Source organism: Leptodactylus fuscus, chromosome 2 (assembly GCF_031893055.1).
Source record: "Leptodactylus fuscus isolate aLepFus1 chromosome 2, aLepFus1.hap2, whole genome shotgun sequence".
NCBI lineage: Eukaryota > Metazoa > Chordata > Amphibia > Anura > Leptodactylidae > Leptodactylus > Leptodactylus fuscus.
Window position 1 is genome coordinate 24,306,918 of NC_134266.1, and position 110,628 is coordinate 24,417,545.

General features: G+C 46.2%; 3 protein-coding genes across 3 annotated transcripts; all 3 read left to right on the forward strand.

The window, feature by feature from the left end:
* Window positions 1-938: 938 nt before the first annotated feature.
* LOC142194343 (carbonyl reductase [NADPH] 1-like) lies at window positions 939-5,094 on the forward strand. The gene is made up of 3 exons (XM_075263415.1): window positions 939-1,254; window positions 4,233-4,340; window positions 4,658-5,094. Exons 1-3 carry the CDS (start codon window positions 969-971, stop codon window positions 5,092-5,094), a joined length of 831 nt encoding a protein of 276 aa, XP_075119516.1. The 5' UTR covers window positions 939-968.
* Window positions 5,095-8,927: 3,833 nt separating this feature from the next.
* Window positions 8,928-17,641, forward strand: LOC142193596 (carbonyl reductase [NADPH] 1-like). The gene is made up of 3 exons (XM_075262580.1): window positions 8,928-9,235; window positions 13,010-13,117; window positions 17,040-17,641. Exons 1-3 carry the CDS (start codon window positions 8,950-8,952, stop codon window positions 17,474-17,476), a joined length of 831 nt encoding a protein of 276 aa, XP_075118681.1. The 5' UTR covers window positions 8,928-8,949; the 3' UTR covers window positions 17,477-17,641.
* A 13,439-nt stretch (window positions 17,642-31,080) lies between these two features.
* DOP1B (DOP1 leucine zipper like protein B) lies at window positions 31,081-102,669 on the forward strand. The gene is made up of 37 exons (XM_075263427.1): window positions 31,081-31,189; window positions 44,528-44,689; window positions 56,523-56,704; window positions 57,914-58,084; window positions 59,037-59,226; window positions 60,117-60,215; window positions 60,898-61,021; window positions 62,020-62,129; window positions 66,363-66,477; window positions 67,971-68,091; window positions 68,625-68,744; window positions 68,849-68,948; window positions 69,381-69,572; window positions 69,863-70,505; window positions 71,940-72,211; window positions 72,358-72,510; window positions 74,036-74,136; window positions 74,214-74,404; window positions 75,744-77,346; window positions 78,661-78,772; window positions 79,044-79,229; window positions 80,654-80,779; window positions 81,688-81,822; window positions 81,911-81,966; window positions 83,434-83,538; window positions 84,721-84,787; window positions 86,791-86,935; window positions 87,599-87,684; window positions 87,836-87,945; window positions 89,048-89,194; window positions 90,826-90,887; window positions 93,756-93,884; window positions 95,623-95,759; window positions 96,518-96,573; window positions 96,674-96,832; window positions 97,651-97,783; window positions 101,462-102,669. Exons 2-37 carry the CDS (start codon window positions 44,552-44,554, stop codon window positions 101,714-101,716), a joined length of 6,831 nt encoding a protein of 2,276 aa, XP_075119528.1. The 5' UTR covers window positions 31,081-31,189; window positions 44,528-44,551; the 3' UTR covers window positions 101,717-102,669.
* The last annotated feature ends 7,959 nt before the right edge of the window (window positions 102,670-110,628 follow it).

Consider the following 110,628-nt stretch of genomic DNA (forward strand, 5'->3'; position numbering starts at 1 on the left):
GGGTAGATGAAGGGGAGGGGGAGAACGGCATGAAATTGAGGGAAGAGATGGGCGACATGAAACTGTGGGCAGAGATGGAGAGGACATGAATCTGGGGGCAGAGATGTGGGGGACATATAATTTACGGGTGACTAGGAGGATTATACTGTGTGCGGGCACATGAAAAATGAATGAGAATGGGCGGGGTCAACAAAAGTGGGCGGAGCTAAATTGCCACAGCGCGTCGCACATTTTGGCCCTCTTTCTGCTCTTCAAAAGTTGGGAGGTATGCCAAAGTGACGTCACCTGTATTCTGTGGGTCGGTACAATGACATCAAGATCAATTTTATGTAGTTTTTATTATGTTTTAACACCTTAAACAAAATCCAAAACTTTGAAAAAAAATGTCACTTCATGGATTTATTATATTCTGGTTATCAATCCGTTTTCACTGACCCCCAGACTGCACACAATCTTCTGAGGACTAGTCATGTAAACTGAACCCCCACTCCCTCCAATACGCTCTATTATAGTAACCTTTCTCCTAACATACTACATTTAACCATTTCTTGCCTGTAACTCACCAACAAGCTTTTGCAGAGCTCTGCAGACAGAAGGAAGGCCCTAAGGGCATCTCAGGAGGATTTCAATCCCCTGACGTTCCCAGCACCAAGTGCTAACATGACAACACAACAAGGAATTGTGCACGCTGAGATGTAGCAGAGCTGACTTTGTTATGCAATGTATATCTTCGGTCGCAGTGGTCTGCAGTCCTATGTAAACCGCAGACAAGCTAACTCTGTTTCCCTCCCTCGCCCCTAGATGTCAATAGATTTTCAGGGTTGTAGCATTCATTGTCAAGTCCTGCCTATACCTTACTCTGCTACAAGACTTGGCATTCTCTTGTCTGGGTGGAGCTCTTCTAATAAATACCAGGAGGCAAATGCGAACAAAACATCCAAGCCTTGCACAAACCAAGTGCTGTCAGCATGGCCGGAGTTCGGGTTGCAGTAGTCACAGGGGGTAATAAGGGCATTGGGCTGGCCGTGGTCAGGGCTCTGTGCAAGCAATTCCAGGGAGACGTGTATCTGACAGCCAGGAACCCCAAACTAGGAGAAGAAGCTGTGCAGGCCCTGAATAAGGAGGGGTTGTGCCCGCTATTCCATCAGCTGGACATTAATGACCCGAACAGTATCCGGACACTGCGAGATTTCTTAAAGGAAAAGTATTGCGGTCTGGATGTGCTCATCAATAATGCAGGAATGGCATTTCCAGGTATGTCCTATTGAGGCTGAAAATTCTACCCTGGGAATCTCCCAAAAACTTATTTGGGAAGGAATTTTTTAAGACTGATGCTTCTTAGGCTTCTCTGCTGGTATCAGTTGTGTTTGGGGTATCTTTGCATGACCTTGGGCAAATTCTTAGAGACGGAATGATTGCATAGAAAATGTGGGAGTGCATAAAGGGGTTGTCTAGTTTAAAAATTTGAGAATTTTGGTGGGGGGAGGTCCTGCATTTAGGACCCTCATCTATTCATTAGAAAGGATGCAATAAATATTTGCATTACATGGACAGGTCATTGGTTTTAAATAGAACAGTGTAATGCTTCATGTGACCTGTGGAGGCACTTCAGGGATTTACCATGGTAGACAACCCCTTTAACACTGCCCCAGAAATCCCCTTTAAAATATGTTATGATGATCACAAGAACGCCTTGTAAAATGGATTGTTGTACTGTGACTATTATAAGGCCGTTCCGGGTAAACTTGGCCATGTACAATAGATTTCAGATGGCCGACGTGACCGCACGGTCAATGAATGGTGGGATTGTTCAGTTTAGGATCCTGCATGCCAAACATTGATATTTATGGCCGATCTTCTTTTGGCAGACTAAGTTTTGTCATTCATTTGCAGTATTTACATATCTGATCATTATCCAAAGTCAACCAATATGGCCGACAAAATTCTAATGCGTATGGCCAGCTTAAGACAGGGCCACACCGGCAATAACAGAAGTGGGTTAGGCATCTTGAACAGGCCCTACTTTAATGGGGTTGTCCAAGATAGAGTTTTTTTGCTAAGAAGGTGAAAGAAAAACAATAAAACCCAGACTCACCTGTCCCTGGTGTTCCAGGGTCTCCCACCGCAGTCGGGTCCTGCTGCTTCGGGGGTCTTGTTCTGGTAGAAGTCCTCGCCACATGTGACCGCTGGAGCCAAGGAAAGGATATGGGGAATCACAGGTGACGTGTGTGAGTGACGTCCTGGGTTCCTTTCCTTAGGCCATCCCGGTGTAACCGCTGTTTTAGTGGTCCATATCTCCATTGTCCCGGACAGCGCCGCACCGCCCATGAGGCAACCTGAAGCGACTATGCCAGGGCCCCGGGGGAGGGCGGCATTTTTGCTGACCTAAGCCAGTCCAGGACAAGTTGTCCTGGACTGGCTTAGCGTCACCGTCTCGGCAGCCCGGCACGGGAAGCGACCGGTGAATTGGGGTGGCCCTGTGGACGCAGCACTGCTCCAGCGGCCGCCGCTCACGCTTAGCAGAGAGCAGATCCTTTCTCTGCCTGCTAATGATGCTCGCTCCATCCCGCCCCCTCTGCTCCGCCCTGCCCACTCCTCCGGGGTGGGGGTGGGGCGCTTTCTGATGTCCGCCTCAGGCGGCACAAACCCTAGGTTCACCCCTGGTCCCGGACCCCTGACAAACCCGAACAAGTTGACACCAATGTGAACCTAATGTCACTATTCCTGGAAATAGCAGCAGGTTATTACCTTGTAAATGGGACATGTCTCTACACGGTCCAGCCTGTGCTGACTGCGTAAGACAAGTGGTATAGTTCATCAATGTATTCATAGATTTCCAGGAGGAATAACAGAGGAAAAGACACAATACATAATTTTTTGGAATCGATGCTTTAGCATTTTGACTTCATGGGGATTACCAGTATATACAATATATATTATTTTATCTTTGTACTAGATGAAGGGGTCAAGGACCAGATTATTTTGTACTATGTTCAGTTCTCTGCATTGTCCGGATGATTTATTGTTCTCATATTTTCATTTTTGGAACTGGCCCAATAAAAACGTTCTTTGACCTTTGTGAATAACAATCTGCAAGGTTACAAGTACAAAGGAATATCAAAATTCACATGTAATTGGCAATCTCTCTATACCACGCAGTGGGCCACATGTAGAAATAGCCTTCTTAAAGGGATTCTACCATTAAAACTGAATTTTTTTTCTCGCTAACACATAGGAATTGCCTTAAAAAGGCTATTCGTCTCCTACCTTTAGATGTCTTCTCCACGCAGCCGTCCCGTAGAAATCTTGGTTTTCGCCGGAATGCAAATGAGTTCTCTCGCAGCACTGAGGGCGGGCCCCAGAGCTCAAACAGTATTGTAAGCGGCCATTTTCCAGTCGACTTTGCCCTAGGCCTAGAAGTTTGAAGCCAACCCCCGGAAGAAGACGCGGTGAAGAGCCTGTTCCTGACGAAGATGGAGGCGGCGCTGGAGAGTTCTCTCGCAGCATTGGGGACACCCCCTGTGCTGTTTCAGTGCTGAGGACCGCCCCCAGTGCTGTGAAAGAACTCATTTGCATACCAGCGAAAACCAGGATTTCTACGGAACGGCGGTGTGGAGAAAACATCTAAAGGTAGGAGAAGAATAGCCTTTCTTAAGGCTACTCCTACGTGTTAGCGAGAAAATATTCGATTTTAATGGTAGAATCCCTTTAAGCTAGGTTCATATCTGCGTAAGAGACTTTGCAGCATAATCTACCAAACTTATAAAAACAGTGGAAACCCGGCGGACCCCATTATAGTTTATAGAGTCCGCAGATTTTAGTGGATGGGCTCTGTGATTTTCTGGTTCCCCAATGGACCCAAACAATGGAAAGCCCAACTCAAGTATGAACCTAACCTTAGGCCATGTGTGTTCAGTTTTGTGCTGCCCAAGTAAACCAGTCCTTTAACAGGTGTGTGTGTCCCAGAGCGGCCCACCGTATAGCACATTTTATGGACGCTTCTATACATGTAGTGAATTGGTAGTCACCCACCAGGTCGTCACATGGTTGTTAAATAAGCAGAAGTGCGAAACCTGCTTATTATGCTAAGGTTACATTCACAGGTTCCTTTTATGATGTATTTTAGACACTAGAGTATTTCACTATAGTGATGTATATTAAATTTTACTGTCAATCTGTTGCTATTATGGCGTAAAAAGGGTGTAAATCTCATGTCACTTCCATTCTATCAGTTGCTGACAAAACCCCATTTGGTACCCAAGCTGAAGTTACTCTGAAGACCAACTTCTTTGGCACACTGTATGTGTCCAATGAGCTGCTGCCGATTATCAAACCAAATGGTAAGTACATGGTGATGAATAAGGACCATAAAACTGCCCCCAACACCAGGGACTAAAATTTCAAGAGAAATCTCCCCAATTTTACCAGGTAACCTTGGTCAGATATTAGTCCAGATAAGAGATTAGGGCAGCAGTAGCCACCATATACATCTAGTACAGAGAGAATCAATAGCATCAAGCAAGAGGAACCATCCAATCCAATAGGCCATGAGTAAGAGTTTGGTAGACCTCATGGACATCTTATTATCAGCCTAGCAATAGGTCCCATTCGCTTTGGCGCTGCCTATCACCTATCACCATGTATTTTGCTCTTACAGGAAGAGTTGTCAATGTGTCCAGCATGGCCAGTCCCTCCGCTCTCGCCAAGTGCAGCCCTGAACTTCAGGAAAAATTCCGCAGTGACACGATCACCGAGGACGAGCTGGCAAAGCTGATGGAGAAGTTTGTAGAAGATGCCAAGAAGGGAGTCCATCAAGGAAAGGGCTGGCCAGACACTGCCTATGGGGTCTCCAAAATCGGGGTAACAGTGTTGTCCAGAATCCAAGCACGTCAACTAAAGAAGACCAGGAAAGGAGAGGGCATTATACTCAATGCCTGCTGCCCAGGGTGGGTGAGGACTGATCTGGCAGGCCCAAATGCCACCAAGTCCCCAGATGAAGGTGCCGTGACCCCTGTATATCTGGCTCTTCTCCCAATTGGAGTGGATGCACCCTATGGGGAGTTGGTCAGTGATAAGGAAGTTGTCCCCTGGTAGATGGATACAAATGAGCTTTATTAGCATTACCAAAGAATAAAACATTTGGTGTTGCCAAAGCAGAAAAGAGGATTGGAGGTTGGGGTTACGGGGTCTGTGGGTTGGGGTTTGAGTGTCCTTAGGGTCTCGTCGTTCTTGTTTGGGGCGTGTGGGTATGGGGTAAACAGGTGATGAGGGGGGCACTTAGTGGTGTTCGGGTGGTGGGTTTAATAGTCTCTGGGGAGTGGGGAGTTTGATAGTCCGTGTGTCTCATCTTCCTCTTGTTTGGTGACAGCTGGACACGTATTGGGCAGCGATCTCCACAGTGGCCTCTTCTTCTCCCAGTAGGATGTAGAGTTTCCTCTTCTCGTCTGCAGATATGAAGTCTGGGATGTGGGCAGAGAGTCTTTGGTAGTAGACGGCCCTCACAGCTGAGTATTTGGTGCAGTGTAGCAGGAAGTGGGTCTCGTCTTCTAGGGCCCCCTGGGTCACAGTGCTGGCACAGTCTGTTCTCCCGTGGCTTGTACGTTTGCCTGTGCCGCCCCGTTTCAATCTCTGGGTTGTGGGCGCTCAGTCTGTACCGGCTCAGGGTCTGTCTGTGCTTGGGGTGGCGTATTCTCTCCAGGTAGGTGGCCATCTCTATGGATCTATGTCCATGCATTTACAATATTGGTTGTATGATGTTTTTTTTCTTTAAGGTATACATTTTTTCTGTAAAAATAAACCAAGTTTACCTAAAATGTGTGATGTGCTTTCCTGATCTTGTATGGTCATGTAGAGTTGTGATGCCGAGAAGACTGTGAGACCCCTCAGTGCAATAATACCCTAAAGAAACCAAAAAGTCCACATGGCACTGTTGTCACAATGGGCAGTACCACTTCTCTATTTCTTTTAGTCTTGTTCACTCTCTGGCTAAGGGTGATAGTGGACCAAACCACTGTCATAGCGAAAACCCTCAAGAATAACCACATGTTGATGTTTATATAAAATTTTGCATCACTATAGTCATGGCCACCAATTTTTTGGGTAGCCAGTTGGTAGCTGTTTGGAGTTGTTTGTTAAGAGACTGCCTACAAGTATAGAGACTGTGTCAAGAAGTGTAACTGCCAAGCATAGAAACTCTGCAAAGAAGAGTAACCATCAGGTTGAGTGTCTTTGCCAATACGTGTTGTACTGTAACCATCATGCCTGTTGCCTCTCTGTTGGATTGTATGTAACCATCAATCTTGTTGCATTAATACTGAGTAAAGATGAGAATTCAAACCCGAGAACTCACCATTAAAGGGTCACTAAACCAAGTAAGTTCTGAACCCACTGCGTTGTATTTGGTTCTCTGTCATGCCATTTTGACCACTTCTCCATTCAGAACAGGGGACTAGACTCCCCCATTCTCCTTATCAGTGGAGGCCTGAGCAATCTGAGCCCCACTGAGTTCCAAGTTATCCACTATTCTATGGGAGCCCCCCTAAGAAGCCCAAACTTCAAGTAAGATTCATCTCTCTAGTCATCTCTCCAATCTTTGGGACCCCCACCATTCTGAGAGTCATTGCACTGCATCCCCTTTTAGGCTTTCCATACACAGCAGCTCCTCGGTTTAAGAAACTGCCGTATGGTACCTACTAGAGATGAGCAAGTACTGTTCGGATCAGCCGATCCGAACAGCACGCTCCATAGAAATGAATGGATGCACCTGGCACTTCCGCTTTGACGCCGGCCGGCCGCTTAATCCCCCGCATGCCGGCTATGTCCATTCATTTCAATGCGTGCGTGCTGTTTGGATCAGCTGATCCGAACAGTACTCGCTCATCTCTAGTACCTACCCTAAAGATAGGTCATCAATATCAGATAAGTGAGGTCTCACATCCGGCACTCCCACCAATCACTTGTTCTCAGCAACGTATATAATGGAATGGAATGAGAATCAATCAGGCATCAGAGGATGGAACAGGAAGCAGACAGCGCAGTTCTCTGGCCACACTAGGGTATTGCAGATCAGCTTCCATTCATGTGAATGAGTTCTAAGCTACAATGACCAAGTTCAGCAACAACACAGAGATCAGAGCTGTCTGCTTCCTGCTCCCTTCTCTGTGTATATGCTGATGAGAACAGGTGATTGGTGGGGGTGCCAGGTGTCAGACCTCACTGACCTGATATTGATAACGTATCCTTTGGATAGGTCATCAATAATTTTAGACCTCAAGGATTCTCCAGGTTGCTACTCCTGGGGATAGAAGGCACCATGTTGCAGTGCCAAAACAGCAAACAGTAGTCGTAGTCAGATAGTACATGGGCCAAGGCAGGCAGAGTTTGGTTGTGAGCGGAAGACAGGCAGCAGTCAGGACTATAACCATAGTAAAGGGCACAATGGAAAAGGAACAAAGATCCCTGTACAGATACAGCGACTAAATAGTCCTTATTGCTAAGGGAGAGGGATATGAGGGAATGGTCCTTAAGAGGTCTGCGGCATCAGCTGGAGTCGGAGTGATTCGAGCAGTCCTATGTAAACCACAGAGACCTCATTATATGGATGGGGTGTGCAGGTTTGTTATTAAAGCCGCAAGCATGGACTTGAATGGCATTCACTGACTCTCTAGGCTAGTGTATGTCTTGGCTTTAATGCACGTTACTTGGCTTTATCTTATATGGGTGGAGCTCATGTAATACATGACGGGAGCTTTGCCAAGTTCTAACATAATAGCCAGGTCTTGTATATACTGCACATAGTAAGTGTCGTCAGCATGACTAGAGTGTTGGTTTCAGTAGTCACAGGGGCAATAAAGGCCTCAGGCTGACTGTGGTCAGGGCCCTGTGCAACCTACAGGGAGACATGTATCTGAGAAGAAGTTGGAGAAGACGCCGTTTGCCCTTAGGGCGGGCAGGCAGTTACTTCCTCTGCATGTGCACATAATCCTTCTCCAGCCTACTTCTGTCAGTCTGTAGGTATAAAAGTCTGCTTCCCTGGACACACCCTGCCTGAACAATTAGGTTCATAGCTTGCTAGAATCCAGCTAAAATGTTTCTGACCTTACCTTGTTCCTTGATTCTTTGCCTACCTGCTGCTACTATCTTCTGACTACATGCTTCTGACTCTGGCCTGTTCCTGACCACTGAACCTGTGCCACCAACCCTGACCTCTAGCCTGTTTGCTCTCACATACGGACTCTGACAGCTCTGAATTCAGATATTTTAGTAAAACTAGTGATAAATATTTAAAGAGGACCTTTCATCACCTCCACCAATTCTAGTTCTTAGCATTTGTAAATAAACTCTGCTCCACGGATTCCAGCACAGTTGGAATTTTCTCTCCAACCCCCACAGTTCCTGAGCAATAAGCGCGGGTAGTTTTGATGCCTGATGTGCCATTTAAGCTCTGTAACGCCAGAAGGGCGGTGTCAGACAGGGGAAGTGGCTCAGAGCTCCAATCAGAGGCAGCCAGTGTCAGAGCTCAGAGTCACACCCCTTGTCGGCTCCTACCTGACACCGCCCTTCTGGCAGTACAGAGCATCAAGAACCAAAACTAACAGCATCGATTGCTCGGGAATGGTGGGGGCTAGAGAAATAATTCCAATTGTTCCAGAAACAGTGGAGCAGGAGCTATTAAAAGATGCAAGGGCTGTAGGTGGTGAAAGGTCCTCTTTAATAAGCTTCACAGTGGCATTTATATGAAGTAGAAGCTTGATGCATTTCCACCTCTCACCACCAGATGTCAATACATTCTAAGGGTCATAACATGGAGTAAATCATGAGTCCAGTTTGATTCCCAGCTGTCTGTAACTTTATCTTGTACAGGTGGAGCTTGCGTAATAAATATAAGAGCTGCCAAACAAATTAGAACCAATAGCCGGGTCTTGCACGGACGTGGCAACTGCTGTCAGCATGGCCGGCGTGCGGGTTGCAGTAGTCACAGGGGGTAATAAGGGTGTTGGGCTGGCCGTGGTCAGGGCTCTGTGTAAGCAATTCCAGGGTAACGTGTATCTTACAGCCAGGAACCCCAAACTTGGAGAAGACGCTGTGAAGTCCCTGAACAAGGAGGGGTTGTCCCCGCTATTCCATCAGCTAGATGTTACGGATTTGACCAGTATTCAGACTCTGCGGAATTTCTTGAAGGAAGAGTATGGTGGACTGGATGTTTTTGTTAATAACGCTGGAGTTTGCTTTAAAGGTAAGTCCAATTTTGTGTCAGAAATGAAGTTTATTGCTCTTCTACAGGTAGAAATCCTTTTGTCACCCCATACCCGACCTATCATCAGTGAGGACCAAGCGGATATTTGGGAATCAACCCAAAATACAAGAGACAAAACCCTAAAGGAAAGTGATCGGCTCCACACTGCATTTTGGCCTCTGTTGTTTAATAAGGGGTCTATTATATTTTGGTTTTGTCACCTTTTCATGGCTGCGGATTGCGTTGTGAGTGGATTTCCATGAACATAACCATATGCAATCCGTAGACAATTAAAAGTTAAACATTTTTGCAATGCAAATATAAATAATTAAAACTTTTGTGCAGTTTTCAAGATTTTATTCTAACCATCTTAATGGTGACATCTGTTGTCTTAATCAGTTGCGAATGAGTACGACCATGAATACAGGAACTTTCTATGGTCTGAACCCAGCCATGATGTCCTTATTGTGGTCAGGTTATCTTCTCATACATGTAGTGTCCTCCTGATAGCCAGCCATGATGTCCTTATTGTGGTTGGGTTATCTTCTCAAACATGTAGGGTCCTCCTGATAACCAGCCATGATGTTCTTATTGTGGTTGGGTTATCTTCTCAAACATGTAGGGTCCTCCTGATAACCAGCCATGATGTTCTTATTGTGGTCAGATCATCTTCTCATACATGTAGGGTCCTCCTGATAACCAGCCATGATGTTCTTATTGTGGTCGGATTATCTTCTCATACATGTCGGGTCCTCCTGATAACCAGCCATGATGTCCTTATTGTGGTCGGGTTATCTTCTCATACATGTTGTTTCCCCCTGATAACCAGCCATGATGTCCTTATTGTGGTCAAGTTATCTTCTCATACATGTTGTTTCCCCCTGATAACCTGACCACAATAAGGACATCATGGCTGGTTATCAGGAGGACACTACATGTATGAGAAGATAACCCGACCACAATAAGGACATCATGACTGGTTATCAAGAGGACACTACATGTATGAGAAGATAACCCGACCACGATAAGGCCATCATGGCTGGTTATCAGGAGGACGCTACATGTATGAGAAGATAACCCGACCACGATAAGGCCATCATGGCTGGTTATCAGGAGGACGCTACATGTATGAGAAGATAACCCGACCACGATAAGGCCATCATGGCTGGTTATCAGGAGGACGCTACATGTATGAGAAGATAACCCGACCACGATAAGGCCATCATGGCTGGTTATCAGGAGGACGCTACATGTATGAGAAGATAACCCGACCACGATAAGGCCATCATGGCTGGTTATCAGGAGGACGCTACATGTATGAGAAGATAACCCGACCACGATAAGGCCATCATGGCTGGTTATCAGGAGGACGCTACATGTATGAGAAGATAACCCGACCACGATAAGGCCATCATGGCTGGTTATCAGGAGGACGCTACATGTATGAGAAGATAACCCGACCACGATAAGGCCATCATGGCTGGTTATCAGGAGGACGCTACATGTATGAGAAGATAACCCGACCACGATAAGGCCATCATGGCTGGTTATCAGGAGGACGCTACATGTATGAGAAGATAACCCGACCACGATAAGGCCATCATGGCTGGTTATCAGGAGGACGCTACATGTATGAGAAGATAACCCGACCACGATAAGGACATCATGGCTGGTTATCAGGAGGACGCTACATGTATGAGAAGATAACCCGACCACGATAAGGACATCATGGCTGGTTATCAGGAGGACGCTACATGTATGAGAAGATAACCCGACCACGATAAGGACATCATGGCTGGTTATCAGGAGGACGCTACATGTATGAGAAGATAACCCGACCACGATAAGGACATCATGGCTGGTTATCAGGAGGACGCTACATGTATGAGAAGATAACCCGACCACGATAAGGACATCATGGCTGGTTATCAGGAGGACGCTACATGTATGAGAAGATAACCCGACCACGATAAGGACATCATGGCTGGTTATCAGGAGGACGCTACATGTATGAGAAGATAACCCGACCACGATAAGGACATCATGGCTGGTTATCAGGAGGACGCTACATGTATGAGAAGATAACCCGACCACGATAAGGACATCATGGCTGGTTATCAGGAGGACGCTACATGTATGAGAAGATAACCCGACCACGATAAGGACATCATGGCTGGTTATCAGGAGGACGCTACATGTATGAGAAGATAACCCGACCACGATAAGGACATCATGGCTGGTTATCAGGAGGACGCTACATGTATGAGAAGATAACCCGACCACGATAAGGACATCATGGCTGGTTATCAGGAGGACGCTACATGTATGAGAAGATAACCCGACCACGATAAGGACATCATGGCTGGTTATCAGGAGGACGCTACATGTATGAGAAGATAACCCGACCACGATAAGGACATCATGGCTGGTTATCAGGAGGACGCTACATGTATGAGAAGATAACCCGACCACGATAAGGACATCATGGCTGGTTATCAGGAGGACACTACATGTATGAGAAGATAACCCGACCACAATAAGGACATCATGGCTGGGTTTCTGACAAGTCCCAGACCATAGAAAGTTCCGGCATTCATGGTCATATCCATTGGTAACTAAGAAAGACAACAGATGTCACCATTAAGATGGTTTACGGCAAATCTATAAAACTCTATAAAATGTTTAATTATTAGTATTTTCAAAAATCTTTACTTTTCATCGTCTACAGTTTTATAAATTGTGATGTTCTTGGTAAAACCATTTCACTTGCTGAATGCTATACGAGTTTCTTCCTGACACAGTCAATGGGGTAATAGTTGTAAGCTTGGCAGAATCCTGTGTTTACTGCTGTCACTAATACTTAGGGCAAACTCTCTCAAACTACGTTACCAGGTTTGCGTAAACAAATATAAAGTGAAGATGTCGCACCCACACGCAGTAATGTAGTGTGTAGTTGTGTAAGGCCGTCTTTATGCAACGCAGCTTTGCTCATGTCACACTTAGTCGAGGGTCGTAACTCCAAGAACTCCTTCCATGGCACAATTCCTAGGCACAACCACACACATTGTACCTGCATAGGAAACACAACACACATCACTTTACAATACAAACAGTTGCACAACATGCCAAGGAAGCGGTCACAAACCAACATTGACATGGAATAAGCCCACTTGCTTAAGGGACTACAACCTAATTTGGGCTTGGACGCTAAATATGGCCATTTATAGATCCTCCATCCCATTGATGTCAAAACTCCCCATGCGCCGCCACTACATCTGATGTCAGTCCCTCCAGCCATACCATTGCCACCATTAAAGGCAAGCCTGGATTGGCGCTGTGGATGTCTTACCCTACTGTCTCCCGGATCTTAAGGTCTTCCCCTACAGCTCCCGGGATAGAAAACACAGAGCGCAGCCTAATGCAATGAAATAAAAGAGTTCACCCTATAAATAACATTACCAATACATCATGTTCTTGTGACGCCCTACATCTAGTGGCCCCATGTAGTAAATGACCGGTAGGCAATGTCGGACTGGCCCACCAGAGTACCAGAGGATCCTCCAATGCGCCAAGGTCTAACACAACAGTCCAGTTGGAAGAGCCCAAATGATACTATAGTCTATTGTCTATTACTTAGTGGTTGCGGAGGTGGGTCCCTAGATTAATTTTACCTGGTTGGCCCAAGAACCCCAGTCTGACACTGTTTATAGCCTTCTGCATGCATTTATATAAGACCAGTGATATTCCTAAACTTTTTTTCTTTATCATCATCAGCCGCGGACACAACCCCATTTGGAACCCAAGCTGAAATAACTCTGAAAACAAACTTTTTTGCTGCAAGGGATGTTTGCAATGGCCTATTACCACTTATTAAGCCAAATGGTAAGTTCAGTGTGGTTACATCTTACATTTAGTGATTATTGTAGGGTTTCTGGAAGACACCAGAGTGGCAGAGCAGGACGTAGCAGAGCGGGACGTGGCAGAACAAGATGTGACAGAGCAGGACATGGCAGAGCAGGACATGGGAGAGCAGGACATGGCAGAGCAGGACATGGTAGAGCAGGACATGGTAGAGCAGGACATGGTAGAGCAGGATGTGATAGAGTAGGACATGGGAGAGCAGAACGTAGTAAAGCAGAACATGGCAGAGCAGGACATTGGAAAGCAAGACATGGCAGAGTAGGGCATGGGAAAGCAGGACGTAGCAGAGCGGGACGTGGCAGAACAGGATGTGGCAGAGCAGGACATGGCAGAGCGGGACATTGCAGAGCAGGACGTAGAAGAGCGGGACGTGGCAGAACAAGACGTGGCAGAGCCGGATGTGAGAGAGCAGGACATGGTAGAACAGGATGTAGCAGAGCAGGACATGGGAGAGCAGGACATGGCACAGCAGAACGTGGGAGAGCAGAACATGACATAACAGGACATAGAAAAGCAGGACGTGGTAGAGCAGGAAATGGGAAAGTAGGACATAGCAGAGCAGGACGTGGCAGAAAAGGATGTGGCAGAGCAGGACGTGGGAGAGTGGGACATGGCAGAGCAGGATGTAGCAGATACCAAAGTGGCAGAGCTGAATGTGGCAGATACGAGAGTGGCAGAGCAGGATGTGGCAATTACCAGAGTGACAAAGCAGGACATAGCAGAGCAGGACGTGAGAAAGCAGGATGTGGCAGAACAGGACATGGCAGAGCAGGACGTGGCAATGACCTATTACCACGTATTAAGCCAAATGGTAAGTTCAGGGTGGTCATGGGTTACATCTTCCATTTAGTGATTATTGTAGGGTTTCTGGCAGACAGCAGAGTGGCAGAGAAGGACGTGGGAAAGCAGGATGTAGCAGAGCGGGACATGGGAAAGGAAGACATGGCAGAGCAGGACATAGAAGAGCAGGATGTGGTAGAGCTGGACATGGCAGAACAGGATGTAGCAGAGCGGGTCGTGGCAGTACAGGATGTGGCAGAGCAGGACATGGTAGAGCAGGCGTGGGAGAGCAGGACATGACAGAGCAGGATGTGGCAGATACCAAAGTAGCAGAGTTGAATGTGGCAGCAGGGGCGGATCCAGGGCCGGGCGAGCCGGGCAACAGCCCGGACCTAACAAAATGGTCCCGGTCGGCATGTTCCGATTTCAACTCTGAGCTCCGGCATTTGTAGCCGCGATGTGATGACATCACATCGCGCCTACAATATGTGTATGAGGGAGAGAGCTGCGGGGGAGCGAGGGAAGGTGAGTGTGTTTTTTTTGTGTGTGTTAAACATTTAGGTGGAAAATAATGTAGGGGGGCCCATGAAACTGGGGGCAGATGAGGGAGGGGGGGAGAACGGCATGACACTAGAGCAGATGAAGGGGGAGAGAACAGTATGACGCTGGGGCAGATGAACAGAGGGAGAACAGCATGACACTGGGGCAGATGGAGGGGGGTAGAACAGCATGACACTGGGGCAGATGGAGGGAGAGAGAACGGCATGACACTGGGGCAGATGAAGAGGAGAACAGCATGACACTGGGGCAGATGGAGGGGGGGAGAACAGCATGACACTGGGGCAGATGAAGGGGGAGAGAACAGCATGACACTGGGGCAAATGAAGGGGGGGAGAACGGCATGACACTGGGGCAAATGAAGGGAGAGAGAACGGCATGACACTGGGGCAGATGAAGGGGAGAACGGCATGACACTGGGGCAGATGGAGGGGGGAGAATAGCATGACATTGGGGCAGATGAAGGGGGGGAGAACGGCATGACATTGGGGCAGATGGAGGGGGGAGAATAGCATGACATTGGGGCAGATGAAAGGGGGGAGAACGGCATGACACTGGGGCAAATGAAGGGGAGAGAATGGCATGACACTGGGGCAAATGAAGGGGGGAGAATGGCATGACACTGAGGCAGATGAAGGGGGGGAGAATGGCATGACATTGGGGCAGATGAAGGGGGGGAGAACGGCATGACACTGGGGCAGATGAAGGGGGGAGAACGGCATGACACTGGGGCAGAGACGGGGGGGACATAAAACTGTGGGCAGATAAAGGGGGAGAATGGCATGAAACTGGGGACAGAGATAGAGGGGGGACATGAAACTAAGGGTAGATGAAGGGTGTATATGAAAATGGGGGAGAGATGGAGGGGGGACATATAATTTACGGGTGACTGTAGGAGGATTATACTGTGTGGAATCACATGAAAAATGAATGAGAATGGGCGGGGTCAACATAAAAGTGGGTGGGGCTTAATTTGCCACGGCGCACACGTTTTATTCCCTCTTTCTAGTCTTCAACAGTTGGGAAGTACAGGTTAGAAGTGTGAGACCCCCTAGTAAGTAGGGCCCCGCCAAAGTCAATTGCCCAGGGCCCCGCAAACCCTGGATCCGCCACTGCAGATCCAGAGACAATACATAATCCTCAGGCAAAGGTTGCTGAGCAGGCACGGTTTAAGTAGCTGAGCGTAATAGCAGGCAAAGTTGAGAACACGAGGAGTTAATGGTTGTTACCAGATGTGGTTGTGTAATGTACCTGAATATAGCTGAGACACAGAGCAGGTGATGTAGCAGAGCTGACTTTGTAATGAAGACTTAAACCACCAGAGTTTCTGCCATCAAGGAGGAGTTGGGCAAGATCACAGTTCAGGACATTTATTCAAACTCTCCGGTCCGTACTGTGTATTTGGTGAGTTTGTGGGGGAGGGGGACCAGAATAATAACTGGGGCACCTGCATTTACACTTATGTGAAATTAAAGACAACATCTTAAGAACCAGAGAATTTGTTATACCGAAGACCGGTTTACATGATAGAGAATCCGTATTTGGACATTCAGGTGTCAGATGATCAGTGCGGGGTCCGGTTGTTGGGACAGCACCAGTCAATTATATCGTGCGTTAGGGTTTATAGGGGACCTGTCACTGCTTCCACCAACACCAACTCTTTGTATATTTCAATAGTTGCTGCTTCGCTGGTTCTGGCACAGTTGGAATTTTTTCTCTAGCTCCCACCATTCCATAACAATCATTGCTGTAAGTTTCAGCACTAGATATACCTATAAGGCTCTCTACTGTCAGATGGGTGGTCCCAGACTATCTATTCCAGCCCAGGACCGCCCACCTGACCATAGAGAGCCTAACAAGATGGTGCTGAAAATAACAGCATTAATTTCTTTAGAATGGTGGGGGCTAGAGAAAAAATTCCAACTGCGCTGGAATCAGTGGAACGGTGCCTATTAAAGGAGGCAAAGAGATGGAATTTGTGGAGGTAGCAAAATTTCACCTTTAAGATGTGGGCAGATAGTGTTGAATGAAAGGATCAGGTTGTCAGGAATAACATAGAAGAGTATTAAACTAAAGGGATCAGATTAGCGAAAGTGATAGCCATATCTAAATAGTGGGATTTAAGGTTGGATAACAGGGTAGTGCATTCCAGAGAACTGGTGCAGCTCAAGAAAAGTCTTTGAGATGGGAAAGAGAGGTTTAGCTCGTTTCTGGGCATCTTTTGGCCTCCTGGGTTAGCATTGGAGTCCTGTGGTTGAGCCTCAGCAATGACATGGGGAATGTCAACGTTATGACAATGACATCATGACTACTGAGGCCCAATCACGGGCAGTATATGTCACCCAGGAGACTGGACGGTACCCAGGAAGATGTCTGAAGATACCAGGGAACTATCACTGGACCCTGCGAGGAGTCCTGGAGATGTGAGGAAAGGTGACTATGGCTGTTTATTTGCCATAGTCATTATAGTCATTCATTTATAGTCATTATATATGGTCAGGGATGGTGGGAACATATTATTATATCTCTATTTCTTTCCCCTTAGGAAGAGTTGTTAACATGTCCAGTATTTTCAGCCACACGACCCTTCCAAAATGCAGCCCTGAGCTTCAGGAGAGATTCCGCAGCGACACGATCACCGAAGATGAGCTGGTAAAGCTGATGAAGACATTTGTCCAAGATGCCAAGAAGGGAGTCCACCAAGAAAATGGATGGCCTAACTTTGCTTACGGCGTTTCCAAAATCGGGCTAACGGTGTTGTCCAGAATTCAAGCGCGTCAACTAAAGGAGACCAGGAAAGGAGAAGGCATTATACTGAATGCCTGCTGCCCAGGGTGGGTGAGGACTGACATGGGAGGTCCTAATGCCACCAAGACTCCAGATGAAGGTGCCGTGACCCCGGTATATTTGGCTCTTCTCCCACCTGGAGTGGATTCACCCTATGGGGAGTTGGTCAGTGATAAGGAAGTTCTGACTTGGTAATGGCAGAAAAAAATTATTGGCATTAAAATCTGTCACTTTGTGACCAATAAAAATTGGAGCTTTTAGAAAAATAATCGGTTTGGCCTCCCAGACAGCGGAAATATTTTCTATTGTAGTTACAGAATGTCTCTGATAAATATTAGGTGTTTTCTTTTTTTCTTTTTGCAAAAGAATAAAAATTGTTTTCCAGTAAACTGCAAACTTTGCATTATATATGGAGTGTGAGAACAGGACCTGCGCAAGCAAAGGGGGCCAGAGGGCAAAAAGTATTATAAAGGGTCCATTATAGAAGGGGACCAGGTTACAGATTGGGAATCTGAAGCACTGGCCATAGTGGAATGGGACTAATTTTCATGCTGTGTTACAAGCCCCCATAGCTATGCCACTACCCAGAATCTTCAGGTTACACCTCTATGTACACAAAATACGCCATCTTCTGGATTCTTCCACCTGCATGTTATAATTCAGCAGTGGTGAAGTTGACCCTAACATGAAAACCCCTATGACATCCATCATCTGATCGGCGCGTCACCCTGAGTATTTTGGTGTTTTGTTTATCCAAATACGTTCAGCCATTCCAAAGATATAAGCCCTTTTAGTGTTGATGTAGATTAGGGTCTACTAAGTGGGCGGTAACATTGTCTGACATGTAGACTCCGCCCCAGAGAAACCACAGAGTTACCTCCTACTTGGCTAATAGACCATAATTTGCTGTAACACTAACAGGGCTTATATCTTTGGAACGGCTGAACGGATTTGGATAAACAAAACACCAAAATGCTCAGGGTGACAGCGCCGATCAGATGATGGTTGTCAGATCTGGTGACAGGTCCTCTTTAAGGAGCCATTAGATGCTAGTCTTACCGATAATGCAAGGAATATTCCTTAGAGGGATATTGGAGATTCCTTACAAAACTGAATTCTCATAGGATCTGTATTAGGATAGTCTGTGTTGCACATTGCACTCAGAATTCAGATGGTGTCGAAACTCTGACATTTTCATTGTCCTTGATGGTAAATATGGACGCCTTGTTTTCAAGGAGCAATATAGTGGGGGGGGGGGAAAGCTTAGTCATGCTGACAGATTGTGCCGCCACAATGAATCCGACTCGGCCAAGTAACAGAATACAGCTATAATAGTAGAACATAAGAGAAAGCTGCTGGGAAAACAAACAGTATTATCACCTCTCTATTACTAAGAATGTTCTTGTATGGAGCGATTACACGGATGCCATTTCCAAAGCTCAGCCTGTTCACCACCATGAGGTTTAACCTCCTCTATTAGTTATAATAAGTCCACAATAACTTGCCTGCAACTTCCACCTGACTCCTCAACCGCCACAGAAGAGGCCATGTGACACCTTAAATGGACTCAACCGCCACCAAACTGAGTAGGAATGTACTAGCCTCTAGAAACCTTACATACTACAAGTCCCCATAATACCTGCCCGACAATACCAAGCTATGAATGTGGCTGAAAATGCAACAAAAGTGATCTGGCTGTAGTCAGAAACTAGTAAGGAGAACTATAATTGCCATAAATCAGTATACATGGGGAATACCGCCATACCACACACATGTAATTGCCAACCATATATGCACAGAAGTACCTACTGCCCACTTATGAGGTGCGAGGTCCCACTTATGGTAGTAACTGTATACACATGATACAGATGTATATACCATGTACAAGATAACACCTCTTCAAGGAATACCTCTCCCACTAAAAACTAGAACTGTCGATTTACATCCATTGGCGACCCTATACCCACTGATACTGCAAGGAAAGACATAGAGAGTATAAAGAAGGGAAGAGAGAAGTACTTGTGGTGCTGCGGCTTCTCCAGATACTACAGCAACCCCAGGGCACTTACTGGAGTGAAATAACCCTCCATTATTGTTTGATGGGTCACAACCACATCTACAGCAAAACAAGCCATTGACTGATGCTTAGCATGATGAGAAGAAGCCCATGATCCGCTGGAGATACCGTAGTCTCTGAAGGCAGTGAGAAGGCTGTAATGTCATCTCTCAATCATTTCCAGAGCACTTGATGACCTTTACCCTTAGCCGCATGCACCGACCCAAGGGCACCAAGACTGAAAGTAGAAGCTGAAATTCTCGCCTTTGCTGGACATGGACCAGCACCATGCTGATGCTGCCCGTTCCGCAAGGAAGGGGGGGGGGCATAGGCCTATATAACTCCTGCACACAGAGCATGGGGTCATCATGGTAAGCAGTGCTGGACTCCATTCACTAGCTGTATGCGATAGACACTGTACGGCACTGGCCGTATCACACTGTCAGCAACATGAAGAGAAACATGAGTTGGTCAATATAAGCGGTCATTTATCTTCACTAAGAAAAGTACAAATCAACAGAAAAGGTCCTTGAAGCTATAGATCTGTATCAAAACATGCCCTTTCTTTTAAAATAAAATATTTTTCTCTCCCTCCAGCCCCAAACAGCCCCAGCTCGGAGGGCTCAATGTAGTGCAGAGGCATGTGAAAACTGATAGCCATGACCCTAGGGACTAACCCTAACAGGGTCTTCTTAAATTTAATTAGTTTGCCGTAACCAGGGGGTCCGTAACTCTGATGGCTACCCCTCCACACCAGGGGGCCATACCTCTGATGTTACCCCTCCACACCAGGGGGCCATACCTCTGATAGCTACCCCTCCACACCAGGGGGCCATACCTCTGATGGCTACCCCTCCACACCAGGGGGCCATACCTATGATGATTACCCCTCCACACCAGGGGGCCATACCTCTGATGTTACCCCTCCACACCAGGGGGCCATACCTCTGATGGCTACCCCTCCACACCAGGGGGCCATACCTCTGATGGCTACCCCTCCACACCAGGGGGCCATACCTCTGATAGCTACCCCTCCACACCAGGGGGCCATACCTCCGATGATTACCCCTCCACACCAGGGGGCCATACCTCTGATGTTACCCCTCCACACCAGGGGGCCATACCTCTGATGGCTACCCCTCCACACCAGGGGGCCATACCTCTGATAGCTACCCCTCCACACCAGGGGGCCATACCTCCGATGATTACCCCTCCACACCAGGGGGCCATACCTCTGATGTTACCCCTCCACACCAGGGGGCCATACCTCTGATAGCTACCCCTCCACACCAGGGGGCCATACCTCTGATGGCTACCCCTCCACACCAGGGGGCCATACCTCTGATGTTACCCCTCCACACCAGGGGGCCATACCTCTGATGTTACCCCTCCACACCAGGGGGCCATACCTCTGATAGCTACCCCTCCACACCAGGGGGCCATACCTCTGATGGCTACCCCTCCACACCAGGGGGCCATACCTCTGATGTTATCCCTCCACACCAGGGGGCCATACCTCTGATGTTACCCCTCCACACCAGGGGGCCATACCTCTGATGTTACCCCTCCACACCAGGGGGCCATACCTATGATGGCTACCCCTCCACACCAGGGGGCCATACCTCTGATGGCTACCCCTCCACACCAGGGGGCCATACCTCTGATGGCTACCCCTCCACACCAGGGGGCCATACCTCTGATGGTCACCCCTCCACACCAGCAGGCCATACCTCCGATGCATGAAAATCCATATATATATATATATATATATATATATATATATATAGCAACATGAAATTAAAGGTGCTCTAAAAGAAACAATAACTTACACGGCTCACCCTAAATACTGTACAAGCAATAATATTAAGTCATACCAGCTCCAGAATAATCCAGAGTCATATAGGTAATAAGGAAAGACTCAGTGGGCACAACATTATACTGTTATAGGACCCCACTGAGAAATATCCCATCATATAGTATGCCATAGTAATGGGACCAGCTGCATTATATGATGTAACATATAATAATGGTGATCCATATACTTATCTGGATACAGACTGTAAATGCTCCTCAGTCACCGACTACATGCAGACTAAGAAATACAATAATCGGTGCAGTATTTGTCTGATAACCATTGTCTAAATGTGTTAGGCCCTAATACAGAGGTCATAAATAGATCATTAGACGCTACATAAAGGAATAATAACACAAGCTCTTAAAGAGGACCTTTCACCATTTTGCCCACAGGCAGTTCTATATACTGCCGGAAAGCTGACAGTGCGCTGAGTTCAGCACACTGTCGGCTTTCCCGATGTGGGCCCGGTGTGAAGAGCTTACGGTCCGGTACCGTAGCTCTTCTATGGTCAGAAGGGCGTTTCTGACAGTTAGCCAGAGACGTCCTTCTTCACAGCACAGCCAATCGCGCTGTAGAGTGTGACAGCCGGGAGGAACGCCCCCCTCCCTCTGCTCGCAGTACTCGTCCATAGACGAGCATTATCAGGGACGGAGGGGGCGTTCCTCCCGGCTCTCCCAGCACAGCGATTGGCTGTGCTGTGAAGAAGGACATCTCTGGCTAACTGTCAGAGACGCTCTTCTGACCATAGAAGAGCTACGGTACCGGACCGTAAGCTCTTCACACCGGGCCCACATCGGGAAAGCCGACAGTGCGCTGAACTCAGCGCACTGTCAGCTTTCTGGCAGTATATAGAACTGCCTGTGTGCAAAATGGTGAAAGGTCCTCTTTAACTTCTCTGGATACAAACCCCTTCTTCCAGGGGGGGTCCTTGGAGCTACAAAAATCTGGCCACCAATCTGGTCCACCACACCAAATTACCCCCAGCCGCAAGCACTGGCTCAGGGGTCCCATTACACCCAGAATGGCAGTTTTCCATATATAATAACCCCTCCCCGGGACACCCCCAGCAGGAGCCCAAAGACCAGCCAGACCAAGATAAATAATCAAAGGGGAAACTAACCACCATGTTCCCCACCATTTACAATTTCAACCAACTCCAAGAACCCCCCACCAATTAAAAATAACCTATATACAGTATAGCCAGTATATACAGTATGACCAGTATACAGCCCTGAGAAATTACAGAGAAATGATTAACTTTAACTTATGCCCAGCATGATCAGTATTATGCTGGGTTCACACTAGCGCCCGGAGTCCGTTCTGAGCTTTCCGTCTTCTGCATGCATTACCTCCTGTAAAAGGTTGGTAGTGGGACCTGTCATTCCACCCCCCTCCAGTCCACTTTGGGGATGTTTCGGCAGCGATTCAGCTGCAGAGAGTCTGCTCATCAAGGAGGCTTAAGAAGCCAGCTCCAGCAGCAACACTGGGGCAGAGTTTGGCTGGAGAGCTGACAGAGAGGTCATATTTTTGGAGCTGTGTCCTGAATGATTCTACTGGCTTTTGGATTTCTGTTATTCTAGGTGAGGTAACCTATTCCATGTTTAGTTAGAGTCTAGCCGGGCAGGGATTTATTTTTGTATTGTTTCCTTTTGTTGCTGCACTACCTTTTTGAGTGAAAATAAACTCTACCTTTGTTTTGGACTAAAGAAACTGGAATTTTGTGTCTATGCCACCCCACCGAGCAACCCCAGACCCTGACAGTATATTATAATATATAGATATATGGAGGGAGCTCAGTATCATATGTTTGACATGTACTATATAGTACCAGTGGTGTAACTAGGAATGGCAGGGCCCTGTGGCGAACTTTTGACATAGGGCCCCCCTTCCTGACTGACACTAAAGACCTCGACCTCCCGACCTCCGCCGCATTCCTGCGCACTCTATTATGCCCCATAGTGGCCCCTGCATACACCATTATGTCCCATAATGAACACCCATGAACAATTATTATACTCTGGGGTCTTTTCAGACCCCAGAGTATAATAATTGGAGACCCTGAAAGTAACTGCTTTTTAATGCGTACAGGTTTTTGTTTGGGGGTCCCAAACAGACTCCACGAACGGAAAACTGAACACAGATGTGAACCGAGCCTAAACATCACATTATAAAATACAATTCTAGTATGTATAATGGTAGACATGTATAGAAGCAAAGATAGATAGATAGGAGATAGATAGATAGATAGGAGATAGATAGATAGATAGATAGATAGATAGATAGGAGATAGATAGATAGATAGATAGATAGATAGATAGATAGATAGATAGATAGGAGATAGATAGATAGATAGGAGATAGATAGATAGATAGATAGATAGATAGATAGATAGCTAGGAGAGAGATAGATAGATAGGAGATAGATAGATAGATAGATAGATAGGAGATAGATAGATAGATAGATAGATAGATAGGAGATAGATAGATAGATAGATAGATAGATAGATAGATAGATAGATAGATAGATAGGAGATAGATAGATAGATAGATAGATAGACATTGATATCCTGTATATACTTACACATATACACATCTACTCACACACATACATTCATATACAACATATACACACACCTATCTACACACATACAGCACTCACACAGTATATAAGACACATAATGTAAACACATCTATACATATTTTATCCAGCTCTGTCTAGCAGTGAAGAGAGCAGATACATTGCACAGGATGTCTCCCCTCACACTCCGATACTGAGGAGGGGGAGGGGCGGCACAGGTAGCTGCTGTGTGTGGAAGCTTTTAGAAGAAGTATCTGCGAGCCCTGCATCTACTGCCGATCTTCTCCTTGTGGTAGGGAAGGTATGGGGCCCTTGAGGGTGTGGGGATATTAAGGAGCCTATTAAGGAAAAAAAAACCTGCAGGGGTAGTGACTGTCGCCGGGCCCCTAATGTCCCAGGCTCTGTGGCAGCTGCTACCACGGTACTTACATGACTGAATAGTACCAATAACACCAGTATAAGGTAATACTGCCCTCTACTGGGCCTGGTGTCACTACTGTTTGTATGTTGTATAATAGGGCCATGGTCCAGGATGTGCACAGAAATCTCAGGACACCCTAAAATAATTGTCAATGACAATTCACCTCTGACAGCTGCAGACATTGTATTATTAATCACTTATGTAGCGGTGACTGCAGGATAAATGCCGGGACCCAAGTCAGGAACAGGAGAAGCAGATCAGCGGTGACCCCCTTATCATGGCTGCTTTACCAAGAGGGCAAACCGTGCACTTGCATTGGCCCCTAGGGTAGCGGGGCCCCCTCTCAGTGGGACAGTACCGGTGGGTCCCAATTTCACCTCTCCTTCACTCCATGCTCCATTATTCAGGACTCTCCTAATGTTGTCTGAGCCAGGGCGGTGCAATGAGCACAGAGCCATAGGGAGCACTACAGACGGAGGAAGTATGTGTTTAATATATGACTTTGTGGGGGGACATCATGAAGTCTTGAAGTCTGGGCCACTGAGAGGTCATCTTCAAGTGAGATGGGCAAATAGGGGGACATTAATATAAGGTATGTGATGGTGGTGATGGGGGAGGCCCACTCATGAAACCTGGGCACTGTACCCAGACTGCCAAATAATACCGCCATATAGTGCAAGAGTAATACTACCATACAGTGACTGATTCATACTACCATACTGTGGCTGAATAATACTACCATACTGTGGCTGAGTGACCAGATAACACCACCATACAGTCAGGGGCATAACTTTAGTGAAGGAGTCACAGCACGATCCAGCAATTTGTGGTTGTTCTGTCTTGCAATTCCTACTGTTGACCTACAGGTGGCAGCATTGTATTAAGCATTGTAGGTAGTCTTCATGTGCCGCATGTCTTCATGTTTTTTGGATATCATCATGTATGCCCCCATATGTGATGGGAAATGTTTGTTTTTGTACCGTGTTAGCCATTAAAAAAAGTATCAACTACTAAAGACTCTCAAGTTTTTTATATTCCCATATGTGATGGTCATAATGGACTCATAATGTAGCTGTCACCATAGTGAGCTAGCTCTGTAGACAGATGGGGCCCATATAACTACCCCATACCGTGACAAAATACTCTACCCTGCCTGGCGAACACCACTGTACAGTGATTAGATTATACCACCATCATGTGACTAGATATTATAACAATACAGTATACCGCCATACCATGACAAGATATCGCCACCACTGACTCGATTCAACCCAACTATCACAAATTGTTTGGTTTTTTACAATTGGGAGTTTTTGTCTTGAACAAACTAAAATGGCCGCCGTGACATGCATACCTCCCAACTTTTGAAGACCTGAAAGAAGGACAAAATGTGCGGCGCGTGCAGCTTGCCACTGCATAATTTAGCTCCACCCACTTTTATGTTGACTCCGCCCATTCTCATTCATTTTTCATGTGCCCCCACACAGTATAATCCTCCTACAGTCACCCGTAAATTATATGTCCCCACTCCATCTCTCCCCTACTTACATATACCCCCTTCATCTTCCTCCAGTTTCATGTCCCCTCCATCTCTGTCTCCAGTTTCATATCCCCCCTCCATCTCTGTCCCCAGTTTCATATCCCCCCTCCATCTCTGCCCCCAGTTTCATGTCCCCTCCATCTCTGCCCCCAGATTCATGTCCCCCATCTCTGCCCCCAGATTCATGTCCCTCATCTCTGCCCCCAGATTCATGTCCCTCCATCTCTGCCCCCAGATTCATGTCCCTCCATCTCTGCCCCCAGATTCATGTCCCTCCATCTCTGCCCCCAAATTCATGTCCCCACATCTCTGCCCACAGTTTCATGTCCCCCCATTCTCTGCCCACAGTTTCATGTCCTCATCTTTGCCCCAGATTCACGTCCCCCATCTCTGCCCCCAGATTCATGTCCCTCCATCTCTGCCCCCAGATTCATGTCCCCACATCTCTGCCCACAGTTTCATGTCCCCCCATTCTCTGCCCACAGTTTCATGTCCTCATCTTTGCCCCAGATTCACGTCCCCTTTCTCTGCCCCCAGATTCATGTCCCCCATCTCTGCCCCCAGATTCATGTCCCTCATCTCTGCCCCCAGATTCATGTCCCCACATCTCTGCCCACAGTTTCATGTCCCCCCATTCTCTGCTCACAGTTTCATGTCCCCATCTTTGCCCCAGATTCACGTCCTCCATCTCTGCCCACAGATTCATGTCCCCCCATCTCTGCTCCCAGTTTCATGTCCCTCCGTCTCTGCCCCCAGATTCATGTCCCCACATCTCTGCCCACAGTTTCATGTCCCCCCCATCTCTGCCCACAATTTCATGTCCTCCATCTCTGCCCTCAGTTTCATGTCCCCCCATCTCTTCCCCCAGATCCATGTCCCCCATCTCTTCTCCCAGATTCATGTCCCCCCATCTCTGCCCCCAGTTTCATGTCCCCCCATCTCTTCCCTCAGATTCATGTCCCCCATCTCTTCCCCCAGATTCATGTCCCCCCATCTCTGCCCCCAGATTCATGTCCCCCATCTCTTCCCCCAGATTCATGTCCCCCCCCATCTCTGCCCACAATTTCATGTCCTCCATCTCTGCCCTCAGTTTCATGTCCCCCCATCTCTTCCCCCAGATCCATGTCCCCCATCTCTTCTCCCATATTCATGTCCCCCCATCTCTGCCCCCAGTTTCATGTCCCCCATCTCTTCCCTCAGATTCATGTCCCCCATCTCTTCCCCCAGATTCATGTCCCCCCATCTCTGCCCCCAGATTCATGTCCCCACATCTCTGCCCCCAGATTCATGTTCCCCCATCTCTGCCCCCAGATTCATGTCCCCACATCTCTGCCCCCAGATTCATGTTCCCCCATCTCTGCCCCCAGATTCATGTCCCCACATCTATGCCCTCAGATTCATGTCCCCCCCATCTCTGCCTCTCTGCCCCCGGTTTCATGCCGTTCTCCCCCCCCCCCCCCTTCATTATGTTCCACCTGAATGTTTAACACAAAAAAACACTTATACTCACCTTCCCTCGCTCCCCCGCAGCTCTCTCTCTTCAGTAACAGAGTTGTAGGCGCAATGTGACATCATCACATTGCGCCTACACATCCACTAGCCGGAGCGCAGTGGCTAGTGGATGTATTCAACTCTCGGATGTATTCAACTCAGATCTGTGTCCGGAGGAGGACGCAGATCTGAGTTAAAACCGGGACATACCTCCCGCCAACCGGGACCACGGGACAGGACACTGAATCTGTGAATGTTCCGTGGAATCCGGGCTGGTTGGGAGGTATGGACATGCATTGTAGTAAATTATTACACTATAGGGTATGAAGAGTATGATAATTGGAGACACGGCTAGGCCAAGTGTCATGATATCACCGAGAAGACCGAAAGAGAGCGCCGGACTCCATAAGGAGACCCAGAAGAGGTGAGGGAAGGTAAATATAGATGTTCTTATATTTTTTTTACACCTTCCCCTAAAATACTTTTTTAGCTGAAAGCGATGAAAAAGTCCGAAAAGTTAGGCGAAGACTCCAACAGAAATATGAACGCAGCCTAACGGAGGGACATTAGTGGTAGTGCACATATAAACCTGTACTTCTCACTTATGAACTGCAGGTGGCAGCATTGTATTACGCATTGCAGGTAACGGTCACATGACATACAGTATATACTCAGCTGCCTGTATGTGTCCCCATATACAATGATAGGAATACATTGATAGTAATGTATCATCATAGTGAGATAGCTCTGTAGAGCATGATGACATCACTGTACAACTATGATGATGTCATCACCAGATATCACACTTGTCCACCAGATCTCATAGACAGTCACCAACGAGAGCTTGTCTGGTTTTATACTTTACGGGAAATAATATTAAGGACTACGTGTCAATTTGCTGGCACAAATAAGTAACCAATTTGAAACTTGAGGATGGAAGTGGGCGGGGTTTGACAGGGGGTCTCCCAAAGTCCTACAGATTTGCTATAATTGACACCAATCTATAAACTGACCTAGGTTTCCATGAGCACAAACTGCTTAATAAATCTGACGTGTCTTACTCCAGTACATCTCAGATTAGGAGCTCTGCAAACTGTTGCTCTCTGCAAAGGACTGAACATTCTGCAAATGTCACAGCTTACAATCAGTGGCGTAACTAGGAATGGCAGGGCCCCGTGGCGAACGTTTGACATGCCCCCCCCGACACCGAAGACCTCGACCGACCCCCTCCTACGCATTCCTGCGTGCTCTATTATGCCCCATAGTGGCCCCTGCACACAGTATTATGTCCCTTAGTGGCCCCTGCACACAGTATTATCCCCCATAGTGGCCCCTCCACACAGTATTATGTCCCTTAGTGGCCCCTGCACACAGTATTATCTCCTATAGTGGCCCCTGCACACAGTATTATGCCCCATAGTGGCCCCTGCACACAGTATTATCCCCCATAGTGGCCCCTCCACACAGTAATATGCCCCATAGTGGCCCCTGCACACAGTATTATGTCCCATAGTGGCCCCTCCACACAGTATTATGTCCCTTAGTGGCCCCTCCACACAGTATTATCCCCCATAGTGGCCCCTCCACACAGTATTATGCCCCATAGTGGCCCCTGCACACAGTATTATCCCCCATAGTGGCCCCTGCACACAGTATTATCCCCCATAGTGGCCCCTCCACACAGTATTATGTCCCTTAGTGGCCCCTGCACACAGTATTATCTCCTATAGTGGCCCCTGCACACAGTATTATCCCCCATAGTGGTCCCTGCACACAGTATTATCCCCCATAGTGGCCCCTGAACACAGTATTATGCCCCATAGTGGCCCCTGCACACAGTATTATCCCCCATATTGGCCCCTGCACACAGTATTATGCCCCATAGTGGCCCCTGCACACATAGTATTATGCCCCATAGTGGCCCCTGCACACAGTATTATGTCCCACCGTGGACATCCATAAACAATTATTATACTCTGGGGTCTTTTCAGACCCCAGAGTATAATAATCGGAGACCCAGGGGGAGAAAAACATAAAAAAAAACTCTGTTGCTCACCTAAGTCCCATCTCCTTCGCTGTCGGCCTCCGCTGTAAGTCCATCTTCAATGACGTCAGACGTCACATGACCCGGGACGCAGGCCGGAGTTATGAGACGTCAGACGACTAGGCCTGAAGCCTGCCCGGATTGTGGACAGGTAAGTAACAGTGTTTTTTATGTTTCTTACCTCTCCCGGGCCTCCGATTATTATACTCCGGGGGTCTGAAAAGACCCCCCTAGTATAATGATAGTGTTTGTGGGGCCCGTGATGTCACTTACCGATCCCGGCCCCTGTAACTCCAGCCGGTAATGGCCTATTAAAAAAAAAAAAAAAAAAATGGCAATAGTAGCGGCTGTCACCGGGCCCCTAATGTCCCGGGTCCTGTGGCAGCTGCCTCTGCTGCTATGGCGGTAGTTATGCCACTGTTTACAATGACCCTAAGAATAGTCTTCTCTGTACTTGTATCTACTTCTGGCCTCAAGTGTGGTTACAGATGGGGTATTATTCACAGCTCTGCTTGTAGATTGCTCTTTTCCTGTGTAGAGATCTCTGTAGCTGCCTCATGCCTACTTGTATTTGCCCAATATTTGCAGTTCATTGTCTGTAGATTTCCTATATTATAGTCCTTTGGGCTTTCCTCATTTGTTTGCTCTTAAACAGTTACTCCTGGCAGAATTACATGTAACAGAAAACAGAACAGTACTAACAGTAACGGAGGGGGGGTAGACAGAGACAAATATGAAATGTGCTGCAGCCATAATGTGATTATTAGAAAAGCTGATAGGACGCCGTGTATGAAGACTTACACAGTCTTAGAACAGACGGCCCAGCAAGACAATGCACATAGTTCAACTTTTCACAAAAACTCATGTGTTTGTTCTTTTGTGGCCAAAAACAGACACAGTCGTGTGAATATGGGCTAAGATGAATAAAGCCCCCTATGTCTAGCAGTAGTATTCTGTCCATAGAGACAGGACATTTGACTAGTTTAGTACCCATGGAGGTAGGTGGCGCACTACTGACCTGTCTCCCTTATACTAAAGTCACCACTTGCAGCCACCACCAGAGGGAGCTCTCTGCAGACAGATGAGTACGAATCCCATTGACTTTATTACTAGCTGTATAAACACTTATGCTGTTAGTGCCACCTAGTGGTGGTTGCAAATCATATAAAAAAACTGCACCCACTCCTAGATACACAGGTTTTATGGATCTAATTAATCTAATTAATTAATTACTTAATTTTAATGTGAATTACAATAGACAGATCCCTCAGTGTAAGGTAGGCCCTCTGGGGCCCCTGGCTTATAATCCATTGTAATTGTGATAAATTGTATGAATGAATTGTACTATAATACACTTTTATGGTGACTCAAGTAAAATTCTGTCTCCACACTGGGACTTGTAGTGCCACAGATGGGAGCCTACATGTAATCTATAGAGTAATATGTGGCAGGCTCCTCCAATTATATATAGGACTGAGCTGAAGGGAAACACAGAAGCAATTTACTGCACAGCGGCCACGAAGAGGTTAATCCAACCCGTGTGACGTCACCGCAGCCTCAGACTCCAAACAACTAGACAGGCTGAGGGACGGAACCATGTTCTGAACGGGGGGGCACAGAGGACCGGCCTATATTCACCACAATAATTCATTTGTTCAGGATTGTAGAAGAGTATTCACTGCTGTGTTATAATGGTGAATTCTATACATGAATGTAATAATCCTATAGTGAAGTGGAGGGGGCTAGAGAGAAATAGAGCAGGGTTTGTACGACACGGCGCCCCTATTCCAGGCAGTGGTCGCTCCCGCTGGCTGGCAGTGCTGGACGGTCTGTCAGATCTGTGGTGTCCACATCCCCAGCAGCTCACACCGGGGCAGGAGGCGGATGCCGGGAAGGGAGGAGCGGCAGGACACGGCGGAGCCAGGTGGGTGTAGTCCTGGGGGAAGAGAATATTAGGGGGGAACTGAGGGCGCCCCCATATGTTATACTACAATCACTGCAAGGACCCACCTGCGCTGGCACCATGGTACATCCCAGTGTGGTACACAACTCACCAGTGACCAACCCATATACTGATCCCTACAACTGAGGGACTGTCACCCCCCATATACTGATCCCTGTACCTGGAGGACTGTCACCCCCATATACTGATCCCTGTACCTGGAGGACTGTCACCCCCATATACTGATCACTACAACTGAGGGACTGTCACCCCCATATACTGATCCCTGTACCTGGAGGACTGTCACCCCCATATACTGATCCCTGTACCTGGAGGACTGTCACCCCCATATACTGATCACTACAACTGAGGGACTGTCACCCCCATATACTGATCCCTGTACCTGGAGGACTGTCACCCCCATATACTGATCCCTGTACCTGGAGGACTGTCACCCCCATATACTGATCCCTGTACCTGGAGGACTGTCACCCCCATATACTGATCCCTGTACCTGGAGGACTGTCACCCCCATATACTGATCCCTGTACCTGGAGGACTGTCACCCCCAAATACTGATCACTACAACTGGGGGACTATCACCCCCATATACTGATCACTATACCTGGAGACTGTCACCCCCATATACTGATCCCTACAACTGGGGGACTGTCACCCCCATATACTGATCCCTACAACTGGGGGACTGTCACTCCCATATACTGATCCCTACAACTGGGGGACTGTCACCCCCATATACTGATCCCTACAACTGGGGGACTGTCACCCCCATATACTGATCCCTACAACTGGAGGATTGTCACCCCCATATACTGATCCCTATACCTGGAGGACTGTCACCCCCATATACTGATCCCTACAACTGGAGGACTCACCCCCATATACTGATCCCTATACCTGGAGGACTGTCACCCCCATATACTGATCACTAAACCTGGAGGACTGTCACCCCCATATACTGATCCCTACAACTGAGGGACTGTCACCCCCCATATACTGATCCCTGTACCTGGAGGACTGTCACCCCCATATACTGATCCCTGTACCTGGAGGACTGTCACCCCCATATACTGATCACTACAACTGAGGGACTGTCACCCCCATATACTGATCCCTGTACCTGGAGGACTGTCACCCCCATATACTGATCCCTGTACCTGGAGGACTGTCACCCCCATATACTGATCCCTGTACCTGGAGGACTGTCACCCCCATATACTGATCCCTGTACCTGGAGGACTGTCACCCCCATATACTGATCCCTACAACTGGGGACTGTCACCCCCATATACTGATCCCTGTACCTGGAGGACTGTCACCCCCAAATACTGATCACTACAACTGGGGGACTGTCACCCCCATATACTGATCACTATACCTGGAGACTGTCACCCCCATATACTGATCCCTACAACTGGGGGACTGTCACCCCCATATACTGATCCCTACAACTGGGGGACTGTCACTCCCATATACTGATCCCTACAACTGGAGGACTGTCACCCCCATATACTGATCCCTACAACTGGAGGACTGTCACCCCCATATACTGATCCCTACAACTGGAGGACTGTCACCCCCATATACTGATCCCTACAACTGGAGGACTGTCACCCCCATATACTGATCCCTATACCTGGAGGACTGTCACCCCCATATACTGATCCCTACAACTGGAGGACTCACCCCCATATACTGATCCCTATACCTGGAGGACTGTCACCCCCATATACTGATCACTAAACCTGGAGGACTGTCACCCCCATATACTGATCCCTACAACTGGGGGACTGTCACCCCATATACTGATCCCTACAACTGGAGGACTGTCACCCCCATATACTGATCCCTACAACTGGGGACTGTCACCCCCATATACTGATCACTAAACCTGGAGGACTGTCACCCCCATATACTGATCCCTACAACTGGGGGACTGTCACCCCATATACTGATCCCTACAACTGGGGACTGTCACCCCCATATACTGATCCCTACAACTGGAGGACTGTCACCCCCATATACTGATCCCTACAACTGGAGGACTGTCACCCCCATATACTAATCCCTGTACCTGGAGGACTGTCACCCCCAAATACTGATCACTAAACCTGGAGGACTGTCACCCCCATATACTGATCCCTACAACTGGGGGACTGTCACCTCCATATACTGATCCCTACAACTGGGGACTGTCACCCCCATATACTGATCCCTACACCTGGAGGACTGTCACCCCCATATACTGATCACTATACCTGAGGTACTGTCATCCCTAATAGTGATCACCCCCCATATACTGATCCCTATACCTGGAGGACTGTCACCCCCAAATACTGATCACTACAACTGGGGGACTGTCACCCCCATATACTGATCACTATACCTGGAGACTGTCACCCCCATATACTGATCCCTACAACTGGGGGACTGTCACCCCCATATACTGATCCATACAACTGGGGGACTGTCACTCCCATATACTGATCCCTACAACTGGAGGACTGTCACCCCCATATACTGATCCCTACAACTGGGGGACTGTCACCCCCATATACTGATCCCTACAACTGGGGGACTGTCACTCCCATATACTGATCCCTACAACTGGAGGACTGTCACCCCCATATACTGATCCCTACAACTGGGGGACTGTCACCCCCATATACTGATCCCTACAACTGGGGGACTGTCACCCCCATATACTGATCCCTACAACTGGAGGACTGTCACCCCCATATACTGATCCCTATACCTGGAGGACTGTCACCCTCATATACTGATCCCTACAACTGGAGGACTCACCCCCATATACTGATCCCTATACCTGGAGGACTGTCACCCCCATATACTGATCACTAAACCTGGAGGACTGTCACCCCCATATACTGATCCCTACAACTGAGGGACTGTCACCCCCCATATACTGATCCCTGTACCTGGAGGACTGTCACCCCCATATACTGATCCCTGTACCTGGAGGACTGTCACCCCCATATACTGATCACTACAACTGAGGGACTGTCACCCCCATATACTGATCCCTGTACCTGGAGGACTGTCACCCCCATATACTGATCCCTGTACCTGGAGGACTGTCACCCCCATATACTGATTCCTGTACCTGGAGGACTGTCACCCCCATATACTGATCCCTGTACCTGGAGGACTGTCACCCCCATATACTGATCCCTACAACTGGGGACTGTCACCCCCATATACTGATCCCTGTACCTGGAGGACTGTCACCCCCAAATACTGATCACTACAACTGGGGGACTGTCACCCCCATATACTGATCACTATACCTGGAGACTGTCACCCCCATATACTGATCCCTACAACTGGGGGACTGTCACCCCCATATACTGATCCCTACAACTGGGGGACTGTCACTCCCATATACTGATCCCTACAACTGGAGGACTGTCACCCCCATATACTGATCCGTACAACTGGGGGACTGTCACCCCCATATACTGATCCCTACAACTGGAGGACTGTCACCCCCATATACTGATCCCTATACCTGGAGGACTGTCACCCCCATATACTGATCCCTACAACTGGAGGACTCACCCCCATATACTGATCCCTATACCTGGAGGACTGTCACCCCCATATACTGATCCCTATACCTGGAGGACTGTCACCCCCATATACTGATCACTAAACCTGGAGGACTGTCACCCCCATATACTGATCCCTACAACTGGGGGACTGTCACCCCATATACTGATCCCTACAACTGGAGGACTGTCACCCCCATATACTGATCCCTACAACTGGGGACTGTCACCCCCATATACTGATCACTAAACCTGGAGGACTGTCACCCCCATATACTGATCCCTACAACTGGGGGACTGTCACCCCATATACTGATCCCTACAACTGGGGACTGTCACCCCCATATACTGATCCCTACAACTGGAGGACTGTCACCCCCATATACTGATCCCTACAACTGGAGGACTGTCACCCCCATATACTAATCCCTGTACCTGGAGGACTGTCACCCCCAAATACTGATCACTAAACCTGGAGGACTGTCACCCCCATATACTGATCCCTACAACTGGGGGACTGTCACCTCCATATACTGATCCCTACAACTGGGGACTGTCACCCCCATATACTGATCCCTACACCTGGAGGACTGTCACCCCCATATACTGATCACTATACCTGGAGGACTGTCATCCCCATATACTGATCACTATACCTGAGGTACTGTCATCCCTAATAGTGATCACCCCCCATATACTGATCCCTATACCTGGAGGACTGTCACCCCCATATACTGATCACTAAACCTGGAGGACTGTCACCCCCATATACTGATCCCTATACCTGGAGGACTGTCACCCCCATATACTGATCCCTACAACTGGAGGACTCACCCCCATATACTGATCCCTATACCTGGAGGACTGTCACCCCCATATACTGATCCCTACAACTGGAGGACTGTCACCCCCATATACTAATCCCTGTACCTGGAGGACTGTCACCCCCAAATACTGATCACTAAACCTGGAGGACTGTCACCCCCATATACTGATCCCTACAACTGGGGGACTGTCACCTCCATATACTGATCCCTACAACTGGGGACTGTCACCCCCATATACTGATCCCTACACCTGGAGGACTGTCACCCCCATATACTGATCACTATACCTGGAGGACTGTCATCCCCATATACTGATCACTATACCTGAGGTACTGTCATCCCTAATAGTGATCACCCCCCATATACTGATCCCTATACCTGGAGGACTGTCACCCCCAAATACTGATCACTACAACTGGGGGACTGTCACCCCCATATACTGATCACTATACCTGGAGACTGTCACCCCCATATACTGATCCCTACAACTGGGGGACTGTCACCCCCATATACTGATCCATACAACTGGGGGACTGTCACTCCCATATACTGATCCCTACAACTGGAGGACTGTCACCCCCATATACTGATCCCTACAACTGGGGGACTGTCACCCCCATATACTGATCCCTACAACTGGGGGACTGTCACTCCCATATACTGATCCCTACAACTGGAGGACTGTCACCCCCATATACTGATCCCTACAACTGGGGGACTGTCACCCCCATATACTGATCCATACAACTGGGGGACTGTCACTCCCATATACTGATCCGTACAACTGGAGGACTGTCACCCCCATATACTGATCCCTATACCTGGAGGACTGTCACCCCATATACTGATCCCTACACCTGGAGGACTGTCATCCCCATATACTGATCACTATACCTGAGGTACTGTCACCCCTAATAGTGATCACCCCCCATATACTGATCCCTATACCTGGAGGACTGTCACCCCCATATACTGATCCCTATACCTGGAGGACTGTCACCCCCATATACTGATCCCTACAACTGGGGGACTGTCACCCCCATATACTGATCACTACAACTGGAGGACTGTCACCCCCATATACTGATCCCTACAACTGGGGACTGTCACCCCCATATACTGATCCCTACACCTGGAGGACTGTCATCCCCATATACTGATCACTATACCTGAGGTACTGTCACCCCTAATAGTGATCACCCCCCATATACTGATCCCTATACCTGGAGGACTGTCACCCCCATATACTGATCCCTATACCTGGAGGACTGTCACCCCCATATACTGATCCCTACAACTGGAGGACTCACCCCCATATACTGATCCCTATACCTGGAGGACTGTCACCCCCATATACTGATCACTAAACCTGGAGGACTGTCACCCCCATATACTGATCCCTACAACTGGGGGACTGTCACCCCATATACTGATCCCTACAACTGGAGGACTGTCACCCCCATATACTGATCCCTACAACTGGGGACTGTCACCCCCATATACTGATCACTAAACCTGGAGGACTGTCACCCCCATATACTGATCCCTACAACTGGGGGACTGTCACCCCATATACTGATCCCTACAACTGGGGACTGTCACCCCCATATACTGATCCCTACAACTGGAGGACTGTCACCCCCATATACTGATCCCTACAACTGGAGGACTGTCACCCCCATATACTAATCCCTGTACCTGGAGGACTGTCACCCCCAAATACTGATCACTAAACCTGGAGGACTGTCACCCCCATATACTGATCCCTACAACTGGGGGACTGTCACCTCCATATACTGATCCCTACAACTGGGGACTGTCACCCCCATATACTGATCCCTACACCTGGAGGACTGTCACCCCCATATACTGATCACTATACCTGGAGGACTGTCATCCCCATATACTGATCACTATACCTGAGGTACTGTCATCCCTAATAGTGATCACCCCCCATATACTGATCCCTATACCTGGAGGACTGTCACCCCCAAATACTGATCACTACAACTGGGGGACTGTCACCCCCATATACTGATCACTATACCTGGAGACTGTCACCCCCATATACTGATCCCTACAACTGGGGGACTGTCACCCCCATATACTGATCCATACAACTGGGGGACTGTCACTCCCATATACTGATCCCTACAACTGGAGGACTGTCACCCCCATATACTGATCCCTACAACTGGGGGACTGTCACCCCCATATACTGATCCCTACAACTGGGGGACTGTCACTCCCATATACTGATCCCTACAACTGGAGGACTGTCACCCCCATATACTGATCCCTACAACTGGGGGACTGTCACCCCCATATACTGATCCATACAACTGGGGGACTGTCACTCCCATATACTGATCCCTACAACTGGAGGACTGTCACCCCCATATACTGATCCCTATACCTGGAGGACTGTCACCCTCATATACTGATCCCTACAACTGGAGGACTCACCCCCATATACTGATCCCTATACCTGGAGGACTGTCACCCCCATATACTGATCACTAAACCTGGAGGACTGTCACCCCCATATACTGATCCCTACAACTGGGGGACTGTCACCCCATATACTGATCCCTACAACTGGAGGACTGTCACCCCCATATACTGATCCCTACAACTGGGGACTGTCACCCCCATATACTGATCACTAAACCTGGAGGACTGTCACCTCCATATACTGATCCCTACAACTGGGGGACTGTCACCCCATATACTGATCCCTACAACTGGAGGACTGTCACCCCCATATACTGATCCCTACAACTGGAGGACTGTCACCCCCATATACTGATCCCTGTACCTGGAGGACTGTCACCCCCAAATACTGATCACTAAACCTGGAGGACTGTCACCCCCATATACTGATCCCTACAACTGGGGGACTGTCACCTCCATATACTGATCCCTACAACTGGGGACTGTCACCCCCATATACTGATCCCTACACCTGGAGGACTGTCATCCCCATATACTGATCACTATACCTGAGGTACTGTCACCCCTAATAGTGATCACCCCCCATATACTGATCCCTATACCTGGAGGACTGTCACCCCCATATACTGATCCCTATACCTGGAGGACTGTCACCCCCATATACTGATCCCTACAACTGGGGGACTGTCACCCCCATATACTGATCACTACAACTGGAGGACTGTCACCCCCATATACTGATCCCTACAACTGGGGACTGTCACCCCCATATACTGATCCCTACACCTGGAGGACTGTCATCCCCATATACTGATCACTATACCTGAGGTACTGTCACCCCTAATAGTGATCACCCCCCATATACTGATCCCTATACCTGGAGGACTGTCACCCCCATATACTGATCCCTATACCTGGAGGACTGTCACCCCCATATACTGATCCCTATACCTGGAGGACTGTCACCCCCATATACTGATCCCTACAACTGGGGACTGTCACCCCCATATACTGATCCCTATACCTGGAGGACTGTCACCCCCATATACTGATCACTAAACCTGGAGGACTGTCACCCCCATATACTGATCCCTACAACTGGGGGACTGTCACCCCCATATACTGATCCCTACAACTGGGGACTGTCACCCCCATATACTGATCACTAAACCTGGAGGACTGTCACCCCCATATACTGATCCCTACAACTGGGGGACTGTCACCCCATATACTGATCCCTACAACTGGAGGACTGTCACCCCCATATACTGATCCCTACAACTGGAGGACTGTCACCCCCATATACTGATCCCTGTACCTGGAGGACTGTCACCCTGAAATACTGATCACTAAACCTGGAGGACTGTCACCCCCATATACTGATCCCTACAACTGGGGGACTGTCACCCCCATATACTGATCCCTACAACTGGGGGACTGTCACCTCCATATACTGATCCCTACAACTGGGGACTGTCACCCCCATATACTGATCCCTACACCTGGAGGACTGTCACCCCCATATACTGATCACTATACCTGGAGGACTGTCATCCCCATATACTGATCACTATACCTGAGGTACTGTCACCCCTAATAGTGATCACCCCCCATATACTGATCCCTATACCTGGAGGACTGTCACCCCCATATACTGATCCCTACACCTGGAGGACTGTCACCCCCATATACTGATCCCTACACCTGGAGGACTGTCACCCCCATATACTGATCACTACAACTGGAGGACTGTCACCCCCATATACTGATCCCTACAACTGGGGACTGTCACCCCCATATACTGATCCCTACAACTGGGGGACTGTCATCCCCATATACTGATCACTATACCTGAGGTACTGTCACCCCTAATAGTGATCACCCCCCATATACTGATCCCTATACCTGGAGGACTGTCACCCCCATATACTGATCCCTACACCTGGAGGACTGTCACCCCCATATACTGATCCCTATACCTGGAGGACTGTCACCCCCATATACTGATCACTACAACTGGAGGACTGTCACCCCCATATACTGATCCCTACAACTGGGGACTGTCACCCCCATATACTGATCCCTACACCTGGAGGACTGTCATCCCCATATACTGATCACTATACCTGAGGTACTGTCACCCCTAATAGTGATCACCCCCCATATACTGATCCCTATACCTGGAGGACTGTCACCCCCATATACTGATCCCTACACCTGGAGGACTGTCACCCCCATATACTGATCCCTACAACTGGAGGACTGTCACCCCCATATACTGATCCCTGTACCTGGGGGACTGTCACCCCCATATACTGATCACTACACCTGGAGGACTGTCACCCCCATATACTGATCACTATACCTGGAGGACTGTCACCCCCATATACTGATCACTATACCTGGAGGACTATCCCCTCTATAGTGATCACTAAACCTGGAGGACTACCCCCCTCTAGTGATCACTACAACTGGTGATCTATCACCTACAGCTCCCCAGTCCTTCTTGTAGTGTGATTTTCGTATATATTTGCTGCCACTAGGTGGCCATGTTTTATTTTCATTTCTCCTGTTTACTTCTTTTTTCTGTGCGGTTTTGGTTTTTGGCCGAGGTTTCGGTTACTTTAAGCTTATCTGGTGTTCTCTTCAGGATATGGTGACACTTTGCACATTACTTACTTCTTGCTGACTTTTCGTCGCAGTGTAACATGATGCCATTGGGATGTTGTGACATGACGTGACTCATCCGTTTGTTTTAGGGTGACGTTACGCTGTGACCCTTGGTACTGTAGCTCACATGATGTGATGCACTTACTCAGTACTTGTTACAGCTGATGCTTTGCTACAATTGTATCCAGTTCAAAAACTCGGCAACACAAATCTATCCCCATCCTTAGAGCTTGTTACAATGTTTCGGTCCAGATTCTGATGGGGTCCGTGCACTGCACTTATGGTGTCTTTGGGCTCCATGTGGCGGTTTTCTATTATATGAACCTATAATATGTTCATCAAGGCTTTCCTATCTGGATACAACTTTACCAAACCCTCAGCTGTGAGAAGTGAAACCTCTGTGCAGGTGTAATCATGTGAATGGCAATGCTCGCAGTCCGGAAGTGGATGCCAATAGCTTGTTACAGGAGGGGCACAGCTAATATTTACCCGGGTGTGCCCAGTGCCCCTTAGATAAATACTGCCCATAGCTCTTACATTGATATCTATAAGTTCCCAAGTTCTGGGAAAGCTGAGTAACACCCCCTACATGGACCACGGCTCACCCTTCTCTGGTTGTCACCCAGCTTTTCTAGCCAGTCCCCCTCATTGTGTGACTATTGAGGGAGTATAGCATTAGACAGATCACAATCAGGATTCTGGGAAAGTTGGGTATGAAGACTAACGGCAGTCATCACCCAACTTTCCCACGACTAGAACTAATAATCATTGGAGGATAATATTAACAGATGAGGTATTGCCAGTACTTTGGACACTGCGCCATTGTATATGTTGGAATTCCATGCCTATAATCGATCTGTAGCGCCTCCCGCTGAAGAACAGTCTGCATTGTCCTCATACATATCTGCAGTAGAGCTGCGGTTCTGCTGCCGTGTCTCTTTCGGATCTGGGGATGGCCACCATCGGGTAGGAAGTCTCCATATCTGTAAATATTTGCATCCTGTCCCTCCTCTGTTTGAGCTTCCATATTGTGTCACCTGGACAATGTCAATAATCCTGGACAAGATCCCTGTCACTAGCGAGGGCAGGTCAATGGCACTGGAACGATTTTGGTATAAATTCACACTATGTATGGTAGCAATGCTGCTGCGTCCCTATGACAACTCTTCTGGCAGTTCAGTGTTGTCATACATACAGTAAGACGGATTTACTAATGTATTTCTATCAGTTCTGTGATGTAAATATAGTACAATTAGGGTGTTTTATGCTGATTCTCCATGTCAGTAAGAGTAGGCGGGGCTTGTAACGGCGTCTCGGGAATTACAGATACTATGAAAGTCCCTTGTACAAGTAATAGTCTATCTATCTATCTATCTATCTATCTATCTATCTATCTATCTATCTATCTATCTATCTAGCTAGCTATCTATCTAGCTATCTCTGTCTATCTATCTCATATCTATCTATCTATCTATCTATCTATCTATCTATCCATCTCCTATCTATCTATCTATCTATCTATCTATCTATCTATCTCTCTCCTATCTATCTATCTGTTATCTATCTATCTCTCCATCTATCTCATATCTATCTATCTATCTATCTATCTATCTATCTATCTATCCATCTCCTATCTATCTATCTATCTATCTATCTATCTATCTGTTATCTATCTATCTATCTATCTATCTATCTATCTATCTATCTATCTATCTCTCTCTCCTATCTATCTATCTGTTATCTATCTATCTATCCATCTATCTCATATCTATCTATCTATCTATCTATCTATCTATCTATCCATCTCCTATCTATCTATCTATCTGTTATCTATCTATCTATCTATCTATCTATCTATCTCTCTCTCTCCTATCTATCTATCTATCTATCTATCTATCTATCTATCTCTCTCTCTCCTATCTATCTATCTATCTATCTATCTATCTATCTATCTATCTATCTATCTATCTATCTCTCTCCTATCCATCTATCTCTAATCTATCTATCTATCTATCTATCTATCTATCTCCTATCTATCTATCTATCTATCTATCTATCTATCTATCTGTTATCTATCTATCTATCTATCTATCTATCTATCTATCTATAACAGCTGTGTCCTATGGGGCAGTGTCTCAGACATCCTGGGACTTGTAGTGTGTGGAATCTTCCATCATATATTTAAAGGGGTTTTCTTAGATTTTTCTAAATGACTAAAACACCAAGTATTACTTTGGTCACCGATGTGTGACATGATGTGTCGTATCATGTGACTATAGCGGCCGTCCTTGTTATCCGTGGAGACTGTCAATGGCCTTACTTATCCAATTATTCCCTGTGCTAAATCCACAATTATGGTAGATTCCAGTGAGCAGTGCATTGTGGGAGATTAGATGACAGATCACATGTCTGACAACATGGTGGAACTCAACTGTTGTCTGTTTCCAAGGAAACCAATGGAGTTTTGAATTTGAACAGATTGTCAGTTATTTCAGGTTCTTTTCTTTACTCGCCTACAAAGGTTTCAAACGTCAATTGGTTTCCTTGGAAACAGACAACAGTTGAGTTCCACCATGTTGTCAGACATGTGATCTGTCATCTAAATTCCCACATGAATAGGAGTCTAGCTGCAGTAACCCGGCAGTGGATGGAGGCTCCGTTCCTGGTATAGAGCCCCACTGAACAGCTCATCGGTGTGGGAGCCAGGCGTAAGACCCCCAACAATGTGATGAATATGACCAATCCTGGGGATAGGTCATCAGTACCAAAAACGGGAAGCAGCCAAGAAAAACCCTTTTAAATGTTTTTTTTTTTTTCTTTAGGATTATGATATTGATGACTGGTATGACTGCAGGATCAGACTACACTGGGTTTGTTTGTAGTCTGTTACAATGGAGACACATTACTCTATATAGAAAATAAGACCTGCTTTGATATTGAGATGTTTTCTTAAAAATATTAAAGGGATTCTACCATTAAACTACCTTTTTTTCTAATGAACACGTCGGAATAGCTTTAAGAAAGGCTATTCGTCTCCTACCTTTAGACGTGGTCTCCGCCGCGCCGTTCCGTAGAGATACCGGTTTTAACCGGTATGCAAATGAGCTTTCCGCAGCAATGAGGGCGGGCCCCAGCGCTGAAAGGCCGATGAGCGCGTCCCCATTGCTGCCCAGAGCTCTTTCCTGCGCCGCCTCCTTCTTCTGCAGCAACTCCGCCTCTTCTGGCTTCTCTTGCTCTTGTAGTTCTATACAAGAACATAGAGCGGCCACCCCAAAATGGCCGCCGGCCGACTCTTGTATTGAACTGCAAGAGCGGCTACCCAAAAATGGCCGCCAGCCATTCAATACAGTTCAATACAGGAGCCGGCCGGCGGCCATTTTGGGGTGGCCCCTCTATGTCTTGTATAGAACTACAAGAGCAAGAGAAGCCAGAAGAGGCGGAGTTGCTGCAGAAGAAGGAGGCGGCGCAGGAAAGAGCTCTGGGCAGCAATGGGGACGCGCTCATCGGCCTTTCAGCACTGGGGCCCGCCCTCATTGCTGCGGAAAGCTCATTTGCATACTGGTTAAAACCGGTATCTCTACGGAACGGCGCGGCGGAGACCACGTCTAAAGGTAGGAGACGAATAGCCTTTCTTAAGGCTATTCTGACGTGTTCATTAGAAAAAAAGGTAGTTTAATGGTAGAATCCCTTTAATGATAAAGCTGAGTTGACATTGGAATGGTCGCAGTTCTTGCCGCCATTTTCCTATAGACCTGCCTCACCTTGTCTCTGTCTTGTAGGACATCCACTGGAAACGATGAAACATGGACCCTGAAGAGCAGGAGCTGCTGGGGGACTACAGATACCGCAATTATTCCTCCATCATTGAGAAGGCGCTGAGAAACTTTGAGTCGTCGACCGAATGGGCAGATCTTATCTCCTCGCTTGGGAAGCTCAATAAGGTAAGAAATGGTGTTGTATACTGTCTGTATATAGGACATCCTATATGTATACCTGGCCTATGGACTGGGTGTCCATAGTCCCACTGAGCTGAGGACCGTAGAAGATCGGCCATGGTGGGTTATTAAAACCCCACTACATATAGTCATGTGACCTCATCGTCCACTTCTGTTTACCTGGCAGAAGACCCAATAGACAGTCCGGCCTGTGTATAAGGCATCATCATGATAATAGGGGTCCTACCTAAGGTACATTTTGCAGGACCACCAACGACTTGCTGATGTTTCCATCCAAAGAGGGGTTTGCAGGATAGTATATAAGAGTTAGGATATATTCACATGTGACAGATTTGCTGCAGATTATGTCCCCCGCTGCTGTAATCCAACCTAGATCTTACCTGTGCTGATCTGAAGGTCAGGTATACAGCATTGTCCTCTTGTGTGGAGTCTTGGGCTTTCAGGGGGGTTGTTGTGTAAAAAGTTTAACAATGTTGGAGCAGATTCACTAATCCTCTTAAAGGGGCTTTCCATCAATTGATGATCAGCGTAGTCTGACGCCCGGGGCCCCAATGGATCAGCTGAAGCAGTAGTGAGGATCCCTGAGTGTTGCTTCTGAGCCCATGCGATGTTAGGTTTATTGGGCACATGGTCTGTTCACATCACAGTCCCATAGCTGCGATACCAAACATAGCCACTATACAGTGTGTGGCGTTGTGCTCGCCCGAACGCTCAAGCCTCTTCAAACAGCTGATCAGCCTGGGAACCCGGATGTCAGACCCTCGCCGATATCTGTGCATGTAAATTGTATCTGTCTGGAGTATCAACGACTGTAGAGACCAGATACAATTGTAGCAATCCACTGACAGCAAGCAGAGATCTCGGGATGGAATTGGATCACAAGGACACGAGTGTTACAGACTTGCTCATTGTACACATTAAACTTTGTTCACATAAAACCACTTCCTGCCCCCAGGACACACTTTTGGCGCGGCGCCTCCTGCAGTTGTCTACAGACTGTATAGTAAGACGTCTTGGTGGTTGTAGTGCCCCTGAAGACGTCTTACAATAAAAATGGATGGAGACGTCACTGCCTCAGGATCCTGTTAGAGCGCCGTCACTTCCTGGTTCACGCTATTTGTGTTTCCAGTCTCCGGTCCTGGATATCTTTATGTGGTGTCAGAGAAGCCGCCGACCCCCTCCGACAGGCCGGCATATCTGGACAGACTGGTTTAGGGGACTGTAGAGGATTAATGTAGCAGTGCCTTGTGTGAACACAGAGGTGGAAGAGGTGCATGTAGCAGAGATGAGTGTGTCCTCTAACAACTATTACCATAATAAAAGAAAGTCATTGGCTACTGCACCGACTAAATGTCCCCCGATACCCTACATACAATACTGGGGGCAATAATAGTACAGGATGTACTGTAATATGGTGAGCGCAGCTCTGGAGTATAATACAGGATATACCTCAGGATAAGTAATGTAATGTATGTACACAGTGACTGTACCAGCAGAATAGTGAGTGCAGCTCTGGAGTATAATACAGGATAAGTAATGTAATGTATGCACACAGTGACTGTACCAGCAGAATAGTGAGCTCAGCTCTGGAGTATAATACAGGATCAGTACAGGATAAGTAATGTAATGTATGTACACAGTGACTGTACCAGCAGAATAGTGAGCGCAGCTCTGGAGTATAATACAGGATGTAACTCAGGATCAGTACAGGATAAGTAATGTAATGTATGTACACAGTGACTGTACCAGCAGAATAGTGAGTGCAGCTCTGGAGTATAATACAGGATAAGTAATGTAATGTATGTACACAGTGACTGCACCAGCAGAATAGTGAGCGCAGCTCTGGAGTATAATACAGGATGTAACTCAGGATCAGTACAGGATAAGTAATGTAATGTATGTACACAGTGACTGCACCAGCAGAATAGTGAGCGCAGCTCTGGAGTGTAGTACAGGATGTAACTCGGGATCAGTACAGGATAAGTAATGTAATATATGTACACAGTGACTGTACCAGCAGAATAGTGAGCGCAGCTCTGGAGTATAATACAGGATATAACTCAGGATCAGTACAGGATAAGTAATGTATGTACACAGTGACTGCACCAGCATAATAGTGAGCGCAGCTCTGGAGTATAATACAAGATGTAACTCAGGAACAGTACAGGTAATGCTGAGATTGATATTTTACACTTAGAGGCGTCACTTTCAGGCCACATCCCATAATTACAGTCCATTATATTGCAGTTATCAGGCAGTACATTCCTAGCAACCAGTTTCTCACATTACTCAGGTGTTCGCTCAGGGAAGAACTAGCAAGACTTCACAGGTCTAAGGTTCTGTTCACACTGTTGTTGCATAACTCATTGACTCATTCAGTTCAGTGTTATTGAGTGTATTCAGAACATTAGAGATATTCTGATCCTCAACAAGCAACAGAAACTTGACAAAAAAAGAATATTTGCATGTGAACAGAGGCTTAAAGGGATTGCACAGGATTAGAAAAATATTGCAGCTTTCTAGGAAGAACAGCACCACATCTGTCCACAGGTTGAGTCTGGTATTGCAGCTCAGTAATCACATACTATCCCTCTAAACTAGGCCTCCCAGTTGATGGGTCCTTTTGCTTTCTATTCAAACCAATGGAAATTTTATTACAACCTCCATCAGGGTCTGTCCGTGTTGCAGCCACTTTGATAACATTTTTGTGGCTATAAATTTACAATATTCATGATACTCTGTAATATATTTGTGCCCTGTTGTTCCAGGACTTTGCCTACTCTGTGTAGTTTAGATAAGATCTCTTTGGTGTAAGTGGGCCACACGTGACGCCAGGAAGCACCATCCGAGATGCCAGCCCCGTCTGCCCAGATCCAGTGACAGGAATAACTAGACATGGCCTCAAGGACTATTTCACACGCTCATTCAATGCACATTTGTTCTCGGTTCTAGAAAGAGATTGATGCTGCCGGTTCTGCGTGAATGCACCAGTGACGGGGCAGGGAGAGGCTCGGGCTATGGCTATCACACTACACGGCTGATGGATGCCATGTACATCCAGGTCACCCCGGTGTATGAACTGGTACATCATATTTCTGACAGTGATTTAACTAGTGATATCTAAGATTCTGTTAGAACTAGTTATTAATCTTATCATAGGATAGCTGAGAATCTCATCTTTCTTATGATATCAGAAGGATTTTTCTAGGTGGTATAAAACCAGAGATAGAGCCATGTGAAGTGACCAGCCTTCCCTTGATAAATTGTTCAGCTCTGCAGATTTACAATGTAACTATGTACGGACTTTCCTTAGTAACAGATCAGTTATTTTAGTGCTAAGGAGAATGTTACAGCCTGTTTTATAATAAAAAGGAATTTAGATAGGTTAATAAAGTATATTGCTAAAATGGTTACCAGACACCCCAATACATTCAGAGCGCTGGGGCGCACATGACTCCGTGCATGAACATAAAATTGCCCAGAGAGCCATTGGAGACAGAAGATCAGTATACAATGAGGATGTGGGGCTTGAAGGCGGAACGGGCTGAGCGGTTTTGATGGCCACTGCTGTGAGGAAGGGGTGGGGGCTATATGGGAGATACTATACAGTCTTCTAACCAACAAGATGTGAACATAGTGTTACAGACCATACTAAGCTTAGAAGAAAAGTAAACACGGATTATGGAAAAGTTATGTAATAAGAACCATCTGCCCAAGCAATGACTTCAGTGGCGCAGTTACATGTTATTCAGAGAAGAAGCAAAGTGACTGTACCAGCAGACTAGTGAGCGCAGCTCTGGAGTATAATACAGGGTGTAACTCAGGATAAGTAATGTAATGTATGTACACAGTGACTGTACCAGCAGAATAGCGAGCACAGCTCTGGAGTATAATACAGGGTGTAACTCAGGATAAGTAATGTAATGTATGTACACAGTGACTGTACCAGCAGAATAGTGAGCACAGCTCTGGAGTATAATACAGGGTGTAACTCAGGATAAGTAATGTAATGTATGTACACAGTGACTGTACCAGCAGAATAGTGAGCGCAGCTCTGGAGTATAATACAGGATAAGTAATGTAATGTATGTACACAGTGACTGTACCAGCAGAATAGTGAGCACAGCTCTGGAGTATAATACAGGGTGTAACTCAGGATCAGTAATGTAATGTATGTACACAGTGACTGCACCAGCAGAATAGCGAGCGCAGCTCTGGAGTATAATACAGGATAAGTAATGTAATGTATGTACACAGTGACTGTACCAGCAGAATAGTGAGCGCAGCTCTGGAGTATAATACAGGATAAGTAATGTAATGTATGTACACAGTGACTGTCCCAGCAGAATAGTGAGCACAGCTCTGGAGTATAATACAGGATGTAACTCAGGATCAGTACAGGATAAGTAATGTAATGTATGTACACAGTGACTGTAGCAGCAGAATAGTGAGCACAGCTCTGGAGTATAATACAGAATGTAACTCAGGATCAGTACAGGATAAGTAATGTAATGTATGTACACAGTGACTGTACCAGCAGAATAGTGAGCGCAGCTCTGAAGTATAATACAGGATGTAACTCATTAATTGGTGCATAAATTAAAGGCAGATGTGCCCCTTTAAGATCTGTTCAGGGCAGATAACTTTGTGCCACGAGCACTTTGGATCGATCACTCCTCTAAATATAAAATCATGAATACTTCCTTCTAGTTCAGCAGTGATACAATGTGAAGTATTTGCAGCAGATATTTGCACGTGTTCACACCAGAAGGCTATTTAGTCATCGATATTGAGTAATATGTTTTTTAGGTCTGACGCACATAAGCATTTTTCTAAATGCTTAACCTTTATAAAGGGGTGAATTATTTTATTTTTATGACCCTGCTACATTATTGTGAGATAGTTCCTGTTCACCTGCGGAGGCGTCAGAGTTATTAAAGAGGTTTTGTGTTAGAACCTTCATTTTCAGGTACTGTATTAGTGACTTCTGAGATGGTGGAGAGGTCAGGATCCAGTGGAGAACGTTTACCCGAACAATGTGGACCACAACCAATCTGATCTGACAAACAGTGCCACAATTGTCTACAGGTTGTGTATGGTACTGCAGCTACGCTCCATTGAAATAACTGGGACTGCGCTGCAATACCACACATCACCAGTGGACGGCTGTGGTGTTGTTTTAGGAAGAAATTATTGTCTTTGGGAGGAAAAAAATTACCTTTTTTTTTACTGGACAATCCTTGTAAGAGACAATTTCCAAACTGTAGCAAGACGCGTTTCTCCCTTCCATGGCGCATAAGTAACCTTAACCCTATTGTACCATTAACCCAAAGTGTGCCAGCTTTCGGTGCTAGATGTAGACCTTGTGCCTATAGTTCTCTGTAGTGCTGTAGGTAGGGCACAGACTCAGGATTGTTTGGATTTTGGCTGCGGCATTTCATGTGCACAATAACGGGGTGTGTCAGCGAGAGTAAACACTGCTCACCAGGATGTGCGGGGACGGTGGAAGAACTAATGGAGCAGCTGTCACCGGGGGTGTGATCAACCTGCACAGTCCATGCAAAGTGGCGCCCTCTAGATGTCAGTGACCATCTTTCCATACTACAGTCAGTCATTCCTAGTAAGGGGGTATTCAGGTGGTGGCAGATGAATGTTAGTCTTTGCACAATAAAATGAATCACTGTTTATAAGATCTGTGATTGTTGTCATGTAAAACGAATCTTCGTAGGTGACTTTTAGAGGATACAAATCTGTCCTGGTCATGTGATGGTCACACAAGTGCACGGCCGTCTGTCCTGGTCATGTGATGGTCACACAAGTGCACGGCCGTCTGTCCTGGTCATGTGATGGTCACACGAGTGCACGGTGATCTGTCCTGGTCATGTGATGAACACACAAGTGCATGGCAATCTGTCCTGGTCATGTGATGGACACACAAGTGCACGGTGATCTGTCCCGGTCATGTGATGGACTCACAATTGCACGGTGATCTGTCCTCGTCATGTGTTGGACACACAATTGCACGGTGATCTGTCCCGGTCATGTGATGGACTCACAGTTGCACGGTGATCTGTCCCGGTCATGTGATGGACTCACAATTGCACGGTGATCTGTCCTGGTCATGTGATGGACTCACAGTTGCACGGTGATCTGTCCTGGTCATGTGATGGAACCACAAGTGCACAGCAATCATGTGATTACACACAGGTGCAGGACAGATCACTGTGCACCCGCATGTCTATGCCCATTTTCAGTCACCACAGGTTGTACCCCTACAGCGCCCCTGATTTTTGTTGCTGGCTGATCCCCTGCATCTACCCTACATCCATCTCTAACTTTAAAGCGGATATCCAGCTTCCAAAATTGATCTGCATTTACATCCGCAACAGTGCCAAATCCTCACTGTTCCCTTGTGCAGCCTTTGCTTGACTTTATTTTACTTGCTTCTCCTGGTATCACTGTTATTTACCTGCAGTGAATTTGTGGCCAAACAACATTTCCCATGATTCACCTGCCTGCACTCACTCTTTGTGTTTGCTGCTCATTGGGGGAGTGAGCTTGCAATCGAAACCTCACAGTGTCATGTGACCTTGGATGTGGGAATGATTTATTACCTGTGATTTCATTGCTTTGAGAAGGGAGGGGAACACAGAGAGTGAGAACAGGCAGATGAATCATGGGAAATGTAGTTTGTCCATAGATTCACTGCTCGTAAATAACAGCAAGACAAGGTTCAGCAGGTAAAGGCTGCACAAGGGAACGGTGAGGGTTCAGCACTGTTTGCAGATAATATTTGGAAGTTGTATATCCCCTTCACTTATACATATATGGACGTCATCATCAAACAAGTTTTCCATTCACTGACAGCAACAAGGGATCTTGAAAGTGTTCAGGGATTGAAGCACAAAGTGTATCAGAAAGTTGCTGACAATAGACTTTGTGTGTAGCCTTCAGGACATGTTCTCTCCCCCAGTGTAAATCGTGTTCCTAGAAAATGGATGAAATGCAAATTCTAAGAATTATTTATTTTTTTTGCAAAGAAAATCTGAAGACTTTGGCACTGGGTGTGAAAAAAATCTAAGTCTGACAACATATTGAAACTAGAATACACGTATACAGGTGCATGCGGCCGTGCAATGCAAAAGGAAACAATCACCAAGGATGCGCCAGCATTGCAGGGCCTTGTGCACACAAGTGACAAAAAATCCAGTCCATGCATCGGCCAGATTTTGCAGTTCGAACCCAGTTAGAAGACTCTGACTCCTTGGATCCTATGATAGTAGGTGTCCCTGCCTGTCCCTACTCCATATACAGTACAGGGGAGTGAAGCTGCCAGGGACTCTTAGTACCACAGGTCACTAGGATTCAGGGCGTCCGGGTCACCAAACCACATTCAGTCCGGGAAATAAGGGCAATATACGGACCATATTTTCCAGTGTTCCCATGTTGCATTGACAAGTCTTGGAGCTGCAGCAGAGACTGGCGTCCACCCGTATACCATGTATATGGCGACCAAAACACCTGATTGGGATCAGATTCAGGTGTCCGCCCCCGACCGATCTGATACTGATGATGTATCCCATAGATAAGTATCAATTGCCTTCAGGTCCTGGACAACCCCTTTAATATCTTAGTTTTGGAAACCCCCTTTAAGCTGGCCACGAGCAGCCAGATGTTCCCTACTTTATCTCTGTATCCTCATCCATTATAATTCTTTCCTTTCGTGTTTGCGGAAGTTGTAGACACGAGATTCTCCTGATCAATTGCTGTTTGTACAGGAAATATTGAGATGAAGACTCATGTAAAGCGGCTCTTAAGGAGATCCCAACCCTCCAGGGAATGTCGTGCAATGTACTTGGCGCTGCATTTTCCGTCCTCTTATCTCTGCAGTATCTCGCCTTGGCACCTGCACGTTCTGGCTCTATCTTACATCTGTGTCCTTTTATCTGTAGGAATGACCTTGTTGAGGTTCTCAGTCCTGATCTGAAGGAGGTCTGAAGATATAGATTTAGCGGTCGCAGCTCTTTTGGGATGGAGGGAGTCTGTCAGCAGTTTTGACTCTGCTGGTATGGCACCGATGGATGGATAAGCGTCGGCTGGTATTCTCAACACTGAGGACACCATTAAAGAGAACCTGATTTGGGATACTAAATCACCCACAGGTCCTTATAGATGGGGCGTTTAGTGTCCCAAATCTCCCTGTCTGGGCCTAGTAGAAGATGCCTCCAGTCCGTCTCCTGGATGTGACGTGTTATTTATTTATTTTTTTTAAATGTAGATTGTGAGCCCCACATAGAGCTCACAATGTACATTTTTCCCTATCAGTATGTCTTTTTTGGAATATGGGATGGAAATCCATGCAAATACGGGGAGAACATACAAACTCCTTGCAGATGGTTTTTTGCCCTTGGTGGGATTTGAACACCAGGACCAAGCGCTGCAAGGCTGCAGTACTAACCACTGAGCCACCGTGTGGCCCCGATGTGACGTGTTATTGTAGCAGGTTCTTGCTGTAGCCGCTTCGCACCTTTGTGTTATTTGAGGCTCCATGAGGAATTTCTATTGAATTTTTGTGTTAGTTTAACCCCCTCTCTGCTGTGATCTGTGTGTTTAGATGGTGCCTTAGATAGGGGGTTGTTTGGACTGCTGTACTATCCTGTCCTCATATAGGTGCGTGCAGTGGCGTAACTAGGAATAGTGGGGCCCCCCCGACCGACACCAAAGACCCCGACCAAGCCCCCCCTCCCGCATTCCTGCGCGCACTATTATCCCCCATAGTGGCCCCTGCACACAGTATTATGCCCCATTTTGGCCGCATCACCCAATATTATGCTCCATTGTGGACACCCATTAACAATTATTATACTCTGGGGTCTTTTCAGACCCCAGAGTATAATAATCGGAGACCAGGAGGGGGATACAAACATAAACACTGTTACTTACCTATCCCTGCGCTCCCCGGCTATCTTCAGGGACGTCATGTGACCAGGGGCCTGCGTCGTGACGCATAAGGACGCAAGCCCTGGTCATGTGGCGTCTGAGACGTCACACAACTAGGCCCCGAAGCCTTCGCGGAGCGAGGAGAGGTAAGTAACACTGTTTGTTATGTTCTTCTACCTCTCCCGGGCCTCCAATCATTATACTCTGGGGTCTGAAAAGACCCCCGAGTATAATAATGATGTTTGTGGGGCCCGCGGTGTCACTTACAGGGCCCGTTATGGGCTGGAGTAACTCCAGCCAGTAATGGCCTATTTAAAAAAAAAAAAAAACGCAGTTGTAGCGGCTGTCGCCGGCCCCCTAATGTCCCGGGCCCTGTGTTAGCTGCTACCCCGGTAGTTACGCCACTGGGTGCATGTATGACCCGGCTAATTCCTAGAAGACCTACCACGTGCTCTGTGTGCATGGTAAACCCAGTGAGACATTCCTCTGTGTGTTGTAGGCAGAAAGGTAAATCCCCATTATAGTAATGCACAAGTCCTGGGGACACGTCATGAACACGCATGTGGCCTGTTCAACAGGAAAAGCTTGAAAGACTTTTGTAACACGTTACTGACATTTGTACCATGCTTGGCAACCAGGTGGATTCCGCAAGTCTCATAGAAATTAATGGGAAGGGGTAAAAAAAAAAAAAAACACTACCCATCCCAAAACAGTGTGCGGGACAAAAAAACTCAACAGAAATGTCATCGAAAATTGCAAAAAATAGTGTTGGAAAAACCACACAAAAAAATGAGTTGCATAAAAAAAACGACATCCCAATTCCTGAGGCATATTTTTTCAGCATCCAAAAAACTGTGTGAACTCACCCAAAGGGTATGTGCATACAGAATTTTTTGAATTGTACTTCAGGTATTAGGAAATGTTTTTTGATGCATTTTTTTTTTTAATATGATCTGTCTTTTGATAGTATTTTTGGCAGTTTTTTTTTTTTTTTTTTTTTTCTTTTTTTTACACCAGCACACTATCGGCCTGGAGACTTGAGTTTAAAAAAAAATACTAGCGGCTTTGATGCATTTTTTTTTTTTTTTTTTGCAAAAACTCCATCCAAAAACCAAGTTAATTTTTTTTCCGCTTCCCATTGATTTCAATGGATTTTTCAAGATAGAACCGCCTGAAGATAGGGCATGTCACTTTTGCAAAAAATGTTAGTATATACAACAAAATGAGCGTTGGAAAAAAAAAATAAAAAATAAAAAAATTACTGGGTCCCTCTGTACACAGCAGATTGCACTTTCCTTTATGGTAAAAAAAATAAAAAAAATTCAATTGGGTTCTAGGACCTTGGCTATGGCCAGATGTGCACCCAGTCCTGGGGGAGGATAATATGACAAATACTGCAGAAGCTTGTTGTATTTGCTTTGTATATAAAACTGGTATACAGATAGCGGTGACGGGGTGCCCACTGATAACATATATCAGTATAGTGTATATATCTGCTTGTTTACCCCACAGAATGATTGCCAGGGGGCAATAAAACAATGGAGCCAAGAGATAGTGGAGAGGCCACAGATGTTTGGGGGAGTTGTGCAAGGTCTACATTCTTATCTATCAGCAATTACACAACACAAGCAGAAAGAAAATATATTTGTCTGGATTTAAAGGTTATGTCCCTTTTAGAGGCGGGGTATACTGAGGGCGGGGCTTAATCTGACCGGCTAGTTTCTGATTTAAATGGAGGTAAGTATGACTTTGTGTAAGTAGAAAATGTGACAGACCTCTACTGAATTTTTTAATGTTGTTCAATTTTATAAGAAAATAATTTCCCCTTTAAAAAAAATTCTGTAAATTGACCCCTTTAAAATAATCCGGTTCTATTGTTTAAGTCGTTGTCTAGGAGTAAATATTGTGGCTGCTTTCCTTCAGAAACGCTGCCTCACATGGGATGTGTCAGTTCATTGAAGAGCTGCAATACCGTACATAACCTGTGGACAGGGGTGGAGCTGTTTTTGGAAAAAGTAGCCATGTTTTTTTCTAAGGCTACATGCACATGAACCGAGTGTGCACACGGAGGAGGGACTAATTTCTTTAGATGACATCCAAGTGGCTTCCATACTTTAATGGTATACTATAGAAAATTAAGATTTTTCCAAGAAAATTATTACAATTACATGTTTTGTCATGCAAATGATTATTCACTTTTTGTATATTGGAAAAACACAAAAAAAAACCTGAGAAAAAAGGCAAAAACTTCAAAATTGTTGGCACCTTTTCAGAATTATGATTAAATAACTTTGTTCCCAGCATGCGATCTTCATTCAGACTCACATGTGGCAAGTAACAAGTGTGGGCAAGTAAAAACACAAAAAAAACTGAGAAAAAAGGCAAATTGGACATAATTTCACACAAAACTCCAAAATTGTTGGCACCTTTTCAAAATAATGTTTAAATAACTTTGTTCCCAGCATGCGATCTTCATTCAGACTCACATGTGGCAAGTAACAAGTGTGGCCAAGTAACAGGTGTGGGCATATAAAAATCACACCTGAAACCAGATAAAAAGGAGAGAAGTTGACTTTGTCTATCCATTGTGTGTCTGTGTGCCACACTACACATGGAGAACAAAAAGAGGAGAAGATTTTTGGAGTTTTGTGTGAAATTATATAATTTTGGGGTTTTTTTTGTGCTGTTATACTGTAGTATACACAAAGGAAATAAATGTGTATAACGCAACATGTGTAAATGCAATAACCAGAGAACAGAGTACATGTCCCTGTATAAACGTTTGTCCTTCTCTGTATATCACAGCGGTTCCTTCTCGTCATCGCCAGGATATATGGTTCATTCTGAGTCAGTGTCGTATCACTATTCTGTATTTCAGGCTCTGCAAAGTAATCTCAAGTACTGTCTATTACCAAGGAGATTGATCATTAGCAAGAGGCTAGCACAATGCCTACACCCGGCCCTGCCAAGTGGGGTGCACTTAAAAGCTCTCGAGACCTATGAAATCATATTTAAGATCATTGGAACGAAATGGCTGTCCAGGGACCTTTTCTTATACAGGTAAACTTTTTTTTTTTTTTTTTTTTTGTGTACAGATCAACCTGTTTTATTAAAGGGTTTTTCCAAAATTGTAAATATACAGAAAATACTTGAATTTTTGTTCACCATGCAGTGCCTCAAAAACTAGTCATTTTACTCTCTTACTCAGCTCTGTGCAGCACAGTTGTTTTAATGCTGTCAGGCCTTGTAATTTGTGGAATTACCAATGTAAAGGGCTTCACTTTCCATTATTCTTGCTCCTGCATTGTTTCTGTGTACAACTGCCTGTCTTCACAAACAACACAGATCTGTTATTGTTCATTGCTCCTGTTCGCTAGACACTGTACTGCTGCCCAGTATGTGAAACACAATCCATCCAGAGGCATAAAGGGAGGGAAAAAGCCAGGGAGCACTGGAGGACACATTGTCATATAAGCAGGGAATAAACACCCGGACCATTGTCTTCTGACTGTTTTGAACCAGTTTTCTAAACATCTTCATATAGAGTTATATCATAAAATTCTGGCTTCCTGTAGTTGCCACTAGGGGGAGCTTACGGCATATAAATTCAATGGATGCTTTTACAATCTGTCTTTAATCCTTTGTCATGTCCATCCCAAGCTACTATCTCTAGACATACATCACTGGTCATAATTTTTCCTGGTTTTTTTTTTCTTTTCACTTTTCCCCCTTGTTTTGATGGTTTCTTTAATCCAAAATGGAGTAATTCCCTGCGCTATAGCATGGCATCATTTACATAAGTCATCTCATCAAATCTTAGGCCTGACAGCCTGAAAACAACTGTGCTGCACAGAACTGAGCATGAAATTTAGCCTGGGTAAGAAAGATCTAAAACAAATGTGTGTAGCATGGAGAAAACCAGTCTGTTTTTGCAAATATAAATACCAGGGACTACTTCAGACCATGTAGCTTTATGTACTCCAATGGTGGTCACCCAGACAGCAAGAAAGCAACTGTGCTGCACAGAACTGAGCAGGAAAGGAAGCCTAACTAAGTAAGAGAGATATAAAGCACATGTGTATAGCATGGAGATGCACTCGGCTTTTGTGGCACAACTACAGACCAGGTAGCTACATGTACTCAAATAGTGGCAGTAAAGCAAGTAGTTGCTAGACTAGACTCTATACATGATGTTGTGACTGATATGGCGGTGTAATCGCTGTACATTGTCCCACTTCTGCCCACTCATGTATACTTTTGTGGATACAGTTCAGGTCTGTTTCCGCTGTTGTCACACGCAGCCATGTCTGTGAAGCCGCTGCTCCTGGGCCTATATGAAACCTACTTCCTACCTCTACAGAGGTCGCTGCTGCCCAGTCTCCAGGCCTTCATCACTGGATTACTGCCCGGCCTTGAAGAAGGATCTGAGATTTATGACAGGTAAGAATATAAACACTTCAAGGACTGTTTTGTTACATTCCTGTTGTCTCATGTGGTGCTATAATAAAAAAAAAAAAATTCAGGGGATCTCCAAATTTACTTAAAGGAAATGTGTCTCCTAAAATGATCTACGGAGTTGTCAAGTTAAACATAATTATTACAAATTTTTAAAAACTTTTCCATGCCACTGTTTATATTTTTTTTTTTAAAAAAAAATAAGTAATCCTGCAATTATTAGGGCTAGTTCACACGTGAACTGCCCGCGCGGGTTTTGACACCAAGAGAAACGTGGCGAGCCGCGTCTCTCTCTGGTCAAAACCCACCTGCCGTGACCATCGCGGTCACGGCTTTCCCCTCCACTGTTGGCTCAAATGAATGAGCTGACATAGGAGGGTGCTGCCGGGGGCGGAAGCCACCTGAAGATAGGGCAGGTCGCTTCTTTTCTCCGCTAGCAGCAGCCCGCCGCTAGCGGAAAAAAGAAGCCTGGCGGTCTGCATAGACCACCATTGTAAAGGGGCGGATTTTGAAGCGAAATCCGCTGTCAAAATCCGCCCCTTTGCCCCCGTGTGAACGAGCCCTTACTCTAGCCACTAAGCCTAATAATAGACTGACAGTTGACAATTCTGTAGGCGTTTTCTTTACAGCAGTCACCCCATTTACATCACAGACAGGATTACATTAGAAGATAACACCTCTATAGATAACACCACTGAGCCATCATTACATCACTACTGACAATAGATGATGTCACAGTTTATCTCCTCCCCTTCCCTGCACTGAGCATGTCTAGAAAACCTTCCCATAGACCTCAATGAGTCGACTCCATACAATGGCAGCCAATGGCTGTGACTATGCTGTAAAGCAGATCACTAAATGCTGTTAACAGACCAAAGGAGAAGCTCGGGCAAGATGTCTGACATTTGCAAGCTCCTGTTTTTTGCTTTTTCCTCAGGACGGACGTTTTACTTCAGAAGTTGTCCATGGTCATTGGTCCAGAAGTCTTCTACAGCTCACTATGGGGCAGTGTCCTGGTCAGCAGCTCCATTCGACTACCCGCCTCCCTGTTTGTAGTCAGTCACATCAACCGAGACGTGTCTGCCAACGCTCAGAGCTACATGCTGGGGAATGACAAGCAGTTGGCCGTGAGTATGGACAGTCTCCAACGTGTGGCGTTTTGAACGTGGGCATGCTGGAAGTTGTAGTTCCCCAAAAGCTGGACAGTGATGTTACTGCTTTACATAGGACTGCAAGCAAACTTGTTACAGAGTATTATAGGACACTCTGGATTAGATAGAACTTTTTTTTTTTTTTTTTTTTTTTTTTTTTTTTTATTATGAAACAGCGCCACTCCTGCCTGTAGGCTGTGTCTGGTATTGCAGCATTCAAAGAAATAAATTTGAGCTACAATATGTTCCTGTAAATCACAGGAACAAGAGTGGCGCTAGGATAGGTCATCAGTATCAGATCAGGAGCGATCTGACCCCTCCACACCCCAATGAACAGGTGTTGGAAGAGGCCACTGCCTCACACTGTATTGTGGTTGTGTTTGGTATTGCGACTCAGCCATATAGATAGGTGAGCTCTAGATATAGCCACTGTATTTATGTGCAGGGAATGTATCTGAACCACAAACTACCTGCAAACTCGGCCTAACGCCTACAAGAATAGGAAACCAAGACCAAAGTAATAGTCATATCACCTATGGTCTAAAATCATGGACATAATGTAGAGATTATCCAGGATTAGATAAATGTGGCTGCTCTATTTGAGAAATACTGCCACACCTGTCCTGTGGTTGTATCAGGTATTGCAGCTCAGCTCTGTTGAAGTGAATGGGACTGAGCTGTCATATCACCTATAACCCGTGGACCGGCGCTGTTCTGGGAAGAAGGCAGCCATGTTTGTAAAATCCGGAACAACCCCTTTAAATGTCCTTATCCACCTGACATGAGATAAGTTACTGGCCATTAGTGATCTCGCTGGCACCAGTATACACCGACTGGTTTATGTGAATTTTCTTTGTTCCCTACAGATAAAATCTCTCTGTGTCTCGGTGATGGATTCAAATGTTCTCGTTCAGAGGAACACGCTGGAAATTCTGCTCTTCTTCTTCCCCTTCCACACTTGTCTGGTAAGAAGAGAGATAAATATTATAGACATAGACGTGACCAGTGTAGCTATAGCAGAGAGAAGGGTAATAATGTTATAAAGCTAGATATATAATATACGGCAGAATAGTCAGTGCAGCTCTGGAGTATAATACAGGATAAGTAATGTCATGTATGTACACAGTGACTGTACCAGCAGAATAGTGAGCGCAGCTCTGGAGTATAATACAGGATATAACTCAGGATCAGTACAGGATAAGTAATGTAATGTATGTACACAGTGACTGCACCAGCAGAATAGTGAGCGCAGCTCTGGAGTATAATACAGGATAAGTAATGTAATGTATGTACACAGTGACTGCACCAGCAGAACAGTGAGCGCAGCTCTGGAGTATAATACAGGATAAGTAATGTAATGTATGTACACAGTGACTGCACCAGGAGAATAGTGAGTGCAGCTCTGGAGTATAATACAGGATAAGTAATGTAATGTATGTACATAGTGACTGTACCAGCAGAATAGTGAGCGCAGCTCTGGAGTATAATACAGGATATAACTCAGGATCAGTACAGGATAAGTAATGTAATGTATGTACACAGTGGCTGCACCAGCAGAATAGTGAGTGCAGCTCTGGAGTATAATGCAGGATAAGTAAGTATTGGTTATGTTGTGACTACAATGAGTTTTGTTCTATTTCTGCACAGGATTCTGGGGATTGCCTTGTGTCACTAAGTCGGAGAGATCTCATTCACGTCCTCTCTTGCGCCATCCAGACTGTGCTGAGACGGGACATGTCACTGAATAGAAGGTTATTTGCCTGGCTATTAGGTAGGCCTGTCTAGGATCCCATAAAGCACAGTAACAATGTATCAGCGCTGAGTCTGACATTTTATGTTACCACATTGTGGGTTTTGTGGATCCTTCTGGATTACGGTATACTGTGGGGTTTATGGAAATTAATGGGATTTTCAAGAATTAGAAAAACCATAAATGAGGCCACATCTGTCCGTGGTTTATGTCTGATATTGCAGGTCAGCTGGACTGAAGTGAATGTGACTGAGCTGTAATACCACAAACATCCTGTGATTTGGAGTGGCGCTGTTTCTGACAGAGAGCAGCAACACTCTTCTAGTCCTGGCCAACCCCTTTAATATTAGGGTATCCTACAGAAGTACAATGTTGTCTCTGTACAGGGTTCACGTTGCTGCTGGGTGCGGTATAAGGCTGCACTCAGATGACCAACGCAGTTTCATTTCCTCTCTTTCTTACAAAGCTTCTCTTTAACTGTTTATAACGAAATTAGAAATTTTGCTGCCTCCTCCCCAAATATAAACATTCCAAACTGCCCCACCCCTCTGCAAGGGATTATATATACCGTATCAAGCTTGTGTGTATATATAGGCTGGGAGCCATACTGATAAGACTGGCCGCCAGAGAATCGCTTTCTCTAAAGGTTTTCATTATTCCAGAAACAGCGCCACCTTTGGTCATGGACTGTGTCTGGTATTGCAGCTCAGTGCTGTGCACTTAAATGGGGTGAGCTGCAATAACAGGCACAACCTCTGGAAAAGAGTGGCGCTCTTTCTTAGAAGAAAACAGAGCATGTTTTAAAATCACAATCGGGGCTGAGGAGGGGAAAGTCTGATATATTGTAAATTTCTGTCTGCCAACAGCCACCACAAGGGGGAGCTCATTTCCCATAAATAGATAACTATATCATATTGTATAGGAGTTTGCCTCTAATATTTAGGACTGATGGGGAAGGGTGGACTACCTTACGCTTCTGTTATGGACCAAGTCTTACATTTTTATTTTTGTCTCTGCAGGTTCTGATATAAAGGGCAGCTTTGTTGCTCCAGAGCTGAAAGCTGCCTCAGGCGAAGAAGAATATGGCTCCTGCTTTTTTGCAAAATACTCCAAAGATTTGTTAGTCCAGGTAAGTGGAACATACCACATCCTTCATCTACAGAAAGGCAGCGTTCATCACTTACTAATTCTACCGTGTCGTGGTATGAGCCTTTAAGTTAAAGGGGTTTTCCAGGACTTGATAGTTGATGACTTATCCAGGACCTCTGCGGAAGGCTGTTTTAAGCGGCATCTACACTTGCTTGAGCACCGTTTCTGCTTAACAGGCCATGGGAAGTCACTTTTATCGGTTACATGGCCTGTTTGTAGCTCAGTCCCATTCAAGTGAATTGGGCTGAGCTGCAATACCAAGCACAGCCACTATACAATGTACGGTGCTGTGATTGATGGGTAGTGAAGAGGATGTAGTGCCCACCTAAATGCTGCAGACTCTGAAAACTGGTGATGGGTGGGGTCCTGGGTATAGATGTTCTATAACCCTGTAAAACCCCTTTACTAGGTTGGGGACCCTTGTTTAGGACCTTCTTAGCTGTATCAAGATATTGCAAACTGTCTCACTCGAAGATACCCAGGACATATATTCTTTACATGAACAGCCCATTGATTTAAAGGGGTTGTCTGGGGAGTTAAGATTCATTTACTTGATCCGATGGACTCTTATTGATGGACCCGAGGTTCCAGCCCGTTTCTGACCTCAAGGTCATGTGATCAGACCTGCGCTCTGACCCCCCGGGACACTTTGCCCCCTCCCTCCTTCCCTGTTCTCACGTGGCCCCGTGGTCAGAATCAGCCTGGATCCCCCGGGTCTATAATCAAGAGTCAGCTGGATCAAGTAAACTAATCCCTGGACAACCCCTTTAGCTGACATTGCTGTAATGCTTCATGTCTCCTGAGGTGGCGCTGCAGGGAACGCTTTCTGCCACATTCCCCTAAAAATCATAGCAGATCTCAGTGTGACATGTGTGATCAGTTCATCGTAAGGAAATCCTTATAGCAGAAATGGAGAACTTTTATTTATGAAATGGCAATTAAAAATGTAAATTTTGGGCTTTATGAGAATCCAGTAATCTGCCAAACGAGTTCTAGATTATTAGAGTTTTCCAGTATTTTTATGTAATTTTATTAGGTGCCCTTATACTGGGGCAGATATGGAGGTGGAATGTTATACCGGGGGCAGATATGGAGGGGGAATGTTATACCAGGGGCAGATATGGAGGGGGAATGTTATACCGGGGCAGAGATGGAGGGAGAATCTTATACTGGGGGCAGAGATGGAGGGGGAATGTTATACTGGGTGCAGAGATGGAGGGGGAATCTTATACCGGGGGCAGAGATGGAGGGGGAATGTTATACCGGGGGCAGAGATGGAGGGGGAATCTTATACCGGGGGCAGAGATGGAGGGGGAATCTTATACCGGGGGCAGAGATGGAGGGGGAATGTTATACCGGGGCAGAGATGGAGGGGGAATCTTATACCGGGGCAGAGATGGAGGGGGAATGTTATACTGGGGCAGATATGGAGGGGGAATGTTATACCGGGGCAGAGATGGAGGGGGAATGTTATACCGGGGGCAGAGATGGAGGGGGAATGTTATACCGGGGGCAGATATGGAGGGGGAATGTTATACCGGGGCAGATATGGAGGGGGAATGTTATACCGGGGGCAGAGATGGAGGGGGAATGTTATACCGGGGGCAGAGATGGAGGGGGAATCTTATATTGGGGGCAGAGATGGAGGGGGAATGTTATACCAGGGGCAGATATGGAGGGGGAATGTTATACCGGGGCAGAGATGGAGGGGGAATCTTATACTGGGGGCAGAGATGGAGGGGGAATCTTATACCGGGGGCAGAGATGGAGGGGGAATGTTATACTGGGGGCAGAGATTATTATTATTTATTTATATAGCACAATTGATTCCATGGTGCTTTACATTTGGGGGTTACATACAATACACAGAATATACAGGTAGATATAATACTAACAATGACCAACTGGCACAGTGGGGTAGAGGGCCCTGCCCGCGAGGGCTTACAATCTATGAGGGAAGGGGGTAGAGACAGAAGGAGAGGGGGAGACTGTACAGATGGCGGTGCGGTGATAGTGTTATTGGAGGTTGGAGGCCTTCCTGAATAGGGGAGTCTTCAGGGCCTTCTTGAATCCTGTGATTGTGGGGGTCAGTCTTATGTGTCTTGGTAAGGAGTTCCAGAGTATGGGGGATGCACGGGAGAAGTCTTGGAGACGGTTGTGTGAGGAGCGGATGAGAGCAGAGCGGAGTAGGAGGTCGTTGGAGGATCTGAGGTTACGTGTGGGCAGGTAGCGGGAGATTAGGTCAGAGATATATGGAGGGGACAGGTTGTGGATGGCTTTGTATGTTAGCGTTAGTAGCTTGAACTCAATTCGCTGGGCTATGGGTAACCAGTGGAGGGACTGGCAGAGGGGAGCAGCCGATGAAGATCGGGGGGTGAGGTGGATTAAGCGAGCAGCACAGTTTAAGGTGGACTGGAGGGGGGCGAGGGTGTTTGCTGGGAGTCCATGCAGAAGGGTGTTGCAGTAATCTAAGCAGGAGATTATGAGGGCCTGGACGAGCATCTTGGTAGTTTCCGGGGTGAGGAAGGGGCGAATTCGGTGGATGTTCTTGAGCTAGAGGCGGCAGGAGGTTTTGAGGGCTTGAATATGTGGCTTGAAGGATAGGTCAGAGTCCAGGGTTACCCCGTGGCATCGGGCCTGTGGGACAGGGGTAAGTGGGGTTCCATTAACTTTGATAGATTGGTCAGGTGGAGGGGCCATACGGGGTGGGGTGAAGATGATGAACTCTGTTTTCTCCATATTGAGTTTTAGAAAGCGGGAGGAGAGGAAGGAGGCTACGGCCGCTAAACAATCTGGAACTCTGGCCAGCAGGGAGGTCATGTCTGGTCCAGAGATGTATATTTGGGTGTCATCGGCATAGCAATGGTACTGGAAACCATGAGTTTCTATGAGTTGGCCCAGGCCAAGGGTGTAGATGGAGAACAGGAGGGGTCCTAGGACGGAGCCTTGGGGGACACCTACAGAGAGAAGGCGAGGTGAGGAGGTGGTGTGCGAGTGGGAGACGCTGAATGTGCGGTCGGTGAGGTATGAGGAGATCCAGGAATGGGCCAGGTCTGAGATACCAAGGGATGAGAGAATTTCTAACAGCAGGGAGTGGTCAACTGTGTCAAAGGCAGAGGAGAGGTCGAGGAGGAGGAGGACAGAGTAATGGCGCTCGGCTTTGGCGGTTAGCAGGTCGTTAGTGACTTTTGTTAGGGCAGTTTCAGTGGAGTGCCGGGGTCTGAAGCCTGACTGAAGTCTGTCAAAGAGCAGGTTGGACGAGAGATAGGAGGAGAGTTCGGAGTGGACGTGTTGCTCAAGAAGTTTTGAGGCGTACGGGAGCAGTGAGATGGGACGATAGTTGGCAGGAGAGGACGGGTCAAGGGACGGTTTCTTAAGTATAGGAGTGACAGTGGCGTGTGTGAAGGCAGAGGGGAAGGATCCATTGGTTAGGCATAGATTGAAGAGATGGGTTAGGGCTGGAGTAATGACTTCAGCGAGTTTGGGGATGAGATGTGACTGGATCGGGTCGAGCACGCAGGAGGTGAGGTGGGATTTGGAGATTAGGGAGGAGAGATGGAGGGGGAATGTTATACTGGGGGCAGATATGGAAGGGGAATGTTATATTGGGGGCAGAGATGGAGGGGGGACATGAAACTGGTAAAGAAATGGAGGGGGGGGACATGAAACTGGGGGTAAATGAAGGGTGCGCTTAAACTGGGGACAACTGGAGGAGGCATTAAACCGTGCAGGTAGCTGGAGGGGGACCTGTCTGCCTCTAGTTGCCCCCAGTTTAATGTCACCCACCAGCTACCCCTACGGTTTAATTATTGCTCCCAGCTGCCCGAGTTTAATGTTCCCCTCTAGTTTCCACAAGTTTATACTGGGGCACCAGGAGAGGGACCTAATACTGTGGGGCAGTTGTAAGGGAACATTATCATGTGGGGGGCATATAATGTACGGGTGACTGTAGGAGGATTATACTGTGTGGGGGCACATGGAAAGATGATTGGGAATGGGCAGAGTCAACATAGAAGTGGGTGGAGCTATATTTGCTGCAGCACGCATAGCTCTCTAGAATAGTTTCAATTTCTTATGCGGCCCCATGGGAAAATGAATTGCCCACCTCTGCTATAAAGAATAATATGGGTGATATATAGAAGAAATAAGCAGGTTGGATGTAATAGATACAGGAGGGGCGACATGACACTATATATGCTTATTTTTCCTACAGGCCCTCATGCAGATTTTGCACCAGAACATCCTGTATTCAGATACAGAACAAGGTCTCCAGGTCTATCTGAAGCCTTTCCGGATCCTGGTCAGTCTTCTGGACAAGCCAGAGATAGGTAATGTGAGTGGCCATGTAATAATAACTGTCCGAGGGGAACACACAGGCTGAAGGCACATGGCCGCGTCCGTGAAAAAACAAAACGGATCTCACATGGATAATATCCTTACACTACAATGAATGAGACTGGCCTGAGTTGTTGCGGCCACATGGATCCAATAACATCACAGTTATGAGTAGGGGGCCATAGAAATTAATGGGTTAAAACAATGGCTAGCACAGGTAACAAAATCTCCAGCCATGTGCATTGGGCCTTATTTTTAGGGCCAAGCCTGTCCTCTTCTACCTCTACCCCCTGCTATGGATAGAGGATAACTGATCTGACCCTTATCAATCCCATAAACGGGGAAGGTGGGGTATTTAAAGGGATTCTACCATTAGAACACCTTTTTTTTCTGGTTGACACGTAGGAATAGCCTTAAGAAAAGCTATTCGTCTCCTACCTTTAGATGTCTTCTCCACGCCGCCGTTCGCTTGAAATCCCGCTTTTCGCCGGTATGCAAATGAGTTCTCTTGCAGCACTGGGGGCGTCCCCAATGCTTCGAGAGAACTCTCCAGCGCCGTCTCCATCTTCTTCAGGAACGTCCTCTTCCTGTGTCTTCTTCCGGCACTGGGTTCAAACTAGGCCTCAGGCAGAGATGACTGCACATGCCCACAGGCCACAAGAACATGGTCGCTTACTTACTGTGTAAGCGGCCATTTTCCCTGTTGGCCGCGGGCTCTGCCGGAGGCCTACAAGTTTCACCAGCTGCGCCGGAAGAAGACGTGTGAAGAACCCGTTCCTGAAGAAGATGGAGGTGGCGCTGGAGAGTTCTCTCGCAGCATTGTGGACGCCCCCAGTGCTGTTTGAGCGCTGTGGACCGCCCCCAGTGCTGTGAGAGAACTCATTGGTATACCGAAGAAAACCCGGATTTCAAGCGAACGGCGGCACGGAGAAGACATCTAAAGGTAGGAGAAGCATAGTCTTTCTTAAGGCTATTCCTACGTGTCAACCATAAAAAAAAATGTTTTAATGGTAGTATCCCTTTAACTCCTCATTCCCCATTCTGTTGCAAATTCAGCCTGACCACATGGGGGCGCCATCCACCAAGTGACATTTATTCTGGCTGCGGTCAAGCTGAATACGTAAGGGGGGAGGGCAGTGTCCTCCGTTCTTGAGAACAGTGGGGGTGTCAGAGCATAAATAGTGATGATGACATAACGTACTGATACATTGTAGCAAACTACCACGACACGAGCGAGCTGATATGTTCTAGTTGTCAGTAGATTTCAGCCTCTAGATACAAGCTATAAATGGTCGTATTCACTGACAGCAAGCGGAGAGGATGAATTAAATAGAAAGTATATTAGAAGTGGCAGAACTTCTCTTTATTCACATAAGACTGCAAAATGGAGGAATCGTCTCGGCCCCCGCCCGCCTCCTGCCCTGTGCTCTGCGGAGTCATTGCCAGCGCATTATGTCTGATGAGTCAATCTGTTGTATCCCCGCAGGTCCGCCGGTGGTGGGAGATTTGTTCCTGGAAGTGATCCGAGCTTTTTATGCGTACTGCAGAGACGCCCTGGGGACAGATATAAGGCTGAGCTATGGCCAGACCGGCAGCCATCTTGTAAGGTATTCTTAGTAATGCAGAGGATCGCCAAATGTCTCTTGTATGACCTCGGCACAAGCAGGGTGCAAAATCGGTACCAGACACCCCCAAATAATGTATGTTTGTAGTACTGGTCTCCTCCTAATGGGAGAAAACCCTTAGGGGCCCCCAAGGCTCCTGGATCGGAGAGTGACCGCATCCTGTGCACCCCTCATGTATCCACATCTACTATCACTGACTAATATGGTGTAGGATATATCCAGGGTCTGTTCACACACAGGACTTTGCCGCGGTTTTCGGCCCAGTATGTCTTGGCACATTTCAGATCAGCTCTGCCACTGACTAATGTCGCCATAGGGGGCAGCGTTCCCATAGGCTGTTATGGAAGTCCCAGTCAGAGGGTGAAATTCCAAAAAAATACAAAGTATCTCCAGTCCATGGATTAGTATAACTTACCTTTATAGTAAACCCCTTTAAAGCCCTGACCTGATTGGTTGTCGTGGCCATCTGCTCTGTTTTTTTTTGGCGCCGTTTTTGATTTGTCCCTGTTTTCCAGCGCGATTAAAGAGAATAAGAACGCCTCTGAAATCGTGAAGACGGTGAATCTCCTTATCACCTCGCTCAGCTCCGACTTCCTGTGGGATTACATGACATTGTGCTTCGAGCACAGCTTCAGGTATGGCTGCCACGTCAGAGCCAAGCATACATGCTGGGACTTGTAGTCCCCCAATACAAATGTGTCATCCACTGGAAATGAACCAGACATTACTCTCTTTACAGACAAAAAGGAGACCCCGGTGACCCCAAGTATGTAGGACGATCCCCTTGTGTGTCTGAGGTCTGCACTCTCTTGGTCTTCCTTCTGGACGTCATTCCTCTGGTAAGGGCAAACACAAACCTTAAAGGGGTTTCCACTATTATGGGTAATATTGACTGCCGGTGGTCATTAAAGGGGTTGTCCTGTTATGGACACTTAAGGACAGGGTATAAGTGTCTGATCACTGGGGTGAGCACAATGGCCTCTTCACTGTACTGTATACCAATCACAGTGCCATAAACTATATAGTGGCTGTTCTTGGTATTGCAGCTCAGTCCCATCTAATGGACTTGGTTGGTGGGATTTGACCGTTTTTTTTTATTTTTCCCGTTTCCTTTCTGTATGAACAATATTTTATATATTTGTATTGAGTATTATTTTTGAAAACTAAAAAAAAAAACACCCAAAAGGCCGATTTCTTGTGTTTTTCTTTTATACACTTCTTCCTTGTATTTGTCAATGAGTTATTATCTGTAATTTTTTTTCCCTTGTTAGGAGCTTTACTCTGAAGTCCAGACGCAGTACTTACCACAGATGCTCAGCTACATGGCGCAGTCTCTGTCTGAGAACATGGACACCCTCAGCCTCCCGGAACTGACCCAGGCCCTGAAAACTTGCTTCAAAGTCCTGAGTAAAGTACAGATGCCTCCGGCTTACCTGGATATGGAATCCGTGAGCGCAGACAGTGTAAGCCTCTAGTATAATGAGATGGATATTACTGCTTATCATGGGGCCCTTAAAGGGGTTGTCTAGGCCATAATGTTATCGTTTAGTAAGGCTGCTACGTAAAAAACAAGTAGTCAGCTGAAAATTACAACTCAGCCCACAAAAAACAAGCCCTCATACAAGATATTCCGATTTTCTTTCCCCCTACCAACCAATATATCCATCTGCTCGGCTTCTACTGCTCTAGATTGTGACAGGTTCCTTTTAACCTCTTATTCTTAGCACATTAACCAATCGCCCTCTTATTGTAGAGCCCATCCAAGGAGTCATTAAAACTAAAAACCAACAGTGAAAGCGAGGTGGAGATGGGAGAAGAGCCGATATTTCCTCCATTAAAGTCAGAAGACAGCGGGATTGGCTTGAGCGCTTCATCCCCGGAGTTGGCTGGATACTTGCGAATGCCCAAAGTGTCCCCAGAAAAGGGTGACGTGTGGAAGAAGGGGGGCAGCGTACAGAAGACCCTGCAATGTATACAGGACCTAGTGGCCAATTTCGCCAGCAAGCATCTGTTTGGCTTACAGTTGCAACCACAGGGCGATGGAGCCGGCGATAGGCTTGTAAAGAGGAAGGGTCACTGGGAGCCCAAAACGATCACCGTGCCGCAGTTCAAGCAGATGCTGACAGATTTCTTTACTCCGCGCCCTCCGGTATTGAAACAGAAAAATGATAAGGTTGAATATTCCCCGTCTCGCAGCCCAAGTAAGAGAGTTAATAAGGGGTCGGATGAGGAGTGGGACATTGACCACTACATCCAGAACATGGGGCAGATGTCCGAAGACTGCAGGGAGGCCTTTGCCGCGGCCTGCCACTTCCTGCTGGATTGTGCCACCTTCCCTGTCTATCTGTCAGAAGAAGAGATGGAGCAGCTATACTCCTCTCTGTTCCAAGTACCCGGTAAGGGGGGGTTACATCCTATGTCCTTTGCATTGATTTTGTACCTTTGCAAAAATGACCATGAATATAAAAAAAAAAAAAAAAAAAAACTATACTTGCCTCTCCCTGGGCCTCTGTTTGTAGTAGTGGCAGGTCCAGACTTCAGTTTACAGGTCCCCAGGCTGTATACGGGATACACTTCTGTCATTAGCTGGGGGGCCTGTATGCAGAAGGCTGCAGTTGCCATTAATGGTAATGGATTCCTGTGAAGAGGCAAGTAAGTTGATATGTTCATAGCCCCTTCAGCAGGTCTTCTGTTGTGGAGTGTGTACAACTCCTGCACATAGCTGGCTTTCCTGTTGCATCTAGCATATACCTAACAGCTCGATTCTTCTGGCTATGTGAGCAGTAAACATTAGCAGCAGAGAGAGTGACAAGGTTGTATACAACAGATCAGATTGTAGGGAGCTGGGAAGCATCCAAGTTTGCAGGGAGGGCAGATCACACAGGGTGTAGAGAGGGAGGAAAGCAGGCACAAGGCAGGTCTGCAAGAGGAGCAGTTAAAGGGATTCTACCATTAAAATCACATTTTTTGTCGATCACACGTAGGAATAGCCTTAAGAAAGGCTATTCTTGTCCTCCCTTTAGATGTCTTCTCTGCGACACTGTTCGGTAGAAATCCCGGTTTTCATCTGTATGCAAATGAGTTCTCTCGCAGCACTGGGGGCAGGCCCAGTCAGCTCTGCCCGAGGCCTAGAAGTTTGAACCCAGCTCTGGAAGAAGATGCGTGAAGAGGCCATTCCTGGAGAAGATGGAGGCGGCGCTGGAGTGTTCTCTTGCAGCATTGGGGATGCCCCCAGTGCTGTTTGAGTGCTGAGGCCCGCCCCCAGTGCTGCGAGAGAACTCCTTTGCATACCGAGAAAAAACGGGATTTATTTCTGAACAGTGGCGCGGAGAAGATATCTAAAGGTAGGAGAAGAATAGCCTTTCTTAAGGCTATTCCTACGTGTGAAATTTGTTTTTAATGGTAGAAATCCTTTAAATAATAAAGTCTGTGTACTGATGCAGAGAAAACCACACCCATGACTCTGAAGGGGGGGAGGGGGAATTACACTCTCCTCAGCCTCAGTGTCAGTCAGCACAGTAGAGAGAAAATTCCTCGAGGTCTGAAGAAGGTAAAGCAGCCCTGCTGACACATGACAGCTAGTGACGGCAGCATCCCGGACACACAAATCTGACATCCAGGATGTATTACTGGGAGACATACAACCGCACGAGAAAAATCTGATACTAGAAACAAGTTGCAAGCACCATATCAAGGAGTCTGACAATGAAGTTTGCATTTGGAAACGTGGTGCGACTTATTTTTAATTTGACGTAACCACTTTGTAAAAAATCATTATCATGTCAAAACCTATAACTCTGTATACTCTGTATCCCTGCCATGTGTACCAGGATCCAGCGATGCCGGCTTCCCCTTGTGGTTCAAGTCCCTGATGACGGTGTGCTGTTGTGTGAAGGATTGTTACACTCAGAACGTGGCCATTTCCACTCTTTTGGAAGTTGTTAATCATTCCCAGTCCCTTTCGCTGGTCATGGAAGACAGAATGAAGCGCTCGAAAGTGGCCGGCTACAGCGCCATCTTTGGCAAACTGCAGATGGTCACAGTCCCTCCTGTCTCTCCGGGGGTACTAAAACTTATTGCAGAAAAGACGGACTTCTACCCCGTAAGTGTGCTTAGGAAAACTAATCTATACTACTCCATCATGAATGTCTGTACACATTTTAGTAGCCAATTTTATTGGGTAAGCCAAAAAAAAGCAACTTTGCAAATAATTTTAAGACTTTTTTTGTGCTTCTACTTCTTCACCAGAGAGTGGCGCACGTGCTGTGGAACCAGCTGAACATGGAGACCCGAGAACATCACATCACCTGCGTGGAGCTCTTCTACAGACTGCACTGCCTGGCACCGTCTGCTAATATCTGCGAAGAGATCATCTGCCAGACTTTGCTGGACAATGATAAGGTAGGCAGGCCTGTGCGCCGGAGCGGTTGTAGCCGAGCCCTGTTTGCCATTTGGCACAACTCCATAGGATACCACAATGTGCTTTTGTGGTTTGCACAGACCTGCAGGTAAATTTACTCTTCTGTTTTAACATGAATGCAAGTGCCAGCTAAAGATTGGGACCGATTTTTGCACGGATTAATTTTTTTTAAATCAGATCGTTTTTATTACAAATTCCGTAACCGTACAATTTCCACTTTTTATACTCAAAACTCGTATGCATAAGAAAAAAGCAACCATGAGCGTAACAATGCAAGCTCTACTTATCATAGACATAGAAATACATCAGCAGCAGGCCTTGGTCTAATACAGACAGTAATGTACCATATACAGGAGTATTGCAGTATATGGTAGAGGATCAAGTGATCCAAGGTTCAATCCCTTTGTGGCACTGTTCAACAAAATTATAATTACCGTATATACTCAAATCTAAGCCGAGGCCCCTAATTTTACAAAAAAAAACTAGGAAAACTTATTGACTCGAGTATAAGCCGAGGGGGGAAATGCAGCAGCTACTGGAAAATATCAAAAATTAAAATGGTCGGAGTTTTTGGGTGCAGTAGATGCTGGGGAAGGGGAGGGGGTGTTTTGGTTGTCTGTCTGACCCTTCCCTGAGCTTGAGGACTGAGTTTTTTTTCCCCCACGTGGAATTCAGCCTGGCTGACTATAAGGTATCTGCAGTGCTCCTATTAACCCCTTCCCGATGGAACAGGAGCACTGCAGATCCCTTATATTAAATAGACCGGGCGCTGTCAGACACAGGGATACCTAATGTGTATGTGTGTCACAGTAATTCTCTACTTTTATATGTATTCTAGGGAAAGAAGGGATTTACAACTTTTGTTTTATTTTTTATTATTTTTTTATTTTTATTTTTTTTTCCACTATATGGGAGATTCTATACATTTATACATTACTATTGCGGCTGGTCGTAGACCCCCCCCGAAAAAAAAAATATATATTTTTTTTTTTTTTTGCTTGACTAGTATAAGCTGAGCGGGGCTTTTCCAGCACAAAAACTGTGCTGAAAAACAAAGTTAATTAAAGTTCACATTTCAAAAATAAATAAAAAATAAACTGGTCTGCTCGAGTCCAAACTAACCAAAAAGTAATGTTATATGTCCCATACGATGGTGAACGCTGTAAAAAATAACAACAAAACACAAATTGTGGTGTTTTGACTCTTTCCCCCCACCCCCACCCCCCCAAAAAAAAAGTTGTTTGTAGTAGAACATGGTACCAATAAAAACTACAACTTGCCCCGCCAAAAAAGGGCCCTCACATAGCTCTGTCAACTGCTGCTTCTGGCCGTAGATCTAGTATATGGCTTCCAGCAGCTGAAAGAGCTGATCAGCATGGGGCCCGGGTGTTAGACGCGATCAGTGTGATACTGATGACCTACCTTCAGGTCCTTGACAACCCTTGGTCCTGAGTCCTTAAAGGGTTAATGATCTGCTGATCTCAGAGCCTGTTTTTCCCATTGCAGGTGATCAGACTGGAGGCGCTGTTCCGGTTCTCAGTGATTTGGCACCTGACGAGGGAGATACAGGGCAGCCGTGTGACATCCCATAACAGATCCTTCGATAGGTAATATCACCTTATGGAAGGTATTACTTTTGTGTTCTGCTCTGACCTCTGCTTTACTTGGCTCTTGCTCGTTGCAGGTCTCTCTTTGTGGTCCTGGACAGTCTGAATTGCACAGACGGTGCCATCGGTGCAGCCGCTCAGGGCTGGTTGGTACGGGCGCTGTCGTTAAATGATGTCGCCCGGATCCTAGAACCCGTCCTGTTACTTCTGCTCCATCCCAAGACCCAGAGAACTTCTATCCAGTGTATTAAACAGAAAAACTCCTCAGGTACAGCACACTTATCACTATGTGCCCTCTTAAAGGGGTATTCTCATCTAGTCATGGCAGTATCGCTAGGATAAGTCATCGTGTTACCCAAATTAAAGGGGTTATCCAGCTTAAAAAAAGAATGTGATGAGTCTGTGGATAAACTACATTTCCCATGATTCATCTGCCTACCCTCTCTGTACCTCTCCCTTCTCCAATAACAGGTAATAAATCACTCCCACATCTCAGGTTACATGCTGTTGTGATGTTTCATTTGCTGGCTGCACTGCTCACAGGGAAGAGTAGTGAGCTTGTAAATGAAACACCACAGATGAGGTCAATGACCTGAAAATATATCAGATAAATAGTGCTTAATTTGAATAGGATATATATTAGGAAGTGTTATGTATTGATGCTTCCTGTTATTTGGCCAATTTTTTTTTTTTTTTTTTTTTTTTTTAAACTGGATAACCCCTCTAAAGAGTTTTTTCAGGACTGATATATTGATGATTAGTTCTTATTATCAGTAGGGGTCCAACACCCAGGACCCCAAACAGTCATCTGGTTGAAGAGGCCACAGTGTTTGGGTGTGTGCTGCTGCTTCTTAATACTAGGCACAGCGCTGTACATAGCCTAGGGGCCATGCTTGGTATTGCAGATCAGCGCCTTTCACTTGAATTCTATGTAAGGGGGATAAAACAGTGCAAATGTTCTCCCTTAGAGTGGTACGAAACAATAAAGAATACAGGTGGACCCCCACCCTACTTCTTCTTTTGAGGTTGTACTATCAAGAAGGCAACGCTATAGCACATTTTTCAGTATCTGACTAGTCCAGTGTCCTGGAATGGTTCTACCAACCAGTCGTGTAGAACTGGCTGCACCCTTGACTTACCAATCCATGCTCCGGCCAGTGGACCATTCAGCCTTCATTGGGCCCCATGTGAGACGCGATGACATAATGTGTGGCACTGGGATCCCCTAGAGGCTGAAGAGGAAGTGAAAAACTGCTGTGGGCAGGAGTGGGGTCTGGTAAGTTAAAGGTTGCCCAGGATAAACGTCTTGTGGTAAGAAGACTGGGAAAGGTATCTCCCATGTTGTATGGTCCTTCTGCTCCTCTGGTTTTGTTCCAGCAGAAGTCCTCACCGCACATGACCACTTAGGCCACTCAGCATCCTAAGGACATCACTGGTCATGGATGAGAATGACTTCTCGGTTCCTTTCCTTAGGCTGCTGAGTGACCTCAGCGGTCACATGCGTGGAATAAGAAATTCTGGGAGACAGGTGGGGTTGGGACCTCCAGTAATTTATTGCATTGTGCAAACCTCCTTAAGTGTAATATTTATCCTTGTCTTCTATACAGAAGAGATCAGCTATTGGTGCAGACGGAAAAGATCTTCCTTAAAGGACAATGGGGGTGGTCTTGAATATCATGAGAGCAATTCAGATGAGATTCTCCCTCAGTTTAACACGGTTGACCGAGAGGCCATCTGGGCAGAGGTGGAAAAGGATCCCGAAAAGATGAAAAACGAGCTGACCGATCACCATTTTTCTGAGACTGCTGAACCTCCATTTGGCGAGAACGATGACCAGGAGGAGGACAGCGAGCACACAGAATCTGCTGACACCAGCGTCGGGCAAAGCGCCAGTGAAAACACTTCTTCTTTTAACCCAAGCTCTGTAGACTCCAGTATGGACCATCGTTGGAGTAACAGCGACAACATTGATGGCCAAGGGTCATCTAGGCCTTTTTGCCAGCCCAATATATCCTGCATGGACGCTCCCAGACCTAGTGCACTGCTAAATTTGGTACGTACAGAGTCTGATGTCACGCAGACCTCAGAGTCACTTTCTAGTGATGATGAAGCAGATCTGGAGCTTCAGGCCATTCGGACCACCAAACTTCTCAAGCAACAAAAGGAGAAGGAGGAATTGATCGAAGCTCTCTTCAAGCACATCCTCCTATACCTGCAGCCTTACGACTCCAAAAGGGTATTATATGCTTTTTCAGTGTTGGAGGCTGTCCTAAAAACCAACCCTAAAGAGTTTATCGAAGCTGTAGCCAGCACCAGTATGGACACCAGCTCCACCGCGCACCTCAACTTAATATACAACCTTCTTGCCCGCCACCAAGAAGCCCTGGTTGGACAAAGTTTCTATGGAAAGCTCCAGACTCAGTCTCCATCCATGTGTCCTCATTCCCTTCTGATTGAACTTCTGACCTACCTATGCCTTAGTTTTTTGCGTTCTTATTACCCGTGCTACCTGAAAGTGAGTCACAGGGATGTCCTTGGCAATCGGGACGTCCAAGTGAAGAGCGTAGAAGTTCTCATCAGAGTCATGTCGCAACTGGCCGCTATAGCCAAAAATTCGGAAGGGAAGAACGCCGACTTCATACACCACTTACTAGACAGGTGTAAAGTTCAAGAGTTTGTTCTTTTGTCCTTGTCAGCTTCCATGTATACCAGTCAGAAGAAGTATGAACTGGTGTCTCATGGCGGCAACAAAGACATGGCCGACGAAGGCTTGTTTGAGGAAAGCGTCATTAATTTTGGTCAAGACCAGATTTGGAGTGAGCATCCTCTGCAGATCGAGCTTTTGAAGCTTCTTCAGGTTTTGATTGTTCTGGAGCATCACTTGCGGCAACTACAAGAAGATCAGGATTCTCCAGTAGACCTCTCTAAGGAATGGCATCGGGGACTGAACTTCCAGCAGTCTATTAACGCCATGCAGTATGTGCAATCACACGCAATAACTTCACAAGGATTGTTCGTGTCTGCCGTTGTGAGGGCGTTACGCCCGGAGTACGGCTATGGGATGCACCCTCCGTGGGTGGCTCTGGTCACATCATCTCTGCCTTATTTTGGTAAATCTTTAGGACTGACTGTCGCACCTTTCATTGCCCAAATATGTAAAAATTTAGATGAACTTGTGAAGCAATACGAGAATGAATCCGTTAAAATAAGGTAAGGTAAAAAAAAATATGATGGGTTATAATAAACTATATCTTAATTGTATTCAGTCCCTTTGAAGATCAAAGGGATTTAGATAGATGGAAAGATGCGAGGTTGGTTGGTCAGATGGATGTATAGTTGGGTGGAGGAATCCTGTATAGATGGGAGGTTGGTTGGATGGATGGGTGTATAGTTGGGTGGAGGAATCCTGTATAGATGGGAGGTTGGTTGGATAGATGGGTGTATAGTTGGGTGGAGGAATCCTGTATAGATGGGAGGTTGGTCGGATGGATGGGTGTATAGTTGGGTGGAGGAATCCTGTATAGATGGGAGGTTGGTTGGATGGATGGGTGTATAGTTGGGTGCAGGAATCCTGTATAGATTGGAGGTTGGTTGGATGGATGGGTGTATAGTTGGGTACAGGAATCCTGTATAGATGGGAGGTTGGTTGGATGGATGGGTGTATAGTTGGGTGGAGGAATCCTGTATAGATGGGAGGTTGGTTATTGGATGGGTGTATAGTTGAGTCGGAGAATCCTTTATAGATTGGTGGATGTGATGTATAGTTGGGTGAGAGAATTATGTATAGTTGGTTGAATGTATAGGTGCTTGGAAGAATCATGTATAGATGGGTGGTTTGTCGGATGGATGTATAGTTGGGTGAAAGAATTGTGTATAGATGAGTGGTTGGTCAAATTGATGTATAATTGGGTGGGAGAATCATGTATAGATGGGTTGTTGGATAGATGTATAGTTGGAGTTGGATGGGAGAATCATATATAAATGGGTGATTGGTCAGATGGTGTTGTGTCTATATGATGCCACTCTTGTTGTCTGGAGCGAGGTGGGTGTATTCCTCCTTCTCTCCATCTCCCCTGATGAAGGTGTTCGCCTTGGGCACATGAAAGTCATACTGTTTCTTCATGAACTGCCTGATCTGCAGCTTGATGTTTTTGATATCAACAATAAAAAACAGAGTGTTATTGTCTTCAGCCTTCTTAATGGTCGACTCAGTGGTCCGAGGGAACTTAATGATGGCATTATAATGGTCAGGCTTGCTTCCTTCTTTGCTTTCGGAGCCATCTTGGGGAGGGGAAAGCATGAATGATATATTGGTAAGGGGTAAGTGGGTGGATATACTGATGAATGCCAAGATGTGAGTAGTTAGGTAGATGCGAGAAGAGGTATGTGGAGGTATATATGGATTAATGGATGGATATATAGGTGGGTGGAAGGATTGAGGGTAAGTGAATATTTGGATGGATATGTACAAGACATGTAGAAAGCATTGACAATGAAAATCTCATAGTAGATTTTTACCGACAGTACGGCTTGCAAAAGAGAGAACGTTTCCCCAGATTACCCCCTCACCCTTTTGGAGGGACTCACCACTATTGGCCATTTTTGCCTCCTGGATCATCCTGCTCTGACCAAGAAGGTATGGGATTTTTTTGGTGGTGTTCCTATTGCTGTTCTTCCCACTATTGGTCTGTGATCTTCTAATTATATCTGTCCTAATATTCTCGCTGTCCTCACTGGTGTCATGCCTTGTGTACAGGTCACTGTCCCCCACAAGAGCAGCACACTCTTCTCCTGCTGCTGTCCTCATTCGTATGTTGGCTGTAGGGTATTCTATCTCCACGAAAGTCACCAGAGAAATAACGTACCCACCATATGATAAGATTCCCGTTTTATTTTTCTTGCCTCAGTTATCTTCTTCGGATCCGGCTAATCTTAAGAACGCTCGCCTTGCTCTACTGGAAGAACTGCCGCGTATTGTAAACAGCTTATCTCTACTGTGGAGCGTCATTACCAGGCAAGAGCGGGAGAGAAGACCCTCCGATCTACTGGGGACAATAAAAGGATCGTCCTCTGTCTATTTCAAAACCACAAAAGTAAGAAATAAGATCTACCCTACTTAATATTGCCATCATCCTGCCTTGTTAGGGGATCGCCTCATATGAAAAAGCACAATGTCAGTCAGCTGCTTCTAAGGCCAGCAGGATATTCTCATGTATTAGGAGGGTAGAGACTCCTATAGACATATATATATATATATATATATATATATATATATATATATATATATATATATATATATATATATATATATATATATAATATATATATATATGGTCCATACAAGAAATTTGGGGAAAATCCCCTCAAAATACAAGGGGGGGCACCCCCTCTGGTAGGAGAAAAAAAGGTTTAATCTTAAGAGCTGACAAGGCTTCTTTACTGCAAGGACTATGAATCTGTGGTATAGCCTACCCAGGATCTGGTTATATACTGTAAAGACTGTAAATATGTGGAATAGCCTACCAAGGAGCTGGCTCTATACTGTAAGGACTGTCAGTCTGTGGAATAGTCTAACCTAGGAAATGGTTCTTTACCGTAAGGACTGTGAATCTGTGGAATCGCCTACAGTATAGAACCAGCTCCTGGATAAGCTATTCCACAGCTTCACCACCCTTATTTTATAGAACCAGCTCCTGGGTAGGTTATTCCTCAGATGTACAGTCCTTGCAGTATAGGACCAGCTCCTGGGGTAGACTATTCCACAAATCCACAATATTTTGAGAATAAAACTAGCTCCTGGGTAAAGACTGTAAATTTGTAGAATAGCCTACCTCAAGAGCTGGTTCTATACTAGAAGGACTGTAGATCTGTGGAATAGCCTACCGCAGGAGCTGGTTCTATACTAGAAGGACTGTAGATCTGTGGAATAGCCTACCGCAGGAGCTGGTTCTATACTAGAAGGACTGTAAATCTGTGGAATAGCCTACCACAGGAGCTGGTCACAGCTGCCAGCTTCAAAAAAGGATCAGATGCCTTAGGAGAGCAAAATAGCATTAATGTTCATGGTGATTTATAAAATGTTCTGCTCATTCCCATACCCTGGTTGAATTCGATGGACATTTGTCTTTTTTTCAACCGTACTATGTAACTATCCCTGTCTTCTAAAGTGATGACATATCGCTAGGATATGCCATCACTTTATGACTGGTGGGGTCTAAACTCTGGAACCCCCTCAAACTTAAGAATGCGTGGACTACAGATATTTTGGTCATGTATCCCCTTCACTTTTTTTCTCTGCTGGCGCCCTGGCGCTTGTTCAGTGCACAGAAATACAGTATAAGAGAAGCCACATGGTTGACAGCACCGCTGTGCAAGGTAAAGCCATCAGGCTCTGTCCTGTACCGGAAGGTTTTCTGGTTCCTTCTGAGGGCTATCTGCCAATAAAAATCTAAAACCTATGGCTGCAAAAAATTAACTGAGCAGCTGTATCTTAATAGAATTATTTCTTGCCTTGCAGACGCTGAAGCAGAAGATCTTAGAATTCCTCAACCCACTGACGGCACATCTTGGGGTGCAGCTCATTGCGGCGGTCGCTGCTGTATGGAGAAGAAAGAGGTTCAACAAGGCCCAGAGCAAAGCCAAAGTAAGAGCCTGCATTATGTGGCACCCTGGAGTAAGGATTTCTTTATTAATGAGAATAATATGAATACGAATAAAAATAATACTTGTACATTCCCTGCACTAGTCAAGCTTTATTAACAATGTTCACCCCGATCCTCCGGAGCCCTGTTTATTACCTGTGTGGAGGGCTGCTGGGGAGGCCTGAACTCTCGTTCTTCTGTCTTCCCTGCTGACATTGCAACTTCAGTCACACGACCGACTTAACTTTACTTAATAGGCCTGTAGCCCTAGTAGAGGAGAAGATCACAAAACACTAGAAAGCTGACAATGCACTGAATCACAAGTGTTATTACTCCCCAGATGCGGTTGTCAGAAGGACCTGGTTCTGCCAATCTCCTTGACCCTTGTCTGCTCTCAGTTCTCTAACAATTCTGCCTTGACCTGAAGACATAATTGACCTGAGACAGACTGGTTATGTTTCTTGAGTCTTTGGAGATCCAAGTGCTTTTACAGCCACCAGAACTTTCTGTATGGTGGACTATTCCGCACAGGCTCCCCCCCCCCAGGATGGACGAGGGTCACATAAACTCCTATTACAGTCAACGCTGATGATCAGACAACTCCTGTCCCACAGTTATAATGTAGGAGATGACCACGTCTCCTTGAGCTAAATATAGAGGAGACGATAGTGATAGTGTAACTCCAGCAGGAAAAGATGGTACTGCCTTTGTAAAAATCATGGAATCGAGGCATAGGGAAATAAGGAGGTGGAAAACTAAAAACCAAAAGTCAAGTTGATGTCTTTTTGGAAGCAAATAGGAGGGTGCAGTGCAAGAAATAAGATCAGTATACATAAAAGAAGGGCAGAGTAGGATATACCCCAAAACACCAGCCAGAAACATTGAAATTGTCATCCTCTTGTCCTTGTAGATTATACCGGTGCCCAGCGAGGCTCAGCTGACCCTAGTAGACCTGGTGTGCGCTCTCAAGACACTGAAGACCGACACTATTTTGCAGCTTGTGAAGGAGGTGGTGAAGAAGCCTCCTCAGATAAAAGGAGATGAGGTATTGGTTGGACACGCTGTAGCGTCTTCACATTTGCATGACAACTCCCACCATCTTTATTAATTGTGTTTTTCCCTGCTTTCTTTAGAAGGCATCACTAGTTGATATCCCGATGCTTCAGTTCAGCTTTGCGTTTATACAAAGGTAAGCATCATAGGAAACCATCAACATGCCCAGGTCCAAATCCTATCAACAGGAGGCCAGACCAGGCCACACATCATGGCAGAGGTCACTTCGTGGTCTTGTCCAATCCAAGTGTGTATAGCCAACAGGAAACTTAGTTGGTGTCTCCTGGGTGAATGGATCCCTATATACACTCACCGGCCACTTTATTAGGTACACCATGCTAGTAACGGGTTGGACCCCCTTTTGCCTTCAGAACTGCCTCAATTCTTCGTGGCATAGATTCAACAAGGTGCTGGAAGCATTCCTCAGAGATTTTGGTCCATATTGACATGATGGCATCACACAGTTGCCGCAGATTTGTCGGCTGCACATCCATGATGCGAATCTCCCGTTCCACCACATCCCAAAGATGCTCTATTGGATTGAGATCTGGTGACTGTGGAGGCCATTGGAGTACAGTGAACTCATTGTCATGTTCAAGAAACCAGTCTGAGATGATTCCAGCTTTATGACATGGCATTGCATTATCCTGCTGAAAGTAGCCATCAGATGTTGGGTACATTGTGGTCATAAAGGGATGGACATGGTCAGCAACAATACTCAGGTAGGCTTTGGCGTTGCAACGATGCTCAATTGGTACCAAGGGGCCCAAAGAGTGCCAAGAAAATATTCCCCACACCATGACACCACCACCACCAGCCTGAACCGTTGATACAAGGCAGGATGGATCCATGCTTTCATGTTGTTGACGCCAAATTCTGACCCTACCATCCGAATGTCGCAGCAGAAATCGAGACTCATCAGACCAGGCAACGTTTTTCCAATCTTCAATTGTCCAATTTCGATGAGCTTGTGCAAATTGTAGCCTCAGTTTCCTGTTCTTAGCTGAAAGGAGTGGCACCCGGTGTGGTCTTCTGCTGCTGTAGCCCATCTGCCTCAAAGTTCGACGTACTGTGCGTTCAGAGATGCTCTTCTGGCTACCTTGGTTGTAACGGGTGGCTATTTGAGTCACTGTTGCCTTTCTATCAGCTCGAACCAGTCTGGCCATTCTCCTCTTACCTCTGGCATCAACAACGCATTTCCGCGCACAGAACTGACGCTCACTGGATGTTTTTTCTTTTTCGGACCATTCTCTGTAAACCCTAGAGATGGTTGTGCGTGAAAATCCCAGTAGATCAGCAGTTTCTGAAATACTCAGACCAGCCCTTCTGGCACCAACAACCATGCCACGTTCAAAGGGACTCAAATCACCTTTCTTCCCCATACTGATGCTCGGTTTGAACTGCAGGAGATTGTCTTGACCATGTCTACATGCCTAAATGCACTGAGTTGCCGCCATGTGATTGGCTGATTAGAAATTAAGTGTTAACGAGCAGTTGGACAGGTGTACCTAATAAAGTGGCAGGTGAGTGTATATGTCACCTATGCATAAGGCTCAAATGTGATGTGAACAGAGCCTTACAGTGTCTTTTCTTATATTTCCAGGCTTTCACCATCTGAAATGCAGGAAAACTTCCAGTCCTTGCTGATCCTGTTGAAAGAATGTGTCCCATTAAATCTGGCTCCTCCGGGATTCTTCCTGCTCTTGAGGTAACATTGTCACTCTAAATTAAAGTATCACTTTGTGATCATTACTAGTTTACACAAAGACCAGACATGTTAGCCGAGATTATTCTATCTGTCTACAGGTCACCCACATCCCACACTCCTTAGACCCCATGCATTCGAGTTGGGGGTCTGAGTTTATCTCGGAATGCAGTTGAATGTCATCCGAGTGCAATCCATGATGGATTCATGTCTGGGGGGCTTCTGTGATAAACTCAGCCCCCTTTGTCTTGTGCATGGGGCATTATCCTTAGAATAGGCCATAAATATCTGATGTTTGGATGGCCATTAAGGGAGAGGAGGAGGCCGAGAGATTTGTGGGCCAGGTGCTGGTTTCGAGCACATGACATATGGTTGGAATAAGCCTAGAACCCCTGGGTTTGTTGCCTAAAAACACCGGAGGAAGTAAATACTCACCGACTCCTTGGAGAACTCCTTTAAGTCCTGCCCCTACTCACCTGGCAATGCCCACCATTCCCACCTCTTGCCTGGCCGGGACAGTGCATGTGTATAGACAAGTCAGGTGAGATAGCCATACAGTGTACGGCCAGCTTTCCAGTGTGGTGATAGTTTATGGGCGCTGCCTCTTAGCTGTGTAATAAAACACACATATTGTGTGCGAGTCTGTTGTGTCCAATTCTATCAGCGTCTTATCATGTAGGATAAGAATTCACCTTGAAGGAATACCTGTATTTACTATGTGTTCTGTATGACTAAGCTACACGTGAATATATGTGCATGTATATTATATGTGTGGGAGTAAAAACCATGTGGACAGATCAGATGTCCTGTATGTCCTAAGCCGGCAGCTGAACTCCTCAAAAAGTTTCAGAGCCTATAGGTGGGGGTCTCATCAGAAGGGCAGGGGTCCAGGAATACTGAAGCAAAACCAGATTAAGTGGATATTGTCACTCCTTAAGGAGAGGCCACCATATAGGTGTGTGGAGTCTTATAAAGCCATTTTCACTTAATTCTATGGAAGGAATAGGAACTAAGGCTAGGTTGACATCTGCGTTGGAGACTCTGTCTTAGTTTAAAGACTGTAGGGAGCGCACATGAGTATGTCCCACCTATAGCAGTCCTCAGTGTCAGTGGGTGGTGTATATTTGGTATAGCATTACATATAAGCTTGTTATAATGCCTTATGTTGTCCTTGTTTCCGAACAGTATACTGAATGACTTTGTGACCAGAACCCCAAACTTGGACAATAAAAAGGACCAAAAAGATCTGCAGGTAAGAGCGCCATCTGTCTGTCATGTCTCTTGTTTATGAGGGTACTAGCTTTTACCCGCGACTTCGTCTGCGGTGATTTCAGAATTGGGCGGACACAGACGTGTGAAACTGTAAAAGTGTATATGTAGTAATACAGACATTTGTAGTTATTTTTGGAGGCTTTTTATTTTTGTTACTTTCAGCTGGTATATGGTAAAGTAGACATGTACATACTGGATCTTTTTTATGCTCTCCGCTGCAAAACCTTTTTTTTTTTTCTTTTTTTTTTTGTAAACCAGACAGAGTCGGACATGCAGTATTCTGTGTCTAATTTAAAAAAAAAACAACTGTTTTGCGACGGAGAGCATAAAACGCTCACCGCCGTTCATGGCCGGACCCGGTGTGACAGGTTTCCGGCTTCTGCATGCAGAAAATGGAAACCTAATACGGAGTGCTGAACAGTAGTGTGAACCCAGCGTCAGCCGCGCTTAGGGGCGAACTGTATGACAACAGAAGATGGAACCGCAAGAACGGAGAGCAGACGGTGGTGTGAACTGAGTATACGGGAGCCTTGACACAGAGCAAATGCGTGTATTTGTGCAAAATACACGTGTAAAAATAAGACTCCTATTGACTTCAATGACATTTTACAGGCGTGTAAAAAATATCATTGAAGTGAATGGGAGTCTTATTTTGACACGTGTATTTTTACATGTGTATTTTGGCAAAATACACGCGCGTTTACGCCGTGTGAAGGCTCCCTAAGGGGTTTTTTTGCAACCACAATATGGCGGAGCCAGATTAACGGTAGATATAGCATTCTGGGCAATGTGTATTGGTTAGATGAGCTTTTATTGAAATGATAGTCCAAAGTGTGAACCAAAATGGTGGTTTGTTACGTGTGAGTTTGACGTTGAGGGAGTAGGGCAAATAGTTTATTAGTAGACGGGGCATTTTTGGGCGGAATGGTAACTAATATGTATATGCATCACAGTAGTTTGGAGTTTTATATGTGTTGTTGGATTATTTTTTGATTGTTTTCTTTTTTTTTACTTTTTTCTTCGTTCCACTGAGGGGTGTGAACCTGCAATCATTTGATTGCAAGGCTCCATAGACGGCAATCCAAGTGTATTGCCGTCTATGAGAGATTGTGTGCCTTACTATCTGCGCTGTCCATAGCCCAGCCATGATAGTAGTATTGTAAACACAGGCGTGGGAGCATTCAGTATGGAACAGGTCGGCTCATGTGAGGTCAGCAGGCAGGAGCCGGTCTGCAACATTGAAGGTAAGGGGAAGGGGTGTTTGAGGGGGAGGGGGCTCAAGTGTTAATGCCTGCAATCCCAGTCCATTTTAATTGCAGGCAGGAGCAACGGGCCTCCATGTGTAGTGGAAATCTATATGTAAATGTGAGTGAGTGGAGTGAGGGCTACTCCTGAGGTGACATTAAGGAGTGTGCAGGCAGGTTGTGACAGGAAATGCCAGGCAGTGTGTGTGAGTCTATAGCTGGGGCTAGGAGTCCTGCTGTTGTTTAGTGGCACTAAAAGTAGCCTATGTTTCAATCCCAAGCGAAAACTATGTTTGTGGAAAATTTCACACAAATCCGTCAAGGCGTTTTAGCGTGATTGAGGAACAAACATCCAAACTCACAAACATCCAAACACACAAACTTTCACATTTAGGATTACAATCAGTTCTGCATTGGCCACTAGCTCCGGGGCCTGCACTGGGGGGAAGAATAAGGTTAAGCCACTAGAGACCATATAAGACAAGTGGTGCAGGATCTGGAGAAGGCGCCATTGCAGCAGTACTGTAGTGGCTCGGTCGCACAGTCCCTGCTGACCAACCTGTGAGCGTTTGTCATAGCAGATCCCATCCCTATAGCTGCATTCGTATCCAGTGTCAGTCCAGGGGTCGGCCACTCCTCTGGTGTGCTTTGGGTTAATAGGGCCACATGCCAAACATAAAGGAGATAGCACAATGTTACATGGAGCCGACCTAGTAAACCTTCTCTCCTTTCATTACAGGAGGTGACGCAGAAAATCCTGGAGGCGGTGGGGAATGTGGCTGGGTCATCCTTGGAACAGACCAGCTGGCTGAGCAGGAATTTGGAGGTGAAGGCTCAGCCCCAGGTGTCTCTGGATGAAGCAGATGCTGATGGGGAACTGTATGGTAAGACATGGGTTATAGTGTAACATGCAGATGCAACATCAAAAGTAAAAAAAATAGTCAATATAGTTAAAGGTCTGTCCAGCCTTTAGATATTGATCCTTAGGATAGGTCATCAATATGTGATTGGCGGGGTCCAACATCCTGCACCCCCACAATCGGGTTATTGTTGCAGCCGCCAGTGACAAAACTGCACCGCGTCCCAGACTGATAATCAGGACAATAGCTGGGACTGATACTGACAAATCTGGCACCCTTAAACACCAGGACATACTGGCGGGCCCTTTCAAAGTTGCTTTTCAGGCTTTTTTTGTTGGACTCTCCTCCCTTTCAATTGAATGGGAACTGAGCTGCAGTAACACCATATGGCCACTATGCAGTGTACAGAGCCATCAGATTCTGGCTCTGTATATTGTACAGCTGATCAGTTCAGGAGACAGGTGTCAGCCCCCTCACCAAATAATCCATCATAAAAAGAAAATCCCTTTAAATGATAAAGCCTCATGCACACGACCGAGTCTGCAGGCCGAGTCTCTCCCGATGAGGGGTGTCCGATGCTGTAGGTGTCTGTACATTATAGCACAGGGCAGCAGGAAGAAGATACCAGTGCCAAGCCTATAGGGGATATGTCCTGTGATTTATGACTTGTGTATGTTCTCTTCATAGACGATAACGCTACAGCTCAGTCCTCCATGGTCTCTGCATCCGCCCCCTCCGTCTATAGTGTCCATGCGCTGTCACTGCTTGCAGAGGTGAGTCCTGCTGGAGAAGGGATTACAGAGGACAACATGGCCGTCAAGGGTTATCGGACCTGGCGCTTGTCACGATGCAGCCCCAATATACTTTATTCAGTGTCTTGTGGTATACAGTGTATAATATGGTAACTCCTCTTTTTTGCTTTAGGTCTTGGCCACCCTCTTGGACATGGTCTACAGAAGCGATGAGAAGGAGAAGGCCGTCCCTTTAATATCCAGGCTCCTCTACTTTGTCTTTCCCTATCTGCGTAACCACAAGTATGTCTATCTGGAGTAGTCAGATATAGGACTGCAATCATCAGCACAATGTCATAGGGATTTTGCAGAATAATTTCTCCATCCAGCGGCAGGCGGGTATTTATCGTGCCTTATTTCTGGGATCCTAAGACATTGTAACGTGGTAGGATTCAGAAATGGGTCATGTGACGGGGAGAAATTGTTATTTTTGTCAAACTGTGACCTACTTCTGGGCCGTGTGCCATCGAAGAACTAGTTTGTCTCAAATAGCTCAACTGATAAGATCATGTTCACATTGCGCACAGCGGAGCTGGTAGTGGTAGTCACACCATGCCGGCCCTTGTGTCTCCATTTGACTGTCCTGCTGAGAAGGTGAAGGGGTCAGCATGCTGAGACACCTCCAGGTAGTAAAGAATATTTCATGTGTACAATTAACAGGAAGGTATCAGCAGACAATGACCCATTCTTAAAGAGGTTGCACCAAAAACGACACTTCTATCCTATCCATAGCACCCGCAACATTCGGGCCCCCTACAGTCAGGAGAACGGGGTACTGAAAGCCCCCCTAAAGCCTTTGTGAATGGCTTTTTTTGACCAGTGCTCCATTCACTTCTATGGGTGGTGCCAGAGATTACATTCCCCGCAGTCCTATAGAAATGAATGGAGCGCTGGTCAAAAAGGCCATTCACAAAGAGGCTTTAGGGGGCTTTCAGCACCCCATTCTCCTGACTGCGGGGGGCCTGGCCACTGGTGATAGGACCCTTATTCACTGTCCCGTGGATACCACAGAGCCAGATAATAGGCCCTTCCTGTTCTGTAGAGATCACTTCTCAGCAGTCATCTCATTATCAGCACAGGCAGGATTACACTAACAGGAATCATCTATATATAGAGAGAACACAAAATCCAATAGGAAATGCTTACAGCTCATCTCCTCCTCCCCCCTGCACAGTGACCTCTGTACAGGCCACACAGCATGCCCACAACACTCTTACCATAGCTATCAATGGGGCAGATTTATTATTCTTTGTATGCCAGATTAGTAATGGGGCAGTATGGAGAGGTGCTCGTACAGTCCTAGATATTACACTATTTACCTGTCCCATGTTACCTCCATTTCCAGTACATACAATGCCCCCAGTTTCCGTGCTGGTGCCCAGCTCCTCAGCAGCCTCAGCGGGTACGCCTACACCAAACGGGCTTGGAAGAAGGAGGTTTTGGACTTGTACATGGATCCCGGGTTTTTCCAGATGGATACATCTTGCATTCAGTAAGAATTGTCTTTGTCATGTTCTTGAGTTATTTCTTGCTGTATGTCAGTGAATGGAGGATGGGGTCTGTAGGATCAGCCCGCCCATGAAGAACAGCCCGCCCATGAGGATCAGCTGTTCGAAGGGGTGTCCGGTCCTTGTACTATACAGTGTATGGTCATCCTGTTTATACCGGAGCGTTGCGACCTGTTGGTGCACTATTGTTTATATGGATGGCTTCCTCTATTGTATTTGACTGGTCACCCCAAAAGACTCCTGTCCTCCGACAATTAACCATGGGGCCCCCGATTATAGGGTTTTTGTGGTACAGTGTGTATGTATTACATCTATATGTAGTATACATATATACACTCACCGGCCACTTTATTAGGTACACCTGTCCAACTGCTCGTTAACACTTAATTTCTAATCAGCCAATCACATGGCGGCAACTCAGTGCATTTAGGCATGTAGACATGGTCAAGACAATCTCCTGCAGTTCAAACCGAGCATCAGTATGGGGAAGAAAGGTGATTTGAGTGCCTTTGAACGTGGCATGGTTGTTGGTGCCAGAAGGGCTGGTCTGAGTATTTCAGAAACTGCTGATCTACTGGGATTTTCACGCACAACCATCTCTAGGGTTTACAGAGAATGGTCCGAAAAAGAAAAAACATCCAGTGAGCGGCAGTTCTGTGGGCGGAAATGCGTTGTTGATGCCAGAGGTCAGAGGAGAATGGCCAGACTGGTTCGAGCTGATAGAAAGGCAACAGTGACTCAAATAGCCACCCGTTACAACCAAGGTAGCCAGAAGAGCATCTCTGAACGCCGCACAGTACGTCCAACTTTGAGGCAGATGGGCTACAGCAGCAGAAGACCACACCGGGTGCCACTCCTTTCAGCTAAGAACAGGAAACTGAGGCTACAATTTGCACAAGCTCATCGAAATTGGACAATTGAAGATTGGAAAAACGTTGCCTGGTCTGATGAGTCTCGATTTCTGCTGCGACATTCGGATGGTAGGTTCAGAATTTGGCGTCAACAACATGAAAGCATGGATCCATCCTGCCTTGTATCAACGGTTCAGGCTGGTGGTGGTGGTGTCATGGTGTGGGGAATATTTTCTTGGCACTCTTTGGGCCCCTTGGTACCAATTGAGCATCGTTGCAACGCCAAAGCCTACCTGAGTATTGTTGCTGACCATGTCCATCCCTTTATGACCACAATGTACCCAACATCTGATGGCTACTTTCAGCAGGATAATGCAATGCCATGTCATAAAGCTGGAATCATCTCAGACTGGTTTCTTGAACATGACAATGAGTTCACTGTACTCCAATGGCCTTCACAGTCACCAGATCTCAATCCAATAGAGGAGCATCTTTGGGATGTGGTGGAACGGGAGATTCGCATCATGGATGTGCAGCCGACAAATCTGCGGCAACTGTGTGATGCCATCATGTCAATATGGACCAAAATCTCTGAGGAATGCTTCCAGCACCTTGTTGTATCTATGCCACGAAGAATTGAGGCAGTTCTGAAGGCAAAAGGGGGTCCAACCCGTTACTAGCATGGTGTACCTAATAAAGTGGCCGGTGAGTGTATGTGCTTTACATAGAAATCTGTATTCACTGTCCTTGCTCTTGTTACACAGCTGGAAATCTATCATCGACCACCTTTTAACCCATGAGAAGACCATGTTTAAAGATCTAATGAGTAAGTCCTTATCATTTTATACTATAACCTGGAAATTTTATGGTATTTTTCATACTACTCCCCTCCCCATTGTAGAAACTAGGAATCTATAGATTATTGGTGACCCTGGGTGACCTCTACTTTACCTGGTAGATTGGGATAGTGCAAGAGTTAATGGACGTGGGAAGTGAACACGATTGTAAAACACTATATTGTGAGCGCCCCCTGATGGTGGTGAAAAACAAGCAAAATATTATTTAAAGGGGTTGTCTAGGATTTTAGATTATATTATGATGATGATATATATACTAGCAGGAGGACCTGGCTTCGCACGGGTATATTTAATTTTTTGTTTGTGTAGTGGCCCCATAAGAATTGTCCAGTTTTGCACTGGTGTATTTTGTATATAGTTTGTGTGTGTGTGTGTGTCTATAAGCATCATATGATCATGTGTATCTCATTTTGGGTATATCAGTGAAAAATCTGAGATCGGTTGTTATGGAGACCTGGAGTAAAGCTGTGTGTATGAGACCTTGTGTAATAGTGTCATCCACAGCACCTTGCCCATTTAAAGCTGACATAAAGTAGTGAAGAAAAATGGCTGGGTTGGTATGGAGACCTGGAGTAAAACTCTAATATGTGGTACTCTGTGCAGAGCTGTGTATCTAATCCTCCGGCATGTGGTGCTGTGTGCTGAGGCACATATCTATTCCACTGGCATGTGGTACTGTGTGGAGTGGTGCGTATCTAATCCTCTAGCGTGTGGTACTGTGTGCAGTGGCATGTATCTAATCCTCCAGCGTGTGGTATTGTGTGTATTGGCGCATATCTAATCTTCTGGCGTGTGGAATTGTGTGAAGACACGTGTATCTAATTCTACGGCGTGTGGAACTTTGTGAAGACACGTGTATCTAATCCTCTGGCGCTTGGTACTATGTGCAGACGTGCGTATTTAATCTCCCGGCGTGTGGTACTGTGTGCTGACTAGTGTATCTAATCCTCCAGCGTGTGATACTGTGTGAAGATGCGTATATCTAATCCTCCGATATTGTGTAGAGACGTGCGTATCTAATCCTCCAGCAAGTGGAGCTATGCTCAGATGTGCGTATCTAATCCTGAGGCATGTGGAACTGTGTATAGACGCACGTATCTAATCCTCCGGCGTGTGGTACTGTGTGCCTACTTGTGTATCTAATCCTCCAGCGTTTGGTACTGTGTGCAGACGCGCGTATATAGTCCTCCGGCGTGTGGAACTGTGCGCAAACGTGCATATCTAATCCTCTAGCGTGTGGAATTGTGTACAGATGCGCGTATCTAATCCTCCGGCGTGTGGTACTGTGTGCTGACTTGTGTATCTAATCCTCCAGCGTGTGGTACTATGTGCAGACGTGTGTATCTAACCCTCCCCGTGTGGTATTATGTGCAGTAGTGTGTATGTAATCCTCCGTTGTGTGGTATTGTGTTTTTTTTTTTTTTTGTTTTTTTTTTTAATGTAGATTATGTTAGGAAATCCATGCAAACACAGGGAGAACATACAAAATCCTTACAGATGTTGTTCCTGGCAGGATTTGAACCCAGGACTACAGCGCTGCAGTGTATCTGCAGTGCTAACCACTGAGCCACCGTGTGGTATTGTGTGCAGTGGCGCGTATCTAATCCTCCATTGTGTGGTATTGTGTAAAGACGCGCATATCTAATCCTCTGGCATGTTGAACTTTGTGCAGATGCACGTATCTAATTCTCCAGCTAGTGGAACTGTGTGAAGATGCGTGTATCTAATCCTATGGTGCTTGGTACTGTGTGCAGACGTGCGTATCTAATCCTCTGGCGTGTGATACTGTGTTCTGACCTGTGTATCTAATCCTCTGGCGTGTGGTACTGTGTGCGTATCTAATCCTTTGGGCTGTGGAACGGTGTGCAGACATGCATATTTATCCTCTGGCGTGTAGAACTGTGTGCAGACGCGTATCTAATCTTTCGGCATGTGGTACTTTGTGCAGATGCGCGTATCTAATCCTCTGGTATGTTGAACTGTGTGCAGACGTGCATATCTAATCCTCTGGCGTGTGATACTGTGTGCTGATCTGTATATGTAATCCTCCAGTGTGTGGTACTGTGTGCAGACGCGTGTATCTAATCCCCTGGCGATTGGAACTGTGTGCAGACGTGCGTATCTAATCCTCTTTCATGTGGAACTGTGTGCAGATGCGCGTATCTAATCCTCCGGTGTGTGATACTGTGTGCTGACCTGTGCATCTAATCCTCTGATGCGTGTATCTCAGTTTGGATATCAGTATTGGATTGTACATGTGGAGTGACCCTGTTTAAGGCAGTTGGAATATGAGTGAAAGACTTGCAGGTTTTTAATGGCTAATGGGAGGTCAGGGTTTTGGGAAAGCTGTATCTCCGCAACGGTACGTCCGAGTGAGTTGGCGCTTCGTCTTAAACCTTCACGGACACCTGAAGTATCTCTGTGCCAAATTTGGTGACGATCTGTCCAGTCATTTGGTCGTGCATAGAGAACAGATAGACAGAAATTCATTTTTATAATATAGAGAGATATTAGATTATATATTATATTTTATATCATAATAAATGCAGACTGCAGGGGACGGTTATTACATCTACCCCCATCCTCCCCTCTGTTCCCATGATGCACCCCAGCCCATAGTAGTAATACATTGAGAAGAAAATTTAAGGAGCCGGATGTGAAGGCTACAACTATTGGTTTAACCCAGGACTGCAATTTATCCAGTACTTGAATTTAACTGAGCCTGTAATACCAGACACGACCTATATACAAGAGTGGCGCTATTTGTGCAAAAAGAAACTTGACCTGATCTGTCGGCTGCTCATATAGTCTTTATATTCTCCTTCTTATTTTTACAGACATGCCAAGCAGTTCTCTGAAGCTTTACCCCAGCAGCGAGCAGAAGGCAATGTTACTAAAGCGCCAGGGCTTTGCCGTATTCAGCGGAGAACTGGATCAGTATCATCTGTACCTGCCCCTGATACAAGGTCACTAGAGAAGAACTCTCATGTACAAAACCAGAAAAAAAAAAACTTCATCTATCCTGATATTTTGAGTTCAAGGGGTTGTCTAGGATTTGGAGCAAGAGGGAGGGGGTGTAAGAGAAAAAAAATAGCATACTCGCTTGTCCATGGCATACGATTTAAAGGATTAAAGGGTTTGTCCACCTTTTGGGTATTGATGACCTATCTTTAGACTAGAAACAACAACGTTTCCTCATAAGTAGATATACACAAGCCACAAAAGTAGCACACAAACACCACAACAGCCAAAGAAAAGCGGCCGTAAGGAAATAATAAGCAATTAAAAGTAAAATTCCAAATATTTATTATAGGAAATATACCATAAAAATACAGCAGACAAGCAGGGACATGAAACAACAATACAACAACAGGGAACCGCACAAGGCAGAATAAATAATCAATATATTATATTAATCAATGCAAGAATTTTTATCAGTGTGATACAAAAGACAAGAGCTACAGATATGAGGAATGAGGATAACAAAATACACAACTGCATACAGTCTCAAACGGCAGAATCAGAAGAAGAGGAATGAAGAGAAGACAAGCTCATCAGAATATAATAAAGTCACTACACTACCCCTAGCTAATACATATGCAAGAAGTATATAGCCAATAGTCCCTACAGTAAGAACACAATAAATGAGGGGAAGGACGGACAATAAACCGGCCAGCGAGGGGTAAATGTGTGCCAAAGGTCTGTGCTCCAAATGCTCACTCAGATAGAAAGAGGCGGCCGCATAGAATCAGTAATCAGTGGGAATAAATAGATAACCTAAATACCTGTAGCCATGTCTATGATGACCACCTTGAACAAGGTGTAACACAAATGCGGGTACCCGGAAGGTCGCCCCAACGCGTTTCGCCAAAGGCTTCCTCAGGTATATAGGTTATCTATTTATTCCCACTGATTATTGATTCTATGCGGCCGCCTCTTTCTATCTGAGTGAGCATTTGGAGCACAGACCTTTGGCACACATTTACCCCTCGCTGGCCGGTTTATTGTCCGTCCTTCCCCTCATTTATTGTGTTCTTACTGTAGGGACTATTGGCTATATACTTCTTGCATATGTATTAGCTAGGGGTAGTGTAGTGACGTTATTATATTCTGATGAGCTTGTCTTCTCTTCATTCCTCTTCTTCTGATTCTGCCGTCTGAGACTGTATGCAGTTGTGTATTTTGTTATCCTCATTCCTCATATCTGTAGCTCTTGTCTTTTGTATCACACTGATATAAGTTCTTGCATTGATTAATATATATGATATATATTGATTATTTATTCTGCCTTGTGCGGTTCCCTGTTGTTGTACTGTTGTTTCATGTCCCTGCTTGTCTGCTGTATTTTATGGTATATTTCCTATAATAAATATTTGGTATTTTACTTTTAATTGCTTATTATTTCCTTACGGCCACTTTTCTTTGGCTGTTGTGCTATCTTTAGACTAGGACATTATTATCAGGACTGTGGGGTCCGACATTCGGCAGGGTGGTCTAGTGGCCCTACTGTGTCACTTCCCATTCACCTGGAGCACCCGGCCCACTAGTTGTGCTTCCAAATCTGCGTCCTTTAATCCGTTTTCAAGACTTCAACTTGAGAGGGGCCCCTTCCCTCCGTGGGCCCTCCAGGGGATATTACCACGGTCTATAAAGACTTCAATGTTGCAGATTTTGGAAGTTCCATTTTCCTGCTTTATTTTTCAGAGCGTCTGACAGAAAACATCCGTTTAGGGCAGACGCCCATTATGGCGGCACAGATGTTCCTGTTTTTCCGCGTCTTGTTATTGAGAATTTCTCCGCAGCATCTGACCTCATTGTGGCCGATTATGGTGACCGAGCTGGTGAGTATCAGACAATGTGCTGGCGTACCTAAAACCAGAAACCAGTAACCCCCCCCTGTCTTACTGGAATGAGATTGTGGCAGTTTTTTGCAACTTTTTTTTTAAAAAATATGCATTTGAGAAAATAGAATGAGCAGAACTTTTGGAAGGTAATTCCCCATAGATCAATACCTGCTTTTCCAAAAGGAATAGACAGTCAGCCCCAACACAGATCAGCTGTTCAGGGTGGAATAGACAGCCCCCACACAGATCAGCTGTTCAGGGTGGAATAGACAGTCAGCCCCCTCACAGATCAGCTGCTCAGGGTGGAATAGACAGTTAGCTCCCACACAGATCAGGTTTTTGGGTTGGAATAGACAGTCAGCCCCCACACAGATCAGCTGTTCGGGGTGGAATAGACAGTCAGCCCCCTCACAGATCAGCTGCTCAGGGTGGAATAGACAGCTCCCACACAGATCAGGTTTTTGGGTTGGAATAGACAGTCAGCCCCCACACAGATCAGCTGTTCGGGGTGGAATAGACAGTCAGCCACCACACATATCAGCTGTTCAGTGTATGTCTGATCTGTGCATTATACAGTGCAGTTGGTTCCATCCTCTGTATAGTGTGGCTAGTCACTGGTACTGCAGTTAGGTTACCATTGACTTCAGCTGAGCTGCAGTGGCAGTGACCGGCCACTATACAGGGACCGGAGCTCTTTGTACATGGGAACCTATTTTGGGTGCCAGTCTGTCTTGATAACCTCTCTTTGTCTTTAGATACACACATTTGTCCAACTTCAGGATGATCTGATGGAAGAAGAGACCACGGCAAAGTAAGATCTGATGCTGTCATGGGCTAGTAGTGTGACTAGTGCTCACATGCCATTCACAGCCTTTGGTCAGTATTCATTGACATCCCATTACATTGTGCAGGAACAGCAAAGCAAATAAACAGAAAGCAGCAGCGAGCGAGAGCAACGGCCCGGTGTACGTGGAAATCCAGCAGAATGGCCTCGACCTGTATCTATCCGCATGCAAGTTCCTAGACACGGCGCTCTCCTTCCCTCCGGACAAGATGCCCCTGTTTCAGATGTAGGTCCCCAAATATTTTATATAATTTTAAGGAACTTTTTTAGACGGGTATTAAAAAGTACTGGATTGTTATATATTCAGATAGGTCAGATTTCACATGGATTTTGGCTTAAATTCTACACCGAAATCTACGGAGAAGCTGATGACAAGCTGTATGCAGTGTATGTAAATGAGATGATAACAGAAAATAAAAGAATGGCAGGGCTGTAGTATAGTGACATAGCTATCATGACAAATCTTTGTCCATACAATATGAATCTGAAACATCCTTAGGCATAGCTAAGCAGCGGTACATGAATATTACATAAGATCTTAGTTATGTTACAAAGCCTGACAAATCTGTACAATAGAAGTCTATGGAGAAGGGAGAAAGAAGATTAGAGTTACCCAAAGCAGAGACATCTTCACTATAGAGAGACAGTTTACTTATACAACACAACTGGATTATCAAGGATTACTAACCAAGTTTTGACAGTCTCTTAACTCTGTGTCTCCACCTTTCCATAGACTTCTTTGTAAATTGACACTGCTTGTGTATGGAGTACAGGAAAGGATCTGTCATATAGAAATAAAATGTTACTTCAGTAGCAGCAGAGCTATATACCTGGCTGTATACAAGTGGATCGGTGTGGGGTCCGGGAGTCAGACCCCCACCAGTTTAATACCCTAGTGGATAAGTCATCGGTATCCATTACCCATGAGTTACTGACACCCCCAGCATATCGTATTCAGTATTCTAGTGGAACATCCAATAACATGTAGAATCCTAGATTCTAGATCATTCCGTCTTCTTCACCCCGCTTTCTGCCATGTTTCAGGTACAGATGGGCTTTTGTTCCTGAAGTGGACACAGAGTCGTGTGTGGCCCCGGCGGCGGACGTGGTAGAAAGTCACCAGGAATGTAAACCTCATGTGGTTCGCATCCTGGAGCTCATGAGGTTGAGGTTTGGGGTACGTATCTGTGTATCTAATCTGTTCTCTCTTGTTTTGTCCCTGTACACACAGTGCAAGGAATAAAGGGGGATTGCTGTAGATCTGTGTTTTGCTTTACAAAAGAGAGAGAGATAGGAGAGGAGGCGGCCTAGTATCACACACGCTGACCTCACACCAGATCTCGTGTCCTGACCACATACATGACCTCACCATTCTGATTCCTCTTTTTATAGACTTAAAGGATTTTTCAGCCTCTTGAAAGTGTTTTTATAAACCACCGTGATCAAATAACACAAGGCGGGCTAGTCACCCCCATTACCCCCTGCCCATCTTGTGCTGACACTTTCCTGCTGGTCACTGTTCTCCCGGCTCCAGAGTTGTTGTATGAGCGATGACCTCCATTGTCACCATGTCATTGCTGGAGCCTACAAAACAAAGACTGGCCGGGGATGGGGGAAGTATTGGTGGGGGGATGGTAGGGGGTTTGTCACATTTGTCATTTCTCACCATTTCCAGCTGCTGGGGATGGAAAACGCAATAAAAAACCTAAAGCAAACCTTAAAGGGGTTGTGCCAATACTTACAATTATTCCATACTATCACTACCGGCGACCTCATCCGCGGCCCCCTCACCCCCTGCGCGACACACCTGCAGCACTGCCCCGGTTCCCCCATCTTTGCCTTGTGGCCGCAGAGGGCCCGTCAAACACCAGTGCGCCCATGGACACCCAGGCCCTCACCTTGCGCCCCGCTGGCCCCCTTCCCCTCCTCTCCCCCTGGCCCCCCCACCTTTTTCCGTACCTGGTCCCCCCACCTTTTTCCGTACCTGGTCCCCTATTCCCTCGCTCCTTCCCCCACCTCCCTACCCACCCACCTACCCGAACCTGCCACCCCGGCCTCACTCCACCCCACTTTGGGCTCCCTGTGCGCCGAGGTTACGGGGGTGCATAGGGTTGGCAGACCGTGCAGCGCAGCTGCTGCAGCCATGCACGGCGCGCGGCACAGGTACACGGCGGTTTGCGGGACTTCAGCACAGTTCCCTCTACCCCTTCCGACCCCCGGCGGACTCACCGCTCCACGCCGCGCTCCAGCGATGCCGGCATATGCGGCTTTCGGCTGCCGGCATGCCCTCTACCATTTTCTTCATGTCAGTGTTCAGCCGGCTTCTGGCACTATAGCGCCGCCCCCGCAGTCCCCTGGTCCAATCAGAGCCCCGCGCCTGACGTCGTGACGTCATTTCAGGTCCTGCAGCCTACACCGACTGTGAATCCGGTGCCCGTTCGGTAGAAATCCCGGTTTTCTTTGGTATGCAAATGAGTTGGGGGCATCCCCAATGCTGCCAGAGAAATTTCCAGCGCTGCCTCTATCTTCGCTTGGAACGGCCTCTCCCTGCGTCTTCTTCTGTCCTGGGTTTCAATCTTCTAGGCCTCAAGCAGAGCCAACTGTGCATGCCTGCGGCCACAAGAAAATGGCCGCTTACTCAGTAAACAGTGTAAGCTGTCACAAGAAAATGGCCGCTTACACAGCCTACTGTGCAAGCAGCCATGTTCTTGTGGCCCAGGCATGCGCTGATAGCTCTGCCCGAGGCTTAGAAGATTGAAACCCAGGACAGAAGAAGATGCAAAAAAAGGCGTTCCAGGCGAAGATAGAGGTGGCGCTGGAGAGTTCTCTCGCAGCATTGGGAACGCCGCCAGTGCTGTGAGAGAACTCATTCGCATACCAAAGAAAACCTGGATTTCTACTGAACGCTGCACGGAGAAGACATCTAAAGGTAGGAGAAGAGTGGCCTTTCTTAAGGCTATTCCTACGCGTTAGTCAGATAAAGGGTATCCAATGATAGGATCCCTTTACCGTATTTTACGGACTATAAGGCGCACTGGACTATAAGGCGCATTGCCCATGAGCGCCTTATAGTCCGTCTCGGTTCATATATAAGGCGCACCGGACTATAAGCCGCAGTCCGGTGCGCATTATATGTTATTGAAAGCGGCGGCAGGCAGACTTTGCCAGCGGCCGCTTAACCCCCCGCATGCCAGCCGCTTCTATTGGAAGCGCTCGGCAGGCGAGGAGGGGCTCTATCAGCAAAATCATGCTGATAGAGCCCAACCGTAAAAGTTAGATTAAACTACCCCCCCCCCCCCGTTTTAAAATAAAAGCCTGAAACAGAATGTGAAGCTTACCGAGCGGTGCAGGGCGGGCATTCAGGCCTCCTCTTCCTCCGATGTTCCGTCCTCCTCCTCCGGCGCTCGCTAACTGATAATGGCCTGGGCGCATGCGCAGTAGCCGTAGTAGAAGCATTATGATATTGCGCATGCGCCCAGGCCATTATCAGCGAGCGCCGGAGGGGAAGGACGGAACATCGGAGGAAGAGGAGGCCTGAATGCCCGCCCACCCTGCACCGCTCGGTAAGTTTCACGTTCTGTTTCAGGCCGGCGTGACAGCAGGGCTGCCGGACACTTCCTATTCATTTCTATGGGAGCCGACATGCGAGCGCTCCCCATAGAAATGAATGGACTGCTTTTTTCCATTCATTTCTATAGGGAGCGCTCGCATGCCGGCTCCCATAGAAATGAATAGGAAGTGTCCGGCAGCCCTGCTGTAACGCCGGCGTGTATGGCTGTGATACACGCCGGCGTTCCATAGTGTGAATGCACCCTTACGGTGCCTTTTATGTATGTATGGAAGCGGCACGCAGACTTTGCCGCCGCTTCCATCCATATATAAGGCGCACCGGACTATAAGCCGCACTTACGATTTCTGAGGAAATCGTAGGTTTTTATGTGCGCCTTATAGTCCGGAAAATACGGTAAGCCATATTCTGTGGATAGGGGGATGAGTTGACTTGGTTGGACAAAGTATGTCTAAGGGTGCATTCACACTGAGTAAACGCTAGCTTATTCTGAACGTAAAACACGTTCAGAATAAGCGGCGTCTAAAGCAGCTCCATTCATTTCTATGGGAGCGGGGATACGAGCGCTCCCCATAGAAATGAATGGGCTGCTTCTTTCACTCCGTGCAGTCCCATTGAAGTGAATGGGGAGTGCCGGCGTATACGGCAAGCTCTGCTCATGCCGGAGCGTACACGCCGGCACTCCCCATTCACTTCAATGGGACTGCACGGAGTGAAAGAAGCAGCCCATTCATTTCTATGGGGAGCGCTCGTATCCCCGCTCCCATAGAAATGAATGGAGCTGCTTTAGACGCCGCTTATTCTGAACGTGTTTTACGTTCAGAATAAGCTAGCGTTTACTCAGTGTGAATTCACCCTAATACTGATCTACTTCAGAGCTGCATTCAGGAATCTGCTGGCTGTTTTTTGGAAAAGCTGTCAACAGGGCCATAAAGTCGGAGTCAGGCTGCTATAAAATAGAGGAGTTGGAGTCAGAGATTTGGCCTACCGACTCTACAGCCCTGGCTCTACGTCTTACGCCTTACACCTTAGCTGAGCTCCTCTTATGTAAGTGGCAGATCGGAGATGTTCCCACCACCAGATTATTGTATAGTCCTTGGTGTAAACACATTTCCCTACAGATCCTCAGAGCACATAACAAGCTCTAAACAGTGAGATTACAGCTCTGTAGGCTGCAGAATTGTGGACGCAGCTGTGGAACTTGATACAGACTGTCATTCTGGTTTAATGGTGGTCGTTCACTTGGGTACATTTCTCGGCTCTACTTAATACCTGGTTATCTTTCAGGAAATCATGTGGGAAAGCTCAGGTCTGAAGAGGACGGAGTTCCCACTCCTCAGCCTCCGGTCTATATCTAAGATCACACAGCTCATGCCGTTTTTCAGGACTCTCAGCGTAGTATTCAAAGCGAAGGGAAGAGGATCAGCCCCTGGTCCTGACCTGGACATCTCAGTGGAATACCCAGTAGAAGACACCACGAGGGTCCTCCGAGATCTCGAAGAATACGTGGAATCTGACTTCCTGGAGAGCATGTCCAGTTAATGTACAGATCATGTGACACGTGAAGGAACTCCGCCACCGTCTATACTGCCGCTCTACACAAAAGGAATGTGAATACAACATACAGCTAAATCCAGTATAAATATAACTATTTGTAGGATAGAAAACCTTCCATAGGAGATGACAGTGAGCTTGTGACTATATTTTATGTCAAATATTCCAAAATAAGCGCTTCTAAAATATGGAAAAATCTAGTAGGATGGGGCAGCGCGAAATAACTGGGAGAGATTACTATAGACTAGGGCAGGCGAGGCGGCCAATCACGTCATTGCTCATATCTTCTGATTGGCTGTTAGGAAAGATCTGTTGTTTGATTGGTTGAGAGACTAGGGAGGGTTGCCTGTAACAACCAATCAGATTACAGGCGGGGTTTTTCCTGGGTCAGGCTATAAATGAAAGCTACAGGGGGCGTGGTCTGTAGGAGTCAGGGGAGCGGCAGTTTCAGTGACTTCCATAATGGGCAGATCCTCAATATGTGATGGGTGGGGCTCCACCACCCTGGACGTGGCGCTCACAGGCACTGCAGCCTTGTCCCTGTGCCAATAGCGTCATGTTCATTAGTTACATGATACAACAGCAGTACTTGAATGGGACAGAGCAGCAGTACTAAGTCACTGAATACCAAGCACAGCGACGTACATGTCATAGGGGCTGTGCTTGGTATTGCAACTCAGTCTCATTCACTTGAGTGGGACTGAGCTGCTACCGTACCACGTGATTGATACTGTATAATGCAGTGTGACTGCGCCCTAAGATCGCACTATAATTGGCATGATTAAAGTCAGCCGCATCTTGTTGATATTATTCTCCAGGAAAGAGGAAGCGAGTCAAGGTCGGAGTGACCGCTGAAATGTCCTTTCAACAAATTTCCAAAATATCAACTTTTCATTTTGCACAGTCATTTCGCTTTTTTTTTTTTTTTTTTTTTTTTTTTTTTTAAACTTCAAGATAAAAAAAAATGTGACCTGACGGTTTCCATATGCCAGGTTGTATAGCAGTAATGTGAAGTAACATGATTCCTTTAAAGGGGGTGTCCCACTATAGACACCGATCCCCTATTCTTAGCATTGGGGATCAGCGTCTCATTTGCACCACTGACTCTATGAAGGATTTGCAGTAAGAACATTCCTTGTTTACAAGATGTAAAGAAAAAAAAACTCGTGAAAAAATTCCAAAGAGATTCTGTAGAGCTTTACCAATGTACAATGTACCGAATATTTATTCTACACGATATAGGAGATCAGGGGTGATGCTCTGAAAATGGAGCCGCTCGGAAAATCTCGCACTATAATATTACGTAGGTTTAAAGCCTAACTAAACTAATTCTTCACTATAAATCCATAGTGCAGGTGAAGGGATCAAACTTTGTAATATACATTATTAAAGAAGTCTACTTGATTCTTCATTTATTTTCCTCTTTTTGCCACTGATCAAATCGGTACAATAGAAGTCTATGGAGAGGGGAGGAGCTCAAAGCAGAGAGACAGTTCTTTTTCATAACACAGGGATTACTATTTGGCCTTCTCCTGACAGAAATGACCCATGTAAAGCTGTAGATGGCCTCCTATCTCTGTTTCCTCTCCCTCCATAGACTTCTTTGTAAACTGACACTGATTGTGTATATGAGAGAGTTAAGGTCCGCAGCTCTTGCTCGTAATAAAAAGTATATTTTATTCCATTATTTTAAAATTTGGCAAAGAACACCATGACAAAAAAGTGAAAAAGAAAGAAAATACAAAAAGTGAAAAATAAAAACGTAAATATCACATCTCTGGCTTGGCTGACGCGTTTCAAAACCGCAAGGGTTTCTTAATCATAGCCTGATGGTTACCATAGGGATATGGTAACCATCAGGCTATGATTAAGAAACCCTTGCGGTTTCGAAACGCGTCAGCCAAGCCAGAGATGTGATATTTACGTTTTTATTTTTCACTTTTTGTATTTTCTTTCTTTTTCACTTTTTTGTCATGGTGTTCTTTGCCAAATTTTAAAATAATGGAATAAAATATACTTTTTATTACGAGCAAGAGCTGCGGACCTTAACTCTCTCATACACATTTGGATCTTTCTTCTTCTCCGAGTCCAGAAGAAATAGGTCGTGCACCTTGCATCGGTTGGTGAGTTCCTATATTGGTTTCTTCTGTTTTTTTGATACTGATTGTGTATGGTATACAGACTAAAATCACTCAGATAACAAGTAAAAACACAAGACACAGATACTTAAAGGTAATTACTATTCAGTGTTTTCCTGACGGATGTGACCCATGTAATGCAGTAGATGTCTCTCTCCTCCCCTCTCCATGGACTTCTTTGTAAACGGACACTGCTTGTGTATGGAGCAATGACCAGAATCACTCAGATAACAAGTAAACACAGGGACTTTTCTTTAGCGAAGTATAGGACAAAATTTGTTCTCTTCACCAGCACTATAGATTTATTAAAAACAAAAAAAAAACGATGCTTTACATTTTTTACGCTTTAATAATTAATACCACTAAAACACTGACAACGGAGCCAAATTTTTCAAGACTCGGGAACCATTGGAACACATGTCAGCACGTGATAAAAGCTAGGATTGTTGTATGTAGCCTATAACTCTGCAGTTGTGGTGAGACTACAACTCCCAGCATGCACAGTTTCCAGTACACGCTCCGTACATATCTCTGCTTGCTGCCACTGTGTACCTGCCCTGGTCATGTGATGGTCACATGGGTCCATGGCTTGTTGCAGGAAGTTACCAGGGTAAGAAAATTGGGTCCGGCTGCTGCACCTAGTTGAAACCCATCCAATGTCCGCAAGGTTTTGTGACATAGAAGGTATTGCTTCCAAAATTGTCGGGCCACTGCGCCTGGGCGGAGCAGTAAGCCGACTGTGAGTGCGGACCATGTATGTCCGTCACATGACCAGGGAGTAAAATGGTCAGGGTTTTGACGCTTGCAGCTGATTCAGATGCGGACGCCCCCCTCCCGACTAGGCCCATTCATTTGGGCCTAATCCGGAGCGGAAAGTTGCGACAGTGGCGACTAGCCGAGGCAGGCGCATTTTGGTCCAGATTCTAATGCAAAGAATATTCTGGAAAGTTGTTTAGTGTTTCGTTATACAAAGAATAAGCTTTATTTTGGGAACTGGAACATTCCTTTATTTGTGGCTGTCATTAATTCTCTGCTAATTTACCCAATAATGTTTTCCTTGTACAATGCGGATACTTGGACACTGTGTTCCGGCCACATCCATCATGCAGTAGTGGATGGAACACATCATCTGTATCTTGGACACCCCAAGACAGATACGGAATATGAGGTTAGGTTAGATTTTATTGCAGTTTTGTGGAAAAAAACAAAACAATTGCCCCTCAAAAAGAAAACTAGCCTTCATGCTCGTAGCAACCAATCAGATGTTTACCTTTCATTTTGTGGCCTAGCCATTATGGCCAGTGTTTGGACGCTATGGCTACAAGGCCACGTCTTCTCCGAGGCAGGCCCTGAAAATTTGACTCTCTATCCTTGAAATGAGGTTTTATTTCTCCGCTGGAATGTGAACTGTGTTTTATCCTGAATGTAATCTGAATTTTTTTTTTCTTTTAATTTTGCTGGTTGTGGAGACGAAATCCGCACAACCGAGAATTGTGTAAAGAGTTTAAATAAAAGTTGAAATTTTTTTCCGAATATTTCTGTGTAGCGGTTAAAGGTGGGCATGGGAAATAAAAACACCCTCATTCTATGTTTTATGTATTAGGAGGCGAAGTGCTTAGAAGGTCCTAACATTCGGTAAATCCAACTTCAACAACAAACATTGTTATGTGGGTAACAAAAATGGTGCCAAAATGTTGAATCGTCGGGTGAAAAATTAAAAGGATTCTACCATTAAAACCTTTTTTTGTGGATAAGACGTTGGAATGTCCTTTAGAAAGGCTATTCGTCTCTTACCTTTAGACGTGGTCTCCGCCGCGCCGTTCCTCATAAATACCGATTTTTACCGGTATGCAAATGAGTTCTCTTGCAGCGATGAGGGCGTCCCCACCGCTGCCAGACAACTGTCTCCAGCACCGCCTCCTTCTTCAATGTCTTCTTCCGGCGCAGGCTTGTAACTTGTAGGCGTCGGGCCTTGAGCAGAGCAGACTGCGCAGGCGTACAGGCCACGAGAAAATGGCTGCTTGCACGGTATTGTTAGCGGCCATTTTCCCATGGCCTGTGCGCCTGCCCAGTCTGCTCTGCTCAAGGCTTGACGCCTAGAAGTTACGAGCCTGCGCCGGAAGAAGACATTGAAGATGACGCTGCGGACTAAGAAGGAGGCGGTGCTGGAGACAATTCTCTGGCAGCGGTGGGGACGCCCTTAACGTTGTTTGAGCGCTGGGGCTTGCATACCAGTAAAAAACGGTATTTCTAAGAAACGGCACAGTAAGACCACGTCTAAAGGTAAGAAACGAATAGCCTTTCTGAAGGCTATTCCAACGTCTTATCCACAGAAAAAAAAAAAAAAAAGGTTTTAATGGTAGAATCCCTTTAAGTACACCCTGACTGCTTCCATAGAATTTAAGAAGGTAAGTCATATCCAGAAGCTACTAATCAAATGCTGTTGATTAATTGACTGCCTCTATAAAAGGAGAAGTTTTGGCAGTTTGCTGGTCTGGAGTTTTCAATTTGAAGTCCATTGTTGTACATTGAGAAAGATTATTGGCAAGTGGAAAACATTCAAGACCGCTGACAATCTTCTCTGGAGTGGATGTCCCAATATGGAACATGGAGAACATTGATGGAGAAGAAAAGAGGTTCTCACCCAAGTGGATGTGACCAATGAAACCCCAATAGATCAGGGTTGGATGGGCAGCACTCCATTCCTTTGATGTGGACATGCCTTTAAGAGGTATCTTTTGTTACATCATTTGTTACATTTAGGAGGGATCTGTGAAAATGGTTTAACCTCGAGCGTATACACCTGTCATGTGAACGTAGCCTCAAGCAGCTTTGACTTAGAAAGGGGTAAATGTTTGTATTGAAACTAGTGCAAAGTGGAGACGTTGCTCACACACATATAGAATTCTCACCACGTCATGTGGATGTGAAGGGTTAATGTATTTCCATTCATTCAGTCTTGGGGTCACCTTTAACTCAGATTGCACAGAAATCCTCACACCTAAATAAACACTCTACCCAGGTCAGAGCCGATAACCCGACACTTATACAGTACTAGAGGGAGGACCCGGCTTCGCACGGGTATATTACATTTTATGTTTGTGTAGTGACCCCATAAGAATTGTCCAATTTTGCACTGGTGTATTTTGTATGTTGTTTGTGTGTATGTCCATAAGCGTCATGTGATTATGTGTATCTCATTTTGGATATCAGTGAAAAACCTGTGATCAGTTGTTATGGATACCTGGAGTAAAGCTGTATCTAATCCTTCCCCGTGTAGTACTGTGTTTAGATGCAAGTATCTAATCCTTGTTGGTGTGGTACTTTGTGCAGATGCACATATCTAATCCTCCCTGTGTGGTATTGTGTGAAGAGGCACGTATCTAATCCTCCTCCGTGTGATACTGTGTGCTGAGACACGTATCTAATTCTCTGGCTTGTAGTACTGTGTGCAGAGGCATGTATCTAATCCTCCAAAGTGTGATACTGTGTGCACACACACGTATCTAATCCTCCCCTGTGTGGTATTGTGTGAATAGGCGCGTATCTAATCCTTCGGCGTGTGGAACTATGTGTAGACGCGGGTATCTAATCCTACTGCATGTGGTACTGTGTGCAGTCTTGTGTATCTAATCCTATGGCGTGTACAACTGTGTGCAGATGCCTGTATCTAATCCCCTGGAGTGTGGAACTGTGTGTAGACGCCTGTATCTAATCCTACGGCATGTAGTACTCTGTGCAGACGTGTGTATCTAATCCTTTGGCGTGTACAAATGTGTGCAGACGCGCGTATCTAATCCTCTGGAGTGTGGAACTGTGTGTAGATGCGCGTATCTAAGCCTATGGCATGTGGTACTGTGTGCAGACACACGTATCTAATCCTATGGCATGTGGTACTGTGTGTAGACGCACGTATCTAATCCTACGGCATGTTGTACTGTGTGCAAACACGCTATCTAATCCTACGGCATGTGGTACTGTGTGTAGATGCACGTATCTAATCTTACGGCATGTGGTACTGTGTGCAGACGCGTGTATCTAATCCTATGCCGTGTACAACTTTGTGTAGACACGTGTATCTAATCCTCCCCTGTGTGGTAGTGTGTGAAGAGGCGCGTATCTAATCCTACGGTGTGTGGAACTGTGTGTAGACGCGCGTATCCAATCCCCCGGCATGTGGTACTGTGTGCAGACGCGCGTATCTAATCCTATGGCATGTGGTACTGTGTGTAGATGCGCGTATCTAATCCTCCCCTGTGTGGTACTGTGTGCAGACGTGCGTATCTAATCCTCCCCCGTGTGATACTGTGTGCAGAGACGTGTATCTAATTCTCTGGCTTGTGGTACTGTGTGCAGAGGCATGTATCTAATCCTCCAAAGTGTGGTACTGTGTGCACACACACGTATCTAATCCTCCCCTGTGTGGTATTGTGTGAAGAGGCGCGTATCTAATCCTTCGGCGTGTGGAACTATGCGTAGACGCGCATATCTAATCCTACTGCATGTGGTACTGTGTGCAGACGCGGGTATCTAATCTTACTGCATCAGGTACTGTGTGCAGACTCGTGTGTCTAATCCTCTGGAGTGTGGAACTGTGTGTAGATGCCTGTATCTAATCCTACGGCATGTGGTACTCTGTGCAGACGTGTGAATCTAATCCTACGGCATGTGGTACTCTGTGCAGACGTGTGTATCTAATCCTACGGCATGTGGTACTATGTGCAGACACACGTATCTAATCCTATGGCATGTGGTACTGTGTGTAGACGCACGTATCTAATCCTACGGCATGTGGTACTGTGTGCAGACGCGTGTATCTAATCCTATGGTGTGTACAAATGTGTGCAGACGCGCGTATCTAATCCTCTAGAGTGTGGAACTGTGTGTAGACGCCTGTATCTAATCCTTCAGTGTGTAGAACTGTGTGCAGAAGTGCGTATTTAATCCTCTGGTGTGTGGGACTGTGTGCAGACCCGTGTATCTAATCCTCTGGCGTGTGATACTGTGTGCTGATCTGTGTATCTAATCCTCTAATGCGTGTATCTCAGTTTGGATATCAGTGTTGGATTGTGCATGTGGAGTGACCGTGTGTATTGCAGTTGGAATATGAGTGAAAGTCTTGCAGGTTTGTATTGGCTAAGGGGGGGGGGGGGGGGGCACTGTGTTTGAAATGCTGTATCTCAGCAACGGTACGTCCGAGTGAGTTCGAGTCTCATCTTAAACCTTCCTGGATACCTGAAGTATCTCTGTACCAAATTTGGTGAAGATCGGTCCAGTCGTTTGGTTCGCATTAGAGCACAGACAGACAGACAGACAGACAGAATCCGTCTGTCTCTTCACGTCATCCCAGACAGACTGAACTATATCTGTGAGGGCCATATCATCACTTCCAGGACTCCTCCTCCAAAGGTCACACCGAATATTGACGGACATTTACATTTCTCTTTTCTTCATTCACTTCATTTTTTTAAATTGACATAAATTAACTATTAACCCTTCGGTTCTATTTTCCATATCTGCCTAAAACTTTTGCACAACATTGTTTGTGACTGCTAATTTTAACCTGAAACATGGACATGGGACTCCTGCCTTAGTGATTGTGCGGCCCCCGGCAGTCGGCCATTTATCACCTCTGCTATTCTTGGCCCCTCTTCTCCTCCTGTGCCCAAACTGAACACCGCCCCTGGGGCTGGGGACCTGAGCATCTGTATGTAGGTGCCATCTTGTCCTTACAGTTATATACAGAGCTCACCAGGCCTGAGGATCAGATTTACATTTCATTCATGTAACACCTCATTTACCTAATGAACACTAGGGGGTGAGAGGAGGGGGCAGATAACGTTTACCCCTCTCTCCATGTCTGGGTGAGGAGATGTGTATTGATCTGTCTCTCATGGTTTCCTCACACCACACCGGATATGTAAATCCCCAGGTTAGGCCTCATTCACATATTGGTCAGGTGATGTCCATTTTTCTGTGTGGTAGCCCTGAGGGGGTAATAATGTCCTGTGTGGGAGCAGAGAGGGGGTAATAATGTCCTGTGTGGGAGCCATGACGGGGTAATAATATCCTGTGTGGGAGCCCTGAGGGGGTAATAATATCCTGTGTGGGAGCCCTGAGGGGGTAATAATGTCCTATGTGGGAGCAGAGAGGGGGTAATAATGTCCTGTGTGGGAGCCCTGAGGGGTTAATAATATCCTGTGTGGGAGCCCTGACGGGTTAATAATATCCTGTGTGGGAGCCCTGACGGGGTAATAATGTCCTGTGTGGGAGCCCTGAGGGGGTAATAATGTCCTGTGTGGGAGCCCTGAGGGGGTAATAATATCCTGTGTGGGAGCCCTGAGGGGGTAATAATGTCCTGTGTGGGAGCCCTGAGGGGGTAATAATATCCTGTGTGGGAGCCCTGAGGGGGTAATAATGTCCTGTGTGGGAGCCCTGAGGGGGTAATAATGTCCTGTGTGGGAGCCCTGAGGGGGTAATAATATCCTGTGTGAGAGCCCTGAGGGGGTAATAATGTCCTGTGTGGGAGCCCTGAGGGGGTAATAATATCCTGTGTGAGAGCCCTGAGGGGGTAATAATGTCCTGTGTGGGAGCCCTGAGGGGGACAATATCCTGTGTGGGACATTTGGTGGAATGTTAATGGGACATTACTATTGGGGACAGAGGACACTCTGGCTGACAGGGGGCGCTATAGGGGGCTCCAAAAGGGTTTGTGGGTTTGCATTAAAGAGGGCGGAGCTTGCACACAATTTACCACGCGCT

Excerpts from the sequence above, each read along its gene's own strand:
- LOC142193596 (XM_075262580.1), top strand. The coding sequence starts at position 8,950 with ATGGCCGGCGTGCGGGTTGCAGTAGTCACAGGGGGTAATAAGGGTGTT. Across the intron at positions 9,236-13,009 it reads CGCTGGAGTTTGCTTTAAAG|CCGCGGACACAACCCCATTT; the intron begins GTAAGTCCAATT and ends TATCATCATCAG. Across the intron at positions 13,118-17,039 it reads ACCACTTATTAAGCCAAATG|GAAGAGTTGTTAACATGTCC; the intron begins GTAAGTTCAGTG and ends CTTTCCCCTTAG.
- LOC142194343 (XM_075263415.1), top strand. The coding sequence starts at position 969 with ATGGCCGGAGTTCGGGTTGCAGTAGTCACAGGGGGTAATAAGGGCATT. Across the intron at positions 1,255-4,232 it reads TGCAGGAATGGCATTTCCAG|TTGCTGACAAAACCCCATTT; the intron begins GTATGTCCTATT and ends CCATTCTATCAG. Across the intron at positions 4,341-4,657 it reads GCCGATTATCAAACCAAATG|GAAGAGTTGTCAATGTGTCC; the intron begins GTAAGTACATGG and ends TTGCTCTTACAG.
- DOP1B (XM_075263427.1), top strand. The coding sequence starts at position 44,552 with ATGGACCCTGAAGAGCAGGAGCTGCTGGGGGACTACAGATACCGCAAT. Across the intron at positions 87,946-89,047 it reads CCCTATCTGCGTAACCACAA|TACATACAATGCCCCCAGTT; the intron begins GTATGTCTATCT and ends CTCCATTTCCAG. Across the intron at positions 96,833-97,650 it reads AAGATGCCCCTGTTTCAGAT|GTACAGATGGGCTTTTGTTC; the intron begins GTAGGTCCCCAA and ends GCCATGTTTCAG.